Source organism: Desmodus rotundus, chromosome X (genome assembly GCF_022682495.2).
Source record: "Desmodus rotundus isolate HL8 chromosome X, HLdesRot8A.1, whole genome shotgun sequence".
Lineage (NCBI taxonomy): Eukaryota > Metazoa > Chordata > Mammalia > Chiroptera > Phyllostomidae > Desmodus > Desmodus rotundus.
The window spans coordinates 51096641-51240819 of record NC_071400.1 but is presented as its reverse complement, the minus strand read 5'-3'; the positions used below and the strand labels follow the sequence as shown (position 1 = coordinate 51240819).

The 144179-nt window shown below is 40.0% G+C and overlaps 1 protein-coding gene across 4 annotated transcripts; it reads left to right on the top strand.

Moving 5' to 3' along the window:
- Positions 1-51260: 51260 nt before the first annotated feature.
- On the top strand, positions 51261-124144 carry AMOT (angiomotin). 4 transcript variants are annotated; one of them, XM_045198657.2, is made up of 15 exons: positions 51261-51374; positions 52015-52218; positions 59646-59720; positions 66316-66463; positions 68367-69297; positions 83778-84267; positions 87910-88054; positions 88911-89003; positions 91505-91650; positions 107260-107409; positions 108161-108351; positions 117127-117249; positions 118008-118240; positions 119395-120033; positions 120398-124144. In XM_045198657.2, the coding sequence occupies exons 5-15, from the start codon at positions 68429-68431 to the stop codon at positions 120493-120495; spliced, it is 3177 nt and encodes a 1058-aa protein (XP_045054592.2). In that variant the 5' UTR covers positions 51261-51374; positions 52015-52218; positions 59646-59720; positions 66316-66463; positions 68367-68428; the 3' UTR covers positions 120496-124144. The 4 variants fall into 4 exon arrangements, with proteins under 4 accessions (XP_045054592.2, XP_071076348.1, XP_045054593.2 ...); XM_071220247.1 differs by lacking the exon at positions 51261-51374 and having other exon boundaries at positions 51820-52218; positions 84174-84267; XM_045198658.2 differs by lacking the exons at positions 51261-51374; positions 59646-59720 and having other exon boundaries at positions 51820-52218.
- Positions 124145-144179: the final 20035 nt, after the last annotated feature.

Genomic DNA, 144179 nt, shown 5'->3' with positions numbered 1-144179 from the left:
ACAAGAAGTAACATACAAGGGAGCCCCGATAAGATTAGCAACTGACTTCTCAATGGAAATGCTCCAAGCCAGAAGAGAATGGCAAAAAATATTCCAAGTAATGAGAACCAGAGGCCTGCAACCAAGACTACTTTACCAAGCAAGGCTCTCAATCAAGATAGAAGGTCAAATAAAGAGTTTCCCAGACAAAAGAAGTCTAAAAGAATACACTTCCACCAAACTAGCTCTGCAAGAGATGCTAAAGGGAATGCTTTATGGAAAAGAAGGAAAAGAGAAAGAGAGAGGAGCAAGGGTAACAAAAAATGGCAATGAATAACTACCTATCGATAATAACCTTAAATGTAAATGGATTAAATGCACCAATCAAAAGACATAGAATAGCTGAATGGATAAGAAAACATGACCCACATATATGCTGCCTACAGGAGACCCACCTCAGGACAAAAGACCTACACAGACTGAAAGAGAAGGGCTGAAAACAAATTTTCCAAGCAAACAGACAGGAAAAAAAAGCAGGGGTAGCAATCCTCATATCAGACAAAATAGACTTCAAAAGAAGGGCCATAAAGAGAGACCCAGAAGGTCACTTCATAATACTCAAAGGAAGAATCCAGCAAGTAGACATAAACATTGTAAATATATATGAACCCAACATAGGAGTGCCCAAATACATAAGGAAAATCTTGGAGTGCCTCGGCCTGCGAGGCAGTCAACGGGGTCCGCCGATATACCTGCAACGGATGAAAAGGGATGGGACAGGAGGCGCGAAAGAACGGCAGTAAGACAAAGGATTCTGATCAAGCTGCAAATTTATTTCAAAACGGAGGGAGTTATATAGAGGAGGGCAGTAGAGGAAGTGCAGTGGATAGGTGGCTTCAAAGCGTGCTCTAGCCTGCGATTGGCCGGGGGGTGCATGGCGAGCGCGTGATCAAGGCACTGATTGGTGTGCCAGCTGCATGTCCGGGGGGGGGGTTTCTATGGCTCCTGACCGCAGCATCCTGTTATTCGGGCGCAACCTTCAAGTCTGATTGTATCAGCCTGTTTCAGGCTTATCCCAGCCCCCAACATTGGAGGACTTCAAGAAAGATATTGAGAGCTACACAATTATACTAGGGGACATTAACACCCCACGGTCAAAAATGGACAGATCTTCCAAACAAAATATGAAGAAGGATATTGTGTCACTTAACAATACCCTAGAGGAAATGGACTTAACTGATATATACATATATATATAAAATTTTTCATCTCAAAGAAGCAAAATACACATTCTTTTCAAGTGTACATGGAATATTTTCAAAGACAGACTGCATGATAGGACACAAAGCAAGCGCCAACAAATTCAAGAAAATTGAAATCATATCAGGCATGTTCTCTGACCACAAGGGACTGAAACTAGAAACCAACCCCAAAGGAAAAAAACGAAAACACTCAAAATCATGGAGACTGAATACCATGATATTAAAAAATGAATGGGTCAAGAAGGAGATTAAGGAAGAAACCAAACACTTTCTGGAAACAAATGAAAATGAAATCACAACAACCCAAAACCTATGGGACACAGCAAAGGAAGTCCTGAGAGGGAACTTTATAGCAATAGAGGCCTACCTTAAAAAGATAGAAACATTTCAAACAACCTAACCCTACGCCTACAGGAACTCGAGGAACAAGAAAGACAGCCCAGAGCAAGCAGGAGGAAGGAAATAACCAAGATCAGAGCAGAATTAAATGACATAGAAACTAAAAGCACAATTCTAAGTATCAATGAATCCAGGAGCTGGTTCTTTGAAAAGATAAACAAAATTGACAAGCCTTTAAGTAGGCTCATCAAGAAAAAAAGAGAGAGGATCCAAATAAACACAATTAGAAATGAAAGAGGAGAGATTACAACTGATACCACACAAATAAAAACGATTCTGAGAAATTACTACGAAGAACTGTATGCCAAGAAATTTGAAAACCTAAGTGAAATGGACACATTTCTAGAAAAATATAATCTTCCAAAACTAAAGGAAGAAGAAGAAAAACTGTACAGACCAATAACAGCAGACGAAATTGAAGCAGTCATCAAAAAACTCCCAACACACAAAATCCCGAGACCAGATGGTTACACAGGAGAATTCTACAAAGCATTTAAGGATGAGCTAATGCCTGTCTTTCACAGATTATTCAAAAAAATCCACAATGATGGAGGACTCCCAAACTCTTTTTATGAAGCCAGCATCATCCTAATCCCAAAACCAGACAAAGACACAACGAAGAAAGAAAACGTTAGGCCAATATCACTGATGAACGTAGACGCTAAAATTCTCAACAAAATATTGGCAAAACGCATCCAGCAATACATTGAAAAGATCATACACCATGACCAAGTGGGATTCATCCCAGGGATGCAAGGATGGTACAATATTCACAAATCAATAAACATAATACATCACATCAACAACAGCAAAGACAAAAATCACATGATCATATCAATAGATGCAGAAAAAGCATTTGATAAGATACAGCACCCATTTCTGATAAAAATAGTCAGCAAAGTGGCAATAAAGGGAGCATTCCTCAACATAATAAAGGCCATATATGAGAGACCTACAGCCAACATCATACTCAATGGACAAAAACGTAGAGCTTTCCCACTAAGATCAGGAACAAGACTAGGATGCTCTCTCTCACCACTCCTATTCAACATAGTATTGGAAGTCCTAGCCACAGCAATCAGACAAGAAAAAAGCAATAAAACACATCCAAATTGGAAAGGAGGAAATGAAACTGTCACTGTTTGCAGATGACATGATAGTGTACATGGAAAATCCCATAGACTCCACCAAAACACTACTCGACCTAATAAATGAATTTGGCAAAACAGCTGGATACAAAGTCAATACTCAGGAATTAAAGGCATTCCTGTACACCAACAATGAATCTGCAGAAACAGAAATCACGAAAAAAATCCCATTTGATATAGCAACAAGAAAAATAACGTATCTAGGAATTAACCTAACCAAGGAGGTAAAAGACCTGTCCTCAGAAAACTTCGCAACACTGAAGAAAGAAATTAAGGAAGACACAAACAAATGGAAGCATGTACCATGCTCATGGATTGGAAGAATTAACATCATCAAAATGGCCATACTACCCAAAGCAATCTATAGATTCAATGCAATCCCTATTACAGTACCCATGACATATTTCACAGATATAGAACAAACATTTCAGAAATTTATATGGAACCATAAATGACCCTGAATAGCTGCAGCATTTTTGAGAAAGAAGAACAAAGCAGGAGGGATCACAATACCTGATATTGAACTGTATTACAAGGCCACTGTAATCAAAACAGCCTGGTACTGGCATAAAAACAGGCACATAGACCAATGGAACAGAACAGAAAGCCCAGAAATAAAGTCAAGTCTTTACGGTCAATTAATATTTGACAAAGGAGGCAGAAGCATAAAATGGAGCAAAAACAGTCTCTTCAACACATGGTGTTGGGAGATCTGGACAGCTACATGTGAAAAAATGAAACTCGATCACCAACTTACGCCATACACAAAAATAAACTCAAGATGGATAAAAGACTTAAATATAAGTTGTAACACCATAAAAGTCCTTGAGGAAAACATTCGCAGGAAATTCTCAGACATTCCATGCAGCAACATCCTCATGACATGTCCCCTAAAGCAAGGGACATAAAGGAAAGAATAAACAAGTGGGATCTCATCACAATAAAAAGCTTCTGCATGGTTAAAGAAAACAGCACCAAATTACAAAGAGAACCAACAGTATGGGAAAACATATTTGCTAATGATACCTCAGACAAGGGCCTGATCTCCAAAATATATAAAGAACTCACACGACTCCACTCCGGGAAGACAAACAACCCAATTAAAAATGGGCAAAGGACTTGAACAGACACTTCTCCAAGGAAGACTTATAGAGGGCCCGGGGACATATGAAAAGCTGCTCAGCATCACTAATTATCAAAGAGGTGCAAATTAAAACCACAATGAGGTATCATCTCACACCAGTCAGAGTGGCCAACATGAACAAATCCACAAACAAATGTTGGAGGGGATGTGGAGAAAAGGTAACCCTAGTGCACTGTTGGTGGGAATGCAGACTGGTGCGGCTACTGTGGAAAACAGTATGGAATTTCCTCAGCAAACTAAAAATGGAACTGCCCTTTGACCCAGCAATTCCGCTGCTGGGATTATACCCCAAGAACCCTGAAACACCAATCCAAAAGAACCTGTGCACCCCAATGTTCAAAGCAGCACAATTTACAATAGCAAAGTACTGGAAGCAACCTAAGTGCCCATCAGCAAAAGAGTGGATCCAAAAACTATGGTATATTTACACAATGGAATTCTGTGCAGCAGAGAGAAAGAAGGAGCTTATACCCTTTGCAACAGCATGGATGGAACTGGAGAGCATTAAGCGAAGTGAAATAAGCCAGGCGGTGAGGGACAAATACCATATGATCTCACCTTTAACTGGAACATAATCAATAGAAGAAAAAAGCAAACAAAATATAACCAGAGACACTGAAGTTAAGAACAATCTAAGAATAGCCAGCGGGGAGTTGGGTGGGGGCAGTGGGTAGAGGGGATTACAGGAACTAGTAGAAAGGACACAGGGACAAAATCAAGGTGGAGGGTTGAGGTGGGGGACGGAGGTGGGCTCAGCTGGGGTGGGGTGGAGGGATGGGGAGAAAGGGCATACAACTCTAATTGAATAACAATAAAAATTTAAAAAAAGAAATTGGAAGATAAAATGGAGACAAATCACATTGATGTACAATGGAGTATTCTTGATAAATATGTAATCTGTAAAATATATAATCCTATGAGCGTCTATTGAGCGTCATTAGGCAACCTGCATAGTTTGCTGTAACAAATATAGAAATGGTGTCATTGTTCAAAGATATGGGGATAGTGTAAAGAAGAGAAGTGTGAAAGAGTAAGCTGTTAAAGATGTACGCTCCAGATCCAGGAGACATATTTTGGTCACATTTGGAGATTTTTTAGTGAAGGAAAGATAGGGGGCAAGAGATTTGCCTAAGGATGCATAGTTTTGTTCATATTTTTGAGAGAATCCTGTTTCAAAACAATGGATTATATCATAGTCCCAAAGTCTATGACACATCTGTAATCAAATTCAGAGTTATAAATGTCCATACATAAAACAGTGTTGGAGATATTAAATTATATAATGCATATAAAGTACTTAGTACAACGAACACACATTAGTTATATAGTCAATGGTTCTATTATTTTTATTACTCTGTTCATACCATTATGCTGGGTATTTTAAGTACATTATGAGGCAATAACTGTATTTAGATAGGTATTGCCACTTTTGTTTTAAATAATTTGCTAAGATAACAGAATTATTCATTTCCAGAGTTGAAGTTCAAATTTAGTTTATCCAGTGTTAAAGTTCATGTTATTAACACTATGCCACAGGCTTCTTGTGGAATGTTACTGATTACTCTTTGAAACCTAGAAAGACTAGGCAATTTATGGCGTATTTTTGATGTGTAAAGAATGATGTGGACATTAGTAGTTATCATCTTTATTTCTCATAGGATGAGAAACTTGATACTTAGAAGAATGAATTGACCTTTCTGGAGTGTTTCATAAAATTGATGTTGCCATTAGATCTGTCCAGAATGAGGTGTTCTGTTCACTCAAGCAAGGACATTAGAGTACATCACATTACTGTGAAAGTAGACTGATAGTCCCATGTTGTTCGAGTCAATGTGGAAATCTAATGTTCATATATCTCTGGGAAATTTCAGAGTTGTTACACAGAGGAACATGAACTGGTAATAACATTGTATTCAGTTGGAAGGTGATTTTTCTTCTCATATCCCTCCCAAATTCACATAATTGTAGATGCCTTTCAGAGACCTAGGCAAGATAAAATGTAGCTTAGGAAGTAATGGATAAGAGGGTTCAGTCATCAATCCTGGACAATGATGATACTGAAGCCTCAATAATAGTTATGGAACTGTAGTGGGAACTAGGAAGTGGTGAGCCAGCTCTGTATAAAGAAGTTTTAAAGAACTTGAACTTATGGGTTTAAAATTTAGTTAAATCTTTTGGTAGAAATCATCACCTCATGCATTTTGGAAATACTCTAATCACACTTGAAGTTAAGGATATCTCCTTGATTTCTTGCTTACTGAGCACAGTTCTGAATCCTGCATATCTGGGATGCTGCCTCAGGGCAGACTATGTCAATTCCTGGGTAATTGATACAGCCTAGCCAAGATGCTACCTACCAGTGTGCTTCTGGGTCCCATGGAACACCAGAGTCCCACCACATGTATATTGATGTTGCTAGGGATAAAAATTTAAAAAAGGATCGTGGTTTAAATGTTTGGGAATTAGTGAATTAAATGTTCAACTGTTTATCTGTTATTAATTACAGGACTTCTCAGAGGTCTTAATAGCTCATATGTGCTATGAATCTCTAGGAGAAGCATATAGTGTGGAATGTTTTCCAAATGTACTTAAACAGGGATTTTTATTTGTTTGTTTTTGATAACTACATACTAACATCTCATAGAAAACTAATATGTTTCCATGAAATACATTTTAAGCAATCTTAGGATAGGCTAGTGTAGCAATAGCTATGACATATATCAGTTGGTATCTATACCTGAGGACCAAAGCACTGTCAGCAGTTTGTGGCAGCCAACCTAAAAGTTCTTTTTTTTAATTACTTTTTTTTATTGTTGTTCAAATACAGTTGTTGCCATGTTTCCACCACGTGTTTAGATTGACTTAAGACCTTTTAGATTGGAAAAACAACCTAGAAGGTCTTAAGTCAAAACAAACAAAGCTCGATAAGAGTGCTATCCCCACCAGGGAACATGTCTGACTACTCTTTCAAGCTCAGGAACCAGTGTGTATGAGTGGAATCCTGTGAACCACTATCCCACCTGAGCTATATGCTCCCCTTCTGCTTTGATCTATTCTGTTCATTGTTGAAGGCTGGGCTTCCATGGTTTCCACAGCATATTTTGGCTTGCTTGCTGGCACAGACATTCTTCTCTACATTGCAGTCTTTATGGTATTTACATAGAGTACTTGCCTAGTTCTTGTAAGACACCTTTTCTCTGGAAACTGTATATAATCTGGAAACCATGGAAACCCAGCCTTCGACATTGAATACCATTGGGGGCTTCCAACCAAGATGGAGGCATAGGTAGACACACTGCGCCTCATCACAAAACCAAAAGAAGGACAACAACAATTTAAAAACAAAAAACAACCAGAACTGACAGAAAACAGAACTGTATGGAAGTCCGACAATCAAGGAAATAAAGAACAAACATTCATCCAGAATGGTAGGAGGGGCGGAGATGGGCAGCTGGGGTGGAGAGGACACACAGCAAGATGGAGGCTGGTGGATCCAGCAAGGTGGCAGATTGTGGAACGGGACAGGCCAGGCTGCGGCTAGAAGACCCTGCGGCCCCACATTCACGCATAGGTAAACGGGGAGGAATGGCGGGGGAGCAAAGCAGACCACACAGCCCAGGACTCCAGCACAGGGAAATAAAGCCTCAAACCTCTGATTGAAAACACCCGTGGGGGTTGAGGCGGCAGCAGCAGAAACTACCAGCCTCACAGGAGAGTTTGTTGGAGAGACCCACAGGGGCCTGGAGTGTGCACAAGCCCACCCACTCGGGAATCAGCAACAGAGGGGCCCAATTTGATTGTGGGTAGCAGAGGGAGTGACTGAAATCGGGCAGAGAGTGGAGCAAGCATCTTTGCTCCCTCTCAGCCCCTCCCCCACATACAGCGTCACAGCACAGCAACCGGCGTTACCCTGCCCTGGTGAACACCTAAGGCTCCACCCCTTTATGTAACAGGTGCACCAAGACAAAAAAAAAAAATGGCCCAAATGAAAGAACAGATCAAAACTCCAGAAATAATACAACTAAGCAATGAAGAGACAGCCAACATATGAGAGGCACAGTTCAAAACACTGGTAATCGAGAAGCTCACAGAATTGGTTGAATTTGGTCGCAAATTAGATGAAAAAATGAAGGCTATGCCAAGAGAAATCAAGGAAAATATACAGGGAACCAATATTGATGGGAAAGAAACTGGGACTCAAATCAATGGTGTGGACCAGAAGGAAGAAAGAAACATCCAACCAGAAAAGAACAAAGAAACAAGAATTCAGAAAAATGAGGAGAGGTTTAGGAACCTCCAGGACATCTTGAAACGTTCCAACATCCGAATTATAGGGGTACCAGAAGGAGAAGAGGAAGAACAAAAAAATTGAAAACTTATTTGAACAAATAATGAAGGAGAACTTCCCTCATCTGGTAAAGGAAATAGACTTCCAGGAAGCGCAGGAAGCTCAGAGAGTCCCAAAGAAGCTGGACCCAACGAGGAACATACCAAGGCACATCATAATTACATTACTCAAGATTAAAGAGAAGGAGAGAATCTTAGAAGCAGCAAGAGAAAAGGACACAGTTACCAACAAGGGAGTTCCCATAAGACTGTCAGCTGATTTCACAAAAGAGACCTCACAGACAAGAAGGGGCTGGAAAGAAGTATTCCAAGTCATGAAGGGCAAGGACCTACATCCAAGATTAGTCTATCCAGCAAAGCTATCATTTAGAATGGAAGGACAGATAAAGTGCTTCTCAGATAAGGTCAAGTTAAAGGAGTTCATCATCACCAAGCCCTTATTATATGAAATGTTAAAGGGACTTATCTAAGAAAAAGAAGATAAAAAATATGAACAGTAAAAATGACAGCAAAATCACAGTTATTAACAACCACACCTAAAACAAAAACAAAAGCAAACTAAGCCAACAACTAGAACAGGAACAGAACCGCAGAAATGGAGATCACATGGAAGGTTATCAACAGGGGAGTGGGAGGGGGAGAGAGTGGGGAAAGGTACAGAGAATAAGTAGCATAAATGGTAGGTAGAAAATAGACAGGGGGAGGGTAAGAATAGTTATAGGAAAGGTAGAAGCCAAAGAATTTATATGTGTGGCCCATGGACATGAACTATAGGTAGGGAATGTGGGAGGGATGGGGTGGGCAGGATGGAGTGGAGTGAAGGGGGGGAAATGGGACAACTGTAATTGCATAATCAATAAATATATTAAAAAAACATTGTGTATGTTTTAAGAGCTAAATTAAGTTCCATGTGTAAAGCACTCAGCACAGTATTATATGGTATACACTCAGCAAATGTTAGTTCCCAAAATGGTATTGAAAATCTATTCAACTAAATCTGTCACTCATTCCATGCTTTTACTTTTTCTTTTGTACATTTTCATATTATTTATAATTTTTAAAACCATAAGCATGAATTACCCTTATTTTAAAAATTACATTAATAAAATAAGCAGCCACAAAATGATAAGTACCATATGATTCCACTTATATGAGGTATCTAGGGTAGTAAATTCATAGAGCCAGAAAGTGAAATGGTTGTTGCCAGGAGTTTGGGATAGGGGAGTTATTTTTATTTTTTTACTTTTTTTAATTGATGTTTGAATACAGTTGTCTCCATTTTCCCACCACCACTTTCCCCTGCCCTATCCACTCCCACCTCCCACCCTCAATGCCACCCCCTCTTTGCTCTGTCCCTGGGTCCCTCATTCATGTTCATTTATGTCCCTTTCCCTTCTTTCCCACATTATTTCCCTCTCCCCTCTCCTTTGGTAACTGTCAGTTTGTTGTCAATTTCAATGTCTCTGGCTATATTTTGCTTACCAGTGTGTTTTGTTGATTAGGTTCCAATTATAGGTGAGATCCTATGGTATTTCTATTTTTACCAGCTAGCTTATTTCACTTAGCATAATACTTTCCAGTTCCATCCATGTTGTCGCAAAGGTTAGGAGCTCCTTCTTTCTTTGTGCTGCGTAGAATTCCATTGTGTAAATGTACCATGGTTTATTGGTCCACTCATTTACCAATGGGGACCTAGGCTACTTCCAGCACTTGGCTATTATAAATTGTGCTGCTATGAATTAGGGTTCATAGGTTATTTTCAATTATTGTTTCAGGTTCTTAGCAGTGGATCCCAGCAGTAGAATTGCTGGGTCAAAAGGCAGTTCCATTTTTAGTTTGTAGAGGAAACTCCACACTGTTTTCCACCGAGGCTGCACCAGTTTGCATTCCCACCAACAGTGCACTAGGGTTCCCTTTTCTCCACAACCTCTCCAACACTTGTTTGTTGATATGTTTATGATGGCCATTCTGACTGGTGTGAAGTGGTATCTCACTGTGGTTTTTATTTGCATCTGTCTGATGGCTAGTGATGCTGAGCATCTTTTCATGTCTCAAGGCCCACTGTATGTCCTCCTTGGAGAAGTGTCTGTTCACATCCTTTGCCCATTTTTTAATTGGGTTGTTTGTCTTCCTGGTGTTGATTCATGCAAGTTCTTTATATATTTCGGAGTTTAAACACTTGTCTGAGATATCATTGGTAAATATGTTTTCCCATATATTTGGTTCCCTTTTCATTTTACTTAAGTTTTCTTTAGCTGTTAGAAGCTTTTCATTTTGATGAAGTCCCATTTGTTTATTCTTTCCTTTATGTTTCTTGCCCTAGGGGACATACCAGTGAAAATATTGCTGCATGGAATATCTGAGATTTTCCTGCCTATCTTCTACTCTAGGACTTTTATGGTGTCACAACTTATATTTAAGTCTTTTATGCACCTTGAATTTATTTTTGTGCATGGTGTAAGTTGGTGGCTGAGTTTCATACTTTGCATGACCTGTCCAGATCTCCCAACACCATTTGTTGAAGAGGCTATTTTGATTCCATTTTAAGTTTCTGTCCCCTTTGTTGAATATTAATTGACCATAGAGACTTGGATTTATTTCTGGACTCTCTATTCTGTTCCATTGATCTATGTGTCTGTTCTTATGCCAGTGCCAGACTGTTTTGATTACCATAGACTTGTAATATAGTTTGATGTCAGGTATGGTAATCCCACCTACTTCATTCTTCTTTCTTAAAATTGCTTCAGTTATTTGGGGTCATTTATGGGTCCATATAAATTTCTGAAATGTTTGTTCTATATCTGTGAAATATATCATTAGTATACTAATAGGGATTATGTTGACTCTGTAAGTTGCTTTGGGTAATATAGACATTTTGTTGATGTTAATTCTTCCAATCCATGAACCCGGTATATGCTTCCATTTATTAGTGTCTTCCTTAATTTCTTTCTTCAGTGTTATGTAGTTTTCTGAGTACAGATCTTTTACCTTCTTGGTTAGGTTTGTTTGAGGTATTTTATTTTTATTGTTGCTATAGCAAATGGGATTTTCTCCTGATTTCTGTTTCTGGTGTTTCATGGTTGGTGTACAAAAATACCTTTCATTTCTGAATATTGGCTTTGTATCCTGTTCTTTTGCCAAATTCATGTATTAGATCAAGTAGTTTCTTATTGGAGTCTGTAGGGTTTTCCATGTACACTACCATGTTATCTGCAAACAATGACAATTTTACTTCCTCCTTTCTAATTTGGATGCTTTTTATTTCTTTTTCTTCTATGATTGCTATGGCTAGTACTTCCAATACTATGTTGAATAGAAGTGGTGAAAGCAAACATCCTTGTCTTGTTCCTGATCTTTGTGGGAAACCTCTAAGTTTGTGCCCATTGAGTATGATGTTGGCTGTGGGTCTCTAGTATATATATGGCTTTTATTAAGTTTAGGAATGCTCCCTCTATCCGCACTTTGGTGTGTGTTTTTATCACAAATGGGTCCTGTACCTTATCAAATGATTTTTCCTCATCTGTTGATATGATCATGTGATTTTTGTCTTTCCTTTTGTTTGTCTGATGTATTACATTTATTGATTTGCAAATATTGTAACATCCTTGCATCCCAAGGATGAATCCCACATGATCATGGTGTATGATGTTTTTAATGTGTTGCTGGATAAGGTTTGCCAATATTTTGTTGAGGATTTTTGCGTCTTTCTTCATCAGTGATATTGGCCTGAAGTTTTCTTCTTTTGTTGTGTCTTTATCTGGTTTTGGGATAAGGATGATGCTGCTTTCATATAAAGAGTTTGGGAGTCTTCCATCTTCTTGGATTTTTTGGAATACTCTGTGAAGGATGGGTGTTAACTCTACCTTTAAATGCTTTGTACAATTCTTCTGTGAAACCATCCAGTTGAGAGCTTTTGTTTGTCAGGAGTTTTTTTTTTTATTTATGCTTTGATTTTGTCACCTGTTATTGGTATGTTCAGGCTTTCTGCTTCTTCTTCACTGAGTTTTGGAAGATTATATTGTTCTAGAAATTTGTCTAAATCACTTAGGTTTTCAAATTTCTTGGCATATAGTCCTTCATAGTAATTTCTTACTATACTTTGCATTTCTGTGGTACCAGGTGTAATATCTCCACTTTCATTTCTTATTTTATTTGGGTCCTGTCTCTTTTTTTCATGATGAGTCTGCTTAAAGGATTGCCAATTTTGTTTATCTTTTCAAAGAACCAGCTTCTGGATTTATTTATCTTTTGGATTGTTTCTTTCATCTCTACGGTTTTTAATTCTGCTCTGATCTTGGTTATTTCCTTCCTTCTACTTGCTCTGGGCTGTCTTTGCTGTTGTTCCTCCAGTTCTTGTAGATATACAGTTAGGTTGTTTATTTGAAATGTTTCTATCTTTTTTAGGTAGGCCTGTATTGCTATGAACTTCCATTTCAGAACTGCCTTCGCTGCATCCCATAAGTTTTGGACTGTTGTGAGTTCATTTTTGTTAGGTCGGAGTCACTCAAGAAACTAGAGGGACACAGTGAGCCAAGGAGAACAGGGTTTATTAGCAGGAATAAGAAGGAAAGTGGAGCCAACCAAGGGAGGTTGGGACTCGTTCGGGTGTTCTTAGGTGAGGGTTTTTAAGTGAAGGGTATCAGAGTTTAGTTGGCTGGAGCTGGTTGCTGTGTGTAGGCTCAAATTAAAGCTGCATCCTGTTATGCTAAATAGGCTGACCCCAGACCCTAATCTTCATTTGTTTTTCCTGGTAGGGTCTACAGGCAGCTTCCCATGGTGCCATTTTCTAGCCTGGTGATTTTCCATTCCTCCTAGGCCTGTCTAGATCTTTCAATTTTCATTTGTTTCCACAAACCTTTCTACATCTTCCTTGATCTCATTATTAACCCATTAATCGTTTAACACCATGCTTTTCAGTCTCCATGAGTTTGAATAGTTTTCATTTTTTTTCCCTGAGGGGAATAAATTTCTAGATTTAAGCCTTTGTGGTCCAAGAAAATGGCTGATATGGTTTCAATTTTCTTGAATTCATTGAGGCTTGTTTTGTATCCTATCATGTGGTCTATCTTTGAAAATGTTCTATGTGCTTTTGAAAAGAACGTGTATTTTGCTTCTTTGGGGTGAAAGGAGATATATATCTATATATCTACATAGATATCTATATAGATATATATCTCAGTTCAGTCCATTTGGTCTAGGGCATTTTTCAATGACACAATATCCTTGTTGATTTTTGTTTGGAAGATCTATCCATTTTTGACAGTGGGGCATTAAAATCCCTTAATATAAGTGTGTTGCTGTCCATATCTTTCTTGAAGTCCTCCAAAAATTTCCTTATGTATTTGGGTGCTCCTATGTTGTATGTATATATATGTTTATAATGTTTATGTCTTGATGGATTCTTCCCTTGAGTATTATGAAGGGTCCTGCTGGGTCTCTTTTTACGGCCTTTGTTTTGAAGTCTATTTTGTCAGATATAAGTATTGCTGCCCTGGCTTTTTTTTTCCTGTCATTTGCATGGAATATTTTTTTCCATCCCTTCACTTTCAGTCTGTGTAGGTATTTTGTTCTGAGATAGGTTTCTTGTAGGCTGCATATGTATGGGTCATGTTTTCTTATCCATTCAGCTACTTTATGTCTTTATATTGGATTATTTAATCCACTTACATTTAAGGTTATTATTGATAGGTACTTATTCATTGCAATTTTATTCCCTTTGTACCTTTGTTCCTTTCTCTCTCACTGTTTTTCTTCCTCTTCTTAAAGCAGTCCCTTTAGCATGTCGTGCAGGGCCGGTTTGGTGGAGGTGTATTCTTTTAGCCTGCCTTTGTACAGGAAACTCCTTATTTGGCTGTCCATTTTAATTGAGAGTCTTACTGGATAGAGTAGTATTGATTGCAGGCCTTTGGTTTTCATTAACTGGGATACTTCTTGCCATTTCCTTCTGGCTTGCAATGTTCCTGTTGAGCACTCAGCTGCTAGCCTTATCAGGGCTCCCTTACATTACTTCCTGTTTCTTCCTTGCTGCCTTTAAGATCCTCTCTTTGTCTTGGAATTTTGTTATTTTAATTATGACGTGTCTTGCAGTGGCTCTCTTTGGGTTCCTCTTGATTGGGATGCTCTCTGCTTCCTGGACTTGTATGGCTTCTTCTCTCATCAAATTAGGAAAGTTTTCCATTATTACTTTCTTTTTTTTAATATATTTATTGATTATGCTATTACAGCTATCCCATTTCCTCCCCCACTCCACTCCATCCTGCCCACCCCCTCCCTCCCACATTCTCCCCCTATATTTCATGTCCATGGGTCACACTTATAAGTTTTTTGCCTTCTACATTTCCTACACTATTCTTACCCTCCCCCTGTCTATTTTCCACCTATCTATTGCTACTATCTATCTATACTACTTATTCTCTGTACCTTTCCCCCCTCTCTCCCCCTCCCACTCCCCTATTGACAACCCTCCATGTGATCTCCATCTCTATGGTTCTGTTCCTGTTCTAGTTGTTTGCCTAGTTTGCTCTTGTTTTTGTTTTAGGTATGGTCGTTAATAACTGTGAGTTTGCTGTCATTTTTACTGTTCATATTTTTTATCTTCTTTTTCTTAGGTAACTCCCTTTAACATTTCATATAAGAGCTTGGTGATTATGAACTTCTTTAACTTGACCTTATCTGAGAAGCACTTTATCTTCCCTTCCATTCTAAGTGATAGCTTTGCTGGATACAGTAATCTTGGATGTAGGTCCTAGCGTTTAATCTTGGGTAATGTAATTATGATGTGCCTTGGTGTGTTCCTCCTTGGGTCCAGCTTCTCTGGGACTCTCTGAGTTTCCTGGACTTCCCGAAAGTCTGTTTCCTTTGCCAGACTGGGGAAGTTCTCCTTCATTATTTGTTCAAATAAGTTTTCCATTTTTTGTTTTTCCTCTTCTCCTTCTGGCACCCCTATAATTTGGATGTTGGAACGTTTCAAGATGTCCTGGAGGTTCCTAAGCCTCTCCTCATTTTTCCGAGTTCTTGTTTCTTCATTCTTTTCTGGTTGGATGTTTCTTTCTTCCTTTTGGTCCACACCATTGATTTGAGTCCAAGTTTCCTTCGCATCACTGTTGGTTCCCTGTACATTTTCCTTTGTTTCTCTTAGCATAAGCTTCATTTTTTCATCTGGTTTTCGAACAGATTCAACCAATTCTGTGAGCATCTTGATAACCAGTGCTTTGAACTGTGCATCTGATAGGTTGGCTATCTCTTCCTCGCTTAGTTGTATTTTTTCTGGAGCTTTGAAGTGTTCTGTCATATGGGCCATTTTTTGTTTTGTTTTGTTTTGCTTTGGCGCGTCTGTTACTTAAAGGGGCGGAGCCATAGGTGTTCACTGGGGGTAATGCTGGTCACTGCGCTGTGAAGCTGTACGTCGGGGAGGGGCCTAGAGGGAGCAATGGCGCCTGCTTCACTCTCCTCCGGATTTCAGTCTTTCACTCCGATACCCACAATCAAACTGGGCCCCTCTGGTGCTGGTTCCCGAGTGGGTGGGCCTGTGCATACTCTAGGCCCCTGTGGGTCTCTCCAATGACCTCTCCCGTGAGGCTGGGAGTCTCTCCTGCTGCTGCCCCAACCCCCACGGGCGTTTTCAATCAGAGGTTTGAGGCTTTATTTCCCCCAGCTGGAGCCCTGGGTTGCGTGGTCTGCTTCGCTCCCTGCCGTTCATCCGGTTTATCTATGTGCGAATGTGGGGCCGCGGGGTGCTACCCACTGCTCTGCCTGCCCCGTTCTCCGCCACTCTGAGTCTGGCCCTCTCGGTTTATCTGTGCGCGAATGTGGGGCCACTGCGTCTGCTAGTGCTCGGACTGCCTGCCCCGGTCGTCCCACACTCCGCCAGTCTAGGTCCCACCACAGCCACGCGAGTCCTCTCCACCCTGGTGCCCATCTCCACCCCTCCTACCGGTCTGGATGAATGTTTATTTTTTATTTCTTTGGTGTCAGACCCCCTTGCCGTTCGATTCTCTGTCAGTTCTGGTTGTGCGAGGAGGCGCAGTGTGTCTACCTACGCCGCCATCTTGGTTCTCCCCATTATTACTTTCTCAAACAGGTTTTCTATCCCTTTCTCTTCTTCTTCTCCTTCTGGTATCCCTATTATACCGATATTATTCCATTTCATATTGTCCTGCATTTCCCTTAACCCCTCTTCATTCTTTTTCAGTCTTTTATCTTTTTCTTGCTCTTTTTGTACTTTGTCCTTCAGCTCACTGATTCAATCCTGTGCTTCATCGAGCTTCCTTTTGATTCCTTTTGCTGTATGCTTTAATTCAGAAATTCTATTGTTCATTTTTTCTTGGCCCTTGTTGATTGTTTCTATGTCCTTTTTTATGCTGATATAGTTTGTAATAAGTTTCTCATAATTTCCCTGTAGTTTTTTGTAGTTTACACTGAGTTCATTGAGCTTCCTTATAACCATTCTTTTGAACTCAATATTTAATAGTTGACTTGCATCTATTCCATTTAGCATTCTTTCTGAGGATTCCTCCTTTCCTTTAGATTTTGGGTTGTTTCTTTGTCTTCCCACTGTTTGTGGGACACTTCTTGTTTGCTCCTGTTTCCTAAATTGATCTGTTTTGACACTCTGACTTTGTGGTATGAACTTCTACGGTGGAAGGCTTGTGAGATACAGTGGTGCAGTCTCCTTGATCACCTGAACTTGATGTTCTTGGGATGTCCCTTATGCCTTTCATACTGGTTTTCTGGATGTAATTGGGTTTTGATTGTTGTTGGGTCATTCTTTTGTGGGTCCTTCCATGCCGCTGGTTGACTGAGGGTCACTTTGTCTACCATGTCTTGTGTGCTATTGTGTAGGCACTGCCAGAACAAAACCACAGATACCAAGAAACAAACCCACACCCACAAATATAACCCCCCTCCCACAATCCCACTATCTATAACTAATGAACCAGCATTAGTGAGGGGGTAATGAGAGTAAGACTATTATAAGAAAAGAGAGTGGACAGGAGATGACCTACTGAAAGAGAAATGATGTTGAGAGGGTAGAGGGAGGAGCACTGATAAGAGTTGGGAGTTGGAGCAATGGAAGGAGAGAAGGTAAAGTTTACCTCATGAATTAGAAAGGGAATGAAAAGTGTGGAATGGGGTATGAGAATGGAAGCATATAATATTAGGTTTAAACAGAAATTACAATAGTACAAAATAAAATAAAGTGAGAGAGACAAAGGAAAAGGAAGGAAAATAGTAAATAATTAATAAAAATATAGGAGCCTAATTGGAGAGAAAGATCCACCAGAGTACTATCAACAACAAATGAGCTATATATAACAAGCTATTTATATCCCTATATAAAATTAATATAGGTGGTATGGGAATAAGAGGGAAAAAGAAACAAAGAAGAGTCTAAGAGATGTTTAGAGGACTGGGGAGCGATTTTGTAATGATAGAGGGAGAGGGAATACCAAGAGTGAGGAACAAAAATTAGTCTAAGTGAGGGGAAAATTAAAATTTGGGATGTAAGTAATAGAAAAAAAGAAGATAAAGAAAAATAAAAGGGCAGGATGAAAGAGAATTAGAAGATGAAAAAGAAAAAAAAACAAGCTAAGAAGGCATAATTAAAATTTGAGTAAAAAAAAGCGTAGGAGAGGGGTCCAGTAAAATTTGTTATTTGAAATACACAATTAGTGAACCTTGATAAAACAATGCAACAACACCTACCCTACCCACAACCAACTAGCAAAATTTGTTACAGGTGTAGAGAGAACATGGGTATTTTAATAGTTGGGCCAAAGGATGTGAAATGGCACTTGACAAGAGAATTAGTTTTAAGTGTATGGACCGGGGAGAAATAGTAAGAGTGTGGGATGGAAACAAGTTGTAGCTAGAGAGAAAACCAAATTTGAAATGGAAATATTCTAAGGAAAGAGGAAGGTAAGATGGACTAAGAGAAGGGAGGGGCAAAATGTGTAGATTGAAATATACTATAGTATAAAATATAGTGATTTATTATATACAAATTTGCTGGACAAGAAATGAATATTATAAAATATTCATTTTATAAAGGAAAGAAAATATCACAGATCATGAAGGAGACCACAGTGACTTTTGTATCGGTAGTCTCTTGTATTTACCACTGTTTTTTTTTTCTTTCTGGATCTGCATCTGGTGATGTTAGATGTCGACCCTGTCTGACCTTAGGCAGCCTATTTGATACTTCTAGTGATCTGCTGTCCCTGGCTGTCTGTTTCAATTGTTAATCTGGCTACTCTGCACTCAGCAGTCAGGTTCAAGCACTGTAGGGTGGAGCCGAATCCCTCCCGTAGTGGGGCTATTGTTTCCCCTCAGGTAGCTGCTGCTTGGAGGGGAGTGGTCTGCCTGAACTGGATGCTTGCTGCATTTAGGGGTTGGCTCAGCACTGGATCCCAGTGGCTACTTTCTCAGTTCTCTCCCCGAAGCTTCCATCTCCAGTCTTTCTTCAAGTCTCTCTAGTCCACTCTGTGTCTCCTTTGCCAGTGATTGACTATCTCTGCCTGTCTTCTTGGGTTGTTTATCTGTCACTAGGACTCGGCACTCAGGCTTAAGCACCAAAGGGCTGGGGCATAGACCCTCCTGGAGTTGGGGCTATTGTTTCCCCTCAGGCTACTGCTGCTCAGAAGGGAGTGGTCAGCCTGAGCACAAAGGTTGCTGTTGTCTGGGGAATGACTTAGCACCGGGATCCTGGGAGCTACTCTCCCAGTTCTCTCCCCAAGGCTTTGGTCCCCAGTCTCTCCCTCAAGTGTCTCCAACCCACTGTGCCCCTGACTTTGCCTGAGCCCCAGGTAAGTGGCTGCAAATGAAAATTTGTGTGTTGGCCCTTTAAACAGCCCTTGCATCTCCAACCGTCTGTCTCTGGCAGAGAGCAACCCTCTGCTTTTTCCACTGGTTGTTATCTGTATACTTTTGGGACTCTGGTGTTCTAGGCTGGGAATGCTAGCTTAGGGTTTAGACCCCAATCTTCTTCAGGGGATCCAACTGGCTGTTTAATTATTCCACTGGTGCTGCCACCTATGGGCGCCCATCCAGCCCACTCGAGTCTCCACCACACTTTTTACCGGACTGGTTGTGCTGAAGCTGGTTCTGTATGTCCGAAGTCATATGCTTCTCTCTGGCTATTGTTCAGTTGTTTGTTCCAGGTGGTTTCTCCACAATTGAGTTGTAATTCCAGATGGGTTCTGGGAGGAGATCAGTGTGACTTCCATTCACTCCTCCATCTTCCATCTTCCATCTTCCTTGGGGAGTTATTTGTTAATGGGTAAAGAGTTTCAGTTTGGGAAGATTACAAAATTCTGAAGAGTGATGGTACTGACAGTTGCACAACAATATTAATGTACTTAATGTCACTGAATTGTATACTTAAAATTGTTAAGATGCTAAATTTTGTGTTAGATATATTTTATAATTTAATTTTCAATTAAAAATTTTAAATTAAAATAACTGAATGAAAATATTTTTCTCCCTTCTTGTTGACCTTCTTAGAAGATTTCTGCCTCCCATTTGTCTCCTATTCAACTTATTTTCTATAATGCCACTAGAATGCCAATCTGACCACAACAGTCCCCACTATGGTATAAAATGCAGTCTTCAGCCTGACATAAAGAGCCCCTTACCTAGAGCCTTTGCCTAGCCCCATCTCTTAACACTGCTCTATTTTGTATCTCTGGCCATACCAAATTTTTCTTATATTTCCAAACATGTGGCATTTAATGACTTCTTGCCTCTGCCAAAATGCCTTCTCAGAGTCCCTAATCTGCCTGAGGAACACCTCATCCATCAAGACTAGGTTTAGTGTCTGCTCTGTGGAGCTTTCTTTGAGAACCCCACTTTACTCCCTCTTTTGTACTCCCACTCTACCTAGTACAGCAGTCTGTCACTGCAGGTAGCATGTCGCATTGCAAAGGTTTGTTTGTATGTCTGTGTCTCTTACTAGACTGGGAGGACCTCACGGCTCATTCATGTTGTATCCCCAGGGTTTAGAGCACAGTACCTGCAACACAGAAATTGATTAACACGTTATTGAGTGAGTGAATGAATATAGAAAATTGAAGCACAGATCTGTTCATTTTTATCCCCATTTCCACCACTTCAATCAAAATCCTTTTTTAAAAATCCTTAAAGAGACTCTGTGTTGTCAGGGCAGCAGACAGACCAAAACCTGATCATATGAAAGAAAAGGGGTGGCCAGCCTCAAATGCCTAAAATCTCTGCATTCCTTCTTCTCTCCTGCCCCTAAAGAAACCACATCAGTCCTAGAGCCAAGGGTGTTTCCCTTTTGTATCACCTGACTGATAAAGGATTCAAAGTTGGGGGAGAGGGCAGCAATGGAAAGGAGTCACTGAGAAAAAGAAACTTTATTTTGGTCTTCCTCTGTTGGAAGTGAACTTTTTTTCCATAGAAATGCTATTGTATATGTTGTACACAGCGCTTTACTTCAAGCACATTATGAGTTAAGTAGCCTTGGGTGGACTGGAATATGCCCATAATTTATAACATTGTTTATATGGGGAAATTGTTTCTGCGTTCAAGAAAACAACTTGGAACTTAACTTAGAGACTTCCTGAATTCTTTTTGAAGTACAGTTAGTATATTGATGGGAATCTAGAGATATATGAAAACGAAGAGTTTTAATCAGGGGAAAAGTGATCATAGTTATATTTAACTGTAATGGATAGGTATTATGACTATATTATACCAATCTTATGTGTAGTTCTCAAAATATCCATCATTGCAACTAGTATTATATTCTATAACAAGGTAATTGAAATAACATGGGAAAATGCAGGTGTTCATTTTAACCCAGTCTTGTAAAGATCCATCATCCAATATAACCTGTATGTGTCACACATAATGCTTGCAACTTTGCTTCAGGACACGAGCAGCCTATAAAAGTGATGTACCCTCTCTCAAATACTTTTACACATTTTCAGACCATAAAAAATGACTCACTGACTTGCAGTTCATCATCAGGTTAAAATATTCCCTGAAATAAAAGTCTTCTATGTAGGTACCCTCTGTATGTAAACAGATGCATTTGAAAGCCCATATGACCTAAATGGTTATTTCTGGCCATTCACCTTCCCACATCCAAATGTTTGTGATATATCACTGTGTAGTTGAAGGCTGCAAGGCAATATGCATGGTTTGAGAGAAAACAGTTCATTTGCTGACACTACATAGAAGAGCTGAAGAAAGAGGGTTTCTTCATGAAAAAAATAGAAGCAGGAATCTAAAACTAGTTTAAAGAATCACCATTTTCTTGGAAAAACAATCATGGATATCTGTCAAATACTAATGATAGTCTGTCAATCACACCCCAGCCCCGCCCCTCCCTGTTTTCAAGAGCTTGTCTTCTTACTGTTAAACTAGCTTTCAACTATTTCTAAAGCAGCAGAATTAAATTCCTGCTATGTGTGACTGAAATGTGTGACAGGTTGTTTGGATTGTAATTCCAAGGCCCTGGTTATGTATGACCCTACCTGCAAATACACTCTCCTCATTCAAAAGAGCCTTGTGTCTACATAATGTGAAACAAATGGTAGGGCATTAAACAAATAATGAGCTGATTCAGTAACCTGTGCCATGTCTCAGGTCATGCCTACAGCATAGGCAACTTCAAATTATTCTGAGAGGCACAGTCAAACCTGCCCCACAGCAACAGTGGAATTGTCTGGGCCACCCTCCCACATTCCTTCTGGATACAGAGTATTGAACACATAGAACACATTCATTCACTAAATATTTAAATGAATGAACGTTAAGAAGGCTCTCAGGTCTTTGTGAAATGGACTAAAGTCATCTGATAGTTTTTCCTATTTTAACCACCTGATTTATACTCATTTAAAGGACTAATCTACTCAGACATACAATAGTTTTTTAATGTTCTCCCAGGGACATCATCAGCAACTTAAGGGTATTGCTCTGGTTGTCTACTGATCCGGGGTAAGGCTAGATTCAAAGGAATGGATATATTAATGGTGAGGCCTGTGGAAGGTAGAAGGGGTAGACAATGGGCTGAAGTGTTCAGGGAAGGTGACAGAAGATATGGGCCTTGGGCCCTGCTTTTTAAGAGGGCTAAACTTGGCCTTCTTACCTCTGCTTCTCTCTCTCTATGAATCCATGCTTTCATCCTTCCCTGCAATCTCAAAATAACATGTGCACCAAGTCATAATCCAAGATTAACCTTCTTGCCTTCCTATGAACATTTCTAGCACTTATTGTCACATTTAGCACGGACAACTCAACTAACACAGCCATTGCCATGGCTTGCCAACACAACTGGATTATAATCTATTTGAAGAGAGGGATCTTGATTTCTACTTCTTAAAATAGCTGTACAATTCTACTCTTACAGCTCCTGCTAGATGTTTTAACTTGCTATTCTTTGCTTACTAGTGTATACAGGACCTTCTGACTGGTAAAGACAATAACAACAAAAACATGACTCTGCCTTCCTTAATATTTTATCATCAACCTGGTTCTCTTCTTACTATGTTCTTTTGCTTAGGCGATATCATCCAACCTCAGAATTTCAACTATAAACCATGAAGATGGTTTCTAATTGACAGTCGTCAGTTCTAATTTTGCCTCAGAATCTTAGTCCTAGCTCTCAAAAGTGACTAATGACTTAGATAACCTGCTGTCATCTTGTACTTGTCTTTGGAACAAAATCCCCCTCTTTATCCCAAATTGACTTTTGCTCCCTGATATACAGATTTCTGCTAATGGGGCACGAGTCTCCAAATTCTTTGTTTACTATGAACATGGCATTGACCCCAGAAAGCATGTTGACATCTTTCTATCTTCCTTCTAAATATTTTCTCTCATTCTCTGTATTCAGTCTATTCTGAAATTTAATAAATTCTTCCTTGAAATGTCACCCATATCCAAACCTTCCTCCCTATTCCCTTTGCCACATGCTCCAGCAGTACCAGAATTCGTGATCTTAAGTTTGTGTTATAATAGCTTTCCAGCTGGTCTTCATGCTAGTATCTCCTTCTTCTATTGCAGTGGTTCTCAAACTTTGATGCATATAAGGAATACCTGGGGATCTTTTCAAAAATTTAAGGACAAGACTACACCCCATACCATTAAATCAGAACTGCTGGGCTTGGAACCAAAGCATCAGTATTTTTTAAAGCCCCCAGTTGATTTTAAAGTGTATCCAGGTTGTGAACTAGTACTTATTCCATTCTACTCACTACTGACAGGACTACTACAAACACTGCTTTGATTTTGTGACATACTGGTTCAAAACTTTTAATAAGCCTCCACTGTCCAACTTTAAGACTCCTTACAATCTGACTCAATTCTATTTCATGAGACCTATGCCTTCCTACCTCGATGACCATCTCCTGGAATGCCTTTCCTCTGCCTGTCCAAAGTTTGCTCATCCTTCGAGGTCCAGTTCATCAAAAAAAAGAAAGAAAAGCTCTCCCTAGTGAATCCAGATCACAGTGATTAACTAACCTCTGGGTACTTACGGCACTTTTGGCCTATATAGTCATTTCCTAAGCACCACCTTTTACTGTAGTAATAGTTTCTGTTTTTGTCTCATTTTCCTAATTATTTTTTAAGTCCTGAGAATATAGTCTATATCTACCATATGAGCATGCTGTATTTATTCCAGAGCTATGAATATGATATACATTCAATAAATATATTGATTGGTTTATGTCCATCCTATCATAAAGAATATTTCAATCAACATTTAACTAATTTATATGTTTGTGCCACATTGTAATATTATAACATTAAGCAGTATGTTTAATCTCTATTCTTTTCAATAGACAGACTGACAGAAAAAAAAGATGTAGCTGTGTTTCTCTGTTTCGTGAGCTGTTCTTCTGCATAAAGTCTCTCCTTTTGCTGAACCCCAGATTGACGACTACTGTTGTCATAGGATTGGTGGCAGCAACCTTTTTTTTGGCAGTGAGGTAGGACCAGATATTTGAGGAACTTGAATACCGACCAAAATAATCAGAAGTGTTTAATTTGGAGGTTTGCAACACCGATGAAAGTGGTGTTTTATGAAAGTTAACCTGGTGATGGTACAGAATGGTTTAAAGGGTGTATAAACTAGAGGTCAGGAAGACACTTCAAAGCATTAAGAACAAAGAAGGCCAACACCAGGAATGTACCTCTTATACATTCCATCCTGTTCTTCTTGATGCATAAGTGTTACTTAGTGAGGGATCAAGACTGACAGGTACCAAGCTTGACTTTATTGTCTCTTTCACCACCCCCTGAAGAATACCTTAATCATTGCATACATCATAGTTGACAACCAAAGTCCACACACCTATTCTGGTTCAAGAGCTGCTAGACTGAGCTGGGAGGGCAAGGCCAGCCAATGGCCAAGACTATGAAAGTGTTTCAAGGATACCTGGAAGTTTTTCCCCAATACAAATGTCTCTTCTACCTGCTGTTGAGGATTCAGAATCCAAAGACATTTTATGACCTCACAGAAAATCAAGGAGACAGGTTGACTAATGATTCCAAAATCAATACCACCTGTCATATCTCTTATAAGATCTGTGTATCAACCTGCCTGCTGAAATCTCCCAAATATTACATAGGTATCTCAAAGTTAACATATATAAAACCAAACATATCATTCGCCCATTATTCTTATCTGCCACCTCCTGTATTACCCATCTCTATGAATGACACGACCATTTACCTTATTGCCTAACTACCCAAGCCAGAACCACAGGAGATCTACAAAACTCCCCGCCCCCACAGCTATCTCTCTGAAATCCTTACCTTTTCATTCCTTATTTCTTTACTAGTTTACTCATGGAGACTTACTTGTCTTTGCCATTACTTTTTTGAGGAATCATTCCTCAATTCTCCTAGTGAGGGTTACATGTTCCGCTATCTTCAATGGTACTATGGTCTTGCTTTGAATATAAAACTAATGATGCCCTGGCTGGTGTGGTTCAGTGGATTGAATGCTGGCCTGCAAATCAAAGGGTCATCAGTGCCATTCCCAGTCAGGGCACATGCCTGAGGTGCAGACCAGGTCTCCAGTAGTGGGCGTGAGAGAGGCAACCACACAGTGATATTTCTCTCCCTCTCTTCCTTCCTCCCTTCCCTCTTTAAAACTAAGTAAACAAAACCTTTAACAATAATAAAAAATAAAACGAATGATATTCTACTATATAGTTATGATCTATTTTTCCCACTAGAAAATGAGTTCTTTAAGGGAAAGTGTTCATGTCTTTTTTTTTTTTCCCTATCAATGATGTCTAAATATAGTACATCTTCTGGAGTATTTGTTACTGGGATGGATGAATGAATTTGAACATATTTATAATATATATAAAAGTTTGAAAACTGATCCCTTCTGGAGAGCAGGTTTGATAGATACAGAGAAGGGAAAGCATGATGGTGACAGAAGATTGAAAATATGGGGGGCAGGGAGGATGTTCGTATGTGGGGATGCTATGAGTAGATAAAATGTCATACTGACAATACCACAAAAACTGCTCTTTCTTGGAGAGGCCAAGCCTTAATGATATAAGAATTTGTACTTCAACAGACAAAAAGTGCTACCTATTTAGGAGAATCAGCTGACTTCTGGGAGGTGGGAGGTTAGCAGTATAGTGGAGGTTAATAGGAGGCTACTGCTTACCCAGAGAGAAATTGTACTTATATTGTACAAGGAAGACTTTCAAACTTTTGGTTTCAAGAAATCAGATCTGAATGAAAGCATCGCCAACCTCCTACCCTTTTCCTCCCTGACCCTGAGTGACTCTCTGCATGAGAGTTTCTTAGACCTTTGTAAGACAATCTATGAGATATTTTAAGGGTGTAGGAGTAGCCTTGAAGCACTGATCACATGATATGATTTGAAGGAAATATATTTAAGTTCTTAGAGGGCATGGGCATGCTGTACTCATTTCCACCTCATCCCATAAGGATCAAAGCAGAATCTTGCAGATAAGGAGGCATTCCTTTGATTTATAACATGTTTAATGAGGCATTGCTGTACAGAAGAAAGAGTATTGGTCTGGGAGGCAGACAGACATTTTGCCATATATAACGCACACCCACGTTTTTGGCTGAAACTTTCAGGAAAAAAATCTTTCATTTTAATTTGTAATTCAATGTTTTATTTATTTATATTTAGAAACAAAAACTGATTACCATATTCCAGGGTATTTTTTGCAAACAGATAATCATTATTGCTTTCTAGAGTTATACTTTTAACACATAAGCATAAACAAAAGAATTAAAAACATATAGATACAGAGGTAGTACTACCTATGTATAATGCACACACTTGTTTTCACTCAAGAATTTGGGCAAAATAGTGCACATTATACATAGCAAAATATGGTAGTTCTTTTACACATTACTGCTCTGTGACCATGGGAAGTCACTTCAATTCTCTGTTCCCTCAGTTTTCTTTTCCTTAAAATTAAGATGTCAATATCTACTTCATGAGGTCATTGTGATGAATACAATTAGCTGAATGAGTGAGATAAAATGTGTGGCATGATTAGGCAAAGAGTTCATGCTTCATACATGTCCTTTGTAACTGAATACATGAACATGACAAGGTACAGGACCTCCCCAAAAGGATTCATCAACTGCATGCCAGTTCTTCATTAGAGTTATATTTCTTTTGGTTGTGAGGGATTTTAATCTCTAAGATAGGTTTCTTTTAAAATAAAAAATAAAATACTTCTCTGAAGGGTCATACCTTATGCTGACCACTTATCAGTTAGTACCTTAGCAGGCAAAGTTACCACAGTGAGCCAAACCAAGAATGTAACAAGGACTCAAGTAAAGGCACTTACTGGGGATAGGTAGAGGGGAGAAAGTGGAGCATGATATAAAAGGGGGTCTCCAACCATAAATGTAGGAGTGACATAAAAACAAATACTGCCTACTTCATCAATTTGCCAAGGGCTTATCATGGTGCCAGCAAGGTCCAAAAGATAAGGCCTAGACTCTGTTACTAGGGTTAATATTTATTTGACATTCAATGTGCACTTTCCCCCCCATACTCACAATAAACCCTGAAGTGAAAGCTCATATTGTGACATAAAATTAACTGTATTTTATTACATTTGAGGAATGAAGTAGTGCCACAGCGTAGTGCCCGCACAGTGTTTCATAAAGTGTGTGAGGAGCTCCTCATTTTAAAGCAGAAGAAATGCCACTGGTAGTATGGATTCATTGGGTAAGATAAAGGCAGGAAACAAAATAAGATCATTCTTATAAACTTTCCCTCCTTCCACTTTCCTTTGATGGCCACCCCAGAAGTGGAGGAGCTGTGTGAATGACTGTGCCCCTCAATAAAAGGAATTGTCAGAAATGCCAGGAGAAATGTGATCCTTAGAGCACCTACATACTTTACATAGAGGAGAAAATAAGGCAAAAAAATATATCTTTGCCAGGTCACAGGGTAGGAAAAGGCATCTGTGGGGGCCTGGAAATGTCCTAATCTGTCATCGAAAACTGAAGTCTGCTTTAACACAAGAATTTGGCCAGTCCTAGTTCTATATTCCCCACTGCCAAGCATAGTGCCTGACACACAGTAGTCATGCAGTAAATGTCTCATGGGTACCCAAATAAGGGCATGCATTAATTTCTTATGGCTGCTTAACAAAGTGCCATAAACGGGATGGCTTAAAAGAACAGCACTGTATTCTCTCACATTTCTGAAGATCAGAAATCCAAAATGAAGGTGTTAACAGGGCCACGCTCCCTCTGAAGCTTCTAGGGGAGGATCTTTCCTTGCCATTTCCAACTTCTGGCAGCCACAGGTATTCCTTGACTTCCGGCAGTGTAACTCCAATCTCTGCCTCCATCTTCACATGGCTGTTTTCCTTCTATGTGTTTCTAGTAAAATATCTTGCAAGTAAGAAGTACTCAGTAAATTTATATATATTTGATTTAGCATTGGAATCATAGAAAAAAATATATGTATAACATTATTGAGTACTTATCATATGCTAGATGCTATTCAGTGTATTGTGTGTGTATCAGTTCATTTAATCCTCACAACAACCTTAAGAAGTACCATTATTAATCCTACGTTTCACATGAGAAAGCTGAGACAAATATTAAGTAACTTGTCTAAGTTTGCACAGCTCATTGGTGCAGAGCTTGGACTCTCAGAGCTAATATTCTTAACTATTACACTTTGTGAAAGAACCCCATTTCATTATTTAAAAATTTATGGATCATCCAATGTTGCAAAAGGTAAAGCAGACCTGTGGAAATCTTCCAGATTACATGAGGCTAAAGAGATATGGAAACTAATTTAAATACACAATCCTAGACTGGGTCCTGTATTAGAGAAAGACAATATGCTATCAAGGCTGTTATTGGACTAATTGAAAAACACTTGAAAACAAGTGGTAGATTGGTAAAAATATCATACCAATGTTAAGTCATTGAAGTTGTTAACTGTACTGTGGCGTGAAAGAGAATGTCTGTATAAATAGGAACTATACACCAAATAATTTAGACGCAAAGGTCATGATGCATGGAACTTACTTTCAAATGGTTTTGGATTATAGATAGATTTGATAGTTACATAAAAGAAAATGGGGTAAAATGCTAACAATAAGTGAAACTGAGAAAAGGGTGTGTGAGTGTTCTATGTGCTATTTTATTCTTCCAACTTTGATGTTTGAAATGATTTTCAGACTTCCAGCCAAGATGGAGGCATAGGTAGATACACATTGCCTCCTCACACAACCAAAAGAAGGACAACAACAAATTTAAAAACAAAAAGTAACAAGAACTGCCAGAAAATTAAACTGCACTGAAGTCCAGCAACCAAGGAGTTAAAGAAGAAACATTCATTATTAAGATTGGTAGGAGGGGTGGAGACGGGCAGCTGGGGTGGAGAGGATGCATGGCAAGGTGGCAGCTGGAGGACTGGGGCAGGCAAGGGGGCAACTGGTGGACTGGGCATTCCCACACTTGCATGCAGATAAACTGGGACGAACAACTGGAGAGCAAGACAGACCACACTACCCAGGGTTCCAGCATGGGGAAATAAAGCCTCAAAAACTCTGGCTGTAAAACTCATGGAGGTTGTGGCAGAAGGAGAAACTCCCAGCCTCACAGGAGAGTTTGTTGGAGAGACCCACAGGATCCTAGAATGTATACAAACCAAACTACCAGGGAGTCAGTACCAGAAGGGCCCAATTTGCATGCAGGTAGCAGGGGAAGTGACTGAAAGCCAGCTGAGAGCCAAGCAAGCAGCATTGTTCCCTCTCTGAACACTCCCTCACATTCAGTGCCACAACACAGCATCGTAAGTTGCCCCACCCTGGTAAATACCTAATGCCCCTAATGCCCCTTACAAAGGAACAGGTGCACTGAGAAAAAGAAATATGGCCCAAATGAAAGAACAGATCAAAACTCCAAAAACAGAACTAAGTGATGAAGAGATAGCCAACCAATCAGATGCAGAATCCAAAACACTGGTAATCAGGATGTTCACAGAAATGGTTGAGTACAGTTGCAAAATAGAGGAAAACATGAAGGTCTATGCAAAGTGAAATAAAGAAAAATATACAGGGAACCAACAGTAAAGGCAAGTAAACTGGGACCCAAATTAACGATTTGGAGCAGAAGGAAGAAATAAACATTCAACAAGAACAGAATGAAGAGGGAAGCAATCAAAAAAATGAAGAGAGGTATGGGAACCTCCTGGACAACTTTAAATGTTCCAACATCCGAATCATAGGGGTGCCAGAAGGACAAGGAGAAGAGCAAGAAATTGAAAACTTGTTTGAACAAATAATGAAGGAGAACTTCCCCAATCTGGCAAAGGAAATAGATTTCCAGGAAGTCCAGGAAGCTCAGAGAGTCCCAAAGAAGTTGGACCTAAGGAAGCACACACCAAGACCCGTCATAATTACATTAGCAAAGATTAAAGAGAAGGAGAGAATCTTAAAAGCAGCAAGAGAAGACAGTTACTTACAAAGGAGTTCCCATAAGGCTGTCAGCTGATTTCTCAAAAGAAATCTTGCAGGCAAGAAGGGGCTGGAAAGAAATATTCAAAGTCCTGAAAAGCAAGGACCTACATCCAAGATTACTCTATCCAGCAGGGCTATCATTTAAAATGGAAGGGCAGATAAAGTGATTCCCAGATAAGGTCAAGTTAAAGGAGTTCATCATCACCAAGCCCTTATTATATGAAATGTTAAAGGGACTTAACTAAGAAAAAGAAGATGATCAAAAATATGAACAGTACAATGACAACAAACTCACAACTATCAACAACTGAACCTAAAAAACAAACCAAAACATAAACTAAGCAAACAGTTAGAACAGGAACAGAATCACAGAAATGGAGATCATATGGGAGATTATCAGTGGGGATGGGGAGGGTGGAGAATGGGGGAAAAGGTATAGGGAATAAGAAGCAAAATTGGTAGGTCCAAATAGAGAGGGGGAGGTTAAGAATAGTATAGGAAATGTAAAAGTCAAGGAACTTACATGTATGACCCATGGACATGAACTAAGGCATGGAATGCTGGTGAGAGGCTGGTGCAGAGCAGAGGAGAATAAAGGGGAGAAAATAAATGGGTCATCTGTAATAGCATAATCAGTAAAATACATTAAAAATAAAATTAAATTTAAATAATAAACAAATTTGGGCCCAGTTAACCACAGGGGTCCTTTTTGACAAGTACATTATTCTCCAGGTCAACATTAATTATATAGCTGAACCAAACTTTTCGTAGCCTCTACACAAACTGTCTACTCACTTTTACTGGAAACAAACCAGAGTTTTTCAGATTGTAAACCTTGGTAATGATATTATTTCATGAACTTGGGATGTCCTCTACTAACTTTCTACCTATAGTAATTCAAGCAGTCTTCATTGAACACATTCAATATACCTTCTTTGCCAAGAAAATTCATGTAGCTCTCTTCCCCATTACAGCAAACCTGGTTACAGCAACCATATCTTCAAAATAACATGATTGTTTGACAAATATATGCGTGCAATCAGAAGGACAATCCAGAGAGACTGTTTAAAATTGAGGTTATTCTCTCATTTGAATTGTATTAGATGACCCCTTACACAGTTATTTTAGCATTTGTATCTCCAACTACGCTAGAGTTTTCGGAGGCTGAGTCCAAGTTTAGACTTCTTTGTACCTACCCCAAATGGCCCCAATCACATGCTAGGTATCCCATAGTTATTCACTAAGTATTTGTGTTTGGACTAACTGCTGGTGTTCTTTGACTCTGACAACAGTCTTTAGGTGTGGCCCACCCTCAGTAACTATGAAGGTAGTGCACAAAGAAAACCAATGAGTAAGATTAAATTTTGGAAGAAAATCCATTTTAGCAGAGGAGATTATCCCTTCTGCTGAGTAAGCTGAGCCCTAGTAAATTGATCCTGCCTTCTCCAAAGAGCTATGGAAATAAATCACCTGGTGGGTAAAACAGTTAGTTTCCATTTGCAGTGGTATTTTAAGTGTCTCCATGGTTTAGTCTTCCACAAAAATCTCCCCATATTTAACATCTGCTCCATCTTCAAATTACCTTGGGCATTTTTCTAAGACTTGGTGAAAGTAAACAAGGATCTCCCACTTTCCAAGTGTCCACCAAAGCCAAAGGGAGGAAGGAAGGGAGCTGGGAGCTGGTCTCACCAAAGGAAGTTAGTTTATTCCCTGGGAAAGAAATGAAATGTTAGTTCATGAGGTACAACAGAAGCCTTTTAAACTCTTCACAGCTAGACTACAAAATGAATGGAACACATAAATGAGATGGTAAAATGTGGCAATAAATAAGTCAGAAATTTCCTGTAACTTGGGAAATAAGGTGATAAGGTCAAAACTGCTTAAAACTTTGTTTTGAATATTGTGGAACATTCTAGAGGCCAGCAAACTTTTTCTATAAAGGGCCAGATAGTAAATATTTTAGGCTTTGCAAGCTACACACCTAATCTCCGGTACACATTCTCTTTTGTTTCTTTTAACAACTCTTTAAAAGTGCTTTTAAAAATTCTTAGTAGAAGTTTGTCCACTCTTGCTCTAGAAGATGGTGGTGTAAATTTCAATTTGATCTCTACTTGAAAAATACTTATTGTGGTAAAATTGACTCTGCAGAATCAGAGGATGGAAATCCTCTAGTCTGCAGGGGTGTCAAACTTATTTTCACGAGGGGCCATATCAGCCTTGAGGTTGCCTTTAAAGGGCCGAATGTAATTTTAGGACTGTATAAATGTAACTGCTCCTTAACTAGGGGCAAGGAGCTCAGCGCTGCCGCCAGGTAGGAACAAGGTGAAGGGCCAGATAAAACAAGGTGGAGGGCCGGATTCGGCCTGTGGGCCTTGTGTTTGCCACCTGTGCTCTAGGGTAAATGTGAAGATGATTTTGAATGAGGGAAAGAGTAAACCCAAGACTAATTAACCAGGGATCCTCAGCCTGCAAATAAGGCCACTACTCCCAGCATGAAGAACTAGCTGGAGTAGGGGCCAGGTATGAGTAAATATACCAGTCTGTGCAAAAACTATTCAAATTGAAAAAAATATTTGGAAGTGTGATTTGAGCTGGACATTAAACTTCTGGTCAAATTGAACTTGGAGAATTCCCCCAGGAGCTTTCAGAGTAGACCCAAATGCAAAGCCAGGGCTCAAGGAGAGGCAAACCCTCAGGGTGTTTTTTGACCACAAAGGCAGGGCGGGATGTCCGAGGCTTTGTAGGGAGCAGCCAAACCTGCACTTTGGGAATAAGTAAAATCTCTGCAAAATGTAACTTACCTGCCTAGGATCAGTATAAAATACCTTATGGAGTAGACCTTTAAAGATGTAAAGGAATTATGCCTGAAAAATTGTAGTCTAGGGACTCTGAGAGTTCTGATGCAAGAGAGGAAGAATTTAGAAATGTTCCCATTCCCCTTCCCCCACAGGAACCACTTTTCACTAGGGAGGAGAAAACAGGACTGAAGGTGGAAACTACAGAGTATCTAAAGAGCACCTGAAAAATATGCTGCTGAGAAACCAAGGGAGGGGCTCCCCCTGATGCTTACTGAACAGATCTGAGGGCAATAACTTTTAAGCTTAGATCAACTTGTCAAGAAGATAGGAAGAACAGTGCTTTTCGTCATCCACTATAGCCCCAAGCTAGAACCTTTAAGACTGAATAAGTGCTTGGTGCCTAATTGAGTGGAAGAAGGGTTAGTGTAAAAATAAGCATATATTTCAGTTTCCAAGGTTTCACAAACATTGTTTGATCTGAAGCTCACAACAAGCCAGTGTGGTCTTAAAAGACAAGACAGAGATTGTTCTCCCTATTTTTTACAAATGAAGAAATTGAGAGTTAGAAGGGTCAAGCTACTTGTCCAAGTTCTCACAGGTTGTCAGTAGCAGCATCACACTCAAATCTCAAGATTCCAAACCCAATGCTACTTTTACACTAATGCCAGGGTTCTTAGTGAGAAACACGAAGGTGGGAAATGGCTGGCAAAGAAGTACATCGCTGGGAGAGGTGGCTCAGTTGTGAATTGGAGAGGGTGGGATAGAAATGAACAATTAGGTTAGGATGGACGAGTTGTGAAAAAAGGCTTTCAGAAGGCTGGGAATTGAAAAGACTTTTAAATTGAAACAGTTCTGAATCTAGAGTTCGAATTCCAAGGAAACAGGGTGATGAGGGGTTTTTTTTTGTTTGTTTGTTTTGTTTTGTTTTTTTGGTTTTTTTTGTTTTTTAATGTTCAGGGTAACCTGTGAAAGCCAAGTTGGGGTTGGGATGGCTTCAAAGGGTTTCCACCTGGAGCAGAGGGAGACACCAGAGCAATGAGTTTACCTACTCAGTTTACCAAAATGCTGAAACAAATGTCTTTGATTTTCAATTTTAAACACAAAATAGTATCACAGGTGGGCACAGATAACCAGGTTTTTGGTGATCGTGTACAAAGAACTGAACTGAACACACAGAGTTTATAGCAGAAAGAGAGAAGATTTATTAAGCGATAGTACACTCCACAGAACATGGGAATGGGCCAGCTCCAGGCAGAGATTGACCTTCAGGGCCGGAGGGATTCTATTCTTACAGGGTGGATATTTCCTGGCTAGTTTGGGCACGGTTTCGTTGCACATTGTACAAGTAGTTATATTACTTTAAAGCTACTGCATATGTGGTCTCCCATTATTTTCCATGATTGGTCACCGAGGAAGGTGGTCCCACAATGTTAATTTATTATAATGCTATTATGAAGCAGGGGTCATGTAACATCTGCGCAGATGCATTCATGATTCACCATGATTCAGTGCCTTTCCAGAAAGCAGGAACAACTGCTCTTAGAACACAGTCTCTGTCCTGTATCAATGTCTTTTATCTTAGCCCTGGGGCACCTCTGGAGTTTCTTCCCTCCTGACTATCTACTGCCTCAGTAGCATGGGGAATTGAAAAGGACATTGAAGTTAAGAACATTGTAACAATAGCCACAGGGGAGTGGGGAGGGGATAGTGGGGAGAGGGGTCTATAGGAGCTACTATAAAGGACACAAGGATAAAATCAAGGGGGAGGGCAGAGGTGGGGGAGGGAGGTGGGACTGGCTGCGGTGGGGTGAAGGGGAAGAAGGGGAGAACATGCAGACAATTGTAACTGAATAAAAATAAATTAATTAATTAAAAAAGAAAAAAAAATCACTTTCCTCATATGCTCAGGAAAGACATCAGAGAAAAAACATTTAAGGTAACTTTTAGATGAGCATATATGTATTACTTGAGCACATGTCATAAATTATCTTAAAAATAAGATATCCTCCTGCATAATTTTACAAAATAAAGCTTGCTCTATGTTAAAAAAAAAGGATTATAAATGCCTCATTTACACAAAAACCTGTCATGAAATACAAGTTTCTTTCACTCAACAAATATTTCCTGAGCACCCACTATGTAATGTGCCAGATGTAGTACATGCTAGGTGTTGGGATACAACAGCAAATGAGACACTGTCTGTGACCTTGGGGAAACCTAAAGTCTAGTTGGGAATCCAGAAAATAAGTAATGACAAGACAATGTAATAAGTAATCTGATAGAGAGACACCTATGGTAAGAACTAGAACCTAGGTTAAGGGAGAGGAAGAGAGGGTGCTGCTAGCCGACAGCGCACATTGTTTCCGTAACACCTGGTCTATGCCTGCCCCACTCCTGCAGGAGTGGAGCAGTAATGGAAATGCTGGAATGTGATAGTGCATGAAACATGACACCTTGTGAAATGAACTACCAAAATTGTGAAACGTAAGTCATAGTTCTATTGTTCTGTAACAAGGTAAAAACTGCAACTTTTTTCTTTTGTCCTGGAACTGCATATTTTAATCTTGATGAAGACTTACAATTTGTCATCGAGAGGCAGCCTTAAAAAAAAAAACTGCAACTTTTTTAATCAAGCTAGAAACTAAACCATGAAAAATTATGAGCACGTTCCTTTTCTTGCCCCCTTCTGATGCTGTCTCTAGAAAGGGGACTGTGGAACTGACTAGAGGGGTGAGGTATTAAATTCATATTAAAAGTTTGGTTAGTTAGTGTCACCTGGAGGAGCATGACAAAATGGTTGTAAAACAGGGGTGTCAAACACATTTTCACCGGGGACCCCATCAGCCTCGCAGTTGCCTTCAAAGGGCCAGATATACCTACCATATTTTTTGGACTGTAAGATGCACTTTTCCTCCCAAATTTGGGAGGAAAATGGGGGTGTGTCTTATAGTCAGAATGTAGCTTACATTTACATTGGTGAAATATTATGTTATTTATGTTATTAAATATTTGACCACATTTTTTGCTTCAAAAATTTTTCCTATTTTCCTCCTCTAAAACCTAGGTACGTCTTATGTTCTGAAAAAATATGGTACTTTTAGGACTGTATAAATGTAACTATTCCTTAACAGGTAAGCAAGAGCTCACTCGGTGCTGCCGCCAGGTAGAAACAAGGTGCCAGGCTAAATACAACAAAGTGGAGGACCGGATTCAACCCGCAGGCCCTGTGTTTGCCACCTGCGTTGTAAAGGAATGTCATGATCCCAGATTTATGCTCTTTGATCTCCTGGAGACAATGAAGGAGAAAAGTTTACCCAAATGGAGCTTAAACCTACTGCTTAGGGCCACCCCAGACTAAATTTGGCTGTAGTGAAAGTCTACTGAGAAAACCGTAGTAGAAAAAAAACTGCCACCTAGGATGGAAAATCTCATACAAGCCACTTGTTATTACTGTTTTGCAAGAACGTTGTTCATCTCTATTATCTCTTGTACAGAAATTACCTGGCTTCAGCTGAGTTTTCTTCAAGGGTTTTTTAGCAACCTCTTGGATAGAAATTTAAGTTTGTATAGAAATTACCTGGCTTCACAGATGGTAAGCACTTTGTTAAAATGTAATATTACTGCTACTACTACTAATTATTATTATTATAAATAGATACTATTTATTGAGTACCTACCATGGTCCAACACTGTGTGGACAACATCACAAATCTTCAAAGATCTTTACATGTCTACCCACCATTCCCACATCTCTCCAAAATGTAAGCTCCATAAAGGCAGGATGTTGCCTTTTGTGTTCACTAGTGTATCCCAAGTGATTAGAACAGTGTTGAATACATAGTGAATACTCAATATATATTTGTTCAACCAATAAATTTTAAAATTGAGACTTGAGAGTTTAAGTGTTTTATCCAAGGTCACATAGCCGGTTGATTGTGGAGATGTTATCTCAGTACTGCCTGAATGAAAAATGTCTGCCTGCAACTACACCCAGCTGCCTTTTAGTAAATCTATCCCTGGTTTACAGTTCTGATTGGGGTACAGGAAGCAACATTATCCATTAAATTATCTGGAACTACCTTCTTGCCATCAAAGGCACTGAGCCAGCCAGTCACGCTCTAATTAATCTACTTCCTACTGCTCATGCCTGCACTTTCTTCTGTTCTCACTTATTTGCTAGGCATGAAATAAACATGCTACCTTCTGCTTAAACAGTTCACACCCACATTTCCTCATCACACTTTAAAACTCCCTGTTATACACAAAGATCAAGGAATTGGGAGGCAGGAGGTTATGTTTGACACTTCTGCTATAGCTCCATGCTCTAGGATTTCATCAGCGTTCTGAAAACTGTCAGCAGTCAAGAGTTACAAGGAACCCTAAAGATCATTTAGTTCAATATTCCCACCAAAGGACAGGGATAACTATAAAAAATTACTAACTGAGGCCATCCTATGGGTATCCATAAGGAAGTAAAGGAAGTAAGAAGATGCCAGGCATACACAGTGCTACAGAATAAGCCTAAAAGCTTCTTCCTTTACCAACAATTTTCTATGCTGGGAGACAAACTTAAATAATTTACCTATTGAGTAAGTTAAATATTATATCATTTTATATTAAAATTAGTTCTGATATAATTTATCATATAGAATACACAATTCACATGAATGTTTAAACATAAACATGATACTGGGATAGAGGTTACTGCTCGGGGAATACCTGTCTGAAGAAGTGAAATTTAAGTTGAAGCCTGGGAAATAAGATTGAGTTAGCAAGATGAAGAGTGGGAAAAGAGTAGATAGAGTACAGGGGTTATGTGTAGTGTCATTGGCAGAAAAAAATATATGTAAATGTTCTAAGGCAGAAGAAAGTGTGGGATTTGAAAAGCTAGAGACCTGAGTGTCCCAGGCCCACACTCCACAGTGACAACATTCTATTATTCCAGGATCTCCTTTAGTACCTCCTGGGAGTCCTTCTTTTTGCTCACCTACTTTCAAAGCACCATGAAAATCCTGTAGGGGAATAGGGAGGTCTAACAGCCTGGGACCGAGGTTTCTACAGATATGCTCCAGTACCACCCCAAATTCCTTACCCAAGACCAGGAAGCCAGGGACACATAGCTATCATTGCTTAAGGATTTTCAGCACTTGCTGAAACCATTTACTAGTTTAGATTACAAACTGCTTGTTGTAACAAAAAGTAAACACTAGTCAGCCCATTGCACAAAATATTCCAAATAACAATATCAGCTAATGTTTGTATATGGCTGTCGTTTTATCTTCACCACCAGTCTATAAAATGGGCACTGTTACTACGTATTTTACAAATGAGGGAATAGGCTCTAAATGTGTCCAAACTTACATAGCTAGTGAGCAACAGAACACATACTGTGATACTAGATCTTTTTGGTGCTAAAGTCCGTAAACTTAGTACCACATTGAACTGCTGAGCAAGGTTGATAGGCAAGAGTGATTACAATGGACATGATCCCTGTAGGTCACTAAGCAAACCCATTGACCTACCCCCCAGAATTCCCTAAAAAGACTAAATGGAGGGACAGAAAAGAATAAACTTTCTTAAGTGACTACTAAGTATTAAGCACCATGATATGGCCTCTAACTGTTATTTCATTTAATCCTCACAGCAATCCCTGACGGTGGAGAAATTATCCCCACTTTACAGATGAGGGAACTGTGGCCCAAGGTGGTTAAATAATTTACCTCATTAGTTACTACTGGAGCTATGACTGGAATCCAGACTTGAGTGACTCCAAAAGTCTATACCCTTTCCATAAGAGCACACCAAAAATGGTTTAATATTTAACCCTTCCCAGGTTACATATTTGCATTTTAACTAAAGGTCTTTCCTGGCAAATATCACAAGACCATCACAGATCTGAAGAGAAGGCTGACTGAGGTCTGCAAATTGGGCCTGCTTTAAATCACACGGGAATGGCATTGACCTATATTCTGCCGGTAGTTGTTGAAGTTGGGCGGGGTGCCAGAGAAGATAAATCTCCACATCAATCACAGCCTACTTCTCCTCCTCCAATTGGGACAAAAACTCTCACAGTTTGGCAACTATAGAGACATAGAAAGCACCAAATCAATCAAGAGTTTATTTGCAAAGGGTAATGTTGGAGCATGAACTTCTTCTCAATTGTGTAAACTTTGTACATTTAAAGTTACTGACTCAGAAATTTCATTTCTATCTGACTCACTTTCAGTGATTTGTTTTTTATCACTTGACTAAATCACACTCTTCCTCTCATCCCACCACCTTTTAGAGTGCAGACTTTGATGTGTGTTCCTTGGTCTCCCTACCTCCCTTTTGCTCCAGCTAACCTAGGACTTTGCCAACAAACCCTATTGAGAAGTATGGCCAGTCTGGCCCTTTCCTGAAACTCAAGCTGCTGAAGGAGATAGGGTATTTAGTAAAGCTGAAGTGAAGCCCTGCATAAATCATAAAGAGGCAAACCCAGGTTACTCAAATAGTACCCTACGAGATGCTTGGGCAATAGACTTGCAGGCAGCTTTATTTTTCTACAGCCAATTTATTTCCAAAATGCTGGATCCCCCAAGTACCCCAGTAGTAACTTGACTCCCAAATGCTGCAGCAGGTCTTGGCCTCAGAGCATAGTTCTGGTGCTGTTTCCTGAATTCCCACATTGCTGTTTTCCACACATGGATCAGGCTTCAAACTTCCTGTGTCTGGTTGGTGTGTGTGTGTGTGTGTGTGTGCACGCACACATGCGTGCACGCACACACACACATGCATGGAAAGGGTGGGAAATGGGGAGAGGGATCCAAAAGGAAGAGCATTTACCTCAATGCTTGTATTGCCCTTTGTGTCCCTTTGTTCCTCTCCCATTTGGATAAAGCTGCTATTTTGTGATCAGCTGGCTTCTACATGAGCAGGACTAGTATCCTTATGAATAAATAGGAGACTGACTTTAGGAGGTGTCCTGGAAGAGGCTGCTTTTCAGTTTTTGTCTCGCATATTAGTAGGGTGGGAGGGAAGAGTTATGTAGAGTAATAAATCCTTGTGATTTTTTTATATGGTATACCTGCTTGCCTCTTCTTTTGTTTCCAAATGCATTAAATGATTTAGTTGTTCACCAGGTAATTAGAGGAAGATGTGCTCATATCACACTCACAGTGACTTGATGGGTGAGTAAGAATGTCATTCAATACAAAGCACTATGGCTTTGTGGTCTTTTCTTCTAGAAGAACTTAGCCAGGGATTGAGGAATGGAGTGTGAGCTTTGTTCTTCTTCCTACTTTTCCTGTACATTGGGCAAAAGTATTGCATGCAAAGGGCAAACTTTTTAAATTAAAACATTTATTAGTTGCTAAAATTAAGAACCAGGAGATTTTACATAAAAACATTTGATTTCTGGTTTCTCTTGAAAAATCAGAAGTCCTGGCCACATTGGGCCTACATTTCCCATGGTGTTGACCATGGAAAAGCTGCCCCCTATACATGAGTCCTGCCTTCTTCTTGGCAGCCTCCATCATTGGCCTTGCTTCCTAACACCAAGCCTGAGAGTGTTTACCTTTATTTTTTTATTGTGGATATATCTATATCTATATCATCTATATCTATATTTATCTATACCTATCTATCTATCTACCATCTATCTAAAATTTACCATTTTAAGTGTACAATTCAGTGATGTTAAGTACACTCAAAATGTTGAACAACTATGGCCACTATTTCCAGGACTTTTTCATCATCCCAAACAGAAACTGTGCTCATTAAATAAGCACAGTTTCCCATTCCTCCCTCTCCTCAGGCCCTCCTACCCACTATGCTACTTTCTGTCTCTGTGAATCTGCCTATTCTAGTTAGCTCATACAAGTAGAATCATACAATATTTGTCCTTTTGTGTCTGGCTTCTTTACTTAGCATAATGTTTGTAGGGGAAACTGATTTATTTTAGGGCATAGACATTGATTTTATTGTACATTAAAGGAGGAGTTATGTTTTATTGAAAAAAGACAAAGGCCAAAAAAGACAGGTAATTAGGGATGGAGACTCTTGACTTTTAAGCTTAAAATGATCATTATATCCATTATCAATATCTGGAGGTTCTTAATGTACTTAGGCAACCCAGTGTCTTTACAAAGGTGTTGTACAGTTAGTGGTTAATTCTCCTGGTATCTGCCAGAGGCTTCTCCATATTTACAGTCACAATATGAAGACATAGGGATGCTTTGGGAATTAGTTAAATGTGTGTAGCATACTTTGCTGTATAAACTCACTCTCTGGAACTAATTTTCACTCCCTGCTTTCAACTTTCACAGCTCTTATTGTCAATCCATTCATTTAGCGCTTAATATATGTTTGTTAGTTGTCTTTTTCTGCGTAGACCCTTGAAGGCAGCAGCCAAGTACCATCCCTCCTTGTTTTTTCAGTCTTGTGCATAATAGTAACTGAATCAATGTTTGTTGATGTTTGTCTCCCCTCCCCCTTCCTTTTAAGTAGAGCTAGCAAAGCATAGCTTTAAATTTAAACTCAGTTTAAACAAACTGAAGGGTTTTCAGGGTAAAAACAAAAGGGAGTGTTGAGTAGCAGAAGACAAGGAACACCAAAGACGCTTAGAAACCTGGGCAGAGCCTCCAAGGTACCCAAAAACCTGTTTGCTACAGGCTAAAAAGTGACTCACATACAACTTGATCCACCACTCATTTCAGAGCTTTGCTCATTCTTCCCTATCAAAATTTAAATTTGTAAGAGAAAAATAATGCCCAAGGCAGGATTTGAGGAGGGAGTATTAAGGAAATCATGTGCTTTAGGAATTTTCATTGTATTAAAGCCCCTTAACTGTGGGGAAGGAGGTTGGAAAAGTCTTTTGACCACAACTTCAAGGCTGGGGACAGGCATCCTAGAAACACAGCCACCAGGCCTTTGCTACTAGGATTTATTCCCCAGCATTTTCTGTAATGGCAAAAGATGGGAAATGGCCAAAATCACCTCTCAAGAGGAGAATGAGAAAAAGAATTTTGTTATATCGCCGTGGTTGATGTGGTTGAGTGGATTGAGTGCCGGCCTGCGAACCAAATGGTGGCCAGTTCGATTCCCAGTCAGAACACATGCCTGGGTTGCAGGCCAGGTCCCCAGTAAGGAGTGCATGAGAGGCAGCCACACACTGATGTTTCCCTCCCTCTCTTTCTCCCCTCTGAAAACAAATCAATAAAATCTTTAAAAAAAGAATTTTGTCAAATCTATGCAATGGAACACCGAGATATCATGACTAAGAATGAGGTAAAGGAAATCATCCTGAGATGGAAGGATATTTAAAGGACCATATATTTTGAATATTATGCACAGGCATAGACAGAAAGGGAGAAAAGGACTATGAGGATGGAGTGGTAGAAAGAAACTCTTCATTCTTTTTAGTACAGTTTTAATTTTACCATGTTCATATTTTACTTTTCCCATTTTAACAACATTGTTAATTTTAACAACTATCCTGTTGCCATTGTTGCCAGTAGTAGTCTGCAGCATTTACCCACTTTGTCAAGCTCTGTTGTCCACCCCAGCTCTGAATAACAAGGCAAAAATAATCTTCCCTTGATTCATAAAACAGGTGTCTCCATGTTTTTAACACTCAAAGTTTCACCTTGCCCATGAAAATTCATCCAAATAACTTCACTTCACACAGAATCAAACCAAGAGTACATTTTGCCCATGCTTCTGCTTCTGAATCTTTCAGCAGCACTAGCAGAGTGCTATGCACACTGAGGTTACTGAGACTCTGTTCGTGGTGTGACAGTGTTTCTTAAGAGCACACTTTCTCTTGCACGCCTTGATCCATGCCCCTTCAGAAAACTCCTGTTAGGCAGGCTTGATTTGGATGTTAATTTTTCATTGGCATGAGTTCATTATAATAGCTTTGTGTTGTCAAGGCCTTTACATGTATTTAGACTTGCTTCCTCTTTCTAACATTTTTCTAGGAAATATGGATCTATAGAGAATGGTGGTTTCTGTGGTAAATGTTCCCACATATTTGTTTTCTCAAGTTCACTTCTGATATACACAGAATGATTTCCTTTCTCAGTACCAGCACTACAATAGATTTAGGTTGTGATGCCACTGCAGAACTGTTTAAAAAATAAATCTCAGATGCCAGCGAGATAGGTGGAAACGGAGTCCACTTCCCCTCAACACCAGTGAAACACCTAGCTGATCTCAGGAGCAGAGTGCACAGCCAACGGTATTCCAGCATATATGAAGATCGGATACAAATGATAGAGGACATTGAAAGATTTGACGGTAAGAAGAGTGCTTAAGGACAATAAGGTCCCTGGGACCAGTGCAGGAACCAGGGAGGCTGAAGTCCCGGCCCGGGCGCAGGGTCTGCTGCAGGATTCTTGGGAGAGAGCCAGGCTGAGCTGTGTGAGCAGCCAGATACTTGTTTGGACCAGGGGGGCTTGAATAGGAAGAATTTCTCCAAAAGAAAAAGAATATAGAGGCACTCAGCGGCTAGATAGAGAACTCACCGCAGCAGCTAGGGCCTCTGGCACCCCTCCCACCTCAGCCCCTGGACTGTGAAAGCGGGAAAAGCAGCCAGGGCGCTCACCTGAAGCTCCGTTGTGTACACCCAGATTAGCGGAATGGGGGCCCACACCGGAAACCCCGGCTGGCCACCCACACCTGAAACCCCAGCAGGGCCCCACACCTATAACCTCGGGTGGGTGTGCACCGGGAGCAGAGGCTAGCTGCCCCACGCACAGGTCCAAGGAGGGAGACTGGCTGGCCCTGCGACTCAGGCCCAGAGCAGCAGATCGGCTGATCAACGGACTGGCTGCCTGCGAGCGACCACAATAAAAACACCAGTTCTGAACAACTCCTACCTAGCCCCTGCACACAGAGCCCTGCAGGGCCTACTGACTCTCTATGACAAAAGCAGAAGGCCCAGCAGAGGGGAGCTGCAGGGCCAGGGGAGACTGCATTCCCCGGAAAGTCTCCACACAGTAGGGGGCTGAACTACCCCATAGCAGCACCAAGAGCCCCTAGCATCTAAGACAGCAAAGAGCAAGAAGAAGGAGTGTGAGTTACTCCTAACTGGTGCAACTCAAGGACAGCACAACCAGTGAACTAAGGGCCTAGTGGGGAGTAGAAGGACCCTGAGGAAATGGACTGCAGGCTGAACAACAGCGAAGAGTGTGGCTCAGGAAGGGAGAAAATGAAACCAATCCTTCCAACAACCCCCAACCATTCCACAGACAGGAAGACAGGCAGAACTAACCTGACCAGTTTAAAGCCAGCAGAAGACTTTTTTTTCTTTGTTTTTCTTTCCTCCTTTCCCCCTGAATTCCTTCTTCCTTTCTGTCCTTCTTTATTTTTTTATTCCTTCTTCCCTCAATCCTTTATCTTTTTTATTCCTACTTCCTGCCTTCTTTATTTATTCTTTTGTTTTAATTTTTGTTAAAATTACCTCTTATCTTGCCTCCGATCTTTACTTATTCCTTCTTCCTTCCTTCCTTTCCTATTCTATTCCCTTTTCCCCTCCTTCCCTTCTTTTTTTTTCTTCTCCCGCCCCCTTTCCCTTTCTCCCACACATGAGACAATAAAACCTAGAGTGCTGAAAAGACCAGAGTTAGACTGTCTTACACCCATAAACGTCAGCTCAAGACCAGTGAGCACAGGAGATTAAGGAGGCAGCACCACTGAATCCCATTGGCATTCTACCATAGAAGTTCATACCATAAGACCAGGCAGTCAGAATAGATCAATTTAAGAAGCAGAGGCTAAAAAGAAGAGTCACACAAACAATGGGAAGACAAGGAAACAATTCCAAAATGAAAGAAAAGGAGGAAGCCTCAGAAAGAATGCTAACTGAAAAAGAGGCAAGTCAACTATCAGATACTGAGTTCAAAGCAGTGGTCATCAGGAAGCTCACTGACCTCACTGAGCTCACAGAGAACTACCAGAAACTACAGGGAAACTGCAGTGAACTTACTGTAAACTATATGAACATGAAAAAGGAAATAGAAACTATCAACAAGGGCCTAGAGGAAATGAAGAATACAATTTCTTAAGTGAAGAACAGAGTAAAAGGAATGAAAAGCAGACTTAATGAAGAACAGGATCAGATGAGTGAGCTGAAGGAAAAAGTAGGAAAAAACACCCAGAAAGAGCAAGAAAAGGAAAATAGGCTCAGAAAGAATGAAGAGGCAATAAGGGAAATGCAGGACAACATGAAACGTAACAATATCGGTATAATAGGAATAGCAGAAGGAGAAGAAGAAGAGCAAGGGATAGAATACCTGTTTGAAAAAGTAATGATAGAAAATTTCCCTAATGTGATGAGAGAAAAAGCCACCCAAATCCAGGAAACACAGAGAGTCCAAACAAGAGGAACCCTAAGAGGCCCACTGCAAGACACATCATAATTAAAATGGCAAAATTCCAAGACAAAGAGAGGATCTTAAAGGCAGCAAGGGAGAAACAGGATGGAACATACAAGGGAGTCCCAATAAGGTTAGCAACTGACTTCTCAATGGAAATGCTCCAAGCCAGAAGAGAATGGCAAAAAATATTCCAAGTAATGAGAACCAGGGGCCTGCAACCAAGACTACTTTACCCAACAAGGCTCTGAATCAAGATAGAAGGCCAAATAACGAGTTTCCCAGACAAAAGAAGTCTAAAAGGATACACCTCCAATAAACCGGCTCTGCAAGAGATGCTAAAGGGACTGCTTTAAGGAAAGGAAGGAAAAGAGAAAGACAGAGGAACACAGGTAGGAAAAAATGGCAATGAATAACTACGTGTCGATAATAACCTTAAACGTCAATGGATTAAATGCTCCAATCAAAAGACATAGAACAGCTGAATGGATAAGAAAACATGACCCACATATATGCTGCATACAAGAGACCCACCTCAGGACAAAAGACCTACACAGACTGAAAGTGAAGGGCTGAAAACAAATTTTCAAAGCAAACAGACAGGAAAAAAAAGCAGGCGTAGCAATACTCATATCAGACAAAATAGACTTCAGAAGAAGGGCCTTAAAGACAGACCCAGAAGGTCACTTCATAATACTCAAAGGAAGAATCCACCAGGAAGACATAAACATTTTAAATATATATGAACCCAACATAGGAGCACCCAAATACATAAAGAAAATCTTGGAGGACTTCAAGAAAGATATTGACAGCAACACAATTACAGTAGGGGATTTTAACACCACACTGTCAAAGATGGATAGCTCTTCCAAAAAAAATATCAAGAAGGATATTGTGTCACTTAAAAATACACTAGATGAAATGGACTTAACTGATATATAGAGAGCTTTTCATCCCAAATAAGCAAAATACACATTCTTTTCAGGTGTACATGGAACATGTTCAAAGATAGACCTCATCATAGGACACAAAGCAAGCCTCAACAAATTCAAGAAAAGTGAAAGCATATCAATCATTTTCTCAGACCACAAGGGACTGAAACTAGAAACCAACCCCAAAGGAAAAAAACCCAAAACATTCAAAATCATGGAGACTGAATAGCATGCTATTAAACAATGAAAGGGTTCAGAACGAGATTAGGGAAGAAATCAAAAACTTTCTGGAAACAAATGAAAATCAACTCACAACAAACCAAAACCTATGGGACACAGCAAAGGCAGTCCTGAGAAGGAAGTTCAGAGCAATACAGGCCTACCTTAAAAAGAGAGAAACATTTCAAACAAACAACCTAACCCTACGCCCACAGGAACTAGAGGAACAACAACAAAGAGAGCCCAGAGCAAGAGGAAGGAAGGAAATAACCCAGATCAGAGCAGAGTTAAATGACATAGAGACTAAAAGCACAATTCTGAGGATCAATGAATCTAGGAGCTGGTTCTTTGAAAAGATAAACATAATCAACAAGCCTTTAAGTAGGCACATCAAGAAAAAAAGAGAGAGGATCCAAATAAACACAATTAGAAATAAAAGAGGAGAGATTACAACTGATACCACAGAAATACAAATGATTGTAAGAAATTACTACGAAGAATTGTACGCCAAGAAATTTGACGACTTAGGTGAAATGGACACATTTGTAGAAAAATATAATCTTCCAAAACTGAATGAAGAAGAAGCAGCAAACCTGAACAGACCAATAACAGCAGATGAAATTGAAGCAGTCATCAAAAAACTCCCAACACACAAAAGCCCTGGACCAGATGGTTTCACAGGAGAATTCTACAAAGCATTTAAGGAAGAGCTAACCCCTATCCTTCACACACTATTTGAAAAAATCCAATCTGATGAAAGACTCCCCAACACTCTTTATGAAGCCAGCATCATCCTAAACCCAATACCAGATAAAGACGCAACGAAGAAAGAAAACTTCAGACCAATATCGCTGATGAACATAGACGCTAAAATTCTCAACATAATATTGGCAAAACGCATCCAGCAATACATTGAAAAGATCCTACACCATGACCAAGTGGGATTCACCCCAGGGATGCAAGGATAGTACAATATTCGCAAATCAATAAACCTAATACATCACATCAACAACAGCAAAGACCAAAATTACATGATCATATCAATAGATGCAGAAAAAGCATTTGATAAGATACAGCACCAATTTCTGATAAAATCACTCAGGGAAGTGGGAATAAAGCGAGCATTCCTCAACATAATAAAGGCCATATATGAGAGACCTACAGCCAACATCATACTCAATGGACAAAAACTTAGAGCTTTCCCACTAAGATCAGGAACAAGACTAGGATGCCCTCTCTCACCACTCCTATTCCACATAGTATTGGAAGTTCTAGCCACAGCAATCAGACAAGAAAAAGCAATAAAAGCATCCAAATTGCAAAGGAGGAAATGAAACTGTCACTGTTTGCAGATGACATGATAGTGTGTACATGGAAAATCCTATAGACTCCACCAAAAAAGTACCCAACCTAATAAATGAATTTGGCAAAACAGATGGACACAAAGTCAATACTCAGAAATCAAAGGCATTCCTGTATACCAACAACGAAAGTTCCGAAACAGAAATCAGGAAAAACATCCCATTTGATATAGCAACAAGAAAAATAAAGTACCTAGGAATAAACCTCACCAAGGAGGTAAAAGACCGGTAGTCAGAAAACTATACAACACTGAAGAAAGAAATTAAGGAAGACACAAACAAATGGAAGCATGTACCATGCTCATGGATTGGAAGAATTAACATCATCAAAATGGCCATACTACCCAAAGCAATTTATAGATTCAATGCAATCCCTATTAGAGTACCCATGACATATCTCACAGATATAGAACAAACATTTCAGAAATTTATATGGAACCATAAACGACCCGACTGGCTGCAGCAATTTTGAGAAAGAAGAACAAAGCGGGAGGGACCACAATACCTGATATCAAACTGTATTACAAGGCCACGGTAATCAAAACAGCCTGGTGCTGGCATAAAAACAGGCACATAGACCAATGGAACAGAACTGCGAGCCCAGAAATAAAGTCAAGCCTTTACGGTCAATTAATATTTGACAAAGGAGGGAGGAGCATAAAATGGAGCAAAAACAACCTCTTCGACAGATGGTGTTGCGAGATGTGGACAGCTACGTGCAAAAAAATGAAACTCGATCACCAACTTACGCCATACACAAAAATAAACTCAAGATGGATAAAAGACTTAAATATAAGTCGTAACACCATAAAAATCCTAGAGGAAAACATTGGGAGGAAAATCTCAGATATTCCACGCAGCAACATCCTCACAGACATGTTCCCTAAAGCAAGGCACATAAAGGAAAGAATTAACAAATGGGACCTCATCAAAATAAAAAGCTTCTGCATGGCTAAAGAAAACAGCACCAAATTACAAAGAGAACCAACAGCGTGGGAAAAGATATTTGCTAATGATACCTCAGACAAGGGCCTGATCTCCAAAATATATAAAGAACTCACATGACTCCACTCCAGGAAGACAAACAACCCAATTAAAAAATGGGCAAAGGACTTGAACAGACACTTCTCCAAGGAAGACATACAGAAGGCCCAGAGACATATAAAAAGATGCTCAGCGTCACTAGCCATCAGAGAGATGCAAATTAAAACCACAATGAGGTACCATCTCTCACCAGTCAGAGTGGCCAACATAAACAAATCCACAAACAATTGTTGGAGAGGATGCGGAGAAAAGAGAACCCTAGTGCACTGTTGGTGGGAATGCAGACTGGTGAGGCCACTGTGGAAAACAGTATGGAATTTCGTCAGAAAACTAAAAATGGAACTTCCCTTCGACCTAGCAATTCCTCTGCTGGGATTATACTCCACGAACCCTGAAACACCAATCCGAAAGAACCTGTGCACCCCAATGTTCATAGCAGCAGAATTTACAAAGCCAAGTACTGGAAGCAGCCAAAGTGCCTATCAGCAAATGAGTGGATCCAAAAACCTTGGTATATGTGCACAATGGAATTCTATGCAGCAGAGAAAGAAGAAGCTTATACCCTTTGCAACAGCATGAATGGAACCGGAGAGCATTATGTTAAGTGAAATAAGCCTGATGGTGAGGGATAAATACCATATGATCTAACCTTTAACTGGAACGTAATAAGTAGACGAAAAAAGGAAACAAAATATAACCAGAGACATTGAAGTTAAGAACCATCTAATGATAGGCAGGGGGGAGTGGGGAGGGGCAGTGAGCATAGGGGATTAGAGGAACTACTATAAAGGACACATGGACAAAATCAAGGAGGACGGTTGAGGTGGGGGAGGGAGGGGGTTTCAGCTGGGGTAGGGTGGAGGGATGGGGAGAAAAGCCACACTACTGTAATTGAATAACAATACCAAATTAAAATTTTAAAAAAGATTAAAAAAAACTGTTAAGGTGATATTTTGCCTGTCAGTTTGTAGAAATAAAGAACAAACTGACAGTAGCCAGAGTAGAGGGGAATAATGGAGGAAAGAAGGTGAAGGGTATTCAAGGAACACTTATAATGGAGCATGGACAGAGCCAAATGGGGGCAGGACTGAGGGTGATAGGTGTGGGTGGGTGGGGTGAGTAAGAGTGGTCGGCTGGGGGGAGGGGGTATGGAGAGAAGTGTACTTGAATAACTAAAATAAAATAAAATAAAATTTGAATTTGAATTTCTCCAAAAAAAAAAAATCTCACCCACCCTGGTTAGAAAAAGGGTAATTTATTATTCTAAGTGCACGGAGCCAAGTTTATATCCGCCCTGAAAACTATAGGAACGTGGTTGACTTTAAAAAATATAGTCACAAAACCTACACGCCTTGGATGTAAATGCTTAACACAGATGAGCAAAAGATTTGATTCTCAAACACTTGTGAGTCTCTCCACTATGTGACATGCACAAGTAGAAACACATACGGATGTGAGGTGCTTTTTGACTTACAGAGGTTTCACACACTATTCATTTTATTTTCATATATCAATGCCATTAAGTTAATAGGGTATATCTTACAGCCTTTATTTACAAAGGAAAATTAAGGTTCAGAGGTGTTAAGCAACTTAAAAGTCACACGACTAGCTGATAAGTGCTACAGCCCTATAAGAGTTCTTTACTTCCAAATTCCATGTTATTCGACATGTTTCTATTTACTACCCCTGCACTGTTTCTTTGTCCTTGCACTTCCCACATGTAAAATGGTTGATTTCCAGTGTCCCAGGATGCTGTTCTTAACCTTGGGTTCTTAAGCAACATCAATTTTTTCACCCTCAGGAATTGTGATGACACTTCACATACTTTTCCCCCTCGTGGCCTAATGAACAAAAGAGAAAGAAAAGTTAACCTATTCCCAGAGGGCAGGACAATGCCATAAAAGTGTACCGGAGCCAGCCGACACACTCTCTTAGGAGACTGAGAAGTTGAGCGCCTCATCCTTCTCCTCTCAGCCGTAGCTGGAGGAGAACGGAGAGCTAGACAATAGCCTCCTGTTTGGTTTCATTAATTTTGAGGGCGGGTGGGAAAAAAGGACCGGATCGATGGCGTATGCAACCAATTGCAAGCAAATCCTAGGCCAGAATTCACCAACCGGTAGTTGCAAAAAATGGTGGGTGGGGCTTATACTTCGCCTGTTCCACCCAAGTGCGACATCCTAGCCCTCCCAAGAGGCGGAGACTCCCCACAGTTCCGCCCACGCCATCGCCGCTGCTGGCGCGGCCCGCCACTCGGAGAGGGGCGGGAGCGTGGGGGTGGTGGGAGATAGGGTGGAGAGGAAGAAAAGAGGGTGTCTCCCAGTGCTGTGACCTGGGTGGGGTCCTGCTGGTAATAGGAAGCCAAACGGGAAGGAAAACGAACGAGCAGAGTGCTGCTTCTTCCCGCATTATTTTAAGTAAGCTTTGCGAGAAGCTACTTTTCAGCATTTCTATTTTTCCCCCCTTCCTCCTGCTGCGGGGTGAGGAGCTGTACTGGCTATCCCACGCGACTCTGCTCCGCTGTTGCTGTAGATTATTATTGTCGTCTTGCAAAACCCTTTCCTTCCTTCCAGCCAGTCCTTGCGTAGACTGTAACCTAATGGTGCCACGTTAACAGGATTAGAGCTTTCTAATCGGAGCTTTCGCCGAAGGGGCTGAACCCGGCCAGTACGTTTGTTTGACACTTCCCCGCCCTCTGGCCCCACCTCTCTTCCGTCCCCTCCTACCCACCGCCCCGTGCTCCCAGGTCCGAGCAGGCTCCTTCCCTTTTTCCCCGCCCCCTACTCCGCCCTCTTCCATAGTCCATCCCCCCACCCCCCACCCCCGGCCTCCTGCTCTGGGCGGTTCTAGCCGCTCACCGCTTGAAGAAAAGCCACCCATTCGTTCCCCTTCCCTACCTCCCATCTTTTGCCCTGGAGCTGCCTTCATCGCAGTCACGCCCCTTCCTTCCGAGGAGATTTCTGACTGCCCTAGCTGGTTGTCCCTGATTTATTTCTCCATCTCCTCTCTCTTTCGCTTCATCTTGGTTCTCACTGCCTCTTTCACCCCCACCTCCAGTCTGTCTTGCCTCCTACCATCCGCTGCTCCACCGTCCGGCACGGTATCCTGCCTGTCCACCGCCACCAAGGAGAACCCGTACAGAGCAGCGAGGAGGGGAGCAGCCGGGAGTTGGGGCTTCCCCCCCTGCTCATCCCTGGCCTTTGGCCGGGGAGCGAAGCCACTTGAACGAGAGTCGTCACTTTGTCTTCGTTGCCTTCAGGGGTAGGAGACTCGTGGTTAATTTTTGTGGGGAACTGGGGCAGGATCCATGGTGGCATGAACTTGATCGTGCCCTCAGTGTGAGTCGATCTACGAGCGTGTGGGGATACCCATGTTTTATACTTTGCAGATGGCCATGAGTTTTCCGAGATGTGCAGCAAGTTAAATCGGTTAAAAATGGGTGCCCCTTTCCTGTCCTATGGAGATAGATGCTAGTGGGTACCACAACTTGATGGTACTTTTACTTTCTTGCTTCCTGGGGTTCTTGTATGAAGGTAGTTCTCTAGGTTATGAAGCACAAAAAAATTAAAAACCTGAGAGAACTTGAAATCTACATTTAGCTCAGCAGGGAAGTCCGTGCTTATCTCTGATTGCTAGATGCATTCCTCCTAAATGCTTGGGGCTGGGGTGGGGGCTCACACTCCCATCCCCTGGGGGCTGTGAATTCTTGAAGTCTTAAAGTCTGGGAGTAATCTACAACAATAACACTCTGTGTGTGTGTGTGTGTGTGTGTGTGTTGGTGAGGAAGAGGTTGCCTCTTATCTGCCTTATATGTTAATGACTAGTTTTGTGAGATGGTGCAGGTGTGTTCAGGGTCCCAAGCCTGGGTGACTGTATGTTGGTGCTTCAAAAGCAACATGGACTTGTCCATATATGAAAATGAAGAGAAGGGAAAGTGGCAGTCTTTGTAGACTCTGAGCAATTCCTGGTAAATTACCACTAATAATACAATAATAATTTGCAGTAAGGGATGAAACACAATCAAATGAGAGAGGACAGGGAAAGTTTATGAGAAACAGCATTTCTAATCTGTAGCATGTATTTTAGAAAGAATTTGCTGACACCTTGGAGTGTCTAATTTATTCTTCTACCCTCTTCCTTCCACCCCACCACAAAGAGTGGAAGTTGGGAGGCATTTTAAAACTTTTTTGAATATAACCCTCTTCTCCCATTCGGAGAGGAAGATAATCACCATAATCTTCAATAATGGAGGGCTAAGGTTATTTCAGTCTTCTTGAACTAGGCTTGTGAATACTACTTTCTCAAGCCAGCCTTTCTGAAGCCACCTCAGACCTTTCAGCACCCTCACTTAGCAGCTAAGAATAATTTGAGATGCCATTTTGCATGAGGGATAAATCTTCACCCATCTTTTACCTATCTCCAATTGGGCAAGCATGGTAGACTTACAAGAATGGTGGTGTTCAAAGACTTGTTACCAAGATGTCTACAACCCCTTTGCTTATTTGGGAACAAATTATTGACTTATATCTTAAAATAATTGCATTGGTTGGTTTTAATGGAGGAAAGGAAAGCAGGAAGGGAGAGAAGGAACCTTACAGGGTGACAATTTTAAAGGCTATCATGTTTCAGATCAGCTGAGAGGGATAAGTTGGACAGACCAAACCACATTTTATAACTGGCCTGGGACATTTTAATAGCCAGGTGGTTGTAGAGTAGTTGCATCTATTTTCAGATGATAACTCAGGTTCCAGCTATTCTGTATGGGTTTATGCCATATCATTTACAGACTGTCTGTGGCCCTACATCATACTTCATTTTAAGATACTTCTTTCTTTGAAAAAGTCTGGGTCTCTAAAATTGAAAGTGCTTTTCCTAACTTCATACTCTAGATATGAAGTAAATGTTTGAGCATACTTGTATGTAGAGTTTTTATGTGAAAGTTGTGGCTCTGTCTACTTATTTAAAAGTTTTTAGAAGGGAATTTTCAAAATCATATTCAGTACTCTTTTGAATTTGGAAATTGAAATCTCATTTCTGGTTTATGAAATAGGATTTATTAGACTGATGCACAACCAAGGAATTTTGTGGAGTTACTTTATCTGAAGTTTTGTAAAGAACGAATCAAAGTCTTTCTAGAATGCCTTAAGAACAATCTATTCAGAAAGCAGAGGGATGGATACTATGACCTTGAGCTCCCATTGAGTGCCAGAATTCTAAGTAGGTACATCTGCTTCTGCGCCTCTCCTAAGAGCTCTCCCAGGGCCTGTGCCTTGTTTAAAAGGGTGTCTTTGTAATGAAGCAGTCCTTCACCATCCCCCTTTCTTCCTTTGATCCAGCTTTTTAATGTGTTTTTTTCCATTTGGAGACAAGAAGAGTTTCTCACACTCTTCTACTTCCCTCTTAAGGTTTCTTTTTTCTTTCTCCCAAATCCTCAGGATGGTTAGAAGCTCTTTTGTTGTCGGGGTGGGGGTGTTTACCAATGAGGAGGAATAGAGGATATATATATATCTCCTCTATTGGATATATATATTTCCTCTTTGGAAATGCCTATGGCCAGGTAGCCTCCTCCATGGAGGTTGAACATTTGGAATGCATGAGAACAGCCTATTTTTAGGGACGGTCTGGAAGACATTGTCCTTTTCACCCATTAAGCCCAGTTTAAAACCACTGAAAATGGCGGAGAGAGGTATGTGTGTCCATGGCCGAGCTTTTTAGGATAGTAAATTGGTAAATGTTACCAAATCTCCTATTATATCACCTTTTATCCCCATGGATTCAGTGGGTTTGAAGATATGCTTGACAAGTTAATTAGCTTGGGACTAAACCAACTTGTTTAGAAATTGTGCTCCATTGATTTCCTGTTCTCAGGAATTGTTGTTGGTTTACTACTATGAGATGATGTCTTCAGTCTTGCTTGCTTCTTCATTCTTTGCTGCCTTTTGTAGACTTGGGTCTAAATTCTAGGCTCCTACCCCCAAGTCAAAGGTTAGACTTTCATCTCAGGAATGAAGAGCGCATTAAGCAGACTGTCCATACTGCATTACTCTGCTTCATGGTGGGTTTTGGAACCCTTTTAAACCAGAGAAAGGAGGAAAGTTACTCTTGTCCACTCACAACACACAAAATCTGGTCTTAAAATATGGAAAATAGGAGGTCATTTGCTTTATAAAATAATCACTACAGGTTTCTTTGAAAGTACTAGCTTTCCTATTTAGTGCCTTTGAGCTATTACTTGATATATAAAAATTCACTATAACTGAGCCTTTTCAGAAACATATTTATTGCAGAACAGAAGACATTAGAATTTTGTTTTAATGATTTTGTTTGAGTAAAGTGAGGTTATTAATTGTCCTTTGAAACATTTTTGTTGCATGGGATGGAATTAATTGTCTGAATCATTTTGGCCTCTAATAATGCTGGCCACATTTAGTCCTAGGCTACAACCACTTGTAGAAGGGAGCTAGTATGACTTTCTGGAAATAAATCAGATTTCACAGATTTTGGTAACTGTAATAATGGGATGGTCTGCACCATATATGTGCAATATTTTAATTTCTGTTATTGTATTTGAATAACCCAAGGACACAGAAAATTGCTTTAGGTAAATAACAGCAACTTGAATCTAAGAAGCTACTCAGTTTACCACCCTTGGCAAATTTCTTCCTCTGTAAATTGTGAGGGTTAGGCAGGGTAGTTTTGAGAACCACTTCTCAGAAATTTATGGTTCTCTTCCTAGGCCTCGGTTTCTGGTGTGAATATGAATGATTCCTACTAGAATGGGGTGCAACAGTTGTAAAAAATACAATCATGTAGTCATCTGGATATTTTTAAAAGTCTGGAATGATAAAATTAAAAAGCTAAGATCCTGCCCAAAACTTTGTCTAGAATCCCATCATCCTAACAAATCACCTGCTTTCATTTTTTTTTTTTAGTTCCTTTCAGTCCTTGTTTCTGAACTTATGTGAATTTTACACAGAGTCATAGAAATGTCCACTGTTGCTTTTAAATAGGTGCCCACCTAAGACTTATCTTTGTAAACCTGTGTGGAGGCATGAAGTCAGAATCTGACTGAATTTACATAAAGAATCACATATGTTTGTTTCTCAAATGCCAGGAAAGACTAGGTATGATCATGCAGCTATCAGGGCTATTAATTATACTTTCTTGACCTCCTGTCACCCCTCCATCATTTTTTTTAAGCAAAAAGCAAATGAGGGTTCAGTTTGCTTTGTCTAAATCTTTAGCAATGATCCTCAAATCACTGTAGCATGATATCCCACCAAGAGGGTACACATTTGTGTAGACTATGAAATCTCCCAAATGAGAAAAGCAAAGCGAGAAAGCACACAGATTTTACAGCTTTGAAAGTAATACATTTAAATTGCACAAAAAAGTAGTAAGGAAACTAAGGATTTTAGACAATTAAATAGACATGTAGGTGTAGTAAGATAACACACTTTAATGGGTTCTTTGTTTGAGACCTTCACCATATAGTGAAAGTTCAGCTACAGGGTCCTTTAATTTTCCTTTGATAATAAAGTTATACATATGATCTTCAATTTTTGATGAACTCATTTTTGGAAACCAGTGGCTCATCTACATTGGATTAAACTTCTTTAATTAGAGTAGGAAGATGAAGTATGGATTTTTAGTACTTAGTACCAAGTCCAGTACAGAACTTTTTTATGATGCGTGTTCATGGGGAAATGCAGATGGATATATTTGCCAATATCTCCTAAGATAATTTTTGAAAATCTACTTTTTGGTAGATTTTCAACTCTATCTACTGCCCTCCGCACTTTTAAAGTCACTTTCACTATTACCCTTACTTCATGAAATATCATTAGACTGTGTGACTTGAAGCTAGCATCTGGTTTCTCTGTCCAACCCTGTCTGACTTTCCATGTGAGCCAGGCTAAATGAATTAGCTACTCTGAGCTTCAGTTACCCTTCTGGGAAGCAAGGATATTAATACTTCACAGAGGTGTTCAGGCTTCATACTGGGCACAAGCTTTGAGGTTGTCGGAAGAAAGGCGTTTGCATGATGGTAGAGCATGTTTATTATAGGGTCCTGAGCAGGTGTTGACTTTTAATAAGATTTGCTCTCTTACAGTGTCCTTTGCTTCATTGCCTTATTGACTATAATTGGTTGTACCATTATTTGTATTATTGACTCTCTTGGTTCTTAAAATAATTAAACATTTCATTTTATGTGGTAAGTTGAAGTTCTAGTAAGAAGACTCTAACATCTCCCAAGGTGATGAAAAATAGCTTAAAAAGAGACATTAGTTGGAATGGCCATAAAGTTTAATGAGTTCTTCAAAGTTCTTCCAGAAGATTAAAAAGAGTAAAGCAAATTTCTGTATGTCTATCTGCATGTGAGTGTGTGTGTTTTAAAGGAGGAAGTTTTGAGTAGTATTTGCTTGTGACACATACTGATGATAGCCAGTAACTGAAACCCAGCCATTGTAGTGTTTTATGCACAGCTGGCTTTTATTAATAATGGAATATTTATGCTTGCTGTACAATTCGTGGCTCATTTCCATGTGTATGTCAGGACTTAAATACCCCCCAAAGCAACATTAAGATAACATTAAATATAAATGTGGCCAAGCTGGAAAGGGTGTGTTTTGGGGGGTCTCTTTTATTCTTATTGGTGTTGCTTCAGATCACAATAACTGCCCCCCAAGTTTAGGCAATGATACCAATCTTTTTTTTTCTTTGTATAACTCATAGCAACCTTTATATTTTGATCCTTTTGATATGGACAAATGATCTCCCCTCCCTTCATAATGCAGATTAAACTGATGTATGTGTTTTTTAAGAGCACGTTTTCCCTGCACATGCTTCTCATTATCCGAGAGGCCTGGACTCAATCAGTAAAGGAGCAGAGAAACCACATAATTGAAAGGAGAATGACGGTTGTGCATACTTGGAATATTTGTGGGAAGGGGATTGCTGACATCAGAAAATTCAGTGGCCTGAGTGTTAACAGCATTGAAAAGAAATAAGCTTTCTGTGTTTCTGTGCATTGAGAATTATTTTTAAGGGAATAAAAAATATGGGCCAGGTTTGACATCCTTTTGTGAAGTTGCCCTGGAAACTTTAATGAAGGTTATTATAGAATAGTTCAATTAAAACCTTCCCTATTAGGAAGCTAATTAGTACATTATTTAATCATTTGGGTTGTTTTTAAGAGGCATGTGTTTGTATTGAATAAATAACATTTTTTCATGTGATAGGAAACTGAGATAAAAGTCACAGGTAGGGAAAATTATTTAAATTGCCTATATTGAAGAAATCTAATTTTCTCTTTATTACATTATTGCAGTTCAGATTTTTGTTTCACTCTGTTTATATACTGTGATCACATTTCAGTTTAGTAGCCAGGTTTACTTTCTTGATCGTGGACTATAAACCAAAGCTTATTAATTTGAATTTCCCGTATGAATTGGAGAAATATGACAAATAACAATAAACCATTTTATTAAGGTAACATTTGTTTTTTTTTATTCTACAGTTAGTTTGTGTTTGCTCTGTGTGTGTGTGTTTGGGAGAGGCAAATTTGTTTAAAGCAAACAATTTTGGGGGCTAAGAAAATTATAATGACTACCCCTTCACCCCCAAGAACCTTTTATCTGCCTTGGGCTCTCAGTTAGGTTTCCATTAGGTCAATGTGATGACTTTTCTGACACGGTGCTTTTTGTGACTAGGCCAGTAGTTATCCCTTGGTAGCCTGAAGGAGAGTGATGGGAACTGGAGCACAGGATTCCTGGCATGTTATTTCTTCTGTACTCCACCTTTTTAAAGTGAATGAATGCTTGCTCCTGAGGTTTCAGGGCCATTTGAAATAGAATAAGTGCTCAGTAGCTAAATATGTAATGTGGGTATGCTGCGATGCTCACTTCCCCCCAAAATAGTAGGGGTCAGTCATTCTGTACATATATTCCCTGACACCATATACCTGCAGCATATGTCTGCACTAGAGTTTCGGAGAGTGGTTAATTTGGACGGGTTATATTACTTGTAGTTTAACTGATTTTACTCTAGTCTTTTCTGGGAATGCAGGGTCTAGATTTAGTTTTGTTTGCAATGGCAGCTCAGTCAAGACAAGTTCTTAGGGCTTGCAAGTCAGGGTGAGGAGGAGGGGCTGACTTTGGGGAGTGACTAAGGCCTTTTGGTATGAAGATATGAAAGGTTGTCTCCTGTCCCTGCACCTGCTTGATACGACACCTGTAGTCAGCACCTGAGCCCCACTCAGCCACAAAAACCGGACTGAAGGCAGGTGGGGCTCCCTTCTAAAGGGGTACAGCAAAACAAGGAGCTCCCAATTATGTTAGAGGAACACCACTGCAAATTATATTCAACAGTTCCAGTGTTGATAAGGGGAAATTTTCTTCTAGGTGCAGTCCACTAACTTGTTCATGGTACTGTTGGAGCCCGGAGCAAATCTGTTTTACTAACGAATTTGTCTAGTGAACTGTCTTCTTAAATAGTGGAGAGTCAGTTCTGTAGAGGTTTGTGTCTAATAAGCCAGCACAGGGCAGGAAGTCACAGGACCTGGATTCTTATCCTGGCCCCACCAGTGAAACCTTGGTAAAATTAGTTATCATTAGCTATCTGCCCTGGACTTAAGCTTTGGCAGTTATAAAAGGGAATTAATCACATCTGCCTTTATTTCCTCACAGAGCTGCTGTGAAGGACAAATAAGATAAAAGAAGTGAAAGAGATTTTGTCTTAGAAGAAAGACTGAGAAAGTAAAGGTAACGGTATTATTGTTATTGCTAATCTATGTCTTTCATTCCTTTTCTACTCTTCTTTTGACTCTAGCAAAGTCTTTGGTAAGTTGTTATTTACTCAGTATGCAATTATTAAGCATATTTTATGTACCAATTAAAGTTTTGGGTGTTAGGAATGACACCAAGTAAAAACTTGCACTCAGCCCATGCTTTCTAAAATCTTGTAGTCTAGCAACTTCATTTCCAGCTCAACCTATTACAGTGATTTCTGCCTGGGTACTTAGAAGCTTAAAGGACAAGAATTAACTTCTTTTTCCTTTCTGTATTCCAACTGGGGACTTTAATTCCTGGAGCAGTGTATTCCAAGGTCTAGATAGAAGGTATAAGGGGAAGAGGTGCAAGGGGAGAGCCATGGGTAAATAAAGGAATTTTTCTCTCACTCTCACATTTGCCAAGTACCTAATATGTGCTCACTTATTTTCAGGGTCCCAACCTAGATTCATCTTTGGTTCCATTCTGCTCCTGCTCTATGTGGTCCAGCCCACTCTTTGACCTTGGTTGTTATTCATATGCTAATCACTCTCCAAAATATATCTCAACCTATCTTTGATGCCTCCCTTTCCATGTTGCCCAACATCACGTTGGTTATCAGATTACATATCTCTTACTCAGCTCATAGGTCTTTTCCTCTGCGAAGCTTTGCTTAGATGGCTCAGAGTTTTTGCAGGGTCTCTGTGTTGCTAGAGCACTCTGCTCATACCTCTGATTTCCTGTGGGATCCTGCCCCACTGCTTGACTGGGAGCTCCTTGAGGGCTGGACTCTGTGTTATTTCTCTTTTTAAATCCACCCTAGGACCTGTACAGTGTCTGGCTATAGTTAAGTGCTTGATAAATGTTTGTAGAAAATAAGGTATGGTAAGTGCTGTAATAGAGATGTGTATAAAGTCTGGTAGAAACACTGAGGGGAGAGAATTAGTTTTCCATATTGAGTGAAGTTGGGGACAGGGGGATGATGGAGGACGACTAGGGAAAAACCTTAAAAGGAGAAGGTGGAAAGCACTATCCTATTCTGAGAATTCCCACTAAACAGCTTGGAAAAGAAATGGCCTGTTGTGTCTGCTCTTTCTAAGGAATCTCTGGCCTGTTTCCTCCCCTGCCTTAGGACTAGATGACTTTTATGGTTGAGTGTGCAAATAAACCTCTGTCTATAACACATTGGCCACTTAAGACAGGTGCCACTTAGCCATATAATATTAAATTGGGCTGACCTTAAATGTGCCTCCTTAACTGTGGCTGAAAACAGAGGTATACAGGCTCATTGGTTATGTATGCTTAGTTCTATATAGCACATTGTTCTTTAAAATATATTGAATATTGGTATCTGAAAACTAACCAATTTAATCAATTTAATTCTGAGAATTTAGCAGGTTGGGTCAATAGAACTGAATGAATGTCTTCAAACTGACTGTCAGATCATTCATTCCAAGGGCGAAAAGGAAACCTGAGATAAGCCATTACAGGCCATGAACCTGTTCTCACCCACCTGATGCTTTTACTGATTAGCTTCTTGGCTGGGCGGCAATTTGGGACAAGTGCGTGCAAGCTGGATTCACAATGGAGCCCACATTCCCTCTGCCATTTTGAAAGCCACTGGGATACTACACTGCTCTTGGCTCCTTTCCTTCCCAGGAGTCCTGCTTTGCTGTGGTGGAAAAATGGGAGCAGGATAACTTTTCATTAAGTGAAGGAAAGATTTCATGGGACTTTCATATTATGCTAGTTTTGCTATTTTAGTGGTTTGTCTAAAAAAAAATTGATGCTCCTTGACTCATTAATTTTACTTTTGGGATTTTATCATTAGGAAACAATCCAAAATATTGAAAAAGACTAAATCACAAAGATGTTTTTGTAACATTATTTAGATTAGAACAAAATTAAAAGCAATTTAAATGTCTGAATAATTGGAAAATGGGTAAGTGAATCTTGACACACTCATTTCAGGAACCATTACACAGTCATTGCAATGTTTGTTATGAAGTTCATGCCCCAACATGGAGAAGGTGCTTACAATAAAGTGAAATATAAGATCCAAAGTTATATGTACATTCATATTTCATTGCTTTGCAAAAACACAAACACACATAAAAAAAAGCTAAAGGAAATATTCTACATTAACAATGTTTGGGTTTAGTTGTTATGACCGAGTGATTTTTCTTTGTTATAAGTATTTGCATATTGTGCTTATATTACTTATACAATAAGGTAAAAATTAAAGTGGGTAGTATGCCATTGAAGATAGGATATTGGTAAAGCAGACAGCTTCTAGGCATATTCTGAATCTTTTCTCAGTTTATGCTCAATCTGATTTCATGGACTGCTTATACTCTTTCTGGGGCAAGAAGAAATGGCATGTGGCAGCTTGTTCTATTTATTCCAGCCTTGGAATTGATGTGTGTAGAGTGAGGTAGAGGGCTAGTGGCAATAGTATTTTTCTGGTTACCCAGTATTTTTCTGCTCATGTACATTTTAGGGTTAATCAATTTTGTTGACTTTTAACATGTTAACTTAATTGCTTTATAATACAGAAAAGTAAAACTGGGACCAAATTGAGCACACTTTTGAGTTGCCATCTCAGAAACAGATAAGTGACACTGATCCTCAATAAGATTTGGAAATGCCAAGGCCTTACTGTGGTTCTTAAAATAAATTTCTAACCTAATCTAGATTGAGGTAGAGATAAGAGCAAAGAGATGGGGCTGACCCAAAGCTTTTTCTTAAGGTAGTGTTAGACTTAAGTAAGAATAAGGACCAAGTTCTTATGATATTGGGAAGACCTAGAACAGGGGCCTGGAAACATTGATCAGTGGAGGTCCCTGTTACTCTCTGACCTATCTGCATATCTTCATCTAGAGAGGAGAGACTGTGTAAGGCCCTTCTGCCGTACTTCTTACTGAACATATCCCTCTTACCTGTCTGGATTTCCCCTGCTGCCATTATCATTTTACTTCCAATTGAATTGAAAAATTGATGGTATCATTAAGCCAGGTTCATAGTCTCTTAAAACTAGAGTCAATTCAATTTAATAAATATTTATTAAGCACCTTCTATGTGTAAGCTAATATGCTATATAATAAACAGGGTCTGGCAGAAGTAAGGCTTGCTTGAGTGTGGTTGGTAGAGTATGTGAATCTGTCACACAAGATGGACAGCAATTTGAAAATTTCACCTAAAGTGTCATAGGATGTGCTTGAGTATGCTATTGTTTGTTACAGAACTACATGCTTATGATTTTGTAATAAAATTTTTGTAATAAAAAAGGGGCATTATTTGTGCCAGACCTTGTATTTTAGTGGAAGTACTATTCTCCTAGGAATAATAAAACCTGTATTCTAGCCCTAGCTCCGACTGCTTTTAAGCTCTGGCATCTTCATTTATAAAAAGAGGGGGTCGCACCACTGGATGGTCTCCCAAAAGTCTTTCTTGTTTGAACATCCACTGACTTAAGAACCTCTGAATACAGGCTGAGTTACAAATAACGGTTTTACAAAAGCAACCTTACTTTATAAAACTGCTGCAGCCCTCTAGAAAAAAAGCCACATTGAAATAATAAAATCAATAGCTAACTTTTATTGAGCCTTTACTATGTACCAAGCTCTGTGTTTACACTTTACAGGGATCACCTGACTTCAGCTTTATAAAAACCTTATGAGATATGAGCACCATTATCCCTATTTTGCAGATGGTGAAATTTGAGGCTTGAGGATATCAAGAGACACGTATGACAGCTGTTAGTAAGCCATGATCCAGGATTTCAACTTGGACAGGGTAACTCTGGGCCCAGGCTCTTAACCCAGGCTCTGCCTGCCCATTCATTACCCATTGAAAGTTTAGGGATAACCTGCAAATGGACCATTGTTTCTTACCTCTCCGAGGAAGTGAATTAGGATCTTGAGTTGCAAGACTGTTGGGATAGCTGTTCCCTAGGATACTTCAGGCCACAATATGGACCGACCTCAGAGAACATGAGAGAATTCAGTGGGCTGTTTTGCCTCTCTTTTTGTGTGGGAGGTTGTGTGTGTGTGTGTGTGTGTGTGTGTGTGTGTGTGTTATGCCCAAATACATACATGCAGATACAGGGAAAACTTTGAACTGGCTTCTTTCCATTTAGCTGGATGTAAACTTGTTTGAACAAGTTGACCAAGATTTAGCAGAGAAATAGATTTCCTAGATTTAGATTGTTCATCCTCGTTGGTGGAGTGGGATGGGGGCAGAATAGGAGGAGATAGAAGGGGTAGACAGAAGGTCTTATAAGCATATTTCAACGTTTATTTGAAGGGTGGGAATTTGGTCTTCCCTGGCCACCTTGTAATGTTGATTTTCTGGGACTTGGCTTGGAAAACTTTGGGCTCTCACTAATGTGTTTTGGCTCAATCTCCCAGGTATACTGGAAGAGGCCAATGAATGCAAATGGAGTGAGAATTTAGTTTGGCGTGGCTGCCCTGTTATTATTACAGAAGTATTGAATATATAGACTCAAAATGCATTTTTAAAGAGAAAACCATGGATATCCTCTCTTCCTCTATCAAATATCCTCAGAAATAGTGTGTCCAGGAGAAACAGGGTTATTTTATTGATTGAAGATAATGTCAGACCCCTAGCAATGGTGTGATTAAAGTTGTGGACAGATTAAAGGTTGCAGAGTTCATACTACTTTAGTTCTTGCACATGAGAACAGGAATATTTTCCTTTCATTTCTCTAATAAATAAATGGGGTAGTGTCTTCCTTTTTATGTTACTCTTAACATATAGGTTAACATAAGCTCTTTAAGAAAAAAACATCAGCAAAATGGAGAGAAATCAAAGCCTTTTTTCCTTAGGCTGAGTTCTTTTCCTCTTTTAAACAGAAACAAAAAAGGCCAGGGGGCAGGGTAATGGGGAGGGACAAACTGTGTCTGACTGACATAAAATTATTTGGGTTTTCAAAAGGATATGGAAGAGAGAGGATAAAATTAGGGGAAGAGAGTAAGACTTTGGACAAATAAAGTTTTCTTGGTGAGGAGCTAGGCATCAGGAGCAAGCCCATCAAGATTGGCATGAAGAATCTAAATAGTACTGGCAAAGAATTATATGGTAGTTTTTATCCAGGGGTTCTAGTTTAAAAGACTTGGGCTGTTTTCTGCATGTTGCAGTTGAAAAAAAAGACAACTGTTTTGTTCAGAATTGGACAACAGAAGCACAGTGGTTATTTACCATAGCTGTGTCAACAGTCCAGCTTTGATTGCAATTACAAGTTCCTCTCTTTGAAATTAAGGAAGACACCCCCAAATAACTGCCTTGCAGATTGGAGACAGTTTTGCTTTTGATTGTGATTACACATTGGGCTGAAACAAGGTGGAAAGACAAATTTCTATGTTTGCTCACTCTGTATCTGTTCACTTTATTTTTGGCAATGTTGCAAGGAAATGATGTTAAATTAATCACTGTATGGTTTTGTGGATTTTTTTAAAATTTGGATGTTTTGGACATGCTCTCAAAATACAGAGATGCATGTGTGCTTCATTTGCATTGCCTTGCTCCACAAATGGTGTCTCTGGTGCAGATTAAAGTCTTTCTTTTAAATGATAAGAGTGAGTCACGGATAAGCCAGGACAGAAAATCAGTATGTGGATCATGTGCACACCACCTAAACACAAATGCCTGTTTGATAAACATTTTGGTGGGACCTGCAGGCCTTTTCTGAGGGACAAAACAGTATTTAGAAATGAGAACTGTCTCAAATCCATATCTGGTCAGTGTTTGCAGCTAATCTCTATAGTGTGAGTCCAGTCTTTTCCTTTTGCAGAGATACTGGGACTGTGGAAGTGCTGAGAAAGCAAGTAGGGGCATCCTCTCGAAGGACAAGGGTTGCTACGCATTGAGAAGGGCAGTTGACTTTGCTACTCCAGTAAGAATAAATGGGCCATTGATCAGATTGTAAGCTCTGGGAGGGCAGGAACTATATGTTATGTTTCTTTTGTATTCCTCACTGAGTTTAGCGTGAGGCTGGCATATGTCTGGAATAGCCGGTATGCAATAGACACTTAATGACTTGGTTAAAAAGGAGTTTGGGTTTGCTTTTCTGCCCATCTGAGGCTGTAGCAGTTGAATCAGAAGTTCCACTGAGCGTTTATCTTTGACCAAAAACCTACCTTTTGGTGACTGCCTTTCCTTCTAGGATGTGGGGCAGTAAGCCTCATTCTCCTTTCCTACCACTGAATGCAGTTTAAAGGTTGCACCCTAAAGGTGACGGTGGTTGTGGCTTCTGTCATCACCCATCAATCCAATTCAGAAATGAAGCAGCAGCTTCTTGTGGCTGTGAGGCTAGATAGAGCAATCTTTCTAGTCTCAGACCTGCACATTTCCACCTCCTGGAGACTGGCCAATCTCCTGAACACACTGCTGGATAGTGAGGTTCCTTTTTGTCCTGGTGGAAATGGACCCTGCCACTCATATAAAAGACAAGCACGTGGGAAGACAAGTTATTCCCTTGGAAGGACTGATTTGTTTAACTGTTGGCCATTGGTGGCAAAATGGAAACGACGTTTTTATTTCTCCTCCCTCCCCTTCCTGAACATTTCAGAGTGACCACTGGTTGGACTTTGGCGGCGCTTAACGTGAACCTGAGTGTTAGGGGAGAGGTAATCTGCTGTTGCGGTTTCTGGAGCTGCTCATAAGCAAGAATTCCCTATCCTGATCAAGGCTTTACGCCTAAAAGAAAGCAGAAATAGGTATGGACCATTGGTGTATGTGTGTGTGTGCCTGTAGGTGTGTTCAAGCCTGTATGCATGCAGGGTGGGGTGAGTGTGGAATGGGAGGGGGTGGTGTATTTACTTCAGGGTCTGGGGCAGCTCAATGTCTGGATTTTCCTACCTTGCAGGAGGGGTTTATAGGTGATTTTTGTGTAACCATACATACTCCTGTTTCCATTGTTTGAGAAAAGAAAAGTGGTTTGGTAGTCATCTTTCTAGTTTTCAGACATCAAAAGAGAGATATATGTTATACTTGTCAGCCTATCAGAAAATCCCAATCTGGTAGTTTAAATACAGGAGTTCGAATGGGTCACTGGGAAGGAGGAAAAGAGAACTTGAGTGCAGGTTGTTGAGGCCCTTGGTGTACACTTCCCCCAAAATTGGATTAATGAGACTTAAAAGGGGCCTTTGGAAGGTTAACTGTGGGGTCAAACTACTCTATCCAATAATTGGAAACTAGGTAGCAGTAATTATGTAACAAGTTTGAAAGGAGAGCAGATGACTTCTCTCCATCTACCATATACATCTTCCTGGTCACTCACTCCCTGTAACATTAAAAGAAAGGGGTTCATATTTCCAGAGAGACTGGAGGCTATTTAATATAGAAACCAGGGGCTTGGAACCAAAATTCCAGAGTTCTCATCTGGGAACCTGAAGGTGGGTTAGGTTGACCTTTATTGTAACTTTTTGTGTGACATCATGTCCATTATCCAACACTACTTAAGATCCTTAGAGTGAAAGTTTCATTATTGAACAGTAATGTGAAATTGCAGTATATAATGCAAGAGACAGATTGTGTCCAAAGACTTTTTGACCTTGTAATGAGTTTGTGGGTACTACTATACCGTACAGAGGGAGAGAGAGACAGAGTGAGAGGTCACCTTTAGTGATCTTCAGGTGTGGGGACAAAAGACAATAAAGAAGGAATCAATTGTTTGGGTTATCCTGTAAAACTATGGCATGCTTAGAATTTGAATCTTGAGTTGTCTTACTACTGATATGTTTCACTCGATCCACATTACTTCCTTAAGAAAAATTAGTGGTAAGGAAAGGATATTATAATTGTACCCTTTCTAAAAGGATGACCTTCTTATATTTCAATTTCTAAATGCTGTCAGAGTCGCAGTTAAAATGAAAGAGGGTTTTCTCTCTAACCTCATCCTACCCAACAACAACATCCCAAAGACAATTCCAGGATGGCTGAAAGAGAAACTTTGTCAATAACGATTGTTGCAAGCCCTTCCCTTACTAAGCCAAGGAGTATCCAAAATGAGCAATACAAAAAAGATTTCTCTGTGTGTGTGTGTGTGTGTTTCAGAGGTTTATGAGATCAGAAGATTATTTTCATCAAGCAGGGGTCATTTCTATCTGGTGCAAGCCAAGCTCTCTTCACTTTTTATTTATATTACTTATCATTTGTCATTTTATAACTTCCTTTCCATGTTGAACTGCTTTACAGATCCTGTCTATGAGGTAACTTCTCTTTACTGTCCTGCTCTCACTGCCACAGCCATAAGAGTTGGATTTTTTACTTATATAGAATACAGAGAGATAAACCTTTTAAGTAAGGACCTAGGGAATTTGTTCTCTCTGATTTGTCTACTTGACTGCTCCAGGCTTTCCCAGTCCTCTCAGGAGTTAAGTCAAGATTGAACATTCAATCCATGCTAACAGTGAAAGAGGAAACAAAGCTGCCTATACCTCCAAGTTCCTTATCATATCAATGCTAGAGTCAAGAGTCACAAATAATTAATCTATTAATTCTAGATTCGATTCTCTGTATCTACAATGGAATCCTCACCCCAAATACCTATTTTCTTCCCCTTTAGAGGAATGATTTATACATCAACTGGGTGTTAAGCTTCCTGTTTCCCCTTCCTAGGTCAAGGGCAGCCCAGGTGCCCAATTTCTCTCTCTCTTCACAAGGCACCACCAGCAATAGAGATGAGAAATTCTGAAGAACAGCCAAGTGGAGGAACCACAGTGTTGCAGCGTCTGCTACAAGAGCAGCTTCGCTATGGCAATCCTAGTGAGAATCGCAACCTGCTTGCCATACACCAGCAAGCCACAGGGAATGGCCCTCCTTTCTCCAGTGGTAGTGGGAATCCAGGTCCTCAGAATGATGTGTTGAGTTCCCAGGATCACCACCAGCTTGTGGCACATCCTGCTAGACAAGAACCCCAGGGGCAGGAAATCCAGTCAGAAAACATTATCATGGAGAAGCAGCTTTCCCCTCGGATGCAAAATAATGAAGAACTCCCAACCTATGAAGAAGCCAAAGTCCAGTCCCAGTACTTTCGTGGCCAACAGCATGCCAGTGTTGGAGCTGCTTTTTATGTCACTGGAGTCACCAACCAGAAGATGAGGACTGAGGGACGCCCGTCAGTTCAGCGGCTTCATCCTGGGAAGATGCACCAAGATGAAGGACTCAGAGACCTTAAGCAAGGACATGTCCGCTCTTTGAGTGAACGACTAATGCAGATGTCTCTGGCCACCAGTGGAGTTAAGGCCCATCCACCTGTCACCAGCGCTCCCCTTTCCCCACCACAACCCAATGATATCTACAAGAGTCCCACAAGTTCCAGTGATTTCTACAAGGCTCAAGGGCTGCCTCCAAGCCAGCATAGCCTGAAGGGCATGGAACACCGAGGCCCCCCACCAGAGTATCCCTTCAAGGGCATGCCACCCCAGTCTGTAGTGTGCAAGCCCCAAGAGCCAGGGCACTTCTATAGCGAGCATCGTTTGAACCAGCCAGGGAGAACAGAGGGGCAACTGATGAGGTATCAGCATCCCCCTGAGTATGGAGCAGCCAGGTAAGAGAGTTCCCTTTCTATAATTTTCTGACCTCCTCCCCAACCAGCTTCTGCTGTGTGTTAGGAATCTTAAGGGAAGGGATGGGCAGGGGTTTGGGATAACAGACTCTGCAATGCATGGCTGGTCCCTGACTTAATAAATTTACTGCCAACCTGAATTTCTATCCGTAATTAGCACTACATTAACATTTCCTGAACTTTATAGGTTGAGTATGGCCTCAACTGCCTAGTGGATGATTTCAGCAGCTGTTTGCTGTTCCATCTCTTAGGATATTGAAAGAAGGGACAATGTTCCGTCTTGTAAGTTATTAAGCCCTTCCTTTAGGAGCAGAAGCAAATATCCTGAGCTTTAATTTGTCTGGAATATCCTGTCACTTCTACTTATTTGCCTCAGCAAAGCTCTCATCACATATTTTTTGTGAACACATCTTTCTGCAGAATTACTGTGATTCTTTTAAGCACTAAACAAGCACCCAGATGTTACTGTGGGGAAACTATACATGTGTAGGTTCAGAATGTAACTTGTCTTGTACTTCCTTTTAGTTTATGAAGTCTCAGAAACTAAAAGGATTGTTTCATCTTTCTTTTGTAGGGACTTTGTTAGTTGCCTATTATGTTTTTAGATACCTAATTTAAATTTACATCATATTATATAGAAATTTTGGTCGAATGCTCAAATATAGAAGGCAAAATACACCCATGACTTCTGTACCACTTGCTGTTAGTTCAGGGGTATTATACTGTTCCATATATTTATTTCTTCTTAAATATAGGAGTGGGCAGAAGTAGGCTTATAGTTGTGTGTGGGAAAGATGGAGTTTGTTCTGATATTATTGTTTATTAATTATTGTATTATTTATTTGTATTACAACTGTAAACCTACTTTTGCCTACCTGTGTATACTTCTGATTTATTTAAGGGCCAACTGTATCAACCAGACCTTAGATTCCATTATTTTAATTGTTCCTATTGTTACTATTGGGACCATGTCTGTGATTGGTAGTATATTAGTATATGGGAAAGAGGGATGGTTTCAACCATGGACAACAAAGATGGAAGTCATGTGGTATTCCTGCCCTGTTACCATTGGTGATTATGGGTGGCCATGAGATTTGAAGTGCCTGGACCTAGGGTGGCCTTTTCCATAAGGGACTCCTAGACTAGACTTGTTATCTCTTGGATGTCTCTTTGCCTCCTGTCTCCTTCTCATTCCTTTGGGGAAAAGCCTCTTGGCTTGAAGTTCTTCACAGGGTGACTCAGGAGACAAGGCAGTCACGGGGGTGGAGTAGAGGTCAGGTAAGAGCATGCCTCTGCATTTCCTGGTATTTCATCATTTTCTCCTTCCAGATCCAATTTTTTAGCTACAGGCAATTCACTTTGGGCTCCACCCCTAGCTTTTCCAGTTTAGGATATTTTTTTCCTTAAGTCAGGTTCATTTCCTAACCCTTTTTCAACCTTCTCTGTGCAGCTTTAAAGAGAAGGAGCCTAAGTTCTGATAACAGTGTCTTGGAACAGGAAATGGGGTAATGGACAGGGTGACTCCAGTTTAAATGAGAGCAAGAACCCAGTTCCCATCTGCCCAATGAAACGGAAGACCCAGGGAGGGGTTGGTCAATTGGATTGCTTAGCTTAGTGGAAACCCGTCCAAGCCAGCAAAATGTCAGTGAAGCTGGGGTTTTTGTTTTGTTCTTCCCATTAGTATGGAAGAGTCTGTGGAACTCCCTACCTACTGTATGTGGATGGGCTGATGGCTGTTGCCTTGTGGGAGGGGAGTGTGCTGTCTGGGGAGTGGAGCAGAATCCAAAGCCCCACTCAGCACATGGCCCCCCTTACCAGGAAAGCTATTTTCAGAACTCATTCACCAGTATAGTTCATGATCTGAAATGGCTCCCAGAGTGTTTAAAGCTAGATGGAAAAGTCTTTTGATCTGCCTAAATAAATAATAAGGAACCCAAAAAGGGATATTTTTTTCCTTCCCATACTGATTAAACCACCAGAGAAATTTAGCTGCATCTATTTTACAGGAAGATATTGTATTTTCTCTTCCCTCTTACATTATTTGTGGCTCTATTTTTCTATCCCAAAACTCAGTAGAGCCCATGCTGATTACTCTCTTTTGAGCAGTATTTTGATACACAGCTTTGATCTAAAGGTTTTTCTACTTCTCTGTGGGAGAGGAACAGGGTGCTTGATAGGCTTGATGAATATTCAAATTTAAAACATGCTCTGTGTGAAGTTTGGGTCTACATCAGACAAATTCAGGCAATAAAATATTTGCAGGGCATGGGATGAGGGAGTGGCACCTATTGACAAATGACTGGTACGGGGACATAGTTGAATTGCATTCCAGAAGTGTACACTTTTAAGTGGTGATACATTTGTGCTCCTTATTTCCTTTAACAGTTTGTGAATACCTTTCCAAGTAACTGCTGCCAGCAACAAATAATTAGAAAACTAAATTCTTAGTTCTGTTTTTAATATTTTTAATTTTGATATTTTAAATATTTTTTATTGTTATTCAATTACAGTTGTAGGACTTTTCTCCCCATCCCTCCACCCCACCCCAGCTGAACCCACCTCCATCCCCCACCTCCACCCTCCCCCTTGATTTTGTCCGTGTGTCCTTTATAGTAGCACGTGTAATCCCCTCTCCTCACTGTCCCCTCCCCACCCCCACCGACCATTGTTAGATTGTTCTTAACTTCAATGTCTCTGCTTATATTTTGTTTGCTTTTTTCTTCTGTTGATTACGTTCCAGTTAAAGGTGAGATCATATGGTATTTGTCCCTCACTGCCTGGCTTATTTCACTTAGCATAATGCTCTCCAGTTCCATCCAAGCTGTTCCAAAGGGTATAAGCTCCTTCTTTCTCTCTGCTGCATAGAATGCCATTGTGTAAATATACCATAGTTTTTGGATCCACTCATTTGCAGATGGGCACTTAGGTTGCTTCCAGTACTTGGCTATTGTAAATTGTGCTGCTATGAACATTGGGGTGCATAGATTCTTTTGGATTGGTGTTTCAGGGTACTTAGGGTATAGTCCCAGCAGCAGAATTGCTGGGTCAAAGGGTAGTTCCATTTTTAGTTTTCTGAGGAAATTCCATACTGTTTTCCACAGTGGCCTCACCAGTCTGCATTCCCACCAACAATATACTAGGGTTCCCTTTTCTCCGCATCTTCTCCAACATTTGTTTGTGGATTTGTTTATGTTGGCCACTCTGCCTGGTGTGAGATGGTACCTCATTGTGGTTTTCATTTGCGTCTTTGTGATGGCTAGTGATGCTGAGCATCTTTTCATATGTCTCTGGGCCCTCTGTATGTCTTCCTTGGAGAAGTGTCTGTTCAAGTCCTTTGCCCATTTTAATTGGGTTGTTTGTCTTCCTGGCATGCAGTTGAGTGAGTTCTTCATGTATTTTGGAGATCAGGCCCTTGTCTGAGGTGTTATTGGAAAACATGTTTCCCCATACTGTTGGTTCTCTTTCCTTTATGTCCCTTGCTTTAGGGGATGTGTCTGTGAGGATGTTGCTGCGTGGAATGTCTGAGATTTTCCTGCCAATGTTTTCCTCTAGGACTTTTATGGTGCTGCGACTTATATTTAAGTCTTTTACCCACTTTGAGTTTATTTTTGTGTGTGGGGTAAGTTGGTGATCGAGTTTCATTTTTTTCCACGTAGCTGTCCAGATCTCCCAACACCATCTGTTGAAGAGGCTGTTTTTGCTCCATTTTATGCTCCTCCCTCCTTTGTCAAATATTAATTGACCGTATAGACTTGAGTTTATTTCTGGGCTCTCTGTTCTGATCCATTGGTCTATGTGCTTGTTTTTATGCCAGTACCAGGCTGTTTTGATTACAGTGGCCTTGTAATAGAGTTTGATATCAGGTATTGTGATCCCTCCTGCTTTGTTCTTCTTTCTCAATATTGCTGCAGCTATTTGGGGTGGTTTATGGTTCCATCTGAATTTCTGAAAAGTTTGTTCCATATCTGTGAAATGTGACATGGGTACTCTAATAGGGATTGCATTGAATCTATACATTGCTTTGGGTAGTATGGCCATTTTGATGATGTTAATTCTTCTAATCCATGAACATGGTAAATGCTTCCATTTGTTTGTGTCTTCCTTAATTTCTTTCTTCAGTGTTGTGCAGTTTTCTGAGGACAGCTCTTCTACCACCTTGGTTAGGTTTATTCCTAGGTACTTTATTTTTCTTGTTGCTATATCAAATGGGATTTTTTTCCCTGATTTCTGTTTCTGAAGTTTCGTTGTTTGTATACAGGAATGGCTTTGATTTCTGAGTATTGACTTTGTATCCAGCTGTTTTGCCAAATTCATTTACTAGGTCTAGTAGTTTTTTGGTGGAGTCTATGGGATTTTCTATGTACACTATCATGTCATCTGCTAACAGTGACAGTTTCATTTGCTCCTTTCCAATTTGGATGCCTTTTATTCCTTTTTTTGTCTGATTGCTGTGGCTAGGACTTCCAATAGTATGTTGAATAGGAGTGGTGAGAGAGGGCATCCTTGTCTTGTTCCTTATCTTAGTGGGAAAGCTCTAAGTTTTTGTCCATTGAGTGTGATGTTGGCTGTAGGTCTCTCATATATGGCCTTTATTGTGTTGAGGAATGCTCCCTTTATTCCCACTTTGCTGAGTGTTTTTATCAGAAATGGGTGCTGTATCTTATTAATTGCTTTTTCAGTATCTACTGATATGATCATGTGATTTTTGTCTTTGCTGTTGTTGATGTGATGTATTATGTTTATTGATTTGCGAATATTATACCATCCTTGCATCCCTGGGATGAATCCCACTTGGTCATGGTGTGTGATCTTTCCATGTACTGCTGGATGCGGTTTGCCAATATTTTGTTGAGAATTTTAGCGTCTATGTTCATCAGCGATATTAGTCTGAAGTTTTCTTTCTTCGTTGTGTCTTTATCTGGTTTTGGGATTAGAATGATGCTGGCTTCATAAACAGAGTTTGGGCCATCAGTTTGGATTTTTTCAAATAGTGTGTGAAGGACAGGTATTAGCTCTTCCTTAAATGCTTTGTAGAATTCTCCTGTGAAACCATCTGGTCCAGGGCTTTTGTGTTTTGGGAGTTTTTTGATACTGCTTCAATTTTGTATGCTGTTATTGGTTTTTTCAGGTTTTCTGCTTCTTCTTCATTCAGTTTTGGAATATTATATTTTTCTAGAAATGTGTCCATTTCACCTAGGTTTTCAAATTTCTTGGCATACAGATCTTCATAGTAATTTCTTACAATCCTTTGTATTACTGTGGTATCTGTTGTAATCTCTCCTCTTTTATTTCTAATTGTGTTTATTTTGATCCTCTCTCTTTTTGTCTTGATGAGCCTATTTAAAGGCTTGTCGATTTTGTTTATCTTTTCAAAGAACCAGCTCCTGGATTCATTGATCCTTAGAATTGTGCTTTTAGTCTCTATGTCATTTAACTCTGCTCTGATCTGGGTTATTTCCGTCCTTCTACTTGCTCTGGGCTGTCTTTGTTGTTGTCCCTCACGTTCTTGTGGGTGTAGGGTTATGTTGTTTACTCGAAATGTTTCTATCTTTTTAAGGTAGGCCTGTATTGCTATGAACTTCCCTCTCAGGACTGCCTTTGCTGTGTCCCATAGGTTTTGCGTTCTTGTGAGTTCATTTTCATTTGTTTCCAGAAAGTTTTTGATTTCTTCCCTAATCTGTTCTTGACCCATTCATTGTTTAATAGCATGCTATTCAGTTTCCATGATGTTGAGTGTTTTGGGGTTTTTTCCATTGGGGTTGGTTTCTACTTTCAGTCCCATGTGGTTAGAGAAAATGCTTGATACGATTTCACTTTTCTTGAATTTGTTGAGGCTTACATTGTGTCCTATGATGTGGTCTATCTTTGAACGTGTTCCATGTACACCTGAAAAGAATGTGTATTTTGCTTCTTTGGGATGAAAAGCTCTCTATGTATCAGGTAGGTCCATTTCATCTAGGTTATTGTTAAGTGACACAATATCCTTCTTGATATTTTGTTTGGAAGACCTATCCATTCTTTTTCATTGGGGTGTTCAATTTCCCTGGTATAATTGTGTTGCTGCCAATATGTTTCTTGAAGTCCTCCAAGATTTTCTTTATGTATTTGAGTGCTCCTATGCTGAGTGCATATATATTTACTATGCTTTTGTCTTCTTGGTAGATTCTTCTTTGAGTATTATGAAGTGACCTTTTGGGTCTCTCTTTATGGCCCTTCTTTTGAAGTCCATTTTGTCTGATATGAGTATTGCTACCCCTGCTTTTTTTTCATGTCCGTTTGTTTGGAAAATTTGTTTATAGCCTGTCACGTTCAGTCTGTTTAGGTCTTTTGTCCTGAGATGGGTCTCTTGTAGGCAGCATATGTGTGGGTCATGTTTTCTTATCCATTCAGCTATTCTATGTCTTTTGATTGGAGCATTTAATCCATTTACGTTTAAGGTTATTATCGACAGATAGTTATTGATTGACATTTTTTCCTACCTGTGTTCCTCTCTCTTTCTCTTTTCCTTCCTTTCCTTAAAGCCGTCCCTTTAGCATCTCTTGCAGAGCTGGTTTATTGGAGGTGTATCCTTTTAGACTTCTTTTGTCTGGGAAACTCTTTATTTGGCCTTCTATGTTGATTGAGAGCCTTGCTGGGTAAATTATTCTTGGTTGCAGGCCTCTGGTTCTCATTACTTGGAATATTTTTTGCCATTCTCTTCTGGCTTGGAGCATTTCCATTGAGAAGTCAGTTGCTAACCTTATTGGGGCTCCCTTGTGTGTTCCATCCTGTTTCTCCCTTGCTGCCTTTAAGATCCTCCCTTTGTCTTGGAAATTTGCCATTTTAATTATGATGTGTCTTGCAGTGGGCCTCTTTGGGTTCCTCTTTCTTGGGACTCTCTGTGTTTCCTGGATTTGGGTGACTTTTTCTCTCCTCAGATTAGGGAAATTTTCCATCATTACTTTTTCAAACAGGTTTTCTATCCCTTGCTCTTCTTCTTCTCCTTCTGGTATTCCTACTATACGGATATTGTTACATTTCATGTTGTCCTGCATTTCCCTTTACCCCTCTTCATTCTTTCTGAGCCTGTTTTCCTTTTCTTGCTCTTTTTGGGTGTTTTTTTCTACTTTGTCCTCCAGCTCGCTGATCTGATCCTCTGCTTCATCAAGTCTGCTTTTCATTCCTTCTACTGTGTTCTTCAGTTCAGAAATTGTATTCTTCATTTCCTCTAGGCCCTTGTTGATAGTTTCTATTTCCTTTTTCATGTTTTTATAGTTTGCAGTGAGTCATTGTAGTTTCCCTGTAGTTTCTGGTTGTTCTCTGTGAGCTCGGTGAGCTTCCTGGTAACCATTGCTTCGAACTCAGTATCTGATAGTTGACTTACCTCTTTTTCATTTAGCATTCTCTCTGAGGCTTCTTCCTTTCCTTTCATTTTGGGATTGTTTCTTTGTCTTTGCATTGTTTGTGAGACTCTTCTTGTTAGCCTCTGCTTCGTAAATTGATGTGTTCTTACTCCCTGGGTTCATGGTATGAACTTCTATGTTAGAATGTCAGTGGGATTCAGTGGTACAGTCTCCTTAATCTCCTGTGCTCACTGGTATGGAGCTGACTTTTATGGGTCTAACAAGGTCTAACTCTGATGTTTTCAGTGCTCCAGGTTTTATTGTCTCACCTGTCGGAAAAATAGAAAGAAGGAAAAAAAAAAAGGAGATGGGAAGGAGGGATAAAGGAAATAGAAAAGGAATGGAAGGAAGGAAGGAAGGAGGAAGGAAGAAGGAGTAAAAAAGATCAAAGGAAAGATAAGAAGAAGGAATTTTTACAAAAATTAAAACAAAAGAATAAACAAAAGAAGGCAGGAAGAAGGAATAAGAAAGGTAAAGGATGGAAGGAAGAAGGAATAAAAAAAGAAAGAAGGACAGAAAGGAAGAAGGAATTCAGGGGGAAAGGAGGGGGGAAAAAAGAAAAGTCTTCTGCTTGCTTTAAATCGGTCAGGTTAGTTCTGCTGGTCTTCCTGTCTGTGAAATGGTTGGTGGGTGGTTGGAAGGATTGGTTTCATTTCCTCCCTTCCTGAGCCACACTCTTCGCTGTTGTTCAGCCTCCAATACAGTTTCTCAGGGTCCTTCTGCTCCCCACTATGCCTTTAGTTCACCAGTTGTGCTGTCCTTTAGTTGGACCAATTGGGGTCAACTCATACTCCACCTTCCTGCTGTTTGCTGTCTTATATGCTAGGGGCTCTCGGTGCTGCTATGGGGTGGTTCTCCCCTCTACTGGGTCAAGTCTTTCTGGAGAATGCATTCTCCTCTATCCCTGCAGCTCCCCTCTGCTGGGCGTTCTGCTTTTGTCATAGAGAGCCAATAGGCCCTGCAGGGCTCTTTGCTCAGCGGCTAGGTAGGAGTTTTTCAGAACCGGTGGTTTTAGGTTTGGTCCCCTGCAGGCTGCCAGGGTGTTGATCGGGTTGCCTGGATGATCCACGGCTTTGGGCCTGTGTGCGTGGCAGCCCACCACTGATCCGGGTGTGCACCCACCCGAGGTTTCAGGTGTGGGTGCCCAGTCCGCTAATCTGGGTGAGCATCAGCTGGGCTTCAGGTGAGAGCTGGGGATGCTTATCCCTGTTCACAGTCCAGGGGCTGAGGGGGGAGAGGCGCCAGAGGCAGTGTCTGCTGCGATGAGTTCTCTAGCCGCTGAGTTCCTCTATTTTCTCTTTTTCTTTTTGAGACATTCTTCCTATTCCAGCCCCCCTGGTCCAAACGAGCAGCTGGCCTCTCACACAGCCCAGCCTGGCTCTCTCCCAGAAATCCCGCAGCATACCCTGTGCCCGGGCTAGGGCTTTTAGCTGCCCTGGTCCCTGCGCTGTTCCCAGGGACCTTATGGTCCTTAAGCACTCTTCTTACCGTTAGATCTTTCAATGTCCTCTATCTTTGGTCTCCGATCTTCATATATGCTGGAATACCGTTGGCTCTTCGCTGTGTTCCTCAGATCACCTATGTGTTTCACTGGTGCCGAGGGGAAGTGGACTCCTCTCCCACCTATCTCGCCGCCATCTTCCTCTGAAAATATTTTGGAAGTGTCAATATTTTTAATTTTTAAAAATATGTTATTTATTTATTTTTGGAGAGAGGGAAGGGAGATAGAGAAAGAGAGGGAGAGAAACATCAATATGTGGTTGCCTCTTGCATGCCCCCCCACTGGGGATCTGGCCCGCAACCCAGGCATGTGCCCTGATTGGGAATCAAATTTGCGACCCTTTGGTTCTCAGTCCAGTGCTCAATCCACTGCACCACACCAACCAGGGCCTACATTCTTAGTTCTTAATCCACAAATTACAGATATGGATGCAAAGCAAGCTCTTTGAACAAAGTGCTGTTCAAAAAAATTTTTGTTAGCCTTTCAAGGTGCAGTCAGATGTTAGAGAATTGCTGCTAAAATGAACAAAATGTTATAAACAACATTTTTATTACTTCATCTTCTGTATGCCCTCCTCCCCACTTAAAAAATAAATATCCTGAATGCACAGATCTCCAGATAGGAAATAAGTCCAAGCCATGTGAAGAATTAAATATTTTCTAAATCTTTGTCTTTTTAATTGCTGAGCCTGTTCTATATTTGGGGCTTATACATTTATCAACTGCCTTTAAAAATCAAGTATTTTCTGTTTGTAAAGCAGCCACCTCCTTTCAGTTGTTGAAATCATGCCCAGATCTGAGGTTTCTTGAAATCCTTGTTTAGTGGAATCTAAGGGTGACCTAACTCTCCAGTTCAGAGCAGAGCTGGTTGTGCAAGAGAAACAATAAAAAATTAGTGGCCCTCTCCAGGATTCACATACTTACTATCACAGAACCTGGGAAAGGCCCTGTTTCTGTAGGGAGAATAAATTGGGTTCCAGGCTGTTGGTGGCATCTGCTCTGGTGAGAGTGTGCATGTGTGGGCTTGTACACATGTGGGCCAGGAGTATGTAGTATGTGTGTGTAGGGTGGGTGATTGCATGGCTGGGGATGTGGGGGCCTCTAGTCAGTGAGGTAGCAGGGTGGAAGGTGCTATGTCAACACAATGGACTTACCTTTGCTATCCCTTTGTGTCTCTGTAAGTTGTCTGTGTCTGGGAGGGAGTTCTCTCTGCTCCTGGGGGATGCTGATTTTGGCCATTGGCCTCAGTCCTGCATATATGCTCTTTTCGCTTTTCTGCAGAGCACTAGGGACCCACATTGTCTTAGGAAGGGGCAAGATGCAGGGAGGAAAGGGGCAGGGAGGCAGGTCAGGGCTTCCATGGGAAGATATGATTCTGTTGTCTGCTGGAAGCTTGTTCCTGGTTAATATGCCAGTGGGCAGGAATTCATGCTGCTGTGCTGGGGAGTTTGCTGCTAACCCAGCTACCACCTTTATTATTACTGTTACTCTTATTACTTAATCTTGAGTGTATTTTTGCTTCCTCTGACACCCGCCCAGCTCTCCCCTACCCCTGCCATTTTTCAGTCCTCTCCTCTCAGTGGGAACTTCACAAGAGTTAATATGGTCCTGCTTTTTTGTGGTGGGCGGGTGCTGAAGCCCAGATGGAGTTTGTTGACTGAAGGGCTTTCTCTCCCTTTGCAACTGCCCAAGCCTTGCTTGATGTTTGCAAACCTGCCAGGGACGGACTCTCCTGGTTTTCCCAACACCATGGTGCACTGAAATCTGCTTCCTTTTCCAGCCTGGGGAAACTGAGTGGTAGCTGCCTTGTCTCCACTTATCTCTTATGCAATGCCTAGAGTCATGGCCAGGGCCCCTGCAGTCCTGAACTTGACTCTGGACACCTCTTTTCATAGACTTTGTGGTCTTCTCCAGGAGACTGTGAACTGTTCAGTGCATGGAGGGTCTGTTCAGCATCCAGGCAGGAGGGAGACCAGTGGTCCATTTGTTTGAAGTAGAGGCCTGGGTTGCTGATGGGGCCCAGGGGAGCTGGAGAGGGCGGGGAGGAAGCCCAGTTCCGAATTGGGCATTCAGTCTTTAAAAGAGAACATCTCCCAGGCCTTGGGTTTTCAAATTCTGACAATGAAGGTTGTTGGGAACCGCCCTGCCTGGTTTCAGAGGCTGTAACCCGCCATGGCTAAGGCTGAGTCAGAGTTGAGACCATAAGCCACTAAGGAGACAAAGCTTATCTCCCTGGCAGGTGTGCCACCTCTGCCCACTTCACCCTGCTTGGCCCTGAGCTTGGTCAGTTAGCCAATGACGGGTAAGAATCCTCAAGGGAGGATCAACCTAAGACAGGCTCTGGTCACAGAAGAGGCCCGCAGGGAAGGACTTGGGGGGCTGTGGAAAAAGGGGGTGATGGACCCTCGCCCCTCGGCTTTGAAATAGCCTGAGTCCTCATTCTGTCTGCAAGAAGTCTCCTAATCTCTTGGCTGCCTTACTTCCCTTGCCTGACTTAAGCCTGAAGCGATAACAGAGGGCAGGGCAGTCCTGTGCTGGGAGGGGCGGATTCCCTGGGGAATCAGGCCTAACAAAAATACATACATTCCTGTGAAACCTACTTAATTTGTACCCTCAGTTTAAGAGATAAGGGTCCAGAGCTGAGATGAGTCTGGCGCCTAAAGTTTTATGGCCCTCTAACTAATTGGCTGTAACTCAGAATAAGCCCTCAAAGTTCCCTGTAAATCACATATTGTTTAACCCTTACTGCCTAACAATGATTGATGAGCTTTATCTGTATTCCTGTGGGAATGAACCTAATAAAAGCCCATAGAGGAAAAGGCCCTTCTCCTTTGAGAGATCGGCCACCTCTCCTCCCCAAGCAGATCATGTGTTGGTAGACTTATTCTTCATCCATGGCAGACGGGGGCTGCATTAAAGCTCCCCGACAGAAGGTGAAGGTTAATATGGTCATTTTTCCCTTAAATTTTTAGATTTTGAGAACTAGATTGGAGACCATGAAATGTAAGCCCCTGTTTTCTGCCCAACATATTCAAAAGCCCCAACAAATCCTAGGACATTATATTTACCTCTAGGGAGAATCTCCATCCAGAAAAAGTCCAGCCATTGTTAACATAAGGAGAACAGTTTGTGTAACATGATGTAACCTGGCAGCCAAGAAGAGTGGACTGGAATGGACATTTGTGAACAATGACAACTTCACTGTACTAGTCAGTGAGGTTGGTAGATGCTATTAAGTGAGCGTGTGTACTGTATGACTATTGCATTCAAAATGACTGAGTGAGTAGAGCAACAAATCTGCATCAACTTATGTGTTAAGCTTGGATATTCCCCTGCAGAAACTATTCAGAAGATTCAGAAGGCCGCAGCTATGGGCAACTGGTGATTGTTAGCTTCATCACAAAAATGTGCCTGCTCAAGCATTATGTCTTGTGCAGAGTTCTTTGGTGAAACATCAAATCACCGAGGTGACTCAGCCCCTGTATAGCTCCCAACTTGGTGCCCTGCAACTTCTGGCTTTCCCCAAAACTAAAATCACCTCTGAAAGTGAATTATATAATATTAGCTTTTACTTGAAGAGGAAGAACACATAGTCAATTTTGCCTTTAAGGAAACTAAGGATCCGCAGTATGGAAAATGGAGAAAGACCCTTCCCCAAATAAGTTTGCAAACAGCTCCCAGGCTTTCGATTTTCTGAGTACCTTAAGCTCTTGGATAAAGGTTATGTAAAGGTAGTAACTTTCCAGTTGTAATCATGAGAACCATGTAAATTTTTCTATCCACAAATAGTTCTCATGCCCTCTTTAAAACTCAGTAATTGTTTATAGTGATGTATGAAATTTAAAAAATGTGGATACACCACAGGCATTCATGGGGCTAAGAGACAGAATCTAGGGCTTGAGCAGGTTTGAGGGCTCTGTTGAACATCCAGGTAATTGGGTATCCATGAGCAAGTGTTTGGAATGATTTTGTAGCTATAAAAATTCCTAATAGAATCTTTTGTAGGGAATTTTTAAATTACCAATAATGATAACTGGAATATGTATGGCAGGGATGTGCTTTAGCATCTGGAATATCAGTTAAAAGTTAATTGCTCCTGGTGACTTGTCCTGGTTTCGTCATGAATTTTGCAATTTAGTGTAAAGATTAAATGGATATCCCACAAGTAAAATCACTAACAGTGTCAACCAATCTCACTGAGAGGTAGATAAGAGACTCTTTGTAATTCCTGTTCAGCTCCAAAATGAGAAGAGAACAGTATTTTTGTAATTCATTTGCAACCTCAGGAATGAAATAGGCTCTTGCAAATAAAATAACTTGAGCGATGTTACATAGCTAGTTAGCAGTAGAAAAGATCTCTAAACTCTGTTGGGATCCAAATTCCATACCCTTAGCCATCTGTCTTCCCTAGATGGACGTATATCAACTGTAGTACAAGCATCCACAGGACGTGGGAGTGTATGAGGTTCACTGGGCATGCTTGGGGTGGGGTGTATAAGGTTTTTGTCTTTAGTGTATATTGACAGATATTCTTCCTGGTAGTGGTGATGGTGGAAGGGATCTATTCACATACTCTGATTATTTCTCTTAATGGCTAGTAGTCTGGTGTTAGGTATAAAAATGGGAGAACTACATTAAACAATGTACCGAAGTTCTTTTTCTGGAACTTTCTATAAGCAGTAGGCTGGCAATCTGAACATCAATGTGTGGAAATCAATATATTATTGTAGTGGATAGACCCTGGAAATGGGAATTGGGAAACAAGGGTTCTACTCTGGCACTACCACTAACTCACTGTAATATTTGACAGATCGTTTACCTTTTCTGGACCTCTGTTTCTCCCCTGTCCAATGACAGTCGGCCTAAATCATTTCATCGAGGCCTCTCCAGTTCTTATGTTTCGTTATTCAGTACATCAAAATTGTATAATAATGTTGCATATAATCCTCTCCAAGCCATGGTATTATTACTACTAGTAGGCATCAGCCAACCATTAATAACTGTAATCAATAACAATTATTTGGTATCTCTAATAAGAATCTACATATCCTCAAGTAATTTTTTGTGGAAATGTTTATTATCAAAGAGTGTTGCAGATAGCAAGATAGGTGGGTGATTTTGACTACTTTTTGCTATTTTCTTCTGGGAAAGTGGAACACATTTTCTAAATTTGACTCTTTACGTGTACCAAAACACACGTAGAATGTCAGAAAAGTTTTACTTTAAAATGAGGTGAAAAAAAATTCCTTGTAGAAGACTCATTGAAAATCCCTCAACTTGAGCACCAAGTGCATAGGCATACATCACTCTGATTTTCACAAAGCAGCCTTTGAAGATCATCTGGTTCAGTCCTCCATGGGATGACATCCTTGTCTGTCAGGCAGTCACAGAAGGTCAAGCTTGGAAAGGACTATAAGAGGTTTTGGCAGAGATCCCATAGTCCTAGTCTAACACTGCCCACTCTTCATGTTGCAGGTGTCCTGGGGGTACTGGAAGCCTTTTCATCTCACTTTCTTGTGCCTTTCTCTCCCAGTACCTTCAGAGATAGCTTAACCTTAACATGCCCTCCATGTTTTACAGGCCAACACAGGACATCTCATTGCCGCTGTCAGCCAGGAATTCTCAGCCTCACAGCCCTACTTCTTCCCTCACGTCTGGGGGTTCCTTGCCCTTGCTGCAGTCTCCACCATCCACTAGATTATCTCCTGCCCAACATCCATTGGTCTCAAACCAAGGGGACCACTCAGCTCACCTACCTAAGCCACAGCAACATTTCCTTCCTAATCAGGCTCACCAGGGTGATCATTACCGTCTCACCCAGCCAGGGCTGAGTCAGCAGCAGCAGCAGCAACAGCAACACCACCACCACCATCACCAGCAGCAGCCAGCAGAAGCCTATTCAGCTATGCCTAGGGCTCAGCAGTCTTCTGCTTCTTATCAGCCAATGCCAGCCGACCCTTTTGCCATTGTTTCCAGAGCCCAGCAGATGGTTGAGATCCTCTCAGATGAGAACCGGAACTTGCGTCAGGAGTTGGAAGGATGCTATGAGAAGGTGGCAAGACTTCAGAAGGTGAGACCCTCCCCATGTTGGGGTGTTAGAGTCTCCTTTAAATCTTACATGTTTAATATCGATGTAAAAATCTCCATCTGTGTGCCTGCAGATTACGGGCAGGTCTTCAGGGTTCTTATATCTGAAAATTAGATATGGATCAAGTTTTGGAATATGTCTCTGCCCTTCTTTCTGGGAGAAGTAACATTTTACATTTATGTGGAGGAAAAAACATATTTGTACAGTTTTCCCAGGCATCATAGCCTTAAGTAAACTTAATTGATTTAGAATTCTAGTATGTAAAGAAACATATTCATAAGGTCGAGAACACTGGTGATATGTGTAGAGGAAGGACATACCAGCATAAAGACTTTTGTCTTGATTGTATTTCCCAAACACTGAATTTGAATTGTAAATATAAAACCATAGTTCCTAGACATATCTCACCACTGAAGTTAGATCCTGCCCTGCCTCTTTCTGCAAAGGACTTAGAGCACTTTTCCAAGTGGGAGTTCCCATGGTAACTGTTTTTTAACACTTCCTTCCTTATCCTCCTTTTTGCTTTGGTCCTTCCCTTCAGTTTAAATTCAACATCTGCTCTCTTTCTCTGGTGTATATGGGGTGAGGAGGGGCTTAGCACCACAGCTGGGTGACAGGTGACAGCCCTAGGCTGAGGAAGTAGAAACAGGAATGTATGTCCCCAGTTCACATTTTTTCCTGGGCCCCTCCTGTCTCTTGCAGCTGGGTTTTTAGGTCTTGAGTGCCATAAGCTAGGAACCTTAGCTCTTCGCTTCCAGGGGCTGTTGGTGAATAAGGTTATGCCTTTGGCAGCCTCTTTGTAGCTTCTGTCATTGTAGAGCCCACGTGGTTTGATCTCCTGACAAAGACAATGTGAACTGTTCAGGGAGGGGAGGGCAGGGAAGGGAGAGAAGGTTGCCTGATATTGTTCAGCAACTCTGTCCTTAGGAGATACCCACAAGTGGAAATTTCAGGGGTTTGAATGAAGGTGAAAATTTGTAAACACCAAATCTGGGTCCTAAAGGAGAGAGGAGGACTTACCATAAGCTAAGTACATTTATGTAGTAAAACCACTTACCCCCAATGTTTCCAAATAAGGATGGGGGTTATTGGGGTTAAATGAGAACTTTCTCAATGGCTTTTCTCTCAATTGAAAATTTTCTCCCTTCACTCATTTAACTCTACCACCCATCACCCTCATCACACTGGTTCACTAAATGGATCATATTCACATATTAGTGGCAGACTGGCGCAGTTTGGCTGATTAGGTTTAACAGTTGATACCCTTCCCCAAACTCTCTATTCAGGGTGACCCCAGCCACATCTTTGATGCAATAACTGAAGGATGGACCCAGATTGTCTATAGGCTCTCTTCACCAGAGGATCTCAGGTGAATTTTGTTGAGGGGGAGGAAGGGTGACAGGAAGAGGAGCAGACTAGGATTTACGTTGTTTGCTCCTAAGTGTGGGGGAAGATGCCTCAACCGAGTGTAATTAGAACACCTTGAGTGTTGGGGTAAGTGAAGGCCAACCCAGTATTGCAGTGGATGAGAGGCACAGGTGAGGTAGAAGAGGGAAGGAAAGTGGGGCGAATGAAGTAGATACTAGATGGAGCTAGAACAGATAAGGAGGCCCAAGGTTTATGAGTGATATAAGTAAGTAGATGGAATAAGTCTGGAAATTAACCACCACCCTCCCTCTCCTCTGCCCTGACCATCATGCTGAGCAAACTAGTGGATATTCCCTTCTGTGACTTCTTTTCCTGGAAGGTTCTGTTGACAGATGTAGAACTTGCCTTTTGGAGGGTACAGTATCTACACAGGCAGGTAGGGAAAAGATTGGTACAAGATCTTGAAATAGTACTCTGAACAATGTGAGTAGAGGGACGGCCTTCCAGGTGTGGCATTCTGTGGGGAACTGGAAAGCCTTGTGTTCTAAAGGCTGCCCAGAGCAGACCAACACCAAGCTGCTCTTTCAAATGGAAATGTTTGTTTTCTCTACTCAGCACTTGAATTTCACGCAGAAGCTTTATCAGGCTCAAGCCTTGCAGATCATGTCGCTAAATGCCATTCACCAGTTTTCCCCTCCTGTGCTGCTATCTTGGTGCCATAGTCAAGGAGAAGAACACTCTCAAGTCTGCTCTTTTCTGTGGTTTAAGCTTCATTTGTTTGCAGGCAGTCCTACATCAGGCATAATTTTGAGCAGGGGCAGCTAGAATCTGAGTTGTTTGGTAACCCCACCTTTCCTCAGGTCTTCCATTGGGGGCCTGACATTTCTCCCCATAAAACACCCTGAGCTTTGTTAAGGAAGAGAGTGGAAAACTGAGAGGGAATGTACAGTGTTTGCAAGAATCTAATTTAATCTGAAAGTTGCTTAGTAGACCATGGGGTTTCTTTGTCTTATACAAATTGTATGCAAATATCTCTATGGTTATTATATGTGCAATGAAACTACTGGTTCCAGAAAGACTTTGAAGTCTAATTTCTTAGTTCCTTCTTGTTTTGGGCTGATTCAGGGCAAAACCTTTTTTTTTCCTTTGATTTTTTGTGGGTGTTTTTTTTCCATTTACGAGATTTTCAGGAGCGTCATAAAAGACATGCATTTCTGTTCAAAAATCTGTGCTGGTTTCCCACCGACTACGGAGTAAAGTCCAAATGCCTGGCATTAAAGCCCTTTTATGATCCGACTCCAGTCTATCTGTGCAGCCAGATCTCATCAGCTTCCCTCTGTGTACCCTACAGTGTCCAGAAAAATAGGAGTACTGGTCATTCTGGGAATGCATTCACAAATTCAGAATAAAATACCCTTCCCCTCACCTCTGCTCACTGAAACTTGACGCAGCTTTTAGGATCTGATTCTAAATGCCATCTCCTCCCTGAAATTGTCCTCCTCTCCCTTCACCTCCAACCAGAAATAACCTCTTCCTCCCATGCACTTTATAGGACTACGCCTACTTTTCTTAATAATGTCTCTTTCCCTGTATTCTTTTACTTGATTAGCTCAAAAGATCCTTGAGGGTAACGATAATGTTCTCACTCATATTTACACACCCACAGTGCCTTAAAGATTTTTTCTAAATATTTGGCCCTTGGTAAATATTTTTTAAATTGAACTGAACTACAGTATGAGTCTGAAGCTTGCAGTTTCTACAGTTTGCTTCTGCCACTAACTTCATATTGGGAAAGGCAATGTAACTCTTCTCTCTGCTAAAATGGGGAGAGGCATTCTTGTGAAGACAGCTTATCAGGGTACATTGAAATAAATCTGAAAGCCCTTTAAGTGCTCTAGGATAACACTAATTATATACTATATACATCATTATTTTAAAAATTAAACAATTCTTACTCAGATATGAAAATCATTTATAACTATAGTTATGAAATTTATTCTCTCCTACCAGCTTCTCTGAAGGCAGAAACTGTATTTGTTTTTAACCTGAGGAACTGTCCTGACCCAATGAGATAATTACTGAGCTTAAGGTTGAATTTTGAAATCCTTCTGGGAAACTTTTCTTATCAGTGTTCTGCCTCCTGGCCATCTAAAAAGCCCTTGGCGAAGCTGTCATTAAGGATTTGCATGTGTTTTCAGACCATTTTTTCCATTTCTCAAACCATCCACACTGTCTTGGTCTTTTTTTTTTTTTCAGGTGGAAACAGAAATCCAGCGTGTCTCAGAGGCATATGAGAATCTTGTAAAGTCATCCTCCAAAAGAGAAGCCCTGGAGAAAGCCATGAGAAACAAGCTTGAGGGGGAGATTCGGAGAATGCATGACTTCAACAGGGACCTGAGAGGTGAGGGAAAAACTTCTGAATCATAAGCCAAGATGGTGAAGGGAAGGGCTATGGAGCATACATTGAAGCTCTTAGGTTTTTTCAGCCTACTAGTACGATTAGTAAATTAGAGGGCACAGACCAGGGCAGATTTTTGTGACTACAATGGTGCTTGGCTCCAAGTTTGCTTAATCAAAGTGGGAAGAGCTGATGTGTTAATCAGATGATACCCAGCCTAGGACTTCTGGACCCACCTGGTTCACCCCAATAATCAGTGCTTCCTCTCTTACTTTCTAGGTTTTACGGAGGCTGGTCTTATCTTCCATTGTTTCTAGGACTCCCTCCTTGTATTTTTACCTTAACATAATAAGATTGAAAATGTTGAAAAATAACGCTTTCAAACCCCTTGAAAACTGATGACCTTGACCTTGCTTGACCTTGGGGGTATTATTTTTTTTATCTTTGAATTTAGGTTATCTTATCTATGAAATAAGGGATCTGAACTAGATGCTGCCTATGGTCCCCTTGCAGCTTTGATATTACATGATTTTAAAGATTTTATAATGAATAACTTTGATGTTTTTCTCCAGGTGAATGAAAAATATATATTCCAAGATTGATACTTTTGTTGAAATTTAGAATTCTGCACTTAGGTTTTGTTAGCAAGGAGTGAAACTGTTAAGTACTCAACTCTTCTTTCCTTGCCATGGCCTAGTATTGTTTGGTGATCCACATTTGCAAACCCATGTCTATGTTAACCATTTTTGTGTAACAAGAAGAAGCAGGCTTGTTTTGCCCAAGATCAATATTGAAAGGGCCAACAGCATGTGCATGGAAATTTGTATATGGGGCTCTGTTGATTGTCTCAACTCCACAGAGCGTCTGGAGACTGCCAACAAGCAGCTTGCAGAGAAGGAATATGAGGGGACAGAGGATACCAGAAAAACCATCTCTCATCTCTTTGCAAAAAGTAAGTCTGAAAGTTTTAGCAGCAGGCATTAGTATGTGGATGGGAGTGAGGTGCAGGGAAAGGTTACACAGTTCTATTTAGCATAGAACAGCCAGGACAGAGTGAAATTCATGTAGGGAATATTTTTTCCTGTTCAGGCATGAAGTTGGGAGAATTTGTTCTTTACTTTCTAGGCCAAGAAAGCTACTTGCAACAACATCTAGTCACATCCACATGGCTCCTTTTTTATTAAACCAGAGAAGTCTCTTGAAATCCTAGCTTTTGTCATGGGTAGCTAAAAAGGACCTCAGTGACCATGGGGTCCTTTAATGTTGACAACATTTGTTGTTGAAGGCTCAGTGTGCTAGCTCTGGTACAGATGAGATTAGCACCCAGGACTGATGGTTACTGTTTGCATACCTAACCTGCTCCTGGAACCCCTTAGTGAAAATGCCTTGTATTATCATATCATTACTCCTTGGTGGACTACAAGGGTAGCTAGAGGGAGAACACTGCTGTGGCTTGAACTAGTGACTCTGTTTACAGAGTTGGAGGGTATGGAGGATTGCAGAGCTATGTCTTCTTTATGATACTGTTTCTCCTTTGTCTGGAAATACTCCTAAGACCAGAACAATGAATTAATATTCATCTTTATCATTTCTTAATAGACTCCACCCAGCTAGACAATGTTTCATTCTTTCCAATTGCCACTATAAAACAAACAATAAAAACTACACGGTGGATTTAGTCCATAGGGACAGTGAGTTCAGAGGAAATATGAACTACCTCCCCTTGTGCAGATGCCCTTAGTAGGTGTCCTCTACCCTCAGCCTCCCTAGTATGGCTCCCGGATAGAGTAGTTCTTGGTGGGACTTGTCATGCCCTATCTTTGCTGGGCCTACACATGGCCCTTTCAAGTCATTCCATGTAGCTTACAATCAGCTTTTACAAGTTTGTTTGATCTTCACTTGTAATATTGCCCTCCCTTTCAGGGTTGCTCCATTGTGCTCTGGCTTCAGAACTGGGGCATTTTCTTTCTCATTTCCCTAAACGTCCTGTTCCTTTGTCAGTATGTCTTAGAGGAAGGAATGTAGTTTTTCTGGTGTCATCAGTGCCTAGTGTAAATTGTTGTGAAGTTGTTTTTCTGGTGTCACGGTTACCCTGGAAGCTAGTTCACTAGTAGAAAGGGTGGCAGCCTCCCAGGCCAAAATGAAACAAAACAAAACAAAACAAAAAAACAAAAAGTGTATGGATTCTTGGGCTGGATCTGTTAGTCGACACCCCTCTCTATGTGGAGTGGTTATTTCAGGTGTCCTAGTAGCTCTGCTACTAATTTATAAAATATGGTAATGTAGCAGATCAAACTGTAGTAACAGCGGAGTGAAAATATGTTAAATGGTTCCAGAAGGGAAAAGTGGGCTCTGCCATATAGGCATGGAAGAGGGCATGAATTGTGGCCCTTTCATTTCTCTTGCCTCTGGACTTTGCTTTCAGTTGTAACTGTGGCAGGAACCAAGAAAGCCCTCTTTAAAAGCCTCCCTGAGGAGTGTGCTCAAATTACCGTACAGTAGAAAGAGTTTAGAAGAGCTTGGCCTTAAGTATGGTCTCTACTACTTATTTTACCAGCTGTGGGACCTTTTTCAAGTTACTCAAGTCTTCTGAGTGTCTGTTTTCTCGTACGCAAAGTGGAGAAGAAAATAATAGTATCTTCCTTATATGGTCATTTTGAGGATTAAGTTCGTAACAGTACCTGATAAGTTCAACAAATAAGTATTCAACAAATAATCATTTTTTCCAAGCTACACCTGAATAGATATGTAAAGTCAGAGTGGGCAGGAAGGTGAGGCTGCCCTATTAAAGTTTCTCCTACAAACTCAAGTATTAAGGTCTCAAGAGGAGGAGTACTCTACTTCCAAATGAGAATCAAAACTGCTCATTCAAGTTTCTGGTACAAGGTCTGTCCCAGTTAGAAGGGGAGAGACCTAGAAAAGCACGGAGAATAACTATATGTGTCATGGTCATCTGTAGATACAATGCACTTATGGACTGATCTTAGTTAAAAAAATGTTTGTGAGTTAAGGTGGGATTTGAGGTTTTATGCATTTTATGAAATATAATTTTTAGACTGATTTAACATACTTTTGTGAGGAAACAATGGGGGAATTGAGAGGGAGTGCTTCAATTGTTCTTTTGCCAATATAAGACCATTTGAAGATATAAAATTGATTAGAGAAGCCTACTTGTTCTTCTGATGAGTGTGTCTATTCTCCTTTGTGAAATACTTGTTGTAACAGTCTTTATAGCTACTTTGTCATTGCTTCTGCACAACAACTGCTGTTAAGTGACTATTGTTAATTTATAAAACAAGTTAGTGGTAGAGCCAGTGATCTTGGTTTCCTGGTTCATTTAGCTATGTGTTAGAACACAAGAATATTTAGTAATGGATGTGCTTGACAGTTATGCTCAGGTAAGGTTTTGAGCCAGATTCAGAATTCTAGTGTTGGTATTTCATGTCCTGATAGGTAAGGAAAGCCAGCGGGAGAAGGAAAAGCTTGAAGCAGAGCTGGCCACTGCCCGCTCTACCAATGAGGACCAAAGGCGGCACATTGAAATCCGAGACCAGGCCCTAAGCAATGCCCAGGCCAAGGTGGTAAAGCTTGAGGAAGAGGTATGTATTGTTTCCTCAGATAGCCTGACAGTGGAAGAGTTGGGAAATCAAGGGCACCAAGGGCTCCCAATTTTGTTGAACTAGCAGTTGCATAGTCTCCCACCAGAAAAGTACCATCTGCTACTTCCTGTCAGCATACCTATGCTGATGTGTGTGGCTTTTGATTTCTTTTTCTCCACGAGTTCCTTCCTTTTACTCCAGAATAGAAAATCACCACAGTGAAGGAGCAATTTCCATTTGCTCATTCATATAATAAGTTAACAACCTCCCCCCAACTTCTTACTCTGTACCTAGCCCTGCCTTAAGCCTGTGACCTCTGATACACACTCTCTCTCTCTGTCTCTCTCTGTCTCTCTCTCACACAGACACACACCTGCCCTTACAGGACTTTATATTGGACGGGCTAGAAAATTATTTCATATAATTTAAAGTACTCTAGTGGTGGGGGGTAAATGCAGGGAACTGTACTTGAACAAAAATAAAATAATTTTAAATAAATAAATAAATAAATAAATAAATAAATAAATAAATAAAATAAAGTACTCCAGTGGTCTTGAAATCAGAATGGTCCTTGTCTCCCCATGCTCAGGAGGGTGTTGGTTCCTTCAGGTGAAAAATGAATTTTGATGACTCTTCCTCTTGTTGTTGGACTCACTTTGCAGATTGATTTTAGGATAAAAGCAACCCTGGGGGCGGGGGGGCGGGTCTCAGACAGGATGGGACCCAGGGACAGTTTACATTTTATGGCAAGCCAAAAGATAGGTCCTGGCTCTTACTGGCTAGGTTCTGGAATGTAGGTATGTGCTGGGATGAATTTGTCACTTATTTGTGTGCAATGCTGGAGCCTTCCCTTGACAAATGCAAGGGCCTCTAAACTACTAAAAATATGATTAATATGTATCTGATTAGTCTTGATATAAATGTTACTTAATTTCAACAATAAGCTGTGTTTGTGAAATATAGGGAGCTTTGCTACTGGCTTGTCATTAATTGATTCTGGATGTCAGTCATTGTATTGGAGTACTGATGACTAGTAGATGTTTTGCACTTCATGGGATGCGTGTGTTCCAGCAAAAAAAAAAATTGGTGCTAAAGTGTAACTTCGTAAAGAAAATTTTATATCTTACTGACTTATCCATTCTAAAATTTGAATTGTTTTAAGAGAAAAAGCCTCCATTAAAACAAGTTGAAAGTTATATAAATTTGAGACCAAAATGTTTAGTGAATAAGCCCTCAGCATTCTGGCTATTGTATGTGAGGTATCTTTCTTACCTTCGCTCATTGCCTGTTTCCTCTCACTCTCAGTAAGAATGGTTCTAGTTCCTAGAGATATCCTGACTTACAGATATACTTTACTTCCTTTCTTGGGTATTAAAATGCTTGTTGGGGCTGGGTTATGGGTTTATACTGTTCTAGTAGGTACTACTATCTAACCTATGATATCCTTTTACTTGAATTGCTTAATTGTTAAATTTCAAGTTGTGTAAAATCAGGCTAATGTCCTGCTTCATGACTTGTCTACATCAGAAATATCACTAAGATGCTTTATTGTAAATGAGGAATACTTATATATTCCTAGTGTCCAAGTCTAGGGAGCTTAGCACACCCTTTAGCCTTTTGGTACACCTCGTATATTCCCTTCCAACCCATTTCTGCAAGGAAATCACAGAGTAAATTATAGGATGAAAATAAGACTGTATTCTTTTAGAGAAGGGAAAACTGGGAGACCTGCTGAAAAGAAGTAGCTTGCTGCTGGTCACATGGCAAGTCTTGGGTAGAGCCAGGAATAAAACTGGAATCTCATGACTCTTCATTCCCTAGACTCTGCTGCCTGTCTCCCTGTCTGAATCATCCTTTGGTTCCATTCCCAAAAAGAAAACGTGGGTGCTTGTTCAGATTTAGTAACCTTTGCTTCTTTTAATTTTAAAAAATTGCTTTACCCATTGGGCCCCTCCTTTTCAAGACTATGAAAAGTTTACAACTGTACTGAGGTTGAGGCATACGAAACAGCCTTGCTCTGCCCCTCCAGGAAGGGTGCCCAACTAGTTGGAGAAAATGGGGACAAAGACTCTCCCACCATGTTGTTGTGCATTGTCTGAGGGCTCAGTGATAACTGATTATTAATTATGAAAATAATATACATGTATAGAGAGTATGTTAATTTGTAGTTCCCACTGTGCAGCCCTCACTGAACCAGTTGCCTGAAATACATTTCTGCTTTCAAACTTCAAGGCTTTTCTGGGCATTTGTTCCAGAGATTTTTAGTTGTTTTCCAGGACCCTGTCCCCAAATACATAAATTTATAATTTATAATTTTAAGAAGAAGTACTAAATGTTGGCCTGGGATTGAATGTAGTGGCCACATATCTCAAATAAGCTAATCAATTGTTATTCTTTAGTCCTCAGCCAATTTGTACTTTTTCATGTAATCTAGTTGTTGGGAAATTATGAGTTGCTGTTGTTAAAGGTGGTACAACATTTGGTGTGTAGAGCAGGCTGATAGCCTTCTTCCTGACAGAATCCAGAAACAGAGGACATGTAATGTCTTCAAGACTCTGAAGTCGTATCACCTCTAACTTATAAAGAGGCTTGAAATCATGACTTGGGGAAAATACACTGATTGTTATTTCCCTTTTTGTTTTAGCAGCTTATGAGAGCAAGGTTTGCTCAAAGTTGGTATTAGTTCTTTGAAGTTTTGCTTTTCCGCTGTGACTCGGCCCCCATTAGGCCTTGTTCTTCCTGGGGTAAAAATTTTAAGTATGGAACATTAAGGAGGTATTTAAGGTGAATAGGTAGCTCTAGAACTAATGTAGTAAGGAGTCTTTATTTCGATTCCTTAACAAAATTAGTAAATTTCTAAATCAAGAATGACATTATGAATAGAAAAATGTATCCTGCTCTTTGAGTTGGCTCAAGTAAAGTCATGTTTGAAGGCAGAGGGGTATGTCAGGTCCCTGCCTATGTCTCATGTAAACCAGTAGTTTGGTTATGGTTTATAAATGACAGCATAAATTTTTCTCACAACTTCTTCCAAAGAAAACCTGTTTAGTCTACTTAGCAAATGTGAAATAGGGGAATTTACCTAGAGTAAACCTTTTATCCAGGGAATATTTTGTTAGCCTACTAAGTACAAGGTAACTCAAGTAACTATTATGTACTGTGGCAAGATGTTCAGATTAATATATATATCAAGTCATTGTATTGTGCACCTGAAACTAATATAATGTTATATTTCAGTTATGTCTTAATTTTAAAAGATAGTCCTGACTGGTATGGCTCAGTTGGTGGGGCATCATCCTGCAAAGCATAAAGTTGCCTGTTTGATTCCCGGCCAAGGCACATGCCTAGGTTGAGGGTTCGGTCCCTGGTTTGGGCACATATGAAAGGCAACCAATCCATGTTTCTCTCACATCGATGTTTCCCTCTCTTTCTCCCCGCTCCCCTCTTTCTGATAAACAAATAAATGTTAAAAATTTAAAAGTTTTAAAAAGATGGTCAGGGAAAGATTATGACTACTTCAATGGTTTGAGAACCCATGCACACATTTATTTATCTTTCTCTCTACAAAGTCATAATATAGATGCTTTTCCTGAAATCCATTCCATTTTTCTAATCCTATTAAGTCTCTTGCCCATGATACTCTATCACTGTGTTCTAAGCTCTACAATTGAAATGGTGCCTCAGGCTTACAGAGAACTTTCTCCTGCAATCACAACTTTCTCTTCAAAGTTCAGCACAGATTCTCTCATGGACCCTGGTCTGCTGACATGGAGGGAGGCATCTTGCCGGGAAGGGGATAGCACTCTAACTTAAGAGCAGATCTTTTCTTTTTGTGAGTTACTATGATCCAGGACTTGCCACCAATCTTCAGTCTATGCTGTAGGCAGCCAGCTGAGGCAAATGGTGCCTTTCCATCCTTGCCCTTATCTTTCGGGACACGTAGGTCCTATTGAAGTGGAGGCTCATTAAATTCCAAGTCAAAAGAACTTTGTGTCCTACAGCAACCATGGTATTCTCCCATTCAAAAAGACCTTCCCCTGCCCCCACTAATTTGACCTCACTGGAGAGTTTCGACAGATGCCTGGCATATTCACTCACAAGACTCAAGGCAGCCCAGGCTTTTGGCTGGCTTCTATCTTATGATCCAGAGCGGAGCCACCACTTGAGTAATTGTTTTAGGGATGGTGGGAAAAAGGCCCTGGCAAGATCAAAGAGGGAAGATGCTGCGGGTGGGCTGCTTATACTGAGCAAAGTGCACAGGAAGGAACAGAGTGGAATGTGGGAGGGCTGGCAGAAAGATAAGTGAGTCTCGTTCTTTAGCTTTAGGCAAGAGTGACAACCACAGAAATTCAGAGAAAAGGGGCCCAAGTGTCAACCTTTTCTTCGTTTCTTTGTTTCTGTCTTTTTCTTTTCTTTTCTTTCATTTTCATTTTTTTTTTTTTTATTTTAGAGAGGGAGAAGGGAGGAGAAAAGATAGGGCCCCAACCAGGAATCAAACCAGTAACCTTTTGATTTGTTTGCAAGACGATGCCCAACCCACTGAGCTATGCCAGCTGGGGCCCAAGTGTTAACATTTTATGAACTACAATGACTGGTGATGATTTAGGCATCACAGTGATAACTCTTAGCGGCAGTACATTTCTAGAGCCCTTTTGCCACTTTACTCAAGTGTCCAAACTAAAATTGTTTACTCCATTTCCACCATTAACAGTCTATGGCTAATATTCTTATAACTTCTAAGATATCTTCTACTCATTTGATTTGTCTTTTTTTTTTTTTTTTTTGGTTTTACAGATGCATAATTTTTTGCCATAATACCTATCCACACACTACCATAACTAGTGTCCTTGTTTCTCAACATTAAAGGAAGGTATTCTAGGCCCAGACATTGATATGTCTAATCCAAAATAATCTTCAAACAATAAAATTTTCTTGGTGTAGTCAAAATTCACACCATGGTTATCATGGATTATAAATCCAGATGGAAGATCCAACGATGTGAATTATGTATGTGTTTAGAGTGTTGATAGGAATTCAGATAAAGTACATATCCATCAGGAATCTTCCAGAATGTTTTGATGACTTTGTTGGATTACCCGAAGGACATTTCATCTAAGGATGGCATTTCCTATTTTTATGGCAGCATATTTTCCTTGAAATAGGTGTTGCTCCACCTAATATGTTAAGAAAGTATGCCTCCATGCCAAGTAGAGATGGATTGATCTTTCTATTGATTTTCTCAGTTTTTCTTGATGATTTTGGCTTTTACAATTCCCAAATTGGAAGCCCTCTGTATTTTTCTTTAGTTTCTTTAAAAGAATGAACTTCATTCCCTTGGTAGCAGGTTTCTAGAGATGGCTTCTACTCTTTAATTATTTTAATATCCACCAGTAAACCACAGTCACTTGGCAATGGACAGAGGCAGCTTGCTAATACCAGGGTAGTGTATTACCAAATTGCTTCAGACGGAACTGTTACTTGGAGCCAGGGACTCCTGGGTAAGACTCAATCAAATCAAATAGAAATCAGCGAAAGCTCATGGAGCAACATATAACTAGATGTATAAAGAAGAGGAGAATGGAAGTACACTTCATTTGTGACATTATTGATACAATGAGTGTTTGGAGTTGTAGGCAATAGATGGAAAGACATAATAAAAGATGCCCTCTGTGGTACTGGACCCAGTTCTGTATTATTAGTTCTCAGTGTCCTTTAGTCAGTGGAGTGTTTGTGTATGTTGACATTACCCAGCTAGTAACAATAGTCTACCCTCCTTTACCTACCTACCTACCTATATATTTTTTCATGATTTATAAGACTTTATTTTTTAGAACAATTGTAAGTTCACATGAAAATTAAGGGGAAGGCACAAAGATTTTTTCCATATTCCCACTGTCCCCACACATGAATAGCCTCCCACATTATCAACATTTCCCATCAGAGTGGTATATTTGTTAAAATTGATGAACCTATTTGATGCATCATAGTCACCCAGGGATGGGCAAAAGTAGGTCTACAGATGTTCATATGGAAAATAATGGAATAGTTAATAAATAGTAATATAAGAATAAACCATGATTCATGCCCTCACAACTGCAAACCTACTTTTGCCTACCCCTGGAAATAATGACATGTATCCAGCAATATGGTATCATACATAGTATTTTCACTGCCTTAAAAATCCTCTCTGTTCTACCTATTCATTCCTACCCCCTATAAATTTTTAACATTTTGAAAACATTTCCAAATATATTATTGTACCCCACTCTACAAATCTTTCAAGTTTTATCTTCTTTTGATAGATCGGAAAATCAAAGTACATACAGATGATACAGTTAGTGAAAAATCTAGTGGGAAACCCAATATCTTAATTCCAAAATATCCCAGCCTGTGCTTTGTTTATCAGTAAATAAATGGAAAGTTAATGGTAAATCACTTCCTTGCAGATGCCTGAGACAAATTCATAGCTTTAGGATCCCTAGAAGTAATTTTCTATACAGCCATCCTTTAAAAACTGAATTTGAAAGACATCCACAGTTGTTGGAAAGAGGGAAGAGATGTCATCACATGGTATTCATTTGCAAGGATCAGATTTTCCTGAGTCAGAAGGGGTTTAAAATATCTGCCAAATGCTTGGGAATGTGTTCAAATTGTTGCAGAAGTGCAATGGAAAAGTATTATTGAGCTCACGAGTATTTGTTCTATTCTTCAATAGGTTGCTTTCCTGCTGTTCTGTCTCCCAGTTTTCCCCTTTGAAAACTTATCTCACCTATAAGAGGAATCTAATGAACAAAATAAACTAACAAACAAAATAGAACCACAGACATGGAAACATGGAACAGACTGACAGTGACCAGAGTGGAGGAGTGAGGGGGATAATGGTGCAAAGAAGGGGAAGGGACTAGTCAAACAACATGTATGAATTGCCCATGGACATGGACAACAGTGTGGGAATTGACTGCAGAAATGGGTGATGGGATGGCCAGAGGAGGGCAAAGGGGGAAAAATTGGGACAACTATAAGAGAACAACAATAAAAAATCTTCAGAAAAACTTCTCTTAATAGGAAGTATTTGAAACCATTATCTTGACTTATCAAAGTAAATGCATTTAACAATGTGTGTTTTTTTGTTTGTATTTTTGCAGTTAGCTGAGCTATGCTCATTTTTTTTTTTTTTTGTATTTGATAGTTATTTACTATCTGGTCACCAAGAGTAAACAATGAAGCAGAACTAGAATCTATGAGACATTTGAAGAAAAATAGAACAGCCCTGCCCTAAAGTGGTTTATGGGATAATGCCCTCAAATGGGGCAGGGACTTTGTCTGGCTTTCCATTGTATCACTCCTGCTCTCACTTATAAAATAAGGCCTGGCATGTGATAATCATTCAGTAAATATGTGTTGAATGAATGAATGAATATACAAGGTCTGTTTGGAAAAAGTCCAGCCATTGTTAATATAACCACAATAGTTTGCGCAATATCAATGTAACCTGGCAGCCAAGGAGAGTGGACTGGAATGTGCCTGCATGAACAGTGATGACTTCACTGGACTAGTCACTGGGGGCAGTAGATGCCACTGAGTGAGCATGTGTACTGTGTGGTTGTGGCATTCAAAATGACTAAGTGAGTAGAACAATGAACCTGAATCAAATTTTGCATTAAGCTTGAACATTCCTCCATGGAAACTATTTGGATGATTCAGAAGGCTGCAGCTATTGGCAACTGGTGATTGGCAGCTTCATCATGACAATATGCCTGCTTATGCACCACATTTCATGCAGAGTTCTTTGGTGAAGCATCAAATCACCCAGGTTATTCACCCCTCTACAGCCCAGATCTGGCACCCTGCGACTTCTGGCTTTTCCCAAAACTAAAATCACTTTTGAAAGGGAAGAGATTTCAGACAGCAGGTGAGATTCAGGAGACTACAACAAAGCAGCTGATGGGAGAACTGTGTGAAGTCTCAAGGTGTCTACCTTGAAGGGGACTGAGATGTCATTGTCCTGTATACAGTGTCTTGTATCTTGTAACTTCTTCAATAAATGTTTCTATTTTTTATATTACATGGCTGGATACCTTCTGGATAGACGTCATTGTGTGCATGAAATAAATCTTATAAAATGATTACTTATAGTGTACACATTATGTATGAGAAGCTCTAGGGAAAAACAAGGAAGGACTCATGGAGAATTTATTGATATGTTAAGGAAAGATAAAATGACCAGACTGATGCAAAGGTTGATCACTTGCATCGTAGGCCTGGTTGAATTTTAAAGCAGTAGGAGCCTAGAATATTGATAAAAGGCATTTTTTAAATGTTGTCAGCATATTTATTTATTTATTTGTTTATTTTATTGTTCAATTACAGTTGTCTGCATTTTCTCCCCACCCCTCCACCCCACCGCAGCCAAACCCACCTCCCTCCCCCGCCTCCTCCGTCCCCCTTGGTTTTGTCCACGTGTCCTTTATAGTAGTTCCTGAAAACCCCTCTCCCCACTGTCTCCTCCCCACTCCCCCCTGCCCATTGTTAGATTGTTCTTAACTTCAAAGTCTCTGGTTATATTTTGTTCGCTTTATTTCTTTTGTTGATTATGTTTCAGTTAAAGGTGAGATCATATGGTATTTTTCCCTCACCACTTGGCTTATTTCACTTAGCATAATGCTCTCCAGCTCCATCCATGCTGTTGCAAAGGGTATAAGCTCCTTCTTTCTCTCTGCTGCAAAGAATTCCATTGTGTAAATGTACCATGGTTTTCGGATCCACTCATTTGCTGATGGGCACTTAGGTTGCTTCCAGTACTTGGCTATTGTAAATTGTGCTGCTATGAACATTGGGGTGCATAGGTTCTTTTGGATTGGTATTTAAGGGTTCTGAGGGTATAATCCCAGCAGCGGAATTGCTGGGTCAAAGGGTAGTTCATTTTTAGTTTTCTGAGGAAATTCCATACTGTTTTCCACAGTGGCCTCACCAGTCTGCATTCCCACCAACACTGTAGTAGGTAGGGTTCCCTTTTCTCTGCATCCTCTCCAACATTTGTTTGTTGATTTGTTTATGTTGGCCACTCTGACTGGTGTGAGATGGTACCTCATTGTGGTTTTAATTTTCACCTCTCTGATGGCTAGTGATGCTGAGCATCTTTTCCGATGTCTCTGGGCCCTCTGTATGTCTTCCGTGGAGAAGTGTCTGTTCAAGTCCTGTGCCCATTTTTTCATTGGGTTGTTTGTCTTTCTGGAGTGGAGTCGTGTGAGTTCTTTATATATTTTGGAGATGAGGCCCTTGTCTGAGGTATCATTGGCGAATATGTGTTTCCATACTGTTGGTTCTCTTTTTATTTTAATGCTGTTTTCTTTAGTCATGCAGACGCTTTTTAATTTGAGGAGGTCTCATTTGTTTATTCTTTCCTTTATGTCCCTTGCTTTAGGGAATGTGTCTTTGAGGATAAAAGGCATTTTTAAGAGACATACTTAGGCTGGACAGGGGACAATTTGATAGTAAACCATGGGTAAATTGAAAAGCATTAAGTGGTTTGAGATATGGGTGAGAGAGAAGAGCTCTTGTCTAAACAACTGAGAGAGGAGGTGTAAAAGTGTCTTGGATATAGCAGTTACCTAATCAATACTGCTTGAATGGATATGCTAGCAGTAGATTTCTTTTCTTCTTTAATAATGCAGTTTGATAATGTACTACTCGGGGAACTCTGTTATGGCAACTATATGTAGGATGGATTGATTGTGTGTGTGGACATGTGTGCTTGTGTGTAGATGGGAGAGGGTAACTGAAAGTAAGGAGATATGTTAAGTTATTATAATAATTTAGTCATGATATAAGGACTTAAACTGTGTAGGCTATAAAAATATAAGGAAATAAAAGAATGTGATAGACGTTAGAATTAAGACAGTGATAGATAAGATATGGTGGACAAAGGAATGAGGGAGGAATAGCAATTACAAAATTTTGAGACTGAAAATATAAGGTAAATAATGATAATGACTGAACTATCCAAAGGATAGCAGTTTGGGGGAAAATGAAAGCAGTCTGGAGCATATTAAGAGTCAAAGTGAGAAGTCTTACACTCAACTAGAGGTCTATGATGAAAGAGGTCATGAGGTCCTTAAAAACAAGAATGAAAGTAACTGTTGAAAGTGCAGCATTATGGAGATCTCCAGTAGTGCTGAGGTATGGAACAGAGTTTCTCAAGTTCAGCATTATTGACATTTGGTGCCACAAAATTCTTTTTTTCTAAGGAGCTGTCCTGTGCACTGTGGTATATTTAGCAGTATTCCTGGCTTCTACCCACAAAATGCCAGTAGCAACCTACCCTCAGCTGTAATAACCAAAAATGTCTGCAAATATTGCTAAATGTTCCCTGGAGGGAAAATTGTGCCCAGATAAGAACTATTGTTATAGAGGCAAAAGAGTAAACTACCATAATTTGGACTTTTGGGGTATAGCCAAAGGCGAGGGGTGAAGTTGGAAGGAAAGGTGGATCTAAATGATTAAGACAGAAAGTAAGAGTGACTTAAGGGACCACAATAGGAGAATACAGAATTAAGAAAAGCAAGGAAAAGGGGGCTTTGCAACTTTTTAAAAATTGGCATTTGGTAAGAAAATTTGAATGGATGGAATGATTTCTGCAATTTACTGAGTATATAGAGGGAATTTGGTTTAAATGATGGATTTACCTGGCTGCTTCCAGGGACCCATGGCTACCCATCTCTAGATCTGAGTCCATACCTTGGCCTTAGGAACATTTCAAGTGAACTTTTACTTCCTTGAACACTGAAAACAGAGAAATCAATCATCCAAGATCCCATGGAAGCGATACACATTTATATTCTGTCTCTTGCATGCATGTGCCTGTATGGAATTCTAGAGTGCCATTTTCTCTAGCCCTCCTACATACTGGTTAGTTTTGAAGGTGAAAGGAGGAAGCTTAGATTCATAAAATATTTGTGAATTGAAAGGCTACTAGAGAACATCTGAGATCATCTGTTTAGCCAGCCCAGTGTTGTTTAAACTTCTTAAAACCTAGTGCACAGGGTGTTCCTGAGAGACAGAATGTCATATCCAGAGGAAATGAGGGATGAAATACCATGGGGTCCTCAGGAATCTTTTTAAGTTATGTAACCATGCTCAAGTGTTAACTGTAAGAAAAATGAAGGAGTGAGGTAAAATGGAAGTTTGATTCTCTGGGGAAGACAGACAACATACAAATATATATATATATTCATTCTAAGAGTTAGCAATCTTTTTTGGAAATGCAGTTTTATGTAAAACCCCAATATATAAAATACATATGAGAAGACCCACCATAGTGACCTCTGAAGCACTCCACAGAGCTAGTACTCTGGAACAGTTTGAAAATCACTCCAGGGCCTGCCTGATAATCTATCTGTAAAGGACTAGAGAGTATTTCCAGTTTTCTTGACCATACAGTTTCTTTTACAAACGTAACTGGTCATCGCTGCCATTACTGCAGGAGGGCAGCCACAGGCAATCCTTAAGTGAATGGGCATGGCTGCATTTGGCCCTCTGCCGACAATTTCGATTTGCTGACTCTTAAAACCTCCCTCATTTTTTACAAATGGGGACTCTGGAGCTGAAAACAGGTAAGCGTATTACCATTAAGAGTAGAGCAAGGACTAGAATCCAAGTCTTCTGATTATCACCTTGTTCTTTTTCCTTTCATTTTGCTGTCAAGTAGAAAGTTCTGATATGTATCTGTGTTTGTATGTAAGCATGCATGTGTGTATGTTGTGGGGTATGCTGCGCTCTGCCTAAGGGTCTTTAGTTAAACAATACCTTAAAAGTATTTATTTCTCCTAAAGTGGACATGCCCCTAAATCATATCATTTTGAGAGCATATGGTATCCTGGTAGCTACTCATTGCTTTCATTTAATTGTATCTCTAATGAAGGGTCTTGCCCTATAAAGACATCTGAAGCTGTTCTTCATAAAGTGTTTCAGGTGTAATGTTATATGTCTTTCTGGGAAAATGCTGCATTTTTAGTGTCTTAATTAGAGATTGATATGATAATTAGAATTACTGAGATAATGAGAACCATGGCAAGGCTATCTGGAGTGAATGTTGAAAAGTTGAAAGGACGAGAGTGTGTGCAACTTGGCATTAACTTTTTCTTTTAAAAAGGAAAACTCAGTACTTTTTGTACCAGACATTCTACTAAATACTTCATATGTTATCTCATTTGATCTTTGTAGGGGTATATTGTATTATCATCTCCATATTATTGATGAACGAGTAAATGGAAGCTCAGGGAGATTAAGTACCTTGCCTAAGGTTGGATACCTAGTGAATAGGAGAGCCAAGATTTGGACCTGGGCAGTCTGAGGCTAGAGCTCATGACTTCTACTATTTGACTATACAGCCCCTCTCTTTCTTTTAAATATTTTTAAAGATTTATTTATTTGTTTGTTTGTTTTTAAAGAGAGGGGAAGGGAGGGAGAAAGAGAGGGAGAGAAATACCACTGTGTGGTTGCCTCTTGCACACCCCCAACTGGAGACCTGGCCTGCAACCCAGGTATGTGCTCTGACTGGGAATCAAACTGGCAACCCTTTGGTTCGCAGACTGGCACTCAATCCACTGAGCCACACCAGCCAGGGCATGACCCCGTTCTTTACATAAGAAGAACCACTGACATTTTTGCTAGTATTGGAAAGTGAACTTGGGGACAAGGTATGTCCTAGATACTGATCTAACATTTCAGAAGCCTAGCACAGGATATGAGTTTGTAGATGTGAGGTGGAAAAAAGAGGGGATTTCCATGATAAAGGTAAAACTGAGGCATATAACATCTAAGATAGTGGTGAATTTAATAAAGCATAAACCTTTGTTTCTACATATAGGTGAGATCTAGAAAACAGTATGTAACTTAGATGATAGCTGACTTTGTTGATTGCATTTATAGGGCCTTGCATTGGTAGCATCCAGGAGTTGTCTTTATTTATTTATTTATTTATTTATGAATGAATGAATGGCAGGGAGGGAGAGAGAGAGGGTCATCAATTTTTGTTGTTCCACTTATTTATATATTCATTGGTTGATGCTCGTATATGCCCTAACTGGAGATTGAGCCCACAACCTTGGTGCATCGCGGCGATGCTCTAACCAAGTGGCATACCCAGCCAGGGCAAGAGTTGTCTTTTTCTATCCTTACTTATCTAGAGATTAAGCATTTACTAGGTGATCATGGTGTTTATATGTATGCTGCACTCTTTCTTCTTTTAAAGGAGGCAGAGGAATTATACCAGCAACAGAGGTCCTTGTATCTTGTGGGGACATCACCCCAGTGGCAAAGAAAGAAAGCGTAATGGCATTTTTCTTGGTCTGCTTTGTGGAAGTTGTCTGATCTGCATGCCTATCTTCAATCAACTCAGAAAATCGTCTGATCCTTTATTGTTTTTCCCTTCCAGAAGGGTGACTCATCTATAGAATTTGCTAAGGATGCTTTTGTTAAGATACTGAGGTTTTCTTTTTCAAGAAAGGCAGAGCATGGAGAAATATACCTGACTCTACTAGACTGGTTAATTTTCAGTTCTCTGAGCTTACATCGCAGTACTTTATTGTCAAGGCAAGAACTGCATGCTATGTAACTTTAATTGCCTTTAAATATAACTGCTGAAAGCCTCTGTAATTATAGTTAACATTCTTTGCATTAACATTTCACTGCTCGCCTAGGGTTTGCAGAGTGATTCACAAATAAACACATTCAACTTTAAGTAGCTCATGAGGATTACAGAACCCAAAAGGTGAAAGATAGAGGATATATCCTGCTTTCCAATTATTCAAAGCTTAGCAAATAGGAAAGCAGAGGCATCCATGGCCTAAAGGTCTTCATCACCCTAGTCAGTGTTACAAATAAGTAGTTATGGATCCAAGGAAAGGAAGGTTTAAGCTTATTGAGACAAAGAGAATGATAATTTTTTGTTTGTTTTACTTCTTAGGAAGAGGACTAATGGATAAAAAAAATCTAGATTTATAACTCACCTCATCTGGTTTATAAGGTTACATTGAACTAGACCTCAGAATGAAAGGAAATCTCAAGAAAGTATAGAAAAAAAATTAAAGTTTCTTTTCTCAGTCATCTAGGGAAAACATACAGTGGGGCTTCTAGGAACATAAAATACAGTTTTTCTTCTATCTGGAGAAAGTCCAAGAATTCTAATTTGAGGAGAGGGCAGTTATAAGATAGGAGAGTTCCCCACTAGAACATACCATTGGTGTCTGACTGGGCATTCTAGATAACAGTGATTAGGACTCATTACCATTAAGCAGTTACCTGGTTTCTGCAATGGGGAAGCCAGGTTTTGCTGGCTTGGCCCCAGCTAAATGGGTATTGTCAATGCTGGTAGAGAGCTTAAGAGCTTAGGAATTTGTTGAAGAGTTAGAGCTTAGCTGAATTCTTGAATTTCCTTTTGATTCACTTATCAATAATGTTTTCAGATTTAAATCATAATAGGGAATGTATCCCTAACCTCAGCTTCCATGAAAATGATGATGACAATTGGAAAATTGTCTGCTTTATAAAGAGTACATGGGTTGATTTTATTAGCAAGAAAGGTATTCCACAAGTCTTATAAAAAGCATATCTATTTATTTACTAACACATTGGTAAGGATGCACTTTCTCCTGTCTTCTTAGTTGTTGAGGGTGTGTGTACATTATTTAAAGGGAGCTCCTCCTCTTTCCTTCATTGCCATGGAGCCAGGATTTGTCTTGTCAGTTTTGTGGGTACAAGGATTTAAATTCTTAGTCCCAGCCTACTTGTGCCTTTGCTTTTGGATATGGCTCATAGGCTTTCAGGGAGGAAGAGGCATGTTTGACTTAGTTAGCTTTAGATTTGATTCATTAATTTGAGTCTTTAGGAATCTTTAAAGGTGCCAGAAAAATGGTTGAAAGATTATAGTTCAATATTATCAACTAAAGCAAAAGCTCATGTGTGAGGCAAAAATTGCAAATGATCTCTGTTCTTCTAATAAAAGGTAATTACCAGGACTGCAGACTTCAGGAAAAAAACAAACAAACAATCAATTATAGACTCTTTGTACTTTCAACAATTGACCACCCTTTTTCTCTCACTAGGAGAGAAGACATGTACATGAAGGGGGGTGTGGGCTTCCTTTCCATGCCAAATTAAGCCTTTTTCCCTGGAGAATGTTCCTTTTTTTTTTTTTTTTTTTTTAGCATTTCTCTATTGTAATGACCAAAGTAAGATATACCTTCCTTCAGAATATTGCAGTTTGAAATGAAGAGCAAATTTGAGCACATCCAAAATGGGAATCTTAGGAGCTTGCCATGTACTATTATTTCCATCAGTAGAGTGTGTCTTAGACTCTACTACTAGAAAAAGATATGGGGAAGGAGGAAGAGTTTTAAAAGGGGCCCCTAATTCCTATCCCTTGTCACATTCTTTGTGTGATAAATTCAAGGCAGTCTGCTACTCATCATGAAAAACCTTGTAATTTACTCTTTTAGAGCTAGACAAGAAAAGATCTAAACAAAGGGCTGGATTGGGGGGCAGGAACCTGCATAACTGATCTTGTTCTCTTTCCTTCCATCTTGCGATGGTCTGAACCTGGGCTTTCAGCTGAAAAAGAAGCAGGTGTATGTAGATAAGGTGGAGAAGATGCAGCAGGCCCTTGTACAGCTCCAGGCAGCATGTGAAAAACGTGAGCAGCTGGAGCACCGTCTCCGGACACGACTAGAGAAAGAACTGGAATCCCTCAGAATTCAACAGGTTTGGAGAACTTGAACATTCCTGATTGCTCATTTTTTTTCCTTGGTGTTTGACATGAAGACAAAAAGAAAAACACCTCATGCTCATCTTTAGGATTTTTGCCCCACCTGATCTTACTCCAGAGTGCCTCCTAATTGTGCAGATGAAGCCTGCTTACTTAGCTTCCAATCCCAGCAAAATCCTTAATGCCTATTATCTTGCGCCTTTTATTTTTTCACATGAACCCCAGAAACAGTAGACTCAATAAGAAGTGAAGATACTATACAAATAGACTCCTAATCATTTTAGAATTGGAAATGGTCTGTAGAATCATCTGGCCATACCCCTCCTCATTTTCACATGACCTAAAACCAAGACCTAGACAAAGTTGTATGACTCACTGAAAGTCAAACAACAAGTCAGGGGCAAGGTAAAGACCACAGCTTAGATTTGTACTTCCCACTTTCATTGTGTATCATGAAGGCAGTCAGGGATTGTAGTTTGTAAAACACTGATCCACTTTCCGAGCAGTATGACAATTTGATATGGCAAGCTTCTTTCCTGATTAAGGGAATCTCATATTCAAGCCCAAGCCAGACAGACAGTCTTGTGGGCTTAGGAGGAAATCTGAATTCCTTTTGCTTTGGAATCAGAAGCCAAACTGAAATGGCTTAGGCAGTAATCCTTTCCAAAAACGGGCTCTTCAGATGGGACTTGTCCACCATGCTGCTGCTTCTACTAATCTGAGAGGTCTCGGCATCTCCCCCAACAGCGCCAGGGCAACTCTCAGCCCACCAATGTTTCGGAATACAATGCTGCTGCACTGATGGAGCTCCTTCGTGAGAAGGAGGAGAGAATCTTGGCCCTGGAAGCTGATATGACTAAGTGGGAGCAGAAATATTTAGAGGAGAACGTGATGAGACATTTTGCTCTGGATGCTGCTGCAACTGTAGCTGCTCAGAGGTAAGTACTTGGTTGGTAAAGTCACTCCTTGAAGGGCAGAGGATAGGGGTTGGGGGTTGGGGGTTGGGGGTTAGGGAGAACAGAAAGTTGACTAATTAATAGATTTTTCCAGTGTGTTCTTTTTTTCTTCTATAATGTTCTGTTTTTCACCCCAGTTTCTGCTTAAGTGTGTTTTCTTTCACCTGCTTATGCAGGAACTGAATGATTGTGGGGGCAGAGGGTCAGGGATTGGAAAACAAAAGTTATATATAAACTTACTGGAATCATAGTTCAGCTTTCCTCAGGAGCCAGAACAATTGTAGATGGGAGCAACTGAACATTTGCACACCTACTTTGTCAGAGCCACAATTTCTTTCAGCCACATGTGTAGGTTGCTTTGTTTAGTCCCTGAACTGGAGTGAAAAGCTCTCTAGAGAAATGCCACTCAGAAACGAAATGTCTCTTGGGAGTGGCTGCTGCCATTTGATAGCTCTGGCTCATGCAAGGTATGCCAAAGGCTATGCTTAACATGAATCCATCCCTGCCCTTTGAGAAGGTCTATATTTGAAGGCTACATTCTCTGTGCCCATGAGTCTATCACGTGTAAGCCATCACATTCTATTTGATAAAGAAAGTGGCAGGAGGATTTTAAAAATATTTTTACTTATTTGTTCTCCTTTTCACAGTATAAACATTGCTTTTTGATATTTGGAGGAAACAATGTCCTTATCTAGTTTGCCTGGCTCTCTGCTGTTCATAATCATCAGTGGGGAAAGAGTGAAACAGTGACAAACACTAGCATCTCGATACAAATCAAGATGATGTGGGCTGTCGAGATAAAGGTGGAGCTTTGTTCTGAGTTGGTACTCAAGGTGGCCTATAGCATTTTACACCCAGCTAGGTCTCTATCCAGAAAGTTACTAAGAACCACAGTGTTGTTTTTAACATTCTTCTGAACATAGTGAGCTGAAAGAGTCTGGAAGTGCTTGCCAGACTTTGAGCTGGGATGTGTGTGTGGAGGGGACAGTTGATACATTTGGTTTTGAGTCTCTCTTGTGCCAGATCAGAGGGAGGTCACCTTAAGAACTGGACTGGTGTTTTGTAAACCTATTCCCAATTCTCCAGGAAGACATCTTACGTTTCTCTGATGTGCTCTGCCTGTTTTCAGATATCCTCTGTAAACCATAAATAGATTAAAATCGCCTGTGTTTTGATTTTGAGTTCCTCATGGATTTAAGCTTACCTGTCTTTGTTTCTTGACAACAGTGTGCTCAGTACATTCCAGTGTAGTGACAGAGTGCATAGAAACCCCTGTATGCTAGAAAATGGTTGAGAAGTTTGTAGGTAGTGTAGAAGCAGAATTAATTCTAACTTTAGCTCCTTACTGCCAAGGAAACACCTGTGCCCAGCACTTGTTCAGAATTTATTCAGGAAACCCTAACACTGAAAAGTAGATTTAAGGTAGTTTTGTCGTCTTTGGGCAGAAACTTAGAAAGATATGGCTCATGAAGTTATGCAGAACAGGAACAGAACCACAGAAATGGAGCTCACATGGAGGGTTATCAACAGAGGAGTGGGAGGGGGAGAGGGGGGGGAAAGGTACAGAGAATGAGTAGCATAGATGATAGGTGGAAAATAGACAGGGGGAGGGTAAGAATAGTGTAGGAAATGTAGAAGCCAAAGAACTTACAAGTATGACCCATGGACATGAACTATAGGGGGGGAATGTGGGAGGGAGGGGGTGGGCAGGGTGGAGTGGAGTGAAGGGGGGAAATGGGACAACTGTAATAGCATAATCAATAAATATATTAAAAAAAGAAAGAAAAAAAAGTTATGCAGTGTGAGAAAATGTTGAAAAACCAGGATTCTTTGTACTGTGGGTTCACTGCTGAAACTGGCTTCAGAATAAGACTCCAGGTCAAGATGCAGGAAAGTGTGAGGAGGTTGTCACTGGGGCCTGGTATGAAGAAATGAACCCCCCCCTTCCTTCCTTCCTGGAAAGTTTTGAGTATTAGGGGAAACCCCTTTCAAATGGATTTCTTTCCAGAATCTGTTGGCTCCCACAAGGTAGATTTAATTTAAATCGAATTCCACTAGATCACCAGGTAGAAAGTTTTCTGTTTTCAGTAAAATGTGCATGCTTATCATTTGATATAAAAAACAGCCAGTTCCCTTTTAGTAGGAACGCCTTATGATAGTTCCTCAGGCAAATGTTCCATATCGGGTCTGTGTGCCTTTTGTATGCCTATTATTCCAACCCATGGAAGAGATTGAGAGATTGTATTCAAATTCCTATAAAAAAGAAAGAATTGGGCTAGATGATTTCTTCAAATCCTTTCATTTCTAGAATTATACTGTGTTTACAAAGACAGTGCCCTTTAATGCTCTGCCATAGGCATTGGTTTCCATTTCTTTCTTTTTTCCTTTACAAGATTTCAGATTTGGAAAGTAACATTCAGAAAACTTCATTTCAGAACCTGTGAGCTCTTCTGCCTTCCCTTCCAACATTTTCTGCTATTCCTTTTCCGCCTGATGGTTTTACTTCCCTCCACCAAGCCCTAAATATAGATGTTGACCAAGATCTGCTCTTTGTCTCTGTTTGTGGTAAAAGCTTTATACAGTATTCTGTTTTCTTCCAAAATAATTTTTAAATGCCCAGGATATTGGCTGCAGATGGAAAGTGCTCAACATATATTTGAGTAAGAAAGGAAAGGGAAAAAAAAAAAAAGGAAAACAAGAATAAAAGAAAAAAGGACATGCTTTCTAATTCTATAATTGAAATTCCTAAATCTAGTGCCCCATTTTAATGGCATGCTAGGGTTCTATGTATGAGGCATCACCCCCCAAAACACTGAATTTATTTATAAAAAATTGTGTATTTATTCTTATATGCTTCAACTTCAGTTACCTTCAAAGTACTCTCCATTTGATGCAGTACACCTATTGAGACTTTTTTCCACTGCTCAAAACAGTTTTTTAAATAAATATTCTATTGTTTTATTACAGTTGTCCCAATTTTCCCTCCTTTGCTCTCTGCCACCCTCCCTTGGCTCCCACAGTCAATCCCCCCCACCCCCGTTATCCATTTCTATGGGTCACTCATACATGTTCCTTGACTTGTCCCTTCCCCTTCTTTCCATCTTTATCCCCCTCCTCCCTACCCTCTGGTCACTGTCAGCGTTTGATGTTATGTCTATTAGGTTCCTCTTGTAGGTGAGATCATATGGTATTTGAATTTGTCAATTTTGATACCTTTTAGTGCTTCTGTTGTTTTTTGTTTCACCTCTTAAACATCAGCAAAATATTTCCCTTTGAGAGCTTTTTTCTTCCAGGGAAACAAAAAATAGTCGCTCGGGGAAAGACTGGGTGAATGGGGAGGGCGGGGCATGGGGGTCATGCCATTTTTGGTCAAAATCTGCTGAACACTTGGTGTGGTGTGGGCAGGTATGCTCATAAATCACCCAACATGAAATGGGCAAATATGTTGAAAGAGTCTTCAAAAAAAAATTCACTGAAGCCAAACATAGCCTCTCACAACGCCAGCTGGTACACTGATACAGATGGGTTCCTAGAACACTCACCTAGTGGGGGAAGCCTGTACTACAAGGGGCCTGCCCTCCAGAAGATAATTCCAGTTTTGGGGGGGGTTCCACTAGTATTCTGCTAGTATCTCATACTTAATATTCCTATAATAACAGCTTATATGTAAATAACAGTTTGCACAAATATGTTTTTTTCTTATTTTTTAAAAAATATTTTATTTATTTATTTTTAGAGAGAGGGGAAGGGAAGGTGAAAGAGAGGGAGAGAAATATCAATGTGTGGTTATCTCTCATGTGTCCCGTACTGGGGACCTGGCCTGCAACCCAGGCATGTGCCCTGACTGGGAATCAAACTGGCAACCCTTTGGTTTGCTGGCCCGTGCTCAATCCACTGAGCCCCACAAGCCAGGGGCGGCATGCTGTTTGGATGGTATTATTGGTAGTTGTAGAATTTTTTCAATTAAGTATTATTTGCATATTAAAAATTCACCTATTATAAGTATATGGTTTGATGAATGTTAGTTATTGTATACACTTATGTAGCCACCACCACAACCAAAACAGTGGACACATTCTAAAGTGTCTTTGTTACTCTTTAGCTGAATCCCTTCCTCCCACACCTGCCCCCAGAAAGCTAATCTGCTTTTTGTCATTATAATTTTGCCTTTTCTAGAATGTCATATGAAAAGAGTCATATAGTATGTACTCTTTTCTTGACTTCTTTCATCCAGCATAATCACTTTGAGATTCATCCAAGTTGATGTATGTATCAATGGTTTATTCCTTTTTATTGCCGAATAGTATTCCATGGTATGGATTTATCATAGTTGTTTATCCATTCACTTGATGATGATATTTGAATTGGTTCCAGTATTTGACCTTTGAAAATAATAAAACACTAAGATTTTTAACGTAAGGATAGACAACTATCTTTCCTCAAGTGAGAAGACATATCAGGTGATTTATTTATACCACTTCCAACAGTTGGATTCTGTGAAGCGAGAAAGATGTCAAAGCAAGAAATCACATGGATGGAACTGGAGAGCATTATGCTAAGTGAAATAAGCCAGGCGGTGAGGGACAAATACCATATGATCTCACCTTTAACTGGAACATAATCAACAAAAGAAAAAAGCAAACAAAATATAACCAGAGACATTGAAATTAAGAACATTGTAACAATAGCCAGAAGGGAGTGGGGAGGGGATAGTGGGGAGAGGGGTCTATAGGAGCTACTATAAAGGACACATGGACAAAATCAAGGGGGAGGGTGGAGGTGGGGGAGGGAGGTGGGTTTGGCTGGGGTGGGGTAGAGGGATGGGGAGAAAATGCAGACAATTGTAACTGAATAAAAATAAATTAATTAAAAAAAGAAATCACATGTAGTATTTACTATATGAGGTACTCTTCTAAGCACTTTACAGTTATTGCTCATGCTCACAGTAAGGAAACAGAAGCACAGTTTAAATAGTTTGCCCAAGATCACACATAGCTATCAAGAGGCAGAAGAAACAGGATTTAAATCTATGTTTTTGACACCTTAACCACTGTACTCTGCTGTCTCTCAGATATTGATGGTATCAAAGATAATGAAGTAGGGATTATTACCTGTTCAAGAGTTGCTATTTGAGGCTTATTATTTAGTCACTTGAAATATTATAAATAATCATATAATAGGGCCTATAGTATGACTCCATATTATTGTGTCCCTAGAGATTCCTCTCTAAATGCTTAATATAGATGAGGAAAATGATTACCGAGTAGGATAGTTCAATCCCAGAAGAACTTAGTTGGCAGTGCAGAGTTTTAGTTTCAGCTCACAAACTGAATTTATTTCTGAAGAGCAGTAAAAGGATAAAAGATAGATCAACCATGTAATTTATGAGCTTACATTTATTAAATCAGGTTGTTATCTTTCTCAGAATGTTCAGGTTTTATTTTTATTTTGGGCAAAGTAATCTGGAAAAAAATGAACAAAGGGAAACCAGGAGAAAGAAGCTGGTTACACGTATTACATGTGTGTACCTTTTCCTTCGTTGTAGGCCTTTCTCAGTTTCTATCCTCAGCTTTTCCCCGTTTCTCTATTGTCTTACTTATTTTGTTCTGTACTGTAGCTTCAAATAGTAACTCCGATATCTCTAAAATTGAAGTTAGAATTTTCAACAACTTGTTGGATATTGTTATATGTCTATTTATATGACACCTTAATTCCAGTGCACCTAAAATCAAAGCCCATTATAGTGTTTTTTTGAAAAAAAATCTCTCCTCAGTTTTCTATCTCAAAATATGTTGTATGCCATCTAGTGTAGTCATTTGACTTAGAAACAACAAAATTCTCATTCGTTCTTCCCTCACTCTAACATACAAATTTACATAGTCTCCAAGTTCTAGCAAATGTGCTTTCTGTATAGTTTGTTTCCATTTTCCCTTGCCGCTTTATTGGTTCCTGTTTTCATTATCTCTTGTTGGGATTATTACAATATAACCTTTCTGACCGGTTTGCCGAGCCTAGTATTATTGCTTCTCTAACCCCTCCAACACATTTGAGGAGGAGATAATGTTATCATACTAACACACAGCTGGGATCATTGCACTCCTCTCTAAAAGCTCTAATTATTTTCAGTGCCTGTTGGAGTGAAGTCCAAACTCATTTCTGTAATCGTTAATTACTAACTTTTTTGTCTCCCCGTACAAGTTTCCTGCAGCCAGGGACTAGTCTTATTCATGTCTAGCCACTCTCTAGCCTCCTAGTAACTTCACCTATAGCGCTGTACTCATGGTTGAGCTCACATATTAAATGAACAAAATGATGTTACCTATATGAAAAGATGAACTTGAAGTTTAAATGGCCACTTACATTTTAATTAGGAAGTCATGGGTGACATTCTAGAAAGCAGTGTAAGTAATGTGATGGGGATAACTGTTTTGGAGAAAGAAAGGGGCAAGAAAATGACTAGAGAGATAATTGCCAGAAACTGTTTACTTCAGAATTGGAGATGGGGGATGGCAAATTCAGGGAAACAGGGTTTGGGATTTGCAGGTTGTGTTTTCAAGCTCAGCATTTTTTTCTACTGATGTGCACAAGGATTGTCTCACATTATTGGAAGTTAGTAGGTAAATTTGCTCCTTCAAACATTGTGCTTATTTGCTTTGGCCCAAGTCATTCGCTTAGTAGCCCATCTTCTAGAAAGAAGATTGATGTTGAAGGCTGTCCCGGCAGCTCTGTAAGAATTCAATAAGTGCCCCACATTTTCAGGCTCTATTCCTGAGGAACTCACAGTGTTCATATCAATTAGCTGGCAGGGTTCTGAATCCTGCAAATGGTCTTTTATGCAGTGAACATGGCAGTAAGCCAGCCCTGGCTCCCCTAGTGACAAACCATACGCTCAAGTTCCCAGTGTCCATAGATACCATGCACTTTTTAGAGAGGTCTGGCTCCGAAGCCTCAGCCATCACCTTGGAACTCTGTACTGCGGGAATTGCCAGGGTTATACCAGGAGCTGGAATTCTTTCAAGTCATACTCTTTTGAATGCTATTCACCTTCTACATATACTTTTCTCTCCTCATAATATATAACTTTGTTGAGTGCTTTTACTCTGTCTGGCATATTTTGCTTTCATCTCCTAAAGATCCCATGAGATATAGGTACAATTACTATTTCCATTTTACATATGAGGAGACTGAGACTTCAAGCAGTTAACTGACTTTCTGAGTTCATAGAGTTTGTTAGTGGCAGTGTACTTGGGAAGGCTGGGACTTGACCCTGGTGTGGACTATAGTCAGAGCCCATGCTCTCAACACTATACAATGCCAATTCTTCTTGGGTACTTTGAGCACAAGGGCCATTCCCAGTAGGTTTTCAAGTATGTGAACTGCACCAGAGCAAGTGTAGAATTTTGACATGCTAAAATATTTTGAATTTAGCAAATTATGAGAGCCATTGTAGTTCTTCCCCTTCATACTCTCCAATTATTTCTGTATTCAAACAAATTGTTTCGGTCTTGCATATAAGGCATAAGTGTTTGGAGGAACAGTATTTTTGTAGGAGCACACCAAAATATCCCAACTTTCTACGTCTTTACTCCCATCTGCACGGGTCACAGTCTCTAAGCTAAGACAACACAGATAGCTGCAAGCAGAAAATATGCCTGGAGTTTTCCCACAGATGTGCATTCTCATAGGAAATACAATGAAGCAGTGCCAGTTCATTGTTTTCCCAGCCTATTGTCTGATTTCCTTCAAGAGCAATATAATTACATCAATATTCTTCCTAATCTCTTTTTCTTTTCTTCAAAGTTACTCAAATAAGGTCCAGTTTTCTTCATTTCATTTCCTTTTTTTCTCTACTGCTAGTTGTAAATGAACTAAAGGAACATGCATGACCTGACTCATGACAGGATGAACGATTTCCATATGTTTTCGACTTGTGCTATTTAGGCATCAGCCTTACCCATGGGCTAGACCCTCTTCTTTTTCTCCTCTCTCTCTCTCACTCTTACTCACACATACACACACAAATTCTTTTTTCATTAATTATTCTTTGAGTCAGTGGCCTGAGACAGTTGAAGAGGGAACGTGATGATCCCTCATGCTGTTGGGATGCTGGCAAGAGAACAGTCAGTTGGGGGAGACTCAATGGTTTGGAACCAGAATGTTTCAAATATACATTACATAGGGATCACATGGCACTGACTCAAAGGTCCTGCTTCTCACTCAGCTCACGTGCCCTACCTGTTGAAATGTCTGTACTTTCTTTCTAGCTCTCAGGTGTAGTTACTGCTATTCATCTGTAGCAATAGCTGTTTAGTATATTATCCAACTTCGTTCAAAGTATAGCTTTTTATTTTATGACTATCATGGGATAAAATGGAAATATACAATATCTTACATGTAATATAATATAAAGTAGACATATAAATATCAATATATTTCTGTTGCCTGAGCATAATCTAAAAACCAGAAGATTTTAGATAATCATCTGCTTGGTATTGAAGGCAAAACCAATGCACACCTCTCATAGAACCCCCTACTGAGTTTTGTAGCTTCTTCCATGCCAATGACCTCTTCTAACTCTGAAAGCTGGACTTTCCTATCTTGAAAACTCTTATCAGTAAGTCACCCAGAAAACAATTATTCCTAGTAAGTTTGATTTCAGTTTAGGGCTTTCCCAGCAATGTCTTTGACTTAGGAAGGAGATAGGATTTATTGATTTTGCTGCCCTCCCATTATTATCACTGCCTTTTTCCTTCCCAGGGACACAACAGTCATCAGTCACTCTCCTAACACCAGCTATGACACAGCTCTAGAAGCTCGTATTCAGAAGGAGGAGGAAGAAATCTTGATGGCCAACAAGCGTTGCCTTGATATGGAGGGCAGGTAAAATATTGATGCGGACCCTGGTGGCTCTGAGAAGTTAGTATGGAGACCAGATAGGTCAATAGGGAAGGGCAAACATGTTCATTCACAACTGGGAAACCTGATAATGCACCCCCACCCACCCCTACACCCCTGCCACCCTGTTACTTAGGATTTGAGATGCAATGATCTTTATCTTGTACTCTCACTCACTGTGGAATTACAAGTAGTATTTCTTTCCCCCATTGGCCTTGGTAATTGCTTTCCATATGCCCTCTGCCAGAGCTAAGCTGTTGATATTTGCATTCTGGAGTATTCTTTCTAGCACCACACATCAGAGTGCTCAGTAAAAGGACATCCACTCATATGGCACCTGATGCCTCTTATAAACTCATGATCATTTACTTATTACCTAAAGGTTGTGGCCCATCTATAGAAGTTCTCACCTTCTCACTGACTTCATTTCTGTTGACTCAGATTCTTTACTATACCACCCACTAGTAGCAGTTTACTCTTATATACAGCTTTCTCTTCACCAATATTTCACTTTGGCTTCCTAAAATTTAAGCAACAACTCCTGGATGCCCTGCTGTATCCATTTGGATGTGTAGAGAGGCACTTTAAAAAAATGTAGCATACTCTCCCTTGTTTTACAACTGAGAAATAACTAGGATACCCTTTAGTCAAAAGAATAACAGAAGCTCAAGACCATGTAGGCAGTGAAACCAGAACATGGAGGTGGCAACATGGTATTTATGTTTTTTGTCTTTGGCTCCCAGGATTAAGACCCTCCATGCCCAGATTATTGAGAAGGATGCCATGATCAAAGTACTCCAGCAGCGTTCCCGGAAGGAGCCTACTAAGACTGAGCAGCTATCATCCATGCGCCCAGCCAAGTCTCTGATGTCCATTTCCAATGCTGGTTCTGGCTTGCTCTCCCACTCTTCCACCCTGACTGGCACCCCTATCATGGAAGAGAAACGGGATGACAAGAGCTGGAAGGGGAGCCTAGGTAATTGTGATAAATAAGGAAGATTAAAGTGACATGTTTAGAGAGAGCTCTGACTTAAGATATGTGCTCACACAGCAAGGAAAAGGAGTCATGGTCCAGATTCTATGGAGGAAGATACAGCATTGGGTTTTTGTCCTCCTGAGATGCTAGCTGCATATCAGGAGCTCCTCCACACTGTGAAGTCTGACTGAGAGCGAACATTGGTTGAAGACAAGGCCTTAGAAGATAAGATTTTTCTTCCCACCTGAGTTCTATTTAGGTGGGAAGAAAAATAATTTTTTTCCTCTAAAAATTCTCAGATTTGGCCTTTACCATGTGGGATCTTTTGTCTGTGTTCAAAGCCCATGCAGCCTTCCCTTCCTGCAGTAATTTTTTTTTTTAATTTCAACTTTTTTCTGTGTTCTTTTCTCCCATAAAATTTGAGAACTCAAGAGTTCTAGTTAAGCTAACTGGAGCTGGGTAGCAGGCTTTTGTTACCAGAATGTTCTGATACGATAATTCAATGTACTTTTTCATTTATTACCTGTCCATTGCTTCCCCTCTAATCCAACCCCAGAAGTATTTGGGATACCATGAGGCACATTGTTAGAGCCTGAGGAAGTAAGCTGTGGTATTTTAATCTTAGCTCTTTTTGTTGCTTCTAATACCTTTCTTGGTTCTCTGACACTTTCAGTGTCCTTTGGTTAAGGTAGGCATTTTGGGGACCGTGGTCATGGTTAGAACCTTATATCACACAATTATTATCACCCTCATCAGTGACTACAGACTTCTACCAATCCTTTCCATCTGTCTAGTAATGGATGGTGTTGGTTATAAGTGGAAGCAAGTAGAAGCATTCTGATAGCTCAGTGGAAATCAATCACCATTGGAAAAATAAATCAAAACACCTACCCAAGACACTTAAAGGTTTAATATAATGTATTGGGGCTTGGCAAATGAGAAACAGAAAGAATCTGTTAAGTCTGAAAGAAAAGCCATTTTAGCCATGATGGGAGGTGCCTGACAAACTGATTTTTGGGTTTGCATGAGTACAAAGTAAAGAATTAGACCCATTCATATTTCTCCTGAACCTCCTACAAGGAAAAGGAGATAATGGCATGTCTGTATTTGAATAAAATGTAGTTTTCTGATCTTTTTATCTCTTTCCTCTGTAGGCATTCTCCTGGGTGGAGACTACCGTGCAGACTCTGTCCCTTCTACACCTTCGCCTGTGCCACCTTCGACTCCCTTGCTCTCAGCTCACTCTAAGACAGGCAGCCGAGATTGCAGCACCCAAACAGAACGGGGAACTGAACCAAACAAAACTTCAGCTGTTACTCCCATCTCTATTGCTGCTACAGTTTCCACTGCCGCCACTGCTGCTGCCATCACTGCCAATGCTGCCACCAACACCACCACCATGGTAGCTGCTTCTCCCGTGGCTGTTGCTGCTGCTGCTGCCACTGCTGTCCCGTCTTCAGCAACTGCTGCTGCTGCTCTTGCTGCTGCTGTTTCTCCAGCTCCCGCTGTTCAGATTCCAGCTGTTGCTCCTACTGTTGCAACAGCAGCCGCTGTTCAGGTTACTCCAGTTGCTCCAGCTCTGGTTCCAGCTCCAGTTTCGACTCCAACAGTGGCTCAGGCTTCTGCTCAGGCTCAGACTCAGACACCAACTCCATCTCTGGCTGCAGCTGCTAATCCAGCTCCAGCTCCAACTCCAGCTTTGGCTCAGACTGAGGCTCCTGCAACTCCAGCTGCTGCTTGTGGATCACGGCGCTTGTCTATACCTAATTTGACCTGTAATCCAGATAAGACAGGTAATAATTCTCTATACAAGGTAGCCTTTGATTCTGCTCTCAATTACAGATTTGTTTGTTGATGCCTACTGTTTGGGCACAGTTGATCATTTGGAGGGAGGTTCTTCATATTATAGAGAGGATTAATCAGAAGAGATGAGGGTGGGGAGTTTGTAAATGACTTACCTGACACCAGGATAGGAACAGGGATGAGCCAAGGCCTTTCTCCAAATAGAAGTAAATAAATGTTCAGGTGAACAAGGCAGGGTGGCAAGCAACTCTCATTTGGCCATAGGCTTCATAAGGGCTTTAAACCTGTCCATTTCTAGAAATTTGTGTTTTTATGCTGTCCCTAAGTGTTTTCTAATCTCTTATTTCTATTTAGATGGTCCTGTTTTCCACTCCAGTACTCTGGAAAGAAAAGCTGCTGTCCAGGTCCTGGGTCAAGAGCCTGATGCAGAATTGGTGGAATATCTCATCTAAATGGCCTAATCAAGAGCTGCAATTTATTAGCAAGAATAATTTTAATCATTTTTCCCATTTGTTGTTCCTATTTTGAGGGTGAGGACAAGGGTTGGGGGAATGCTTTTAAAGGGAATTTTTATTGAGATGTTATAGTACTTACATAATACCATATGAACTCCAACTTTTTTGGTACATGTAGAGAGTACCTCTAAAGGCAGATTAATCAGAATGTGCTCTAAAGATTATCACTTGGATTCATACAAATACTGGGATGTTAATAGCTGGATATACACCAATGTGTTCAATATGCTTAAACTTGTTTATCATTTCCATATTCCAGATAATTTTTTCTTGAAGAGCACAGTAGGTTTGGAAGACAGTGTGTATCATGTAGTTCAGAAGTGGAAAGCCAGAGAGAATTTGACTGTGTGCTGTTTTGTAGAGTTACCATCTAGGCAGCATCCAAAGTTCTTGCTTCAGTGTCATGAAAGGGAATAGTTTTGGGAGCCATGTAAACTGGAGGAAAGGCAGGGAGTATTGGGGTATGGAAGGGTGCTGGAGCTAATTTTCCTTTCCAATTTTTCAGCTACCCTGTGCCAGGGGATTGTTTTTATCTTCATTTCAGTGGTGCTTTGGAAGTAGATTCTTTTGGTTCCCTCTTGGAGGTTCATATATTCATATATATTCTCTGGAGTAATTTATGCATTTGGGTAATTAATACATTGCTTTCAGCTGCTAGGATAGTAAATTACCTGAAACTTACTCTCTTAGCGGCCTTGATGGAGAGTTGCATGAGGGGCTTGCTATATGTAGACCTCTGTGGTCTGTGTCTAGCCATGAATAGCTTGCTTGCCTTTCCTGAGACCAATCTGCTTCATGTCTGTTTCTTCTTTAGCACAAATTCACTGGCTGTGTCACCAGTCTTAAATTGCCAATCATTTGCAAAATGAGGAGGCATTTTTGGTGACAGGTGGAATGCTTTGAATTTCTGGTGACTATTTTGAAATAACTCATTTTGTTTTCCTAAATTCTTAGGCATATTTGATTATTACCTCCAGAGGAATAGCATCAGAAGCCCAAAGTACTATGCTGCAGTGGGAGAGAGGTGGGATGCAGCAGTGTCCTCAGCTACCTCTTCTTATGGCCGTTGACTCCATCTTGGAATACTTGTGTAGAGCAGCAGGAAATGCACATGTGGGCAGGGACCAAGGAGGTCATGGCTCCAAGCTTGGCCTAAGGGTTGCCTCCAGGGACACAGAAGGGCTGCCTCTTGCCACAGGCCCCTGCTCTGTGTCATTTACCCTTCATTAAGATGATAAATTCACAGTAAATGTCAATATCAGTTTTCAAGAGGTATGGGGGAGGTGTGGGGAATGGGGGTAATATGTAAGGGTGAGGGGGAGAAGTTTAGGGTGCTGTTGGTTAGAAACCAGATTAATAGAAGAATAGGTCTGATACATTACATTGTGAGGCATAGTGGCTGGAAGGAACTTTAGCAATACAATAGCCCTATCCCATCATTTTAGTGATGAGGAATCTGATATCTGGAGAGTTTAAGTGACTTTTCAATATCATACGACACAGCTTTCCACTTTGCCAAATATGCTTATTTTGGGAAACATTCATATATAAAGAAACCCCATTTTAAGAAAAGGTATCTTCACAGTCCAGGGCATATGAATTTCCTAAAATGTTCCTGCCTTGAGGAGATTCTCTAGGGTTCTGAGTTCCTACCTTGCCACTCCTTCAATGCCTTGTGCAAGGTTTTCCTCTTTCCTGACTCTGACTTCAATGTCACATGAAACATCTGCCGTAAGAAATCAACCTCACTTCTGTTGCTATGAGATTGGCTGTCTTGGTTTATCTTACAGGGGTCCTCTGTAAGTATAGGAATGACCTATTTAATAGTATTCTAGTGTCATTCCTAATGACCTTCCAAAGAAATGATTTTGTGTGGGGGCAAGGAAGAGATAAGAGGGAAAGGGATGTGATTTTTTTTTAGCCAGTCTTGATATTTTAAATAATGAAGTGATTATCCTACATATTAGTCCTCAGATATTAAGTGAATCCCAAATAGAAATTTAAAGTACAGTTGTGTTACTACTCATTTGTACTACCCTTTAGTTATAGGTGGAAAAAAACTCAAATAGTAACAACAACAAGTAGCAAACTTTAGGACTGCTACTTTCTATCTAATTAAATAAAGAAAAATAAAAATCAACCTTTTCATTTACTCACTTTATGGTTATAACATACTGCCAGAATTTTTGCTAGCTTTGGGAGCCATGGTTTTAATTACATTCTGTAAGGTGACAAATGTCATGCATTCCACACTATGTGGCAGCCATCTCTTTAGGTTCATATGTTTTGGAGAAAGGAGGGAGTCCTTAGTTAAGTATTATTTTGAACTTTCCACAACATCTCTGCCCTGTCGCGCCAGAGAGGGTCCTTTTTGGCTCAGTTTTTAATCCTAGATAATTTGCTAAAATAAATTCTAGATCTAAGAGATGGAAGAAGTCCATGTCAGTGTATTATGTTTACGAAGAAGATAGATTAAGCCTTTTTAGAAAGTCGCTAATAGGTATCATTTTAAAATTCAGGTTTATGGGAGAAATCTCAAGGTAGCCACCTTTTCACAATTGTGTCGATGTGATATTTGGGGGATCTTTCTGCACTCCCACTTATCTTTGCATTTTACTGGTATCTCAGAACAGGAAGGTGACCTTGTTGTCTTTTACTGCAAGGTGGTCTCTGGGGACCTTCTAAGTCAGATTTACTTCAATGTCCCATGTACAGAAAAACTTCATTAGAACAAACTTTACTTGATATAAAATTGTTATTAACAATTTTTATTAAATCAAAGTAGCTTGAGTTTTCTTATAAAATCATGTATCTTGATTGTTGTTTTAATGAAGAATTTGTTTTCAGTGCTGCTTTTGGGCTTCAGGATGAGAGGACAGCAGGCACTTGAAATACCTGCCATCATCTGCCATAAGAAACATGCTAAGAGACCTGTCACATTCTCTGTTTCTTATTACACAGTTGGGTATGTACAACAATTGGAAAATGAACAAACTTATTGTGCAAACTACTTTTTATGAAAAGTCTAAACACTAATAATGTGGCAACTTAAAGTGTATACTTATGCACTAATTTTTATACATTATATCATCATCTCTGTTAGCCATACAATCTCCTGTTATCTCAATTGCTCATTCCCATATAGAATATGTTAAATGTTCTCACTCTTACTGAACATGTTCTCAAAGAAAGGCATCAGCCATGAACTAATTGCCACCAATTTCAACACAGCATGAACCTTGGAATGTATCTTCCAAGTGCCATCCATTATCAGTAGGACCAGTATTTTGGAGTTGTTGGTTTTTTTTTTTTTTTTTTTTTTTTTTTTTTTCCTGGTAGCAGCAATGGGTTACATAAAGCCATCAAACCTCTTTCTGACATCCCTTGTGATTAATAGCATGTGTTTGTAAAATGTATAGCTGGGGTTGGCAGATGGCTAGAGAAGAATCACCTTTGGTTTGAAATGTATGTGGCCCCATAATTATTAAGACCCCATTCTGTAATCAACTGAGTTAGTTCCAATAAAATTAAGCAGGTTTGAATCCACTTTGTGCCTATCTTTTCACTGACAATAAAGTTAGCTATTTTAAAATGCGTTACTGTGTGGAAAATGCTTTGGTGTTTACCCAACAGATGTTTTTTTTTTTTTCTTTTTCTTTTTTTTTTGATATATTTATTGATTATACTATTACAGTTGTCCCATTTCCGCCCCTTTACACAACTCCATCCTGCCCACACCCTCCCTCCCACATTCCCCCCCTATAGTTCATGTCCATGGGTCATACTTATAAATTCTTTGGCTTCTACATTTCCTACACTATTCTTACCCTCCCCCTGTCTATTTTTCACCTATCATTTATGCTACTTATTCTCTGTACCTTTCCCCCCTCTCTCCCCCTCCCACTCCCCTATTGATAACCCTCCATGTGATCTCCATTTCTGTGGTTCTCTTTCTGTTCTAGTTGTTTGTTTAGTTTTCTTTTGTTTTGGTTTTAGGTGTGGTTGTTTATAACTGTGAGTTTGCTGTCATTTTTACCGTTCCTATTTTTTATCTTCTTTTTCTTAGATAAGTCCCTTTAACATTTCATATAATAAGGGCTTGGTGATGATGAACTCCTTTAACTTGACCTTATCTGAGAAGCACTTTATTTTCCCTTCCATTCTAAATGATAGCTTTGCTGGATACAGTAATCTTGGATGTAGGTCCTTGCCTTTCATGACTTGGAATACTTCTTGCCAGTCCCTTCTTGCCTGTAAGGTCTCTTTTGAGAAATCAGCTGACAGTCTTATGGGAACCCCTTTGTAGGTAACTGTGTCCTTTTCTCTTGCTGCTTCTAAGATTCTCTCCTTCTGTGTAATCTTGGGGAATGTAATTATGATGTGCCTTGGTGTGTTCCTCCTTGGGTCCAGCTTCTTTGGGACTCTCTGAGCTTCCTGGACTTCCTGGAAGTCTATTTCCTTTGCCAGACTGGGGAAGTTCTCCTTCATTATTTGTTCAAATAAGTTTTCAATTTTTTGTTCTTCCTCTTCTCCTTCTGGCACCCCTATAATTCAGATGTTGGAACATTTCAAGATGTCCTGGAGGTTCTTAAGCCTCTCCTCATTTTTCTGAATTCTTGTTTCTTCATTCTTTTCTGGTTGGATGTTTCTTTCTTCCTTCTGGTCCACACCATTGATTTGAGTCCCAGTTTCCTTCGCAGCACTATTGGTTCCCTGTACATTTTCCTTTCTCTCTCTTACCATAGCCTTCATTTTTTCATCTAGTTTTTGACCAAATTCAACCAATTCTGTGAGCACCCTAATTACCACTGTTTTGAACCGTGCATCTGATAGGTTGGCTATCTGTTCACCGCTTAGTTGAATTATACCCGGAGCTTTGAAGTGTTCTGTCATTTGGGCCATTTTTTTTTTTTCCCTTGGTGTGTCTGTTACTTAAAGGAGCGGAGTTTTAGGTGTTCCCAGGGGCAGGGTAAAGCTGGTTGCTGTGCTGTGACGCTGTACGTGGGAGAGGGGCTGAGAGGGAGCAATGGCGCCCGCTCCACTCTCCCCTGGACCTCGTCACCCCCTCTGCTACCCACAATCAAATTGGTCCTCTCTGGTGGTGGCTCCCGAGTGGGTGGGCTTGTGCACACTCTAGGCCCCTGTGGGTCTCTCCAGTGACCTCTTCTGTGAGGCTGGGAGTCTCTCCTGCTGCCGCCCCAACCCCCACAGGCTTTTTCAATCAGTGGTTTGAGGCTTTATTTCCCCGCGCTGGAGCCCTGTGTTAAGTGGTCTGCTTTGTTCCCCACTGTTCGTCCCGGTGTATCAGTGTGCGAATGTGGGGCCGCAGGGTCTGCCAGTGGTCAGACTGCCTGCCCTGTTGGTCCCACACTCCACCAGTCTCGGTCCCGCCAGGGCAACTCAAGTCCTCTCTGCCCCGGCTGCCCCTCTCCGCCCCTCCTACCGGTCTGGATGAATGTTTATTTTTTATTTACTTGGTGTCGGACTTCCTTGCCGTTCGATTTTCCGTCAGTTCTGATTGTGCGAGGAGGCGCAGTGTGTCTACCTACGCCGCCATCTTGGTTCTCCCCTCCAACAGATGTTTTATCTGAGCTTGTATCAGATAATATTCGGTATGCAGTGAAATTGCCTTTTAAAGGCAGCGAGCAGAAGAATTTGCATTTGCTTAAAGTATGGAATTTGATTATAAAGTATTAAGACATCACCACTGGCTTGCATGCTCTAATCAGTGTGTGTGTGTGTGTGTGTGTGTTAAATACTTTCAGGCAGCATATATTAAAAGCTTCACATCTTTTTATCTCCTTGTTCCAGGGGATAAAATGATGGCCACCCAAAGCAGACAATTCCTCATTTGGTTAGCATTTTGGAAGGCTCCTTGATGTCCTTTTGTACCCTTGTTCTTATGCCAATTCATCAGTTTTGGTTGAGGGAGCTTGTTAAAAGCAAATCAATACCACAAACAAGTTGGCTCTTTTCACTGAAAATGTTAAAGCTGCCTTTACACTGCCCTCCTTGTGCCTCCTGTTTACCACTGAGTCCCAGCTTGACTGAGATGATGAGATTCCCACAGGCTTGTAAATGACACTTTTCCCAATGAAATAGACTTCATGGTTGTTATAAAATAAATGGGAGAAGGCATAGAATTCATTCTAAATTTTATTTTTTAATTAAGTTGGGCTGCATTCCTCTCCATACTTAAGATGAGCACTTTGAAAACTGTATGTGTGAAAGCCCCACCCTCTTTTTCAGGACAAAGAAGATAGTATTAAGTTAACCACAACTTCTTACAAAGTTTTGTGAAGCATTCCTTTCAGAAATATATTGTGCCTGGTTCTCAATGAATAGTCATTTGTGGGAAGAATAAGCAAGTGTTCCTTCAAAAGATCACAGTGATGCCTTTCTAGATATTTATCCAGTATTGTAACTGATCTGATTATCTGTGTGGTACTTCATCTCCTTTCCTGTGGACCTGCCCTACTGTGATTAGCAATTTATACAGCCCATGAATTACAGTTGCAGAAACAAATACCTCCTGCTTCCCCCGTTCTCCATCTCCATCTTGTCCTACAGGAAGGTTTTTATTGGAGGAAAAAAGTATACGTGATTTGGTCTTCAAACAGTCTATATTTATTGGCAATCGCCCTGGTATTTGAGTGAAGACCCCTAAGTGAGTGAGTTTCCAAAACGAAAAATATTCTCCACAACCCTAGAATTTCATACCACATCACAAGTATTCATGCCTCGATGTACAAACTGGCCAAGCCCATGGTATTTGTTTTAGCTCCCACGTTGTTTTCATTTGCCTTTGTCTCAACCAATGGTTTCAGGCACGTGTGAGTTGTTGAATACATATTACATGTCATTATGTAAAAGGCCCTAAAGTTTAAAAACATACTCCATGATTCCAGTTTATTAGAAAAATGCACGCACACACACACACACACAAATACACATAGTTAAAATTCATGGTGATATATGAAATGGAACAAGTTTCAAGATACAGAAAAAATGCAAAGAAGGGGATGGGGTGGCATAGACAGAATGTGAAGGCAGGGCACTGAGTTGAGCTTTGAAGGATGTGTGAGTGTTAAAATGGTGAACTAGGGGATAGGGATGAACATTCCCTGCAGAAGGAAAAATATGTGCAAAAGCAATCTCATTATGTCAGACCTGCAATCAAATGAAGACTGTGTTTCTAATATAAAAGGTCCTGGAGAACTACTATGAATTTTAACATCTTAATGGAAATTTGCAGACTCACTGGGGTGGTAGGTATGGGTCCATAAGTCAAAAGAAAGTGGAGTTCTAGTCCTAAATCAGCCACTAAGCAAGGCCCTGGACAAGTCCCTTAAGATCAGAGAGGTTTATCAATAAAACAAGGATAAAAACCTATCCCTGTGGAACTCATGGAGAGGAGATAAAGACCTTCACACAGCGAGAATATAAAAAGATGCCAGTCAGAACAATGGACTGAATCTATAAAGATGAAATGGTTTCTTTACATTTTTTAAATTTATTTATTATTTTTGTTCAGTTACAATTGTCTGCATTTTCTCCCCATCCCTCTACCCCACCCCAGCCAAACCCACCTCCCTCCCCCACCTCTACCCTCCCCCTTGATTTTGTCCTTGTGTTCTTTATAGTAGCTCCTATAGACCCCTATCCCCACTATCCCCTCCCTACTCCCCTGTGGCTATTGTTACAATGTTCTTAATTTCAATGGCTCTGGTTATATTTTGTTTGCTTTTTTCTTTTGTTGATTATGTTCCAGTTAAAGGTGAGATCATATGGTATTTGTCCCTCACCACCTGGCTTATTTCACTTAGCATAATGCTCTCCAGTTCGATCCATGCCATTGCAAAGGGTATAAGCTCCTCCTTTCTCTCTGCTGCATAGCAAGTTTCTTTACATTTTTATTAAAGAAAACTTCAAACACACACATAAACAGAATAGTGTAGGGCACCTTCATGTGACCTTTGCTGAGTTTCATTATTATACACTTATCAATGCACGGCCAATCTTGCTACATGTATCACATATACCCATCCATCCTATATTATTTTTTCCTATGTTATTTTGAAGCACATCCTAGACATAAAAGCATTTTATCCATAAATATTTCAGTATTAATATAAAATTTTTTTGCAGAAATACAAAGGGTTTTTATTTTGTTTCAGTTGTTAGTAAGAGTAGGTTTAGTACTGGTGCTTAGTAAATTTCAAAACTGTTACATTCATAAGTCTCCTGCTCCATAGTACCTCTTATATATATTTTTCATTTTACTGCTGAATTACAGTTGTCTGCATTTTCTCTGTACCCTTCCCCCCTACACCAGGCAAACCCACCTCCCTCCCCTACCGACCTCCACCCTCCCCGTTGGTTTCGTCCATGTGTCCTTTATAGTAGTTCCTGAAAACCCTTTTCCCTACTGTTTCCTCCCCCCGCCCCTCTGGCTATTGTTAGATTATTCTTAACTTCAATGTCTCTGGTTATATTTTGTTTGCATTTTTCTTTTGTTGATTATGTTCCTGTTAAAGGAGAGATCATATGGTATATGCCCCTCACTGGCTGGCTTATTTCAATTAGCATAATGCTCTCCAGTTCCATCCATGCTGTCACCAAGGGTATGAGCTCCTTCTTTCTCTCTGCTGCATAGAATTCCATTGTGTAAATGCACCATAGCTTTTGCATCCACTCATTTGCTGATGGGCACTTAGGTTGCTTCCAGTACTTGGCTATTGTACATTCTGGTGCTATGAACATTGGGGTGCATAGATTCTTTTCAATTTGGTGTTTCAGGGATCTTAGGGTATAATCCCAGCAGCGGAATTGCTGGGTCAAAGGGCAGTTCCATTTTTAGTTTTCTGAGAGAATTCCATACTGTTTTCCACAGTGGCCTCACCAGTCTGCATTCCCACCAACAATATACTAGGGTTCCCTTTACTCCTCATCCTCTCCAACATTTGTTTGTTGATTTGTTTATGTTGGCCCCTCTGAGCGGTGTGAGATGGTACCTCATTGTGGTTTTAATTTGCATCTCTCTGATGGCTAGTGTTGCTGAGCATCTTTTCATATGTCTCTGGGTCCTCTGTACGTCTTCCTTGGAGAAGTGTCTGTTCCAGTCCTTTGCCCATTTTTTAATTGGGTTGTTTGTCTTCCTGGCGTGCAGTCGTGTGATTTCTTTATATATTTTGGAGATCAGGCCCTGGTCTGATGTATCATTGGCAAATATGTTTTCCCAAACTGTTGGTTCTCTTTGTATTTTAATGCTGTTTTCTTTAGCCATGCAGAAGATTTTTATTTTGATGAGGTCCCATTGTTTATTCTTTCCTTTATGTCCCTTGCTTTAGGGGACATGTCTGTGAAGATGTTGCTGTGTGGAATATCTGAGATTTGCCTGTCAATGTTTTCCTCTAGGACTTTTATGGTGTTACAACTTATATTTAAGTCTTTTATCCACCCTGAATTTATTTTTGTGTATGGTGTAAGTTGCTGATTGAGTTTCATTTTTTTGCATACAGCTGTCCAGATCTCTCAACATCATTTGTTGAAGAGGCTATTTTTGCTCAATTTTATGCTCCTCCCTCCTTTGTTAAATATTAATTGACCGTAAAGGCTTGAGTTTATTTCTGGGCTCTCTGTTCTGTTCTATTGGTCTATGTGCCTGTTTTTATGCCCGTACCAGGCTGTTTTGATTACAGTGACCTTGTAATACAGTTTGTTATCAGGTATTGTGATCCCTGCTGCTTTGTTCTTCTTTCTCAAAATTGCTGCAGCTATTCGGGGTCATTTATGGTTCCATATAAATTTCTGAAATATTTGTTCTATATCTGTGAAATATGTCATGGGTACTCTAATAGGGATTGCATTGAATCTATCAATTGCTTTGGGTAGTATGGCCATTTTGATGATGTTAATTCTTCCAATCCATGAGCATGGTACATGCTTCCATTTGTTTGTGTCTTCCTTCATTTCTTTCTTCAGTGTTGAGTAGTTTTCTGAGTACAGGTCTTTTACCTCCTTGCTTAGGTTTATTCCTCGGTACTTCATTTTTCCTGTTGCCATATCAAATGGGATTTTTTCACAGATTTCTGTCTCTGATATTTCATTTTTGGTTTCAAAAATGCTTTTGATTTCTGAATATTGACTTTGTATCCTGCTGTTTTACCAAACTCACTTATTAGGTCCAGTAGTTTTTCAGCGAAGTCTACAGGTTTTCTATGTACACTATGAAAACAATGACAGTTTTACTTCCTCCTTTCCAATTTGGAAGCATTTTATTTCTTTTTCTTGTCTAATTGCTGTGGCTAGGACTTCCAGTACTATGTTGATTAGGAGTGGTGAGACTGGGTATCCTTATCTTGTTCCTGATCTTAGTGGGAAAGCTCTAAGTTTTTGTCCATTGAGTATGATGTTGGCTATTGGTCTCTCATACATGGCCTTGATTATGTTGAGGAATGCTCCCTTTATTCCCACTTTGCTGAGGGTTTTATCAGAAATGAGTGCTGTATCTTATCAAATGGTTTATCAGCATCTGTTGATATGATCATGTGATTTTTTGTTTCATTTTGTTCATGTGGCGAATTATGTTTACTGATTTGTGAATATTGTACCATCCTTGCATTCCTGGGATGGATCCCACTTGGTCATAGTGTATGATCTTTTTAACCTATTGCTGGAGGTGGTTTGCCAATATTTTATTGAGGATTTTAGTGTCTATATTAATCAGCAATATTGTCCAGAAGCTTTCTTTCTTTGTTATGTCTTTATCTAGTTTTGGGATTAGGATGATGTTGGCTTCATAAAAAGAGTTTGGGAGTCTTCCATCTTCTTTAAGTTTTTGAAATAATTGGTGGATGACAGGAGTTAGCTCTCCCTTAAATGCTTTGTAGAATTCTCCTGTGAAACCATCTGGTCCAGGGCTTTTGTGTGTCAGAAACTTTCTGATTACTGTTTCAATTTCCTCAGGTGTTTTTGGTCTATTCAGGCTTTCTTCTTCTTGTTCATTCAGTTTTGGAAGATTATATTTTTCTAGAAATTTGTTCATTTCATCTGGGTTTTCAAATTGCTTGGCATATACTTCATAGTAATTTCTTACAATCCTTTGTATTTCTGTGGTAGCAGTTGTAATCTCTCCTCTTTCATTTCTGATTGTGTTTTTTTGGTTCCTCTCTTTTTTTTTTTTTGTTGTTGTTGTTGTTCTTGAGCCTGCTTAAAGGCTTGTTGATTTTGTTTATCTTTTCTAAGAACCACCCCTGGATTCATTGATCCTTACAATTGTGCTTTTATTATCTATGTCATTTAATTCTGCTCTGATCTTGATTATTTTTTTCCTTCTACTTGCTCTGGGTTGTCTTTGTTGTTGTTCCTCGAGGTCTTGTAGGCATAGGCTTAGATTGTTTATTTGAAATATTTCTATTCTTTTTAGGTAGCCCTGTATTGCTATGAACTTCCCTCTCAGGACTGCCTTTGCTCTGTCCCATAGGTTTTGGATTGTTGTGAGTTCATTTTCGTTTGTTTCCAGAAACTTTTTGATTTCTTCCGTAATCTTGTTCTTGACCCATTCATTCTTTAGTAGCATGCTATTCAATCTCCATGATTTTTTGTGTTTTGTGTTTTTTTCCTTGAGGTTTGTTTCTAGTTTCAGGCCCTTGTGGTCAGAGAAAATGCTTGATATGATTTCAATTTTCCTGAACTTGTTGAGGCTTGTTTTGTTTCCTATCCTGTGGTCTATCTTTGAAAATGTTCCATTTGCGTTTGAAAAGAATGTGTATTTTGCTTCTTTGGGATGAAAGGCTCTCTCTCTATATATATAGTTAAGTTCATTTCATCTAGGGTGTTTTTCAATGCCACAATATCTTTGTTGATATTTTGTATGGAAGATCTGTCCATTTTCGACAGTTGGGTGTTAAAATCTCCTACTATAATTGTGTTGCTGTCAATATCTTTCTTGAAGTCCTCCAAGATTTTCTTTATGTCTTTGGGTGCTCCTGTGTTGGGTGAATATATATTTACAGTGTTTATGTCTTCCTGATGGATTCTTCCCTTGAGAATTATGAAGTGACCTTCTGGGTCTCTTTTTATGGCCCTATTTTGTCCGATATGAGTATTGCTACCCCAGCTTCTTTTTTCCTGTCCATTTGCTTGGAATATTTGTTTCTAATCTTTCACTTTCAGTGTGTGTAGGTCTTTTTTTCTGAGGTGGGTCTCCTGTAGGCAGCATATGTGTGGGTCATGTTTTCTTATCCATTCCACTATTCTGTGTCTTTTGATTGGGGCATTTAATCCATTTACATTTAAGGTTATTATCGATAGGTACTTATTCATTGCCATTTTTTCATACCTGTGTTTCTCTTTCACTGCTTTTCTTCCTGTTCTCAAAGCAAGCACTTAAGCATCCTCTGCAGAGCTGGTTTGGAGGAGGTATATTCTTTGAGGCTTCTTTTGTCTGGGAAGCTCCTTATTTGGCCTTCCATTTTAATTGAGAGGCTTGCTGGATAAAGTAGTCTTGTTTGCAGGCCTGTGGTTTTCATTACTTGGAATATTTCTTGCCATTTCCTTTCAGCTTGGAGTGTTTCCATTGAGAAGTCAGCTGCTAGTCTTATCAGGGCTCCCTTGTAAGTTACTTCTTGTTTTTCCCTTGCTGCCTTTAAGATTCTCTCTTTAAATTGGAATTTTGCCATTTTAATTATGATGTGTCTTGAAGTGGGCCTCTTTGGGTTCTTCATGATTGGAACTCTGTGTTTCCTGGTTTGATGCGACTTTTTCTCTCATCAAGTTAGGGAAGTTTTCCATCATTAGTCTTTCAAACAGGTTTTCTATCCCTTCTTTTCCTTCTGTTATCCCTACTATACAGATATTGTTACCTTTCATGTTGTCCTGCATTTCCCTTAACCCTTTTTCATTCTTTCTGTGCCTCTTTTCCTTTACTTGCTCATTCTGAGTGTTTTTTTTTTTTTTTTCTACCTTGTCATTCAACGTGCTGATCTGATCCTCTGCTTTATCTGGCCCTCTTTTGATTCCTTCTACCCTGTTCTTCAGTTCAGAAATTGTATTCTTCATTTCCTCTTGGCCCTTGTTGAGAGTTTCTATTTCCTTTTTCATGTTGATATAGTTTGCAGTGAGTTCATTGTAGTTTCCCTGTAGTTTTTGGTAATTCTCTGTGAGCTCAGTTAGCTGTTTTATAACCAATGCTTTGAACTCAATATCTGATAGTTGACTTGCCTCTATTTCATTTAGCATTCTTTCTGAGACATCCTCCTTTCCTTTCATTTGGGGATTGTTTCTTTGTCTTCCCATTTTTCATGAAACTTTTCCTGTTAGCCTCTGCTTCTTAATTTTATCTGTTCTCACCCACTGGATTTATGGTGTAAATTTGTGTAGTAGAATACCTGTGAGTTTCAGTGGTACATTCTCCTTGATCTCCCGAGCTCACTGATCTTGTGCTGTTGTTTATGTTGGCTCTGTGTATGTCTTTGGTTTTTGATTATTGTTGAGACTTTCTTTGGTGGGTCCTTCCCACCAGCTGGTTAACTGAGGATCACTCTGTCCACAACTTCTTGTATTCTGTTGTGCAGATGTGGGCAGGTTGTGTTGAAGCTGGTTCTTCCATATGTACAAGGTTTTGAGGCTTTTCTGTTGGTATTCTTCAGTTGTTTGTTCTCAGTAATTTCTCCACTATTTAGTTGTATTTCCAGATAGGTCCTGGGTTGAGTTCGTGTGGCTTCCACTCCCTCCTTCACCTTCTTCTGTTCTTATCTATTTGTGGTTCCTTTGTTGGTGTGTTTCCTCTTCCTGCAGTTATCCTGGAGTTCACAGCTTCCACCTGCTCTTTTTTTCATTGGTTGGAAAGGAAGGCAATATTGTTGAAGACAGCAGGAGTGTATTCTATGATAATTAAAGTACCAGCCTGTAGAGAAGAGATAGGAGATCCTTTAGATATTTATAGTGTTAACCGTGATATTTTACCCAACTACCCACTTTTTAGACAGAGTAGAAATAAGATAAGACTCTTTTTGCGGGGGGTGGAAGGATTGTGAGTTGGATCTAGAAAGCTGTGAGTTTTTGGGAGGTCAGATTATGAGGTAAAATGAGAGTAAAGGTTAGAAAATAGGTGTAATGTGTGGGAGAATAGAGTTACCCACAACAGTAATAAAGTTCAGGAAACAGTGAAGTGGGCTAAGGTCTGGGAGGGGTGCTGTGTAGTATTTACAAATATATGGAACAGCTTTTATTTATGATAATAATGGAGCAACAATCATTTGACAGAATCTATGTGATCTGGATAACAAGACTAGAGAATATAGGTCCTAGAATAGTGACCTAATGGAACCCAAGTGAAGTGAAAGACAGTTTATTAACAATATACTATGAAAGAGAGAACAAGAGGAACCAGTCAAACAGTTCAATTTAACCAGCCTAGCGAAGAAGACTAAACAGAAAGAAGAGAAATACAAAAATACTAATAAAATGAGAGATGTAAGAATAATGAAAAAATAATAATAAAATATACAATAACTTGCATATTCTCTGTAGTAGCAAAGTGAAATTTGTCTCACTGTCTCAGCTGCTGGGATGCCCCCTCTTTGGGTCCAACTCTGGTTTTCACAGTTCCAGGTTTTATTGTCTCACTTGCGGAAATTAAAAAAAAAGGGGAAGAAGAAGAAGGAAGAGGAGATATAAAGTGAAATAAAGAATGAATAAAACAAGAAAGAAGGAAAGAGAGGAAGAAGGTGTTAAAAGAAAAAATTAATAATAAAAAAATATTACTTAAAAAAGAAAAGCCTCCTGCTGGCTTCAAACTGGCCAAGCTAGTTTTTCTGGTCTTTTTGGCTGCAGCAGGCTGAGGGGGGCTTAGTTTCACTCTTCTCCATTCCTGACTGGCACTCTGTCAGCCTCCTGCCAAGTTTCCCAGCAGCCTCTGGTCCTGCAGATTGGGGCACGCACTCTCCTCCGGGCTAAGGGTGCGAGCAAGGGGCCTTCCGTGGTGCGCACTCTCCCCAGTGCCTCGGATGTGGGCTCAGGGCCCTCCCAGGTGCTCACTCTCTGTGGTGCCTTGGATGTGGGCTCAGGCTCTCCTCAGTGTGCACTCTCCCTGGGGCCTTACACACCACCTAGGGAGTGTTGCGTAGCTGGATAGGGAGGAGGCTGGAGGAGCTGCTGGAGGAGAATTCCCCAAACAGCCCTCGAGTATCTCTTTTTTTTCACTTTTTCTTTTTGAGAAATTCCTCCTGCTCAATCCAGCTGCTCCATACAAGGAATGAATGGCCTGTCCTCTCACACAGCCCATTTCTTCAGCTAGACCAGGGGCTGTCCAGGTCAGGGTCAGTCACAGCCCAACTCTCAACTCTCCCCAGCTGACATACATGGTCTCCTTGTTTTTACCACTTCATCCTTATTCCCCTCCCTGCAACTTCAAGCAACCAGGTCTCTCTCCCTGCTGCTTAAACCTTGTTTGGCAGGGGAGGGAGCCATTAACCCGGCTCTCTCACAGGAGTTCTGCAGCAGACCCGGTGGGTTCTGGGCCTGGGGCTGCAGCGTCTCCTATCTTCATATATGCTGTGGTACTGTTGGCTGTTCACTTTGTTCCACAGTAGATCAGGTAGGTGTTTCACCCATGTGCAGGGAGAAGTGGACTCCGCTCCCACCTATCTCGCTGCCATGTTCTCTCATAAAATTTTTAATAATGAAAAATTTGAAGTGCTACTCCTGGAAACAAACTATATAACCCACCAACCAAAAAAAAAAAAAAAATGGTAGCACATTTGTGCTCTGGTGTTTACAAACTTTTTTGTTTTTGAATGCATGCTCCTGCCTTATATTAAAACTTAATGTCTCAAAAATGGAGGGGTTCATTCTCCCACAATCCACATATCAAAGAGGAAGATATTTACTTTAAAGGCTTTCTAGTGCAGGCTCTAAGCTATTATTCGTCATCCTCCATTGGATCATCCAGTTCTTTCTTGTTTTCTCTCATCAGTGTATTTGGTCACTAACCCAAGCTTTTGGCCCTTGGATTACAGTTGTCCAGTTGTCCTCTCTAGCCCCAAATGACCCAATCAGCATCTTGGCCTATCAAATTTGTTGACCTCTCCAACCCCACTGACCTCCACCTCATATCCAGTCCACTTCAGCCTGCTGTGCTCATGGCTAACCCAGACCTGGTCATCATGCTGAACTGCTTCACCAAGGGAATCACATACACCAGTACCCAACTTTCTGGCCATAGTCATCCATACTCTTGGTTCTCCTATTGTGACCCTTTTTGCCCTTTGATTTCTAAGAGACCTCAAGTCCATTGATGCCCCACTTCCTCCTAGGTTTTTAGACCTGACCTACCTGGTCTGGCCTCATGCTCAAATACCTGAATCCTCAAATCATTCATATCCTTTAAAAACCTCAACCATTCATTGGAAGCCAGAAACTCATGAATCATCTTTGACATTTCCCTCTCCCTTGTAGTTGATCCATCACTGAGGCTAACAAAATAAATAGCAAAACCCATTCACTACCTTCCAACTCTACTGTTAATCATATAGGGGACTTCCATACGTCCTTTGCTGGGTTTGCTGGGGTAATATTTTAAGCTACTAGTATCTTTCACCTAGACTATTTCAATAGCATATTCACCTAACTTTATCTCCCTAACTTGTTCTATGCTTTTACATTTATTCGGCAACAAATATAATTAGTAACATGTCATTCCCCTGCTTAAAATTTTTGAAAAGCTTCCCCTTGCAATCATAATAAAGTGGGGCCACAAGAGGTAAAACAATTAACCCTGGATTGTGGATTTGAAACCCAGATATCTTGGGCTGTCATAGTGGAATCATTATCACGTCTTGTTCTAAGTACTTACACTTACAGGACGCTATTATTGCTATGGCATCATTATTTTCTCTGATATTAACCTAGAACAGTACTTCTTGAAATTATTTTTTTTTAAAAACTTTTATTGTTCAATTACAGTTATCTCCATTTTCCCCCATTACTCTACCCTCCCCTACCCACCCCCACCTCCCACATTCAATCCTCCCTCTCCTATTCTCTTTGTCCATGGGTCCTTTATACATGTTCCTTGATTTGACTCTTCCCCTTCTTTGCCCCATTGTCCCTTCCTCCCTCCCCACTGGTTACTGTCAGTTTGTTCTTTATTTCCATGTCATTGTTTCTATTTTGCTCGTTTGTTTTTTTATTGATTAAAACCATCTGTACTGAAATCACCTCAGGTGTTTATTCAATATGCACTTCCTTGCCTTGCCTGTAGAGAAGCTTATTCTGTAGTTTTAGGGTAAAACCCAGGAATTTGCATTCTAACAAGCTTTCTAGGAGTTTTTGATGCAACTCATCCTGAGACTACATACTTTGAGAAACAGTGACCAAGGATTTCCTGGTATTTATCTTACTTCTTGTCCCCTTTTCAGTTCCCCTGCTATATAATAGACTCCCTGCTATTCATAGTTAAATGATTAAGTCCGTTTGGACATTAGCTATCACACACACCCTTACTTCAGTAGGTGGCCATTTTATTTTCTTCATTCACCCTTAGAATTGGGTTGACCAAAAAGTCCATTTAGTTTTTCCATAAAATAAAAGACACATTTTTCATTTTCACCAGTAACTTTATTGATTTGGATATTTTGAGTATGTTGGCTATCTCCCACATGATATAACACTGATGGTTCTCAATTAATGTCTCAATTTGATCACTACCAATTTCAACTGGTCTACCCAACTGTGGAGCATCATCTAGCAAGAAATCTCCAGCATGAAACTTCACAAACCACTTTCGACACATTCGATCAGTTACAGCACCTTCTCCATATACTACACAAAAATTTTTTTTAGCTTTTCAGTTGGATTTTTACCTTCCTTGAAATAATAAAGTGTAATATGCTGAAAATGTTGTAGATTTTCTTCCATCTTCAATATTTAAATGGCCACAAAAATTCACCAATTTTGATGCTTTTTAAATGTATGCTGATATGACAGCTGTCACAGTACAATCTAACAAAATTGTTTCAAATGAAGTTAAAGACAACTAAGTGCTACTACACTATCTTATGGAAAAAAATAAATGAACTTTTTGGCCAACCCAATATTTATAGTAAAATAGCTGCCTATTCTCAGATATGACTTTTTGTCATCCAGATATGACTCTTAAGTGGCCGGATTTACTGCTGTTATCAAATAAGACATGTTGGTTACTTTTGTTGTTGGTTTACATGGTTTGTAGTCCTTGAGGAAACCACAGCCATATTTATGATCTCGGCCAGTTCATGTAGCTCTAATGACTGTTCTGCAATATGAAGTCACTGGATTATGATCTCTAATATCCCTTCTGGCTCTTACATTCCTTGATTCCATGAGACTAAATACTACCTCTCAGGTCAGAAATTCTTTCACATGCATCCAAAATTGGCTATGTGGCACAGATAAAAAAATATTCTGAAATTTGAATATACTAAAATATTCTACAAGCCTAAGATCTATTCATCAAGCTTTAATTTCTCCCCCTTGGTTCTTCCTACACTTGATATTTTATTCTCCTGTGTTAGCTATACCTACCCCATTCTTCTATTACACATGTTATTTCTCAAAAAAGACATGTCCATAAGGATAAATTTCCTCCCAAACATAAGGAGATCAAAATAGGGAAAAGGCAGGACAGTTAACATTTCTTTTAAGATATGCTTCTATGGTTATTTGCATTTATCCAGTTGTAGGGGACTGAGTGGCACAAACAAAGGAAAGTAAAAGGGAAATAATTAAGGCATGTATCATATTTCAGTAGATGGACAAAGAAGGATGGCAGTCACTGAGCCACCATGATATGCATGGGAATAACTAGAGCTAGGAAAAGGGAAATAACATTTTGCAACCTGCTATGTGTTAGAAACTAGTTGTGTCACAAACACATAACGTATGTGTTCTTCCCAAAAATCAAATTGAAAAGATCCAAAATCAAAAAGTATGTGTCTTTTAAAACTTATTTTTTTCTCTCACATCCAGGGGCAGATCCACATCTTGTGAGTCTTGGATACTTGACAATTTGAAAGGCTCTCTTTATGAAATATTTTTAGAAATATGAATATACAACCATATATTAAAGTATTTATTTAGAATTTAGAAATCATGACTAATTACAAATTTTGAAAATGTGACAAATATAACAAACATCACAACAAAAAAGAAAGACAAAATATTTTTTTTATTAATTAACAGCCCAACACACCTGTACGGTACTTTTTTTGTACTTTTGGCTTCATATTTTTTGTTTGCTTCTTCATATGACAAAGATTTTGTACTATTTTCTATCAAGAAAATAGGAAGATAACTTAGTCTTTCCACTAGCATAGTTGATTAAAATGTATTTTTCTTACTAGTAGTTGGAAAGCTAAAGCATGCGACTTCACACATTTGAAGTACAGCTGATGCTTATACAACTTATTCAGGTTTGTGTTCTACAAACATAAGAATTCTAATAAATTATATTTTATGCAATTCCCATCAAAGAGTGAATAAATGTATATACATAATTGCGTATATTATCATTATTATTATTATTGAGTATATTACTAATAGAATAAAACTTAGTCTGTTTTCAGGCATTAGGGATAACTGAATACACTGCATACCATTTTACACATTAGTTACTGACAGAATTTTCCACACATTAGCTTCTGGACCCATGCATTTCAAAACTTTTCTCAGTACACAGGTACTTTCAGTGCCAAGTTCCACAAGATACATTCATATAGTGAGTGATAAGACCTCTGGCTTTGCACCTTTGTATAGCCTTGCTGCACAAGTCAGCAGAGCAAGAATAAGCATTTCTGAAAGCCATTCCTTTGCCAGAATGGTTTAGCAGTGATTTGTTTATACATAGAACTGACTGGAAACCACATAGCTATATGTTACTAAACACAAACTAAATATATCTCCAACTGAACTTCCCCTTTGCTGGATCTCAAACATGAGAGAAAGTATAATAGAAGGAAATTAGACTGGAAAGAGATAGCAGTTATATTAATTAGGGTTCTACAGAAAAATGAACAAACGATAATTACATATATGAAATACATGATATGCATACATGTGTGTACACACACAAGCATATATACACACATGCATTCATATATGTACACATGTATACACACGGACATGTATATGATATGTATCTATGTATGCATATGCATGTATATATACAAATATTCACATATACATGTATATATGTATATACACAATATGTATATACATATGTATATGTGTGTATGTGTATATATACATATATATGTATGTATGTGCATATGTATATATGGCAAGTTTGAAATATTAAGGCAGCATTGCTTTTGCTCTGGGAAACCTCAGTGTTCGCTCTCATGGTCTTCAACTGATGGGATAGGGCCCACCCGTATTATAAAGGGTTATCAGCTTTGCACTAAGTTTACTGATTTAAATGTTACTCATACCTAAAACTTATCTCCATAGCAACAACTAGACTGGTATTTGACCAAACAACTGGACAGTATAGCCTACCCAATTTGACAAAGTTTGCAATCACAGTAGTCTTAACCAATTTTAACCAATAAATTATGCTCTATTTATTTCTGCAAATATTATAGAAACACACTACCATGTGATCTAATTGCTAGGGACCCTCCCAGGGCATTGGGGAGGCCAATGAGCACATAAAATTCATATCCCACATCCAACTTATGAGCAAATCCCATTTTTCCACCTTCAAAATATACCCAGAATCTGATCTATTCCACTGTGTTCTATTAGTTACATCTTCTTCTGTTTTATCACCATCTCTTCCAGAGTTTATTCTCTACTTTGACTTTTTCATTTGGAGTTGATTATCTCATTATTTTTTAATTTTGTGGAGGAATGTTTGGATATAATTTTTATCTAGTCACTGGGAAATTTTTGTATGGTGTTTGTTTTTGTTGCAATTTTCACCTTTAAAAGATAGTGTGGTGTACTTTCATACTCCACACTATCTTTTACTATGTTGGTTCCTTTTTTATTATCCATCTTAGAATGGTTTGGATTATTCTGTCTCAGCTATTTGCAGGAGATTCCAGTGATGGAAATGGGCCAGATTAGCCTTCTTCCATGCTACACTGTCCCAAAATTGTATCCCTTGCAAGTAGAGAAATGGATATCTTACTGCAAGTATGGCTCCTCTGTGTGGTTCTTTGTCTAATCCCACCTTGTCAGCCGCTGTTAGCCAAACCTAGTCTAGGACAACATCTGGACAAGGTTTACTGCATCCTAATTACTGGTCCTGTTTTTGCAAACTACGGAAATAGCTTTGATACCTCAGGATGTACTAGTCACTTTCAGGAAGTATATTTCTGTTGAAGCTTACCAAGATCTGTTGTACCCTTTCTACACTATCAGTACTCTGTCTCTTCACTTCTCATCCCTTCTTCCCAATTCCTTCCCTATCTCAGATACTTTTGGCATCTGCAAGTTTATTTTTGAGTCTGTAGATTTTATCTATTTAGTAGATAGAATGGAACTTGTACTCTTTTTTCAATTCCCTTGTTGCTCTTGCATGATTTGTAAGAAGTGAAAAGGAAAATGCTGATTCATGCAGCCATTTTAATATAAATGACTATTTTTGTTCATTATTATATCCTCACAGCCTAGAATAATGTCTGATATAAAGTAGGTGTTCACTGATTATATTTTTTTGGTAAATGAATGAATGATTAACCCAGCAAACTGCATTATCCACTTCTGTATCTGAGCTATTGTGGTTGCTGGAGAAAGATGAGTAGATTAATACTGCTATACATTCTAGAGGCTCCATTTTTAGCTGGAAACTTCTATATTTGCCCTTGGCCAGGTTCTTGTTCCTGACAGAAAGTATTCCACACGTAGCCTGTAAATTACCCATCTCCCTTATTCACTGATAGCCTCAACTCCACTTCAGTGTGAAAGCAGAGTTTTCATTTGGCAACCCAAAGTTCATGTTAAAATATATAACAATAGGACTTCCAGTCAAGATGGAAGGTAAACATGCCTCACCTCTGTGCACGACTGTAGAAAAAAAATACACCTACAGTACAAACTAAATACCTCAGGAGTGAGGGATCCTAGCCCTAGTCGAGACCACCCAGCTCAGGGTCCCAGTGCCAAGAAGATAAATCCCCAAAACTTCTGGTGGTAAAATCCAGTGAGGGTTGGGGCAGCAGAAGAAACTGTGTCTTCTTAAAGGGCACACAGTGGACTTAGGACTCATGCAGACCCACCCGCTTTGGGATTCAGTACCAGGGCAACAGTGGTAAGGGCAGAAATGGCATATGGGGAGAAAGCAAAGTGTGAATGTGGAGACAGCTTCCTCCTGGGCAAAACTCTAGAGGCCAGGCAGCAGTGTAACAATACTGTGTGGGGGAGGCCTCTTCAAACCCTCCCCCACACAGAGCAAAAGAGCAGTAATATGGGTTGCCCTGCCCTGGCAATTATCTAAGGCCCCACCCCATACAACATAACAGGTGTGCTAAGACAAAGCAGCTCTACCTAATACACAGAAACAAACTCATGGAGGGTACCAAAATGAGGGGACAAAGAAATTGGGCCCAAACAAAAGAACAGAACAAAACTCCAGAAAAAGAACTAAATGAAATGGAGCTAAGCAACCTAGCAGATGCAAAGTTCAAAATACTGGTTATCAGGATGCTCCAGGAACTCATTGGGTATTTCAATGCCGTAAGAAAGACCCAGGAAGAAATGAAAGTTGCATTAAGTGAAATAAAGAAAAATCTTCAGGGAACCAACAGTGGAGAGGATGAAGCTGAGAATCATATCAATGATTTGGAACACAAGGGAAGAAAAAGCATTCAATCAGAGCAGCAGGAAGAAAAAAGAATTTAAAAAAATGAAGACAGGCTTAGGAACCTCTGGAACATCTTTAAATGTACCAACATCTGAATCATAGGGGTGCCAGAAAGAGAAGAGGAAGAGCAAGAAATTGAAAACTTATTTGAAAAAATAATGAAAGAAAACTTCCCTAATTGTGGTGAAGGAAATAGACATATAAGTCCAGGAAGCTCAGAGAGTCCCAAAAGAGATGGACCAAAAGAGGACCACACCAAGACATGCCATATTAAAATGCCAAAGGTTAAAGATAAAGAGAGAATCTTAAAAGCAGCAAGAGAAAAGCAGACCTACAAAGGAGTTCCCATAAGACTGTTGTCTCATTTCTCAATAGAAACTCTTCAGGCTAGAAGGGACTGGCAAGAAGTATTCAAAGTGATAAAAAACAAGAACCTACAACCTAGATTACTGTTTCCATCAGAGCTATCATTTTGTTTTTTGTTCTTTTTAAATATATTTTATTAATTATGCTATTACACTTGTCCCATTCCCCCACCTTCACTCCACTCCATACTGTACACCCCCTCCCTCCCACATTCCCCACCTATAGTTCATGTCCATGGGTCATATATACCAGTTCTTTGGCTGCTACATTTCCTATACTATTGTTACCCTCCCCCTGTCTATTTTCTACCTACCATTTATGCTACTTATTCTCTGTACCTTTCCCCCCTCTCTCCTCCTCCCACTCCCCTGTTGATAACCCTCCATGTGACCTCCATTTCTGTGGT

What these genes read in the sequence shown, in the direction of transcription:
- AMOT (XM_045198657.2), top strand. Translation starts at nt 68,429, where the DNA reads ATGAGAAATTCTGAAGAACAGCCAAGTGGAGGAACCACAGTGTTGCAG. An exon ending in AATCCCTCAGAATTCAACAG is followed by an intron (nt 107,410 to 108,160) that starts GTTTGGAGAACT and finishes CTCCCCCAACAG; the next exon opens with CGCCAGGGCAACTCTCAGCC. An exon ending in GAGCTGGAAGGGGAGCCTAG is followed by an intron (nt 118,241 to 119,394) that starts GTAATTGTGATA and finishes TTTCCTCTGTAG; the next exon opens with GCATTCTCCTGGGTGGAGAC.